This window comes from Anoplopoma fimbria, chromosome 10 (assembly GCF_027596085.1).
Source record: "Anoplopoma fimbria isolate UVic2021 breed Golden Eagle Sablefish chromosome 10, Afim_UVic_2022, whole genome shotgun sequence".
NCBI classification, from domain to species: Eukaryota; Metazoa; Chordata; class Actinopteri; order Perciformes; family Anoplopomatidae; genus Anoplopoma; species Anoplopoma fimbria.
Genome location: NC_072458.1, coordinates 3,432,958 through 3,577,136, shown reverse-complemented (window position 1 = coordinate 3,577,136; position 144,179 = coordinate 3,432,958). Strand labels below are relative to the sequence as shown.

Here is a 144,179-nt window from a genome sequence, read left to right as displayed (position 1 = left end):
TTGTCATTGGATATATGTAGTAAATAATCTTCCATTCTCTCATCTGACTGTGATGGGATGTTGTGACAGATATGTTCTGACCCATCAGAGTGATGCATTGGGTGTTTGTGTGCGTATGAATTTCACCTCTGGTCAAACCCTCTGTTCTTCTTCTTCCAACCTGTGATTTTGTGTCATGTCATTTCCAAAGTCCAGTCTTCAAAGAGCCCAGAGGAGGGGTTTTTTGGGCATTGTGAGTGGAGTACGATGAGATTGGATTCGACGACTTGTGAAATTTCTGCTTACTTTGATCTTAGCATACATCTTTTTTAGAGCCAAGCCCACACACTTTTCGCTGTCAGCTTGGCAGTTAAAGCATCAATATTGGTTTAGACATTATTAATAATGCTCTTTAAATAAAAAAAGATGGGATAGAAAATAGTTTCATAACGTGGTAATCTGATGTGTGGCATTCTGAATGGTTACTGTGTTCAACCATCCACACCTTCATTTTAGGGAAAGCCAGTCAAATTTTATGGTCATAGTCAAAGATATTTCTCAGCTGATAACTGCCATCTGCCGTTTTCTAACGGCAGGTTAGAAAACCACTCAACATTATTGTATTGCAACTAATAGTTATCATTTTCTTATGTACCAATAAATGTCCCGCATTTGCGATCCTCTTTAGACTCCACTGAGCATAACGAGCTGTCCTTGGGCCTAGTTTCAGCGCTCTCATTTCCCCTTCCTCTCTGTCCCTTGGTGTGACTTCTGCACAAACCTCCGGAAACACAAAGAGCAGAGGAAGATTATGAATGTCTAGGATCAATACTCCCAGAAAGCCTACCACAGGAGGGGAGAGTTGTAAACCATATGGCGCTATTTGAACTATACCCTATCCACTTATCTTCGCTGTTACCTTTTTCAAGGCTACCTGGCCTATTTCGTTTTTTCCAATCACCTCCCTGATTTAATATAGCAGTGGCATAAGGGAGGTGTTAGTGTCCTCATTGAGGTCAAGAACATTCAGCATCTTGCAACATTAGCATGAAAGTTGTTGCCAAGGCTACACATTAAAGATCAAGTGATCTTTGTTAGCATGATCAAACGAGCCATCCCTGCGTCATTTAACATTGCATAACACTATAAATTGAGCCTGAATGCCTTTGGCTTTTTTACTGCATGTTTGTCACAATGGAATAGAACAGTAGCATGTTGACGACAGGTTAACTATGCAGGCCCAGAACTAGAAATGCCGGCTGTAAAGTACAGTCATTAATGATGAATTACCTGTCATGTGTGAACCGCTTGTTTATTTCTGTGTTAAATTGTCTGATTGCTTCTCTGTGGCGCATTGCACATTATCAGCTGCAGCGAGGCAGGCGCTCTCTGCATGAGATTTGAATGGTGAGATGTGTCACTGTGAGAGAGCCAAAAAGCAGCGACGCAGAAGAGGTGTTAGGAGCCAAGAGGAAGAGCGAAAGAGCAAGGAGAGGTGATGGCAGAGAGACGAAAAGAAAGAGAAAATAGCTGGGAGATGATTAGATAGCAGTGAAGAGCTCCGTGCATGCTGGAAGCACAATCTGCTGATTGCCAGTTGGTTTGCTATGTGTGTGTATGTGTGTGCACATATGCTTATCACCCGCCTATGTAAAATAATTACTTATGTGCATTATATGTACAGAAGAGGTGCTGTTATCTCTCGGGCATGCCTTCCCCCCTCATACTCACATCCACACCCACCAAACGTCACTGAAACGCCATCTGTCCGGTAATTAACCTGATTGACACACTGTGCAACATCCACTGCCTTACTGCCCTTCAACCAAATCTCTGCATTTCCACCTTCATTAAGTATGAAATAGCTCATATATATACATATATGTGTGTGTGTGTGTGTGTGTGTGTGTGTGTGTGTGTGTGTGTGTGTGTGTGTGTGTGTGTGTGTGTGTGTGTGTGTGTGTTTGTGTATGTGTTGTTTGTGCATTTATCCACCTGTCTTTCCTTGTGCTGGCCTGCACTTGTGTCTCTGTGATCCTAATGGTTGGTTTTGTTCTCATGCGTGACACGCTATATTCATTGCTGTGATGTAATCTGATGCAGAGACCCAAATACAGTGCTGCTAACTACAGCATCTTGTGTGTACTGCAATTGTAGCATACAGATAGTTTTGTGTGACTGAGTTTAAAGGAGATGTGAAACAGCAATATTTGGTAATATCTTACACCAGCACACACAAACTCACACACAGACACACACACAGACACACACACACACACACACACACACACACACACACACACACACACACACACACACACACACACACACACACACACACACACACACACACACATATATGTATATATATGAGCTATTTCATACTTAATGAAGGTGGAAATGCAGACTCCTCTTGCCCTGCACTTTAGACATTCTTGGGAGGGATATATGATGTTTACAATGTGAGTGTGCTTGTCCACGTGCTTGTGTATGCATGAAGAACTGCCCTGCAGTTTCAAAATAGCCATAACAGCAGTGCAGCATTTCTCGTATGGAGAGTAGGGTATCTGCAGTGAGGTGTCAGGTTGCAAGCACCTGTGAAAAAGCTGCATTTCCTCTGTTACCTTATCTCTATCTGTATCATTGCATGTACACAGTATGTCTACTTTTTATACATCTCTGTTAAAAGAGATAATACCCCAACTAACAGTACATACACTAATTATATACAGGTAATATGTAAGGACTTTCTTTATTTGCTCTGCAGGCTAATTGAAGGCAATACACAGGCACAATCTTTCCTCTTGCCTGATTGTTCACGTTCATCTATTTCTAATCTTGATTTGCAGAATGTTTGTAAATATGCATACAGAAGATTTTCAATATATGAATACATATACTCTGCATTCCTTCACAGACACACTGCTATCGATTTGTGCTCAGCTTAAATGTGCTGCCATGTCCTCAGAATGAGATTCACGTAGCCTCAAGAGCCTGATTGGATTGTGGGATCGATAAGGTGGCAGAGAAATGGAGAGACGAGAGATGAGAGAGAGCAAGAGGGAGAGAGGTGTATTCGCTGTTCTTCATTACACCTATAAAAAGAAAGAAATGAGAAGTGGCAGCGAGGGAGTAGTAGCATTTTGTTGCAGCACAGTCCCAACTAACCCTTAAGTAGTTTGCGTTATGCCTATAGCAGCATGTATAATGCAGTAAAGAAATAAAATAAAATGTGTAAAACCTTACACATTGCTAATGCATTCCATCTGGGTATCAATAAGGTACGCGTAGTAGGTGACAATGGCATAGAAATGCTGCAATTCACAAACAGAGGGCAAAGAAGGGCTGGTGATTTTATCTGCAATGTGAACTTATCTCCCATATGTATACATTTATTAGAGACAGAAGAGCTGCAACTAAAGTGGGACAACGCCAGAGGAGCTGAGGTGAGCATCACAGAGAGGGACAGACAACGCATCAGAGGGCTCATCTGTCTCAGATAGCTGGGTATAATTAACAAGGCTTTGGTTTTTAATTAATCAGGCTCAATCAGAGTAGAAATTCTATTCTTACAGTACATTTTGGACTAAAATTAATTCAAGAACACGCTCTCAAACAGCAAAGCACACAGACTGTGCACTCCCGCCTTTTTTCATTCCCTTTGTTTTTTTGCTTCCTTTCCTGTTGTTATTTCTTCTCAGTGCGCTGGTCCATATGTTTGTTTGTTTCTTTTACTCTTTATTCTATAAGCTCCTTCTTTCATTCATTTTCATTCAGATAAACTCCAATATAATCTAAATCAGGCACCATACTGCAAGTGAAAAGAGACCAAAATATTGTGTCCTGTTTTACCAACATTATTCTGTACACAACCTTGCCTGCTAGGGAATGCGCCAACCCTGCAGTGCCCTCCAATGGTTGCTCTGTGCCCGGGGAGGACATGATGCAGCACCTGGTGATGATCCCGATGGCCAAACTCTACCAGCTGAGTCCCGAAAACAACCACCATCTGACCATCTGACGATAATAATAATCTCTCTGTCACACTGCCAGCTCCATGTGGCCAGGACAGCAGAGAGAAGCTATTACTCTGCTATGCTTGGGTTTACTCTCTCTCTCTCTCTAATCGTCTATCTCCTGTTCGATCGGTTGATGCCATATACTGTAGGGAGAGATCACTCCGTCTTTGGCTGTTTGGGTGTTTTCATTTGTTTGTCTTTGTGCCGGTATTTTTTCTTTCTTCATTGAAACACAGTAACTGCAGTTTTTTTAAAGAGTTCAGCTTACTCATTCAGTTTACTCATCACAAGGAGTCCTACTCTGTAAAACAGGTTGGAGAAGGCGTCAAAAATCTTTGCAATAGAACTGGTGGGAACATTTGACAAAATATAATTGATAATAATTTAAATGAAAAATTCATGCAGGAAAAAGAACAAGGCGCAGCATTAATAAATAATCGTTTTCAAGACAAGTAGTGTGTGCACTACCAGACGGTTGGCCTCACCACCACCTCGATTTATCGATCATACTCTACCTTTTTATCCCTGAATTTTGCATGAAGCTCTCAATGTGATGTATCGAGATGGCATATAACACAAATCAGAGAGATAATGACATGCATGAGTGTAAGCACCGGAGAGATCTCCACACAGTGATTAGTTTATGTGTTCAAAACAGAATGAGAGGCCTGTGAAAATTGCCTCTGAAATGAAAGTTTATGTTTTTTGTGCATAAGATATTGAGATTGTTTGCTGATTCGATGCATTGAAAACATCTTTGACAGCCACTGATGACTCAGTGGATGGATATGTGGACACCCTGTACCAGACTGCCCATTTTTTCTGTTACTCTGAGCAGTGTCCAGCCCATTAGTGTGAGAAGCATATGTTCTTACTAAAATGGGAACACAATGAGGCACTGTTTGTCTCTTGCTTTGAACTTCTTAATAGACACTTTCTTGGCATTGTTTTACCCTTTTAACTGAACATGAGGGAAGGCCGCCATCCATGAAAGAGATCCAATGCGCTTGTATGGGCTGTAGCACTGATATATTGGATTGCTGAGGCAATGGGCTAAAATTAGAGAGGTCACCACTGACGTGTGTGTGTGTTATACTTGACAAAGTAAAAGGGAGCTCCATTCACCAATCTCTACATTGAAAATGAAAGATTTTTCATAATTCCATTTTAAGCGCACTTCAGCAGAAGATATGTGTGTGACCTCATCTACCTTGAATCTGCTTTTCTGCAATATATCAGCATCTTTGCTGATACAATATATAAGATACCATTATACATTCTTACTCTTCAGGTGAGCAGGGACATCGTGGTATTTTTATTTTATTTTTTTTAAGTCTAGGTTCATTAACTATTTGCGTGCGTATCAACAGACCAAGAACATTCAACTCAGTAATGCAGTAGTCTATCAGCTGAAAATATCTGACTTGTGTTTCCCGTGTGGGACCATACCTTACCCCTATGACTCAGGTGGCATCCTCCTCCTGGGAGGCAGGCTAATGCAGGCCATGGACAGCTGAAGTAATTGACTGTTAAGCTGTTATGGATCTCCTGCCTGCTGCTGATGTAGCAGAGGGCTGATCAGTCTGTACTGTACACACGCTGTTGTCTAAACAGCCTCTCTCCTATATATTATATTGTCCTGTATATGAAATAAATGAAGACTTTGTGCTGTTTGTACTGTTAGAGACAGTACAGGGATGAAATTAGGATGGTGTCTGTGTTGCTGCTCCTCCTTGGGCACCAGTAGCCAACCATAAGGTGTTGTGTTTGTCAGAGCCAAGCTTTAGCTAGGTGGAGAGATGCCCCTGGGAGTGTCTGACTCATCCATGTTTGTTTGATGTGTGTGTGTGTGTGTGTGTGTGTGTGTGTGTGTGTGTGTGTGTGTGTGTGTGTGTGTGTGTGTGTGTGTGTGTGTGTGTGTGTGTGTGTGTGTGTCTGTGTGTCTTCCATGGAGAGAGTGCGAGGTGTTGGCAAGGCTGTCATATTAAGCCAATGGCGTTGAACTCGTTGTGTCAGCTCCTGCAGGCTGCCATTGATGCTCCTATCATATAACTCTCTCCTTCCTGCCCTCAGTGTGGCACACTGGCCACGTTCTTGTCACTACTTGCCCATTACACGTGCGTGCAGGCATTTGGGAGTACATTTGCAATTGCGCCTTTGCAGCTGTGCCTGAATGTGCATGTTTGTATGTGTGCCTACGTTTGTGTTTTTATGAGTGTGAGTGTGCTTCCTTCCTGCTCTCACAGCGCATCACTCGAGCTCCTGCAGAGCACTGCTGCATTTCTGCATCATTAGGTCTCTCCCTAAGGTCGAGCGAAAGGCCGGACCCAGCAGGCAATGGATTGGGACCAGAGAATAGAAAGAATGGAGGGAGGATGGCAAGGGATCTTGTGAAACATGTGGCTAACTGAGAGGAAAAATAAGAGAAATTGAGAATAGAAAGCTTTAGCGGGTGCTCAAAAGAATGGAGTCACTGAAGGAGCATGAGTGGGGAAAAGAATGAGAAGAAATTGTTCTTCAGAAAAAGTGAGGGAAACAGTAGTGCCAGGCCTGGAGGATGTTCTAAAACCAGCGAGGTGGAATAATTTATCTGGTTTAATGTCCTTCCACCTGCTGAGACACCTTTATTGATGCAAGTGATCACATAAGGCTGGTCACATCATTCGAGTCAAGATAATATAACTTATTCCAGAAAATAAATCTACAGTCATTGGACATTTTTGCAGCATGGTGTTGTTCTCCAAATACCTGAGTCTTGTAGCTGAGGCCAGCTGACGGTCCGTGGAGGAGAGGGAATCTATTATGCTGTCTGCTCCTATAAGCTTCCATACACTATCACACGCATCGCAGAAAACATCCATCTTAACTAGTCACTGAAGTGGGTCTTGTCAAAACTTGACTCTAAGGAAGACAAAGAGGGCGACCAGACATGGGTCATGGTTTTAAAGATTAATTTTAATATAAACTAATGTTGAAAGGGACTACATCTATGGTGCAAAAATATGGGCAGAGAGTGCTGTCTCAGGTCTCACTTTTACAATAAGTGGAATAGAAGATATTTCACATGTTCTGACATGGTCTTGACAGTAATTGTGTAATTTACATAATGTAAATATACAGTGCTGTCACGAGGTTTCACAATTTCTTACCCCCCATCCATGTTTTCACATGTAAAAAGTAGGATTTGAGTTTGAATATGTAATTAATAATAATAAATAAATAAAACATGATTTAGTATTGACCATTTGCAGGAAGAATTTAAAGAGCAGGATAGTAGAAATACATTGAAATTAAGAAAAGAGAGAGAAAGGCTGTGGGGTAAGGGGGGTACATGATGAGATGGATGACGATGTTTTAAAGTGAAAGTAGAGAAATAGGGAGGATAGAGTCATATAACCCAGAAGAAAAGTTTATGAGCTCTCTAGAAGGCACAGTTCCATTCAAAGACACACAAATCCATACTGTATGCATAGAGTGAGATGCAAAACTGCAGTCAGTATAAATATTACCATCTACTCCCTTGGGAAAGTAGACAAGCAGTACTCAGAGGCCTCTAACACTAACACAGTACAATGCACTGTGGTTCGCTTGTGAATAACACAGCCAATTAAGCAACCACAACACAGGGCTCATGGCAACTCGAGGCCTCAAAGGACTCAATTAATACTCTTGATTTGCAGGGACAAAGGGAGAGACAGGAACACAGAAAGACAGATTCCTCAAAAGATGATATTGTGGTTTCCCTCTACTGGAAGTACAGATATTCTTATTGCTATCCACATGCAACATAGGTAATCAAATATCATGATGACAGCCTGTTTCCAGATAATATTGTTGCTGGGCTGTTTGCTTTTTATAACAAGGAAATGCCTTGTAGGGATTTCCCCAGTCACTTTCCTCCATCTGCATAAAGAGTAAGAAGAATGAATATTTGCAGGGCTGAAATAGATCATTTGAAGTCTGCATTCTTATTGTGTTGAATCACTGTTGCATTTGATGTTATTAGGTACTGGAGCAGGAAGTATCTGCAAGCAAATAAATTGATTCTGTGAACATATTGCACTCGCTCGTGGCGGGTTTAAATACAGAAGGTCTGCCTGTTCAATTAATGTTTAACATGGCAGATAATTTCCGGTAATTTCCTGAGGAAGATATTATATGATATAAAAGGATGGTCTTGTATCAGACAGTGTAAACAGGCAGGGAGAGATAATGAATGGAGAACAATGAACATTATTTCTTGGCAGTTTCTTGCACTCATTTGTTTGACAAAGGATGATGGGAAATGTAGTGAAGCGGGTAAAATGAAACTTTACTGACATAATGATGCTGGGCTTGTATTTCTGTGTATTGTGGTACCTAATTACTCTGGCTCGCAATAAAGGCCAGTGTCACCAAAGGCCGTTCTGGTATTGAACCAAATCAGAAATTACCGCCTTGAGGAGAAAAGAGGATAAGAATGAATGAGTTGAAGCGGAGTGTCACAAGTGGAATGATGAAATAAGAAGAGGGAAAAGGTCAACGGTGAATGTCACCCCTCAGCCCTGCAATCAGAAACTGGAGCAGATTATATATAGGAAATTTTCTATTAAAATTAGATTCATGCGTGTGTGTGTGTGTGTGTGTGTGTGTGTGTGTGTGTGTGTGTGTGTGTGTGTGTGTGTGTGTGTGTGTGTGTGTGTGTGTGTGTGTGTGTGTGTGTGTGTGTGTGTGTTGTTTGCTCTTGAAAAATGTAGAGTAAAATATGTGCTGCTTGTGTGTTATTCCTCGCTTTGGACAAACACCTCCACTAATCTCTGGGAGTGTTGATTTAGAGTGACACTGTGGGTTCATCCGTCTAGGAGTGGACTGTCCGTCCAACTGAAGATTGGTTTGGAGTCATCAACCATTCCGGCTTGTTTAAAGTGCCAAAAAAGGGGAGCTGCTAAGAGAAGGAGGGAAGTGGAAGGAAATTAAAGAAGAAAAAAAGAGAAAGAATAGGAGAAATACCTAAGGGTGAGGTGATGTGTGAGAGTAACTCGTCATATCTGATGGCTTGTCCACGGTTCTTGGTGCTTTCCATTTGTCACTGAGTCAACCAGGATTTATGAGCTTCTTCACAGCTACAAATCCTGATTATGGTCCTTCAGATAAAGAATGGCACCCAGGTGTTAAAGAGAGTGCGTTTGTGTGGACTGGATCTTCCCTGGTGGGTGTTTTCCAGCAACATTCCAGTCAGTTTTGTGTATTTTTGAACTAAAGTAATTGTTGAAAATATTTTATTGGAGCCTCTGGCTGCTGATTTGGACCAAGCAAAGCCGTAACCAGATGTATTTATCATTTCGCTTAGCTTAGCTATATACAGAGGCGTAATAGTCCGTAATGGATCCCTCCTTACAGTTCGGCACACACGTGAACAGCAGAGAAATTACAGTTAAACAATCATAGCATGAAGTCAGGTTTTACTGGCCATCATTATTGGCGGATACTCAGTAAAAATATGCAATTAGGAGATTTACATTTTCCTGGTGGCCGATTCTGATACTCTACTCATTAAAAAGTATTGGGCACAAGTACATTTTATTGTTAGCAAAAATAAGAAGCAGGAGAGCAGTATGACCAAATTAACTTCGTAATCAGAGTTCTAAGCAGTTCATAATACATAATTTAAACTACTAAATAAAAATACAATATTTATTTCCTAATCAATCTGTATCGGTTGAAAAAGAAGATCTGGATATCTCTAAAAGTAAAGTATATATAGTATGCATATCTTATTAACAGTATTCACACTACCTCCCAAGAAATAAACCTGGTCCCCAACAACTGTAAAGACTTCCATAATTATACACCCACCTCCTCTGTAACTGTGGCAACAATGACATTAGGCAGCTCCACCCAACATACAGCCCTAAGCTACACAGCTTCAGATGGGCGCTTTGATGAAAGCTAGCGCTATGACAGGGAGTTATGTTAAATAATAGCTGCCATAGAAGCATTTGGAGTCTGTGATAACAAAAGCCTTAGCTTGCAATCTAGCAGACTGTCAGGCTATACCACATCATTTGCATATTCTAATGAGCCCAACGTTCAGGGTTAGCCGCTTACACTAATGACGCGTTTAGCTTTTAATAAATCATTTAAGGCAGCTCCCTGCTGGAGCCTTGGGAGCTGCACCCGTGTGTGTGTGCGTGTGTGTGTGTGTGTGTGTGTGTGTGTGTGTGTGTGTGTGTGTGTGTGTGTGTGTGTGTGTGTGTGTTAATCTCACTGTGTGCATATTTCATTCAAATGTAGCTATGTGTATGTGCCATTATTCTGTAATTTTGTGAGAATGCATAAGTGAGGATATTACTCTGTTTTTGGGCACTTATCTACTGTCTTAGTGTCAGCATGTGTGTGTTTTGCCTTCAGTCTTCATTTAAATGTGTGAGTTTGCATCTTTTGTGTGCTTATGCACATGTAGAGGAACGAGTAACCTCCTCTTTCCTTACTTTGAAGTGTCTTGCTTTGAAGTTGTACAAAAAACATTTTGTATTTCTCCACATTTTACCTGCCAACTTGAAAACCTGACCTGTCTTGTAGTTTTTTTTTCACTTCAAATTGAATCAGATGTTTGACTTGCATTGCATGTGTATCTCAACCTACTTGTAATGGAAGGATGATCTCAAACATAATGTGCTGAAGAAACACTTGAAATAACTTCAAAATATATCGTCCAAAAGGAATGGGTTTGGTACAACTTCGTGTCAACCAGGTTGGGGATCACCTCCGCTGACAGCTCCGTCAGGAGAACAGTAAATAAATCACTTTGATATATACTTTTTTTTAAAACTGGGATAACTCAACTCTTCTGATTAATGTGTGATGATTCATAAGATTCAAGAGAGTGCAAAGCCACTAATCTGGGATTATCTGGTAAAATGAGAGACTTGACTTGTATATTGACACCTCCAGACCTTTTTTAATTGTTCAGAATAAAGCATACTAGCTCCTCTGGAAACAGAAAAAGAAACAGGGATGGACCCCTCTGTGTCGTAATAACAGACAATCGTCAGTGAATCCCTGTATGAAGTTCCAGTTTGTTTCCTGTCTTTAGTAGGTCAGCCAGTTATCAAAAAAACAAGGAATCAGTCTTTTGTCAAAACATTATTGTTCCAGTTCCTTGCAGAGAAGGGAGTAACAGAAAAAAATAAATGTCTTTTAAAATGTCATCATGTTACTGCCAATTTGGCCCAGTGGTGGTTAGAAGGTCATTGGGCCATGGTACTATCAGAAGGATTAGTCCTGAAATGGGATTACAGGCTTGTATAAAAAGAGGAAGAAAGGGGAGGGATGCTCAAGCAAGCAAGAGAGCAGGAATATATTTAAATGCAGACAGACACATTCAAGTAAAGACATAATTTTATCATCATTAGTGGGGAAGAGGAGAGGGGGGAGGAGACTCTTAAGAGGGATGGAGACTGAATGGTGAGATGTGAATTCTGTAGTTTTAATGAAGATTAAAGATTGAACGATTTGGAAGACTGTGTGCGTATGTGTGGATCTGGCGTAAAAAAAACAGTGCGATTGTGTTTCATTTCTTACATTTTTCTGTTTTTTTTTTATCTCATCTCTGTTGCCTTTTTTCTTGCTTTCCTCCTCTACCTCATTCTCTCTCTCTCTCTTAAGCGAACCAGAATAATATCTGTAAAGATGCACTGGGGTGGAATATTTTGGTCACCCATCCAGTGTGACTAGTACACCACAGTAAATCACACACAAGCTCTCTCACACAGGCACACACACACACACACACACACACACACACACACACACACACACACACACACACACACACACATGTACAGTTAGTTGTTGTTCACGCACACTGTGAAGAGGGATGGCAGAGACATGGCGCCGAGTGCCAGCGGCGTCTTGCTGCCCTGCCACCATGGCCCCTCTGCATGTAGGTCAGCCTCGACCGGGGGCACACCACCCTTACCCTCCCCTTGCTCTCTCCCCCGGCTCCTTCTCTCACACACCCCTCCCTATCTTCTTCCAACCTTTCCTCACTGGCTTCTTCTTCCTTTCCTTCAACTCATTTCTTTCTTTATACCAGTGGATGTGCCACATACCTACAGAGCATGTACCATATGACATTTGATATCTTTATCGGGTAAACTCTTCTCACAGTGCTTATATGTACCTTTTTTGATTAAGTAGAAAAGGGGAAATCATAAGGCACCATATTAGCCTCAGTATTACCTTAATATTACGTTGCATATTCCCTATATGTAGGTCTATTATTCTTTTGATTTAGAAGGATTTGCTATCCTGTGAAAACCAAGTATTTCCATATTGTCAACTTTTTATGAGCTAAGAAAAACAGCAACATTCTCACTTTTGTGTCAGTACATTTTTAAGATATTTCAATGGGTTTTTGTGAGTTTTCGCAACTCATAATGGAACAGCCATCATTTAATCTGAAAAATAAAAAATCACAATATTTAGATACATGGTTTTCCCTGTACAGTGACAATGTGCGAAGTGTCTTTCTATTATGTTATCATAACATCTCCAAACCCCATATATTTTGTAATGAGTGGAATGAGCAATACTTAATAATCAATTTTTCCATGTAGTTAAATAGAAACTAGCTTAAAATATATTTTAAAAAATGCTTCAGAGGGTCGATTTGACAAAAGAAAACTCAAAATGTATCATTTTCATTAGAAAACTAGACACATGTGATTTTAAGGGGGAAAGACCACAACTCAGAAAGCCAAACATTGTTAAGATAAACAATGTAAGCCTCCTTGGAAAGTTGTTTGCTGATTTTAATTAGACAGAACTTTTCTGACACTGACAGGTGACTGTTGTGCGTCATCAGATGTTTGTCATCTGATCTTCAAGTTGTGAGCCTCATTAAGTGAATCAGGTGCTTTACTGTTAGAGCACACACATCAGCATCAGGGAAACGGAAAAGGTCCTTTAATAATCTCATCACCTCAGTGGGGAGGCAGAGTTTATCGAATGGGGAGGCAGCGCTGGTTTTGAACATAACATCATTAAACTCTATTTATTGCAGCTGAGAAGAGGGTGATTTTACGCAGTGTGCGAGAATGACACAATTTGCTTAATCACAAAAAAGTCAGTTGATACTTGCTCTGTAGTTCCTTCACCATACTTAAGTCATTCAGCATGAGCTGTTTCCATAACTTGTCTATCATGTAGTTGTACACAGTAATACTTTCTAAGTGTTTGTTTATGTACTGTATCTGTCGATAATTATAACTTCTCATATGAAGACATATTTTATATTATTACAATAACAGTGTTTTACTATATTCTAGTTATTCTTATCAGTTTTATACAGAACCCTCTAATTATCGGTGCCCTCCGGAGGAGTTATAGTCGCTGGCAAATACATTATAAGACACTTATGTCTATGAACAACTACATTATAGTGTTCTAAACCATGTACTAGTCGTTTATTTATATTATTGCTAAATGATTGGACTAAAATGATTCCCTAAGTTGGTCAAAAGTCCTGAAGCTCTTTGGCACGAAGCAAACACACCTTTTTCTCTCTGTTTGCACTGCTGGCTTTTTCCAAATGCAGTTAAACAGTCTTTTGTTGGCATTCATTTTCTGTTTTTTAAAAGTTAAAAGCAACATTTTGGCAACAGCTTTGTTGCTAGCAGCCATTTCTAACAGCACTGTCTAACCAGACTGTACAGTGACAAAGACTTATTGGCTGAAGGCAAAATAGGACAAATAGTAGGAATATGAATTTGAGGAGAGTATTGGGTGCATAGTCTTGAATATGAAAATGATTATAGTTACATGAGTTCCAGGCAACCATATGCATAATTAAGGGGAAAACTAAAAGACCTTTGGTCAGGATGAGGCATCCCAAGCTGCTGTCTTTCATTTTGAAATTGGTTTGCCATCTGGGTTGTGCTGGGCATTTACAGTAGCTGTTACGTCAAGTGGAGCCTACAAGAAAATATCTCCTAAGTGGGTGTAAACTCCTTCTTTTTGGCATTACTCGCATCACCCTCTCTGTCCGACCATCTGAACGAATCCCCCACCATGCACTTCTCCTATTTGCTTGTCTAAAGGCCATTACTGCTCTTCAGAATTTAATAGAAGGCTTATGAAAACTCTGCTCGCTGCTTTTCAAATTATTTCCTACAAATTACTGCATCATAAAGTTGCCTTTCATCTTCCCATCTATTTGCCCTCTTTGCTCTTGGTTTGTTTTTCTCCACTTTCTAAATCTCTCATCTTTGCTTTTTTACATCCCCTCATGCATACTTTAAATACCTCCATCTTTGTAACATTTCTCTAAAATCCTGCAGTAGCTTGTCCGTCTCTCCCCAGTCCTCTAGACTATCAACCAAAAATGTAATTAGATTAACTGTTGTACTAATTGGGACACTTTCAACACATAAGACTTTTCATGATATTGCATCTGTCACAAGCATTTACAGTCCTAATAACAGAACACCATCAATCAGAAATCAAAATTTTTTATTATTATTTGCTAAACAACATATGACATTGCTTACTGTTCTGAGAGAGATTTCAAATAGCCTCAGCGTTCCTAAATATAAATTATGTAATCCCTAGAGTAATCACAACACAGTCATTTGATGCAGTGTTTTTATTACAACATTTTTTACGATCCTCCTTGAGAACAAAAATGTATTGTAGACCTTTTTTAAAAATACTTTCCATTTTCTCTCCCTGCACTATTCTCAGTGGCTTTCCTGTCGTCATTTTTCATCTCAATCATGAAATTCTACAACACAAATTGCCAAAAAGTCTAAAGCTCCACCCAAAATGTATATCTTTTGTCCCCATCTCTCTCTCTCTCTCTCTCTCTCTCTCTCTCTCTCTCTCTCTCTCTCTCTCTCTCTCTCTCTCTCTCTCGTTCTTGGCTTAATCTCCTCTGTTGTAATTGCCAGTATGTTTGATGGAGTGTTTCTCTATATATAAATGCACACACACACACACACACACACACACACACACACACACACACACACACACAGTGTTTGCCCGATAGCTCATCTATATATAAACACACACACACACACACACACACACACACACACACACACACACACACACACTAACACACAAACAATCCCAGTCACGTTACGTATGTGTGCTCACAAAATGCAAATGTTAGCACCCACAGGGACATGCCCCCCCCCCCCCCCACACACACACACACACCTCTGTGTGATGTTGCTGCAGGTGACTATGAGGGAGCTCTCTATTTCCTCCCGAACTTGTTAACTTGTTCACATCTCTCACTGCTCTCCAAAAGGCCAGAGGCCATCATACAGCAAGAGTGAGATCCATATCCAGACACAAGCCGCCTGGTAGCTGTGATTGTGGAGTCAGGACGAAAACTAGAAAGCAAAATGCTTTATATGGCTGTCTTTGTTAGTGTTTTTTCATTCACGCTTTTTGATGACAAGTGGAAGGAAAAGGAAAGTATTCAATGAGGCTTTAGCAAGTTTACCACAGGCAGTCATTTTCATAAACACATTATACATTGTAGGTTTTGGAAGTTGTGTCCCTCCTGGCAGCCACTGGTTTCTAAATAATTCAGTAAAACTGTTTTATTTTTGCATTCAATCGCTGATACCATTCTCAAACTTTTGTTACAGCATCAAAGAATCAAACTTGGAAGACACACTGGTCAAACATGGACATTCTCAAAAGGATAATGTACATTTTGATTTGACTATTTAGGAGCCAACTGTCTGGCCTCAGAATTGTTCGTGGCTTTCCACCAGTGCATTGATGTAAAAAGCTGGGAGATTTTTCTACCTCAATCAAGTGAAGTAAATGGGCACAAACAATTAAAATAAAGAAGGAAAAAATAATAATTCTGCTCCTATCTTTGTGAACCATGGAGGGTGTTTTCTGAAAACCTATTGAAATACCCAAATGGACAGACCGTTGCAATTTATAGTTAGTTTGTCCCTAATCTTTACCTCCATCTCTCCACCTTGTCTTAGCTCTTCCTCGTGTATTCCCTTCCCTCTGCTCTCATTTTAGATTCTCTTTTTTCTTTCACTTATCTCTTTGAGGAAACATGATTGACAGCATCTATTTATCTTACCTCTCCATGTCGTCATTTGTACCTTCCTTCCATCTATCCTGGTATCCCTTTATTATTCCATCATTTCAACTTCCATCTTTCCATCCATACTTCTTGCTTCTGTCTTCTCTCCTTCCCACTCTCCATTTCTTTCTCCCTCTTTCCTCCATCACTCCTGTCATCACCTCATCTAGCTCCATCTCTCCATGGACAATCTGCCTTTACTGTGCCCTCCCAGAGTGATCCCGTCAGAGGGCTAATGCTGTGAAAAATGACAGTTAACCGCCACTTTTGCCTCCATCACCACCGCTTTGGGGCCACCTGCTATATACAGCCCTGTCGCCTGGCAACTCCCCAGACAACTTCCCTCCAAACGGCACTGTCTGCTCTGCTGCGATAGAGTCCCGAGCCTAATAAGCATTATATCTCATTTTGTCTTATCATTTTGTTGTTAGTGACACAAGTTTGCTCGGAGCTGCGACTTTGCAAAGAGCACTGATGCAGAATGTGCCTCTCATATTGAATGAACAAAATTATTTGCAACAAGTGTGACTTCTCGGAACATTATTGTTTGAATAACAGATTGCTCAGCCAAAAAACGTAAATATTCATAAATGAGGATGATGCAGATGATGCGGTAAAGCTGTTCAGTTGAAAAGACCAGAGGTGTTCTCAATCTTTGAAGATTTTTTGGATGCAAATGTAAACTAACAATTAACCTTAGGTCTGACCTAGTATTAAAAGGTGTTATCACCTGAACGAACAGATGAACTCGGCAATGTTGTATTCCATGTTAGAAAAGGGCTTTAGTCTTTAAAAAATATATATATATATATATTTAAATGTATGAAAGGCAAAGGGTATGAGGCGTGCCTTTGTAGAGCATCATCTTCTACGCTACCACAGTCCAAAATGACCAGCTGTTTGTAGAATGATTGTCTGTATTGCAAACAAAATATAAAACTGTTTCACTTCCTGTGACAAGAGATAATCCATGCCACTGGCTACTGCCCAGAGACTTTGCCAAACCAGGCCATCTTATGCATAACTCATGATTTTCTCTCGTCAGTCATTTCTAGGTTTGAAAACATTTATTTTATGAAGAAATTACCCATAGCTGTATGGTGAAAATACCATGCTTGAGTCTAAGATCCACTTTCTGCACTGTGTCAACAAATTGTTGTTCCTTGTAAAATATAAAAAAAGCCATTTCCTGTGTTTCAAACCTCCTTGGTGGCTTATAAAGCAGAAACACAGCTATACCAGTCCTTCACCTTCAAGTTAACAATATTCCAATGATTGAGTCCCAGAATGTTCACAGCTATGACTGACATGAGTCTCACGGTTGCCACGGGAACTCTTACATGAGTGCTTTGACAAAGTGTGTGAACTCACTGCCACCGAAGCAATACTCGTTCTTTAATGTGTTTCTGTTTTGAGACATCACAGGTTATGAGGATATGCGGCAGATGGTGGAAAAGTTGATTCTATGTCTGAGTTGTCGGGGGTTCCACTTGCCATGTTGTCGGTGCAGTGTCTTTTAACAAACAGCGTGTGATGTGTAACTGCATACGTAATCCTTTGAGGGATTGAATGTTGAAAGCAAAAGATAGCAAGGGCAAGCAGGATGGGGAACACTGTGTGAAAGTTGTATTTCCAAGGCAGAGACATGGGAATTAAAGCTAGAGAACTGTACTTGAATACAACACTTCAAAGATATCCAGAAATGATACGGTTTGGGCACTTTTCTGTTCATCTCTGTTGGGTGAATCACTGCATCTTTTTAAGCACCAATTTCCCATTTTAAGTGATCATTCTATAGAGAACCACTAATTTAAATCCATCAAGGTCATAGAGGAAAGCATGAATAGCTGCAATTTCCATTAATGGGAGTTGAATGGAGAATATGGGGGTCAAAGGGACTATTGGAAGTGGATTTTCCAGCTAAAGAGGGATTCGACGTGTAGGTGTGTATTTATTGTGTGTTGAGGGTATTCACATTAGACACATTTAACAAAATGCACTCTAAGTGTAGTATGTGTAAGGAGTGATGACCAAAACAAAGCTCCCATTTCAGTATATTTCCTTTCTTAATCTCTCCTCATCTTGCTTTCTGCTTTTTAGGACTTTGCTTATGAGCTGAATTTCTGCAAATCAAAGGCTAGATGTAGATGTGTGTACACAAATACACACAAGCACCATCTGCTGAGCCATTAGACATGTCTTACTGTAAATAAGCCTGGTGACACACACACACACACACCTAGCGAGCAGCATGGCATTGTGCCCAGCCTTGCCCCAGGTGTCTCAGCGTTGATATATTGGTGTGGCCTCAGATGAATCCATGCAGGGCAGACTAATGCTCTTATTAAAAGCTTTTTAAAGCTCTGCCTTACAGAGAGAGTGAGAAAATGAGAGGAGAGGTGACGTGTTTTAGCGTATTAATATCCACCTCAGGTGCTAATTTCCCCCGTAAGTCACATGTGTCACCAGCTGCTATGAAAGACCAGTGGAAGTGAAAAGGAAGCTAAAGAATTTGAGAGACCGGGGAGGGATGGAGAGATAGTGTGAAAGAGGTTGAGTGAAAAAAAAAAAAGAATGAAAAGAGGAGGTGTAAATCACATTAATGAATAAGCTTCATTAGTCGTGCCCATTAGTGTCCTAAGCATGGATTAATTTAACTTCAGCCGACTTTGGAGAAGCCCAGTGGCCATGATGGGACCCAGTTTGATTACACACCTGGATGTTTGATCACTGACACCCTTCATTCTGACTAGCAGAGGACAGTCTGTGTTGCTTTTGTCCCTGAATGTAAAATTAGAACACCTGGAATGAGAAAACAAATGTGGAAGCATTTGCCTCCTGAGGATTTCTTCCTTTTTTCAGCTGGTTTACTGGTTCTCTCAGTCTGTTTTACTGCTCTGCAAGAAAATTCTGCCTGTTTCACTGTTAATTTGCACTTCCCACTTTTTGGGTCACCTGTCTTTGTTTTCAAAAACAAATAAAGTACTTTTTGGAGGTTTGTACTAAATACTCCTCCTCTCTATGTGTTTGTGTTGTCAACAGGCGGACCCCCAAGGCCGAGACATAGCAATACGTCCCTTCTTGGAGCACTGCGAGAACACCCACATGACCATTTGGCTGGGCATAGTCTACGCCTACAAGGGACTGCTAATGGTGAGAGGAAAGGGTCAACATTTCATCATGTACCCACAGTCTGTACACACACATAAACACATACTTACACAATGAATGTGCTGTACAAATGTATCTACTGAGTCTTAGCAGCCTTATAAATGAGCAATAATGAGGCTTGAGGGCCTTTTATATAAAACTATTTATGAAATGTGTGTTAATAATATTAAACCTAGTGTATCTAATCTAAAGACACAGTGAAATGAAAAAGCCTTTTCCAAGTTGTAATCCTGTGTCCCTGTGTATTATTATTAATTTGTCTCTCGTTACATGAGTATATTTATATCAAAGTCCCTGTATTTACTCTTCCTGTAAAACAAAATTATTTTTGATAACTCTTAATGAAGTGAAATGACAAATGAATGTAAAATAATAAGACAGCAACAAAGAAGTTGAGCAGTGGGAAAAGTTTGTATCCAGTGATTGACAGGAGCCCACATCTGTATGAGGCATAGGGAGGGACAGCACAGCAGAAAGAAGCATTAAGGCTTGAGTCATCGCTGCCTTCACAGACACACACAGACAAACACACACAGTGTCGCATATGAATGCATACACACGCACATCACCATCACTTCACATTGGCGTACACACGCTCACACACCTGAGATCCACTAATCCTTGATGACCGCTCCTGTAAATCTGCTGCTTGTCATTCCACTAACTCTCATTTAGACTTTGGGATAAGCAGGCTGGCCAATTGACAGAGCACACAGTGAATTATTCATCAGACTGCTGCTGCAACTCTAATGTTCCACAAAACAAACACTCTAAATAAACATTTCACAAGCATGAAACCAAAGGCTGCTTTAGAAACAAGTTCTTAATATTATTTTCCTCCTCTTTAAGAAAAATCAAACGCTAAGTCAAATAAGATTAAATGTTTCTCAGCATTCCAATTATAAAGAATGATAAAGAGCAGTGTACAACAACAAAAAATGAAGATGAATACGTCAATTTTCGAAAAACTTACTGTGTGCACATTGCCCCAGAGAAACAAGCTCAGACTTTCTATAACCTAAATCAAATACAGCCATCAGTTTATTTTTTTTAAAAACAAAGTAACTTTTCCTCTCTTTTCCCCAACAGTTGTTCGGCTGTTTCTTGGCGTGGGAGACGAGGAACGTGAGCATCCCTGCTCTCAATGACAGCAAATACATTGGGATGAGTGTTTACAACGTGGGCATCATGTGCATCATCGGCGCTGCAGTGTCTTTTCTGACAAGGGACCAGCCCAATGTCCAGTTCTGCATTGTGGCACTGGTGATCATCTTTTGCAGCACCATCACGCTCTGTCTGGTCTTTGTTCCCAAGGTCAGTTGTTTTTTTGTGTGTGTTATGAGCAGACCTGGATAACTCAAAAACTGGAGTGCTTAATTATCACCAGATTCACACACCACACTTCACTAAGTCCTGGGTTTTACAAATGCAGCTTAAACAGTTTCTGTGTAGCTTTTTTTGCCCAAGTAATTTTATAGCAGAGTGCAGCTGTAACTAATACCCAAAACCCTTCTTCCAGTTAATCACCATGAGGACCAACCCAGACGCAGCCACCCAGAACCGCAGGCTAAAGTTCACCCAGAACCAGAAGAAGGAAGACTCCAAGACCTCCACCTCCGTCACCAGCGTCAACCAGGCTAACACTTCGCGACTGGACGGGCTTCAAACCGATAACCACCGCCTGCGCATGAGGATAACAGAGGTCTGTTTAATTAATTCTTAATAAAAAAATTATGAGTGGTTTAAAGCAACTCTCAGAGAGATGCTGTTGTCTCTGAGCCGGCCACACTGACCTTCTGATTCATTTCCTCCAAATGTTCACTTACACTGACATTGAGCAGCAAAAAATCACCTCGGCTTTTTACTGCTGTTATAATTGCGTTTGATCATGATTGTGGCAAATGAGGAGCTTCTTAACTATGTTTTGAAATGAAAAAAAGTAGATCCACACTGGGTAATGTTTGGCTGATAAACATGTAGCCTACTTGAGCTAGGTTGTCTGTGAATGATTTATGCAAACTTTATTTAACTAAAGACAAAACGACATAAACTAATATTTTCTTTCTTTTTCCTGTTTAAAAAGCTGGATAAGGAGCTTGAAGAAGTGACCATGCAGTTGCAGGACACCCCAGAGAAAACTCCCTACATCAAACAGAACCATTACCCGGATGCCAACAACATCCTCAGCATACGCAACTTCACAGACAGCAAAGGTGAGAAGCTGGCTGTGGGTTTCCATATAGCCCTATTACAGTCCAGTACAGTTAAGGTATCAGTGTGACGCCAGCAATTTTAGGCATTCAGTACTTACAAAGCACATTAAAAAATATTTCATCTCATAGAAAAATGCACCGATACCAATACTGATATTGTATATCTGTCCGATACTGACTTAAACAGCTGGATCAATTGGCCAATTTGATATTGGATATCATTATTTTATAAAATAACAATCGAGTACATTTATATCTAAGTATTTATTTGTTACATTTTGTTGTACAAAGTTAGGAAAGTAATTTGTAAGTCAAGCCTGATTTAAACATAAAAGTTTGATCTCAGTCTCTTCCACACAGTGAGTCATACAGCTTATTAATCAAACAGTGGTATCAGATCATACTTGGATCGGCAGATACTCAAAGCCCAGGTATTGTATCAAAAAAATAAAAGTGGTATTGGCTCATCCTAATAGTAAGTCCCCCTGTGGCACTCATTGGATCGATTGCTTTTTCAACCGAGAAACAGCTGTTGCACCTCTTGTTGCCAGACAAAGCAGTCAACTAGGTGGAGTAGGCAGATTTAAATGTCTGGACTTACTGACTGGAGCTGCTCAGCTGGGTTGTTTAATGCCGCTGCTTGTGGCTTAAACTAGATTGCAGCAGTCAGTATAGACCAACATTAAACCGAAAATGAGCAGCTCAGTATGATGTAATTCAGTCCCGTCTCACCTCAATTCAGTGTGATTCAGTCTGATGCAACTTAATATATAGTAATGTGCATAGCTGTAATGAGGTGTTGTGCATATTCTTCTGTTTCAATTTATTTATGCAGTTACGTTTGCATATTCAGTGGCTTTCGTAGAGGATTTTAATGCTGCTTTCAGAGCAGCAGCTTGAAGGAATATTGTGACATTTTTTTCCATTACTGAAACTCCTGTCAGCTGCAGGTGAAGAAAGGAAGAAGTCTGACAGCAAGTCTGTGACGTCGCTTGGGATGAGTCATGAGATTAGTTACAGTACCTGCATACTCCACTGCTGCTTAGCAAGATTTACACATACTGTAGTCACACTACTCTCCCACCTTTTATTATTAAGCCCAAAGTGAGTCCACACTTGACTTTGCACCTAATTATTGTGTGTGTGGGATGTTATTTGCTGTGTGTTGAACAATGTACTTGAGAAAACAATGGAGAGAAGATTAGAGATGGGAGGAGGGGTAAGTTAAGGTGAACCATCATTGGGTGAGACAGGCATAGGGAAACCAAGATAAATGAGCTCTATATAAAGATATATGTCATAGCCCTCTTTTCCAGAGTAGTGTCATTTACCCTCCCAATGTCTGCCCGATACAAGCTGTTTGAATTTATGCAGCTGTATCTAAGACATTATGAAGCCAGGGTCCTCAAATTAAATCAGTAAATCTTTACACCACAGCAGCATTGCTTTGCATTAGGCACAATTTCAACAGAAGCAGGGTGATGGTGATGTGATGTTCAGCAGCCAGTTTCAGCACGCCTGATGCACACGCCAGCACAAAGCTGCTCTCAAGGGTGTCTAATGGATCTGTCTGAGTTTGGGAAGGTAAAAGTAAAACAGCTGCGCTCATTCTGCAGATTGGGAGCAGAGCGTGTTGGAATTGTTTGAGAAGTTCCTCATCTGTGAAAGTTCATAGTTACGCAATAAACTGATGGCAGAATAATTCACCAAGCAACGTGTCGAATACCTCCTCTTTGTGTTTTAGTTTGTTCTCTGCTTCCTTCTGTTTCTCCTTCTTCTCTGCCTCACACACCCTCCTCTTTTAGCCTTGTTAGGCACCCTTACAAGGATTGATCTGAAATAAAAATACGTCTGTGTTGTTGCACACAACTGTGTTGGTTGATGGAGCGGCTCAGTGATATCTTTTTATGGAACGCACAGAGCTAGAAGTCTGTGCCAAGATTATTTTGATTAGTAGATAATTAGTTAATGAACCACCATCTGTGAGATTTTTGATGTGTAAGATGTATTCTAACCAGAATACTGCATCACATTTTGCAAGTTTAACAGGGGGGTTTTTCTTTATGTATCAGGATTCAAATGTGGTTGTGAAAACCTATCAATACTAAATCATATTTCAATTCATCAAGAATGAAAAAAGAAAGATTGTGTCATATAACCTGAAAAAAATTAGCTAGCATTAATTAAACAAACGCATTCTAACATTTTCCATTTGTTGAGAGTAATCTCTAAAGTACTGGCAGCAGCTGGCGGCTGATATCAGGCTTTTTTTAAGTGGACTAAAATACAAATTGTTTGGGTTACGTACTGATAGATTTATTTTAGACTTAATGTTTTTATGCACTTCTTAGTTAGGAGACATTTTTTGTACAAATTTTAGTTTACAGAAATATTTTATAGAAAGAAATGGACCACGGTGTTTTGGGAATCTGTCTTTTTTATATTGGGAAGGAAATTATAAAAATACAGATAGCTCATTTTGGAGCATAGACACCTTGCAAAATAAATTTCACTTAACTTCTTTGAAAGGATTAGACAGCCATCAACTGTTTATCAACTGGTATCAGATACAATGAAGCAACATTAATGGGCTGTTTTATTTATTTATATAGGCATATTGTTGCCCCTGTCCTAAATTAATGTTCAAACACTGACAGATGAATTAAAATTTAGTTGAGCCATAGCTCTCTCAAAGCAAGAATCTCATATTCAGCGATTGACTGACCTTGCTATCACTTTTTTATTCACAGAGAAATGTATTGGAGTCTAGGTTGGTGAAGTGTTCATGATAATGATCTTGTGAGTAGAGAAGTATAAAGAGAGCATAGACAAAGAGAGATGGCACATTAGATGCTGCTCAGAAACGTCAATCTGACACACATTATGTAAATAAAATCACAGGTCATTAAGCCTCCTTTCAAAGATCACCAGCATATAATCTTTGCCTGGCCTCAATCTTCTTGTGATTGGCAGTCATCATCATCATCATCATCATCATGGCCGGCTCCTAACTGCGGTCATCAGTATTCATGAGAGAGCTAGTCTAAATGTATTGATGTCCGTGAATGAGTGGCTGTTATAAGTGTAGAACGCCGTGTCAACAGCCATTACCCTCACTGAGAAGCCACACTCCACATCTCTCTCTCTATCTCTCTCTGTCTCTTTGTCTCTCTGTCTCTCTCTCCCTCTCTCTCTCTCTCTCTCTCTCTCTCTCTCTCTCTCTCTCTCTCTCTCTTGTCTGTATTCATGATGGAGAACACCAGAGGTTGACAGCTAAGGTGTAGATTTATGACAGAATAGCTGAGAAGGGATTTTCAGCTGAAAAGTTTGAGGTCATTGTTGTTGACATACAGCCATCATGTTTATCATCTTCCTTTTGCTACACAGCAGTCATTTCTTTATATTTTGGACAGTTTGTTCAGCTTCACTGTTGAAACCATTTACTGTCGATCCGCTATTCAAAATCAACCCAAGACACTGGTAAATTAAGCAGCAGCTCAGGGCTGGGGTCTATTGACAAAAAAACATTACATTACAGTCATTTAGCAGACGCTTTTATCCAAAGTGACTTACAATAAGTGTATTCAACATAGGTATTCAAGAGAACTACTAGTCACCAGAAGTCATAAGTGCATCTCCTTTCTTAAACAAGCATCTAAGAGAAGAAACCAGAGCAAAAAACAAACTCAACAACCTTTGTGGCATGAACACATAATTCTGAATCCACAATGAAGTGTATAAATATCTATGTCTGTGCTTTTAACACAGCCCTGAAAACTACAAGGTTAGGCTTTTTTCAAAATTCAAAGATTTTATTCAAAGACTAGTCTGCTTAAAAATAGTTCAGCGAGCTTAGATGTCCAATCGTGGGCATTGAGTGCTGTGATCAGTGAATCAGGTCAGCGAGTGCTGGGAAATCTGGGACAACTGGAAAGAAAACGTAGAGGGGAAAAAAGATCATCCCATTACTCTCTAGATACTTTTTTAAAAAACTGATAATGTTGTTTACTACAATTCCTATTGTGTTTCCACCTCGTCAGCCCCTGCAACTTCTGGAGGGGAGAATAGGAAAATCAATGTTGGGAAATGTTTTCTTCTGTCCTCTCCGATTTCCTCTCTTGATAAGGGTTCTTTTGTTTTCTTTGTCTTTTTTGTACAAACTGGTGTCATTCTTAGTTTTTACCTAAGTTTTAATATCGCTCTGCATATGTGATGTAATAGATTATTGGTCTGGTCTTGGTCTTTGTTAAGTTGGTCTTTACTACACTGACTGATGATTTAACCTTTTTGGTGTGAATTACCTGTGCAGTGAAAAAACACATCTGTATTGATATTAACCCTTCTCAAACCAGGGAATACATTTTTTTGGTAATGTTTGTGGGAGTATTAACATGCCATGGCCCCAGGATTAACAGATTATTATTGCTTTTGCATGGCTTCTGATCAATATGACAGCATAAAGAACAGAAAGCACCTTCCATACGCATTAATAAAGACTGGTCTGAAAAAAATCCCTTAAAATCCCAAATGCCTTGCACATGCAATTTACAGCATTTGAGCAGTTAAATATGACCTTTGATACAGTCTATGATATATTTTACAATACATAAATGTGTTTTCAATGCAGATGGAGAGAAGTCGATACTGAAGAATCACCTGGAGCAGAAGCCTCAGGCGCAGTGGGGCTCCATGGATCCTTCCAGAATAAACAGAGGTCCCCTGGAGGATATCAACTCGCCCGAACAGTGAGCTCTTCTATTTCTTTAGCACCTCTACCCCCATGTCCCTCTCCCTTCCCCACTGTCTTGTCAGCTTTTTCATCAGACTACACGTCACACGTATCGCAACCACCAGCAGTTCTCAGGCGGTTGCTCTGGCAACAGAGCCCTGCGAAAGCATGGACCGGACCTGTACTTTGGGGGGGGGGGGGGCTTCACTGAGAGCTCTCCCTCCCACACTTGTTTAACTAGACCCAGGAGAAGAATGCGCAACGAAGAGGGACAGCAGACAAGGAGGGGCTAAAATAAAGAAGAGAGGGCAGTTCTAGAGAGAAGATGGACTAAGACAGAAGGATATTTAGATTTAAAGGGGAGACAGAGATGAAGATGAGAAGGAGGAGAGAGAGAAAGAAAGAAAGAAAGAGGTAGAGACTCACAGAGGCTTATGTAACTGATTTACAGTTCGCATTGGAAGCTGCTCTGAAAATAGACAGGGAGGAGAAGTAAAGGAACACTTGGAGCTATTCCCGTGCCGCATAAATGTTTGATCACATGGAGGGAAGAGAAACGAAGAGGCAGCGAGAGAGACAAGAAGAGACAAATATAAAGAAGTGAGAGGCATGGTAGGAGTTAAGATAGAGGTGGATGATGGTAAGACTTTGTGACATGACGAATGCTACCAAGAGTCACACACCAGGTGCATGTTGTGGAATGGGTCATATTATACATACATTTTTTTAACACGTCCTTCATGAGAAAGGTGTTTCAATTACAAATAGAACAGGTCAAGACAACCGACTAGGCCCATTAATATTACAGAGTTGACAAATTATCAGTTTTCTCTAGGTCTATCGCTGATTGATTTTAGATTTAATTACCCCCCTCTTCATTCTTTACATAACTGCCATTTGGTTATGTCATTTTCTTGCAAACGGCTGGCAGTGGGGCTAGGTGAGAACTGTCACAGCAGGCGGAAGCATGAAATGTTCTTTTTGTCAGAGGATCCCAGAAGCTGAGAGACACGGCAGATTAAGTGTTTAGTAAGGAGATGTGGAGAGAGTACTGAGGGTGCTAAAGAATAGAGGAAAAACAATTGGAAAACTTGCTGAGGTCTTGTATGAACTATACGTTGCCTGTCTATTGTGATCCATCTTTTCGGTAATTGATCGTTCCTGGCGATCTTTACTGCCATTTCCTCATCACCTTATAATGACTTGAATAGGTTAACCAGCCAATTTGAATAGATATACGTTTGATAACTCAGCACTTCATTTTACAAATATGGTATTAAAAATAATTGCATACCCTAAATACTTAAAAGAGACTAAAAGAGACCAAATAAATGCATTCAGGCAGCGTTAACAGGCTATCTCACTTTGTTTCTTCTCATCGGTTAAACAATATGGGCTACATTTAGGCCAAGTTAACAGGCCCTAGTTTTTTTTTTGTAAAGCAAACGATGTACACAAGCCTTTCATATAACATTCAATTTTAAAAGTAGGCTACAATTAACAGAAAAATACAAACTTTTATGGTCATGTTGCTCAAAGGTGTGCTGCAGATACAAATGTTGGATAAAGCAAAGACAAATTTGTTTGACAATCCTAATAAAATCTCTTGCGACCCATGTCTCCATGTGTGGGTCCCGACCTGGGACACATGTGATGTGATGACTTCTTTGGGAGAGACTGCGGTAGGGTTATGTAATTTATAGTTAATATAACATGTAAATAATGAACTTAAATGTTAAATCTAACCCAGTGTCCCAAATAATCACATTCATATTGGATTTTGCAGCAATTTTACATTAAAAGTGTTGTGTGCCGATGCAGCAAATGTTTTAACCTCAGATGGGTGGAAAGTAAAGATGTGGAGGTCAGAGTGGTGGGTGGGAGTGTAGGGCTTTTAACTTTATTGCCAAGGACCAAAGTTTACTGTAAAAGTCAAAAAGTCACAAAGAAATAAAAATATGCATGTGAAGTACCCAAAAATTATACTTCAGTGTATTTGATTAAATGTACTTAATTACAATCTATATCTGTCTCTTACATTGTAACTTTCATTTTCTATCCGCAGCATACAGCGTCGACTGTCCTTGCAGCTGCCTATCCTGCACCATGCCTACTTACCTTCCATAGGAGGGGTTGATGCCAGCTGCACCAGCCCCAACGGCAGCCCTGGTTCCAGCCCACGGCACAGACACATGCCCCCCTCCTATCGGGTAATGGTCTCTGGCCTGTGAGCTTCATTCACTCCCCCACCTGGCTCTTTGCAGAGGAGACATGTATGGTTCTTTTTTTCTACAAAAAATAGACTGATATCGTCAGCATATGTGCGTATTTTGTCTCGGAACAAAGAGGACAAGGGGAGAAGAAGGGGAGGGGGGCCGAGTATCACTCTTCGTACTTCTTCACCCCAGCCTCTCTTGAGAACTGAAACCCTCCGTCAGGAAGGGGTGGGAGGAGACAGAGTGGGCACTGTATGACTCTTACAAACTCCCATGATTCACAGCAATGTCCCCTTGTTCATCTGCTCCTCTTGCCTAGGCAAATACACATATGCACAGTCAAACAAACACAAACATGCTCAAATGCACACACAACCACAGACACACTGACACCCACACAGCAGAACAGCGGTGGACCAGCCCTGACCTGACGTGTAGCCTTATCTGCTTCAGAGGGGATTGTCTGTTTCTGTTCCTTATCTGTTGTATGTATGTGCTCGCCGCTACGTGTGAGCTTGTCATCTAACTTGAGTATTTCACTGCTTCAGTGACTGGATACCAGTGTGGAGACGTGGATTTTACAAAACCCAACAAAGGAAATCATCCAATTTATTCCCCGTCAACTTCCCATTCTTGTGGAGACATGTATATATCATCATTTCTGACTTTGATGTACTGTAAGCTTTGTATATGCTGTGAATGGACAATTAAATGGGTTCTAAATGAAGAGCTTGTAACAGGAGCAGGTGATCATGACATTGAACCCTACAAAGAATTAGACATGCGTATGAAAGAGATCCGAATTGTTTTGAGTAATTGTTGATAATTTAGCTTATGGGCAGCAATTTAAGAAACATCTAAGCTTTGGAGTCCCAAAACATGAAAAGGCGCCAGGGGCCTGTTCCTCTGACATGGAGAAAGACAAACATGGCTATTTTTTCCACTTTGCTAAATTGGCACCACTGCTTATATCAGAGATTTCACATCAGACTTTGCATAGGCCTTTCATATTTTACAACTTGCTTAATAAGTCCTCAGAAAGCATGTTATACAGAATATTGATGCTATGCCTTTTAACAGGTCTCCAAGACTGCATATGTTAGAAAATAGAGCTAAAAGGCACCAAAAAAGTGTTCCACAGTTGTTATTTATGTGTGTTTAATGGAAGAAGAAATGCACACATTTAGATCAAAATGTAAGAGAGCACCTTATGACTTCAGGGGCTTTTCAGACAAGGCATTAGTGACAGGCCTGGTCATATTGATCCTCACAGAGTGGTCTCCATAGACTGTTAAGATGTCCATCTGATCTAGCCCTCACAGCTTACCAGCACAGATACGGGCGATGGCTTCATGTCAATGGCAAAAGGGCAAAATGACTTTTTTGGAAGAAATAACATTCAAGAAGTGATGTTGGAAAGGATGTAGGTTTACCAGTTCCAGAACAAGTTTGGATTAAATGGTTGACCTGAATTTCCATGAGCAGTAGTAAAGACAGTGAAGACATAGGAGCCTTGTTTAATAAGCCCCAAGCGGCTGTAGCTTTCAATTCCAAGACCGTGATGACACCACTGCTGGTCACAACGATAGAGCATAAAGCACAGGCACAGGGCTTTCTGTCACATTGAGTGTCAAGAAAAATCACAACACTTAGCAACAGTGAACATACCTCAGTTGCTATGGAAATGTAATTCAGTGCCGTTGAACTGGGCCCAAGAAGGCTGCACTGAGCAAAACGGTCATCGACAGTGTCGTCCTTTTTTTTTTGTAAACTGTTCTCATGCAGAAGAAAAGCAAACAGAGACTCCGGACAAAAATGACTTTTTATGGAGTGCAAGATGGTTGTTCTTAGCATATGTTTCACCATTGGTGTCTTGGTTTTTAGTTTTTAAGGCGTTTGTTGAACGCTGTGCCTGTTGTCTTATATTGTAGCCTGCAGGAGCCACAGTACATAAATAAGGTGAATTTGGCGCTGACCCAGCAAACTACAACATTGGCCACACTATAAAATGTACAACGTGTCATAGATTTCTTTAAATTGAATGCCTCAATGCATGGCACAGTATGGGAGAACTTGGTGAAAGATCCAGTTCAGCTGGTCTGGATTTCCTCTGCAAGTTGATGTCTAATCATAAACACTGTCTTTAGCTAAAAGGCCAGTCAAGGACACATAATTTGTGTGGGAGACAAGCTAGCAGAGATCTGCCTGCTATCGGACATATCAGGGTGACTTCCCGTGAGAGCTCCTCCCCTACCAGCCCCTGCTGAGCACAGGAGCAGGGAAGCCCCGAGCACAGACCTCCTAGGAGTCACGGCTTCTCCTGCATCTTTGCCAACCAGAGAATCACGGTCACAGGACAAGTGAGCGAGAGACATTGTCAGAGGGTTGGTTCTTCCTTCAGGAGAAGAAAACCAACTGCACATTTTATATATTACATTAAATGTGATTGTGTACAATTTGCTGATGCCCCCATGATGGTGTCCATGTATGGAATATTTGGTATTTGGCTTTCTCAAGACGGCATGAAATGAAATGTATAATTCACAGAGTTACCTCTGTTTTTGCAACTGTCGTGACAAATTCACTCGTTTCATCTTCTCACACATACAATTTTTATTTTACGTTTCCTTAGGAATCATGGATTAAAGTTGTTTTAACCTGTTGATCAGCTCACACATGTCAATGCCAAGATGCTCAGTGGACAAACTCAACATCATCATATCGACTATGCTACTGGTTTAGCAGTTATTCACTGAGGGCAATAAAGTGAAAGTAGCAACGATCAATCCTAATAACCCACTCCTGGCATTTACCAAATTACAAAATGACTTTTTTTAGTTCATCTAAAATGCCAAATGCAGATCATCAGGTATCGGTTTTTTTTTATGTGCCCAACTTTTTTTTTGTTAAGATTTATTTCAAACCTTTTAGATGAAAACGGATGAAACATTGTTCAAATGCAATTATGGTAGGTCAAGGGCTCATAATTTCCTGTAATAAATAACGTCATGCCAATGGTTTGTATTTGCCACAGGTCTTTCTACCTTTTCAGTTTGCAGATCAAAGTGACATATACGTATATAATTATATCTTTGTATGTGTTATTATCAGGGTTTCTGGAGAACACGAAACATACATGTCCAAAAATATAACAATATGACGTATATATTTAGTGGAAAAACACACAGGTCCATACTGTTACTGTTTTGTCATTTTGATGTGTGGTATCACATGAAGTTAAGTTCAATTAAGAGTTTAAAACTGAAAACAAAACCTACGTTAAATGCAACATGTTCAAGAGGGGCAATAACTTGTTTTCTTATTACAGAAAGAATAGAAAACTATATATATATATGTATATGTAAAAGATCTTTACGTACATTCTCATTTTTACATAGGAAATATTTCACTAATATGCCACAAGGATACTTGGAAGTCATTTTTTTTTATTTTACAGTATCTGTAACTATGTTATGTACAGATGAGGTATAGATATGAAAAAGTTGTATAAAATAAGTATCACACTTGGAACACCTGAACATTTTTTGGAGCCATTAGTTATGGGGGGATTTGAATAACATTCTTATTTTATTGTCTGAATATTATGGACAGCCTTTACTTTTCACATCATCGTTAAATAAAGTGAGACTGAAAATAGTCTATGATGTATAAGAATCATTCCTGTCGTTCTCCATAGTGTGTTTGCATTCATTATGTTGATCCACGCGCAGTCGATCAAGTAAAAAATCCGTCCACAGAAACACATTTGTAATCTTCCCCTAAAGTTTACATAACTGCTTCAGTACTTCAAAGAAAAGTAGAAATTCACCCATAGATATAGAATGGGAGTAGAATGGACATGGAACTGTTTGTGGTCTTCATTTGACTAGCTCAAAAGAAAATGGCAATTGTTGTTGGTTGGTATGGTGACAACACACATCAGTGGGGTCGTAAAGTGTGTTGCCCTCACTAGTTTGAGAACTCAAATTGATGACATAACTACATAAAATACATAAAATCCAATAACGCTCAATTATTTTCCAGACGAAAGGCAAAGAGATGTGCACAAAATACACTTCTCCAAACTTCATGCTGCTCCACTACTCGTTTGGTCATTACGTAGCCGTTACCGCAATACCTCAACCCACTGAGTTAATTACACTGAACACATAAAAATGGCCGCCGCTCTAAACATCACCCTATGTTGTTTAAAAAGGGAATCCTGTTCTACCCTCTGTCTATTTCTATGGATCCACCCAATGTTTAACTGAAAATTTCACTAATTATGTATTTTAGCCTTCATTGTGTACAATTGGTGCCAGATGGGATGAAGCCTCTCTGTTCTGATCTGAATGTTTAATTGATTTATTAACTGAAAAATTTGGTAACACCTAATATGAATGCGACAACTTTAATGTATTCATAGTAAATAATAATGCATTTGAAGGGCTTTTTAAAACTCTTTTATAGGTCTTTTATAGGTTGTTGGACATAATGTATTATAAATTAAGCCTTCATATTACTTAACAATGTGAAAGTGACAAGTGTTTAAAAAAGAATAATCTGAGTGCTGTGTTACACACTCACTATCATAACTTTAGTCAGTTAACCTGACTATCCTATCATACCAGATTATAAATTATATGTTTCTGAAATAGAATAGTAACTTTTAAACATCAATAACATACGCATGACTTTGTGAAGTTTAATTAACATTTGACAGCAATGAATAAGGTTATTAGCAATTGTATGATAGGCTTACACTATGAGGACTAATGAGCAGTATTTGCTGGATGCAAGAAAACTGCTGTAAAGACAGAAAAATATCACCATTATCAAAGCCATGTCAAGCCTGTAATTTCCAAAACAGCAACTTCTCACCTATTCTATAAGCTTGGGATATTTGTAATTGCGTTTTGTTGGCTCTGTCTTTGCCGGTGAATTCAGCCTGCTTGTCCAGGGCCAGAAATTGACCAATATTAACAGGTTCAGTTTTTTGTCTTACTTTTGGTATACTGTTCTGTGACATTTTTTTGCCGTTTTAATAACATCCATCCATTTTCCGTAACCTGCTTATCCAGTTAAGGGTCACAGGGGTGCTGGAGCCGATCCCAGCTGTCAATGGGTGAAGGCAGGGTACTCCCTGGACAGGTCGCCAGCCTATCACAGGGCTGACACATATAGACAGACAACCATTCACACTCACATCCACACCTACGGGCAATTTAGAGTCTTCAATGCACCTAAGCTGCATGTCTTTGGACTGTGGGAGGAAGCCGGAGAACCCGGAGAGAACCCACGCTGACACGGGGAGAACATGCAAACTCCACACAGAAGGTTGTCCAGCCCGGGAATTGAACCCGGGCCCCTCTTGCTGTGAGGCGACAGTGCTAACCACTACACCACCGTGCAGCCCGTTTTAATAACATACTATAGCATATTACAATATTTTGATGACAAACTATATGATACATTTAATGATACCCTATACTATGATTTTTTTTATGAAATACTATACTTTGACTTTTTATAACATATATTTAATGGCATACTGTTATGACTTTTATTTAAATATTATATGTAACATAATACTATGCCTTTTTCATGACATACTAAACTATGAAAACTAAACTAAACATTTTTTATCATTTTACATATACATTTTACTATGATGTTTTTTTTTACCTTTTTGATATTACACCCAACTTTTTCAACATTCTATAGTCTGTCTTTTTAATATTCTGTACGATGACTTTTTAATTACTTTTTTGAAACACTATCGTCATGCTATACTATGATATTTTTCAGCATCCTATATTATGACTTTTTCATAATTTTATTTTCGACGTTACTTTTTTCGACATACTATACTGGTTTTTTTTTCGACATGCCATATCATGACTTTTTTTTATGACTTTTTTCAACATGCTATACTATGACTTTTATGACTTGTTATAATATGCCTTTTTAATGGCTTATTTCCACATGCGTTAATCTGACTTTTTCGACATGCTATACTATGACTTTTTCAACATAAGGCGTAAGGCTTTTTTGATATGATAATCTATAACTTTTTTATGACTTTTTTCAACATGCTATGACGTTTTCTGACTGGCTTTACTGTGACTTTTTTATGACTTTTTCAACTTGCAAAACTGTGACTTTTTTGACATGCTTTATTATGACTTTTTATGACTTTTCATGACTTTTCGAGATGCTATACTAGGACTTTTTTATGACTTTTTACAACATGCAATACTAAGACTATTTTTACATGCTTTACTATGACTTTTTGACATGCTATACTATGACTTTTTCAACATACTATAGTAAGGCTTTTTTAATATGATAATCTAAACTTTACGCTGACTTTTATATTACTTTTTTCGACATGCTATACAATAAAAAGAGCAAAACTTTTGCACTCCAGTAGGACGACAGGTGCGTAGGAGAATACCTTAGGTAGACAATATAGAACAAGACAAGACATGACTTTTTTTGACATGCTACACTAAGGCTTCTTTTGACATGATAATCTAAGACTTTTTTATGACATTTTTCAACATGCTATACTAGTCTATTCTATGACTTTTTTTCAACATGCTATACTATGACTTTTTTTTCCGATATGCAATACTAAGACTATTTTATTACTTTTTTGACATTCTATACTATGACTTTTTTATGATTTTTTTCAACATGCTATACAATACCTTTTTATGACTTTTTTGACATGCTATACCAGGACGTTTTTTGACATGCTTTACTATGACTTTTCATTGCTTTTTTTCGACATGCTATACTATGACTTTTTTCAACAGGCAATACTATGACTGTTTTATAACATTTTTGACATTCTATTCTATGACCTTTTTATGACTTTTTTCGACATGCTATACGGTGACTTTTTTGAAAAATAAAGTTGACAAGAACAGTCTAGTATTTTATTTAACAGATAATCAAAATAATTCAACTCAATGGTCAGAGCTATTTCCCAATGGATGGTTTGGAGGTCTAACAAAAAAAACTACATGCTTACAGAGCATGTAGTATTCTCACAAACTGAACTGCCTCTTCCAGCTGCACATTATCTCGTCCCGCCGCCTCGCAAGCAGACACCCTTCTCCAATCGAGAAGCATGTTGAAGCCGGGTCCTAGGCCTCTGCATATGCTGCTGTCTGCTAAAATGAGAATGGAAGTGTAGTTTGCGAGCTCTCACAGCAGTCAGGATGACAGCAAGTTAGACATAAGATAGATTTGTTTGATATAAAACTTAAGTTTAAACCAAAGAAATTCATAAATTGTAATAAAAATTTGTAAGCACAACAGTTAAATGCTGGTATTTTGCAACGTCTGCACACAATATTCAGAGTTAAGCGATACAAGTTACATAAATGATAATCTATGATTTTTTTATGACTTTTTTCAACATGCTATACTATGACATTTTTCAACATCCTATACTGACTTTTTCAACATGCTATACTATGACGTTTTTTTTTACTTTTTTCGAAATGTTATACTATGACTTTTTCTGACCTGCTTTACTATAACTTTTCTAACTTTTTTGACATTGCTTTTTTTTCCGACATCCTATACTATAACTTTTTTAGCATACTATACTATGACTTTTTTCGATATGTTATACTATGACTTTTTCTGACATGCTTTACTATGACTTTTTCTGACTTTTTTCAACATGCTATACTAGGACGTTTTCGGCAGACTATACTATTACTTTTTTTCGATATGTTACACTATGGCTTTTTTCCAACATGCTATACTATGCCTTTATATTACTTTTTTCGTCATGCTATTCTATGACCTTTTTTTACTTTTTTGAAATGCTGTGATGTGACTTTTCATTTTCAGCCTATAATGACTTATTTAAGACTTTTTAAAACATTACATTACATTACATTTCAGTCATTTAGCAGACGCTTTTATCCAAAGCGACTTACAGGAAGTGTATTCAACATAGGTATTCAAGAGAACTACTAGTCACCAGAAGTCATAAGTGCATCTCCTTTCTTAAACAAGCATCTTAAAGCATAAGCCAGAGCAAAAGTATAGTGCAGAGGCAAATTACTACGAAAACAATAATTGCAACAGACTAATACGAATATAATAAGTGCTACAAACTACTACGAATAGGATAAGTGCAGTAAACAAATACGAATTCAATAAGTGCAACAACTAATACGAATGCAATAAGTGCTACGAGGAAGGCTCAGGGTAGTACTTCTTGAAGAGGTGAGTTTTCAGCCTGCGCCGAAAGATGGGCAGCGACTCTGCTGTCCTGACGTCAGTGGGGAGTTCATTCCACCACTGAGGGGCCAGGACAGAAAAAAGCTGTGACCGGGTGGATCGGCCGCAGGGACCTCTGAGCGACGGGGCAACCAATCGCCCCGAGGCAGCAGAGCGAAGTGGTCGGGCGGGGGTGTAGGGCTTGACCAAGGCCTGGAGATAGGAAGGAGCTGTTCCTTTCACTGCCCTGTAGGCTAGCACCAGAGTCTTAAACTGGATGCGAGCTCTTACAGGGAGCCAGTGTAGAGAACGGAGAAGGGAAGTTGTGTGAGAGAACTTGGGGCGATTGAACACCAGACTTGCTGCAGCTTTCTGGACAAGCTCCAGGGGTCTGATGGCCGACGCCGGGGCTCCGGCAAGTAGTGAGTTGCAGTAGTCCAGGCGGGAGATGACCAGAGCCTGGATGAGCACCTGCGCCGTCTCGTCAGTGAGGAAGGGGCGAATCCTCCTGATGTTGTAGAGGAGGAATCTGCAGGAGCGTGTGACCGATGCAATGTTTGCTGAGAACGACAGTTGGTCGTCCAGGGTCACACCCAGATTCCTCACAGTCCGAGTTGGCGTCACCACGGCATCATCAATGGTGATGGACAGGTCTCGGTGCGGGCAGCCCTTCCCCGGGAGGAACAGTAGCTCGGTTTTGTCCAGGTTGAGCTTCAGGTGGTGTGTCGCCATCCACTTCGAGATGTCAGCCAAGCACGCAGCAATGCGTGCCTCCACTTGGGTGTCACCGGGAGGAAATGACAAGACCATGCTAAACTATGACTTTTTCATGACTTTTTTCGCTAGTGTGACGTTTTCCGATTTGCTTTACAATGACATTTTATGACTTTTTCGACATACTATACTCTGACTTTATTTGACTTTTTTCAACATACTATACTATGACATTCTTATTCCTTTTTTGACATGCTATATAATGACCATTGACTACTTTTTTCAGACTCTTTTGACATGCTATGCTATGACTTTTTTATTACTTTTTTCAACATATTAGTCTAAAACTTTCTTAAAGGTCACTATGACTTTTTTTAACATACTTTGCTATGAATGCTATAAATTTAATTGAAATTACTTTTAAATGACTTAATTACTTTTTTAGATATGCTATAATACAACTTTTTTATAACTTCTTTAGATATACTATGCTATGACTTTTTCATTACTTAAAAGTAATTATATAATATGCAGAAAAAAGTCATACTAAGTTATAGTAGGGCCTGGAAAGAAAGGGATATGAAAATCAAGGTATAGTATGAGAAAATGTTCGTACAAAAGTAATAAGTAATTTTAAGTCACAAGTCAGTATCTAAGTCATGGTATATGTTAAAAAACAAGATTTAAAATGTCAAAGTATAGTATGTCAACATCTTTTTATTCAAAGTCTAAAATGTCATGATATAGCTTGTCGAAAAATTCATTGTATAGAATGCAAAAAATCATCAAACAACATTGATAATTTTATAACATACTATACTCGGACTTTTCTTTTCATGTATTTTTCAACAAACTATACAATTACTTTATTTATTTTTACTGTTTCTACATACTGTATTGTGAATTTTTATATATACGTATATGTATATATACTTTTATTTCTATCATTGTTTCTACAAACTATAATTTTTTGAATAACCACACTTTTTATTACATACTTCTATCATTTTTTACTATACTATGACTCTTTTAACTCTTTTAATTTTTTTTACATACTATAGTATACCATTACTGTCAAATGGCTTTTTTATGACTCTTTTCAATATACTATGCTACAACCTTTTAGTACTACATACATACTATACTATGACTTTCATATGACTATTTTGACCCACTAAAGTGTGACTTTTTTATGAAATTTTTTGGCATACTATAATTTGACTTTTTTAATGTTTTTTTGCCATCCTTTACTATATATTTTTTTAATGGTTTACTATTACGTTTTTTATAACTTTTTTCAACTTCCTTAACTATGGCTTTTATTTTTATTACGATTAATTATTCACGACTTTTACGCCATACTTTACTTTGAATTTTTTATGATTCTTTTTGCCAAACTATTCTATGACTTCTTTTATGACATTTTTTGACATTTTATACAAAATATTTTTTGAACATACAATACTATGGATTTTTTGACATACTATAGTATAACTTGTTTATGAATTATACTATTCATTTTTTCAACATTCTATACTATGACTTTTATTATTTAATGTTTTAGATGCATCATACTATGACTTTTTTCGACATCTTATAATATGTCCTTTTTAGTATTTGTTTTCCACATACATTTTTATGATATACATTCAGTATTCAGCTTTGAAAAATTACGTTTAATATATTCAGCAGTAACTTATATTTCAAGAAACAGTGGCCCTGTTTCTCTGGACCATCCACAGACCTTACTTTTAAATTTGGACAGAGCCTGTCTAACTGTTTCGCCCTGTCTAGACTTTATGTTATTCTAAGTCAACCACCTCCTCCTGCTCCATAGTCATCATGAAAGAGGTATTGATCTATTTCTATAGGTAGCAGATATTCTACATGACTTTGCAGGACAACTGATAACCTTGTGATAGTTGTTATAATGGTCATTCATCTCAGAGCGGAATCAAGTGAACTTAAGCTTTTAAATCCAGTATGCCTCTGCTGCTGCTTACTGATTCAAAGATAACCACAGATTTTTCAGAGCTGCTTCCGCAGGAAGAAAGGCTCCAGTGTGTGTAAATGCTGCATGACCTTCTCTCTTGTCTCAGCGGGATCATGCTGTGCAAACGAAAGGCGGGTTGATTAAGTTGACCTGGGTGTCAGTGGAAGAGAAGTGTCGATGTATCCTCCTTCACATGTGATGGCTCCCTTGGAGAAATGAAGGCTAGGTTGAAGACCAGGATTTCAAGTACAAGAGACAGTTTTATATCCAAAAACCCAACTCATGCAAACATGCACATATTCAGCTCCACTGATCTGAGGATTTAGATGAAGAGGGATACCCATGAATTTAAGAGGAACTTCTATGACAGCTTTTATGTCACAACTGCATTTTATGATGGTGTATGAACATGGAAATAACTGTATTTACTGAAGGCTGCAACCAAAATAGTACACAAAATTTCCCTAAAAAGTAGAATAAACTAAATAAAATTGCAGAGTTGCAAATCTCTTTAAGGATAGCTGTCGGTTGACCTCTTTGGTCCAGGCTGAAATATCTCTACAATATTGGTTAGATTGAATTGCCAATGAGACAGACATTAATGGTTCCAAGAATGACTTGGTGATCTTTTACTTTTTTTCCAGGGTCACCTGCAGGTAAAGGTTGTTAATTATCTAAACATTTAAAAGATGGATTCTCATAATGTTGTACAGATGTACCAGAGGATGAATCATTGTGACGATGAGCCCCTGACTTTTCTTTTTGTGCCACCGTGAAGTTTACATTTGTGGGTTTAAGGGAAATATCTCAGCAACCGTTGCTCTGGTTGCTGAAATATCTCAGCAACCAGAGCATATGACAGCTTTATGCTTCATCAACGAGTGGTCGGGGCAGCGTTATCCCCTGTATGAGAGTAGTGCAGAGCAGCGGACATGAGTTAGCCAATGGGGCACACTAACATGCACTAAAAGCCTGGAGCAGTTGGCCCGGATATTCATTCTCTGCTCAGGTAGACATTACTCCAATATATCTTTACATAGCAATTAATTTGCTAAGCTCAAAGGGATAGTTTTGGTGTTTTAAAATGGGTTTGTATGGGGTACTTATCCATATTCAGTGTATTACTGTAGATGGTGGCCGCCACACCCACAGTTGCAAGAGCGTCAGTATTCCTGGGCTGAAAAAAAAACGTATTTTAACCACAAAAAGAAAGCCAACCTAATAAAAACAATATCTGTTTAAGTGTATGCTACATATAGAACATTTTGCTCGGAAAATCTTGCCGTCAGACAAAGTCAAACTTATTATGCTTTCTTCAAAGCTAAAAGACTGTTCGCAAATACAGTATGAGTTTCAATTTCAGTTCAGTTCTATGTTGGAAAAAATTCTAAATATAGCATACACTTAAATTGATACAGATTTTTGAAAGGTCTTTCTTTTAAGTGGCTAAAAATACATTTTACTGCTGCCCCTGTCCACAGCGGTAACGTTTCATTACCTTTCCTCTGTGTTGTACACCTGTCTCCTTCTCTAAAACTGGGAGCACGCCGACGGACGTCTGCTATAGGTAATACACTGACTATGGACAAGTACCTCTTACAACCCCTCTACAAAACATTCAAACAAAAATGTTTAATGCTCTGAGTATTGTAAAGAGAATCTTTAACTTTTCATCTAGTGTTATCACAAGTTAAAATGGCCCTCAATGTTGCCTTAGGAAACCAATCAACTGCAGAAACAGTCCTATACACAGTCCTGATTGAAGTTGAAGGCATTCTGAACTCCAAACCTCTCGGATATATCTCCTCGGACCTTGCCGACCCAGACCCAGTCACACCAAACATGTTGCTGATGGGGCGGCCTGACTCATCTCTTCCTCAGGCAATCTACTGTGCAAGTGAACTCCTTGGCAGAAGAAGATGGCGTCACAGTCGGATTAGTTCCACTCCCTGAAATAACTGATGAAGAACCTAAATGAAACGTATTTGTTGCACAAATCCGGGGGCGGCTGTTAGAAACTGCAGGCTGATTGCCCTCCTCTCCACAAGAGGCACCAAGAGATGTTCACTACACTTATGGTAGAACCTCCCAAGTTAAAAATAGAGGCCTAGTTGAGGACTTCCTCCTCTTTGTCTCCAAACACCTTCACCATGATCGAGTGTCTGTGTTCCATGTGTCTTTTGAATTACCTTCAATGTAAGTAGCAATTTATTTCTATTATTGGATTTATGACATATTTCAGATGATGAACGGATCATCTTAGAATCTAATTCTAAACCTTGTTTCCTGGTGGTTTGTGGCTCCAGTTAGAACTTTAAATCTGTAACATACTTGTTTCTATACGAAGATTGAAATTGAAATGTTAGTATTGTCATTGTGAGCATGTTGATGTTAGCATGATGTTTGGATTGATCTGTTTATTATATACAGTCAATGGCTTTGATCGATTATCTGACATAAGCAAGTCAACACTAGTTTAATTTCAAATGTAACATATTACTTATCCCTTTAAACCATAAATCATCCCACTTTGATTTCTATATTTTGGTCTGGTGTGAAAGGGATTATTTTTGAATAATATTTTGTCGTAAATTGCCTAGAGTAAAAGATGTGTTAAAAGAAGTTTTTGTATTAATCTAAAAATTCTTTGATCTTTGCACAGCTTATTGTAATTCTATAAAACAGTTTGAATCCTACCTAAGAAGGTCTGCAGGAAGCATTTAGGCAGGAAAACACAAACACCCCCCTCACTCAATAATGACTAACACTGACGTATGACTCATTGATAAACTACAGGAAGGCAAACAGTGCACACACGGAGACACGCATACTAACAGCACACGAATAATAGCAATCTTTTTGTTAAAAACGCATTTCTGACACACATTCTTCATTATCTATCTCACCAAGGCCGAAATGTCACAATTTGAATACTAGAAAATAAAAGAGCTGGTAATTTCAAATAAAAGCTGACTATTTGCCCTAATAAAACTAACATTGATACAAAAGCATAACAACACATTCATCTCCAGTATACCCTTGTGTCAGTAACTTGACTTGATTGGTTTATTGCCTGTGCCACTGGTTAACATTTTCCCCATTAATCTGCAGCATTCAAGGATTTTCAGATGTGGCTTCTAATCCCTCCTCAGTATCACATTAAGGCAATATAACCTCTTCCAGAGAAGTGGTCAAGGGCACATTGAACAGGACGTTTGAGAAAGGATATGTCCTATGTATTAGCATGCTAGTCAGAGCAATGAGGCTAGTGAGTTCCTCACACAAATGTGTTGATGAAAATCTCCAGCAAGATGATTACTCATATTTAAATTGAAATATCACTAATAATGATTCAATAATTATATTATGTTATATATGATATTGAAAACCCCTTGATGTATGGCCATATGTCCCAGAACCTCATTTCACCATTTGGAAAACAGCCATTTCTCAGAGTGTGCGCGGTATGGGTTGACTGATGTCTCCATACATACCAGGATACGTGATTAGAGAGAGTTATGGGCTGTAGTTACAATCTCCTGCAGGTGAATTTATGGCTGACATAATGATGGCACACTCAGCTGAGCCCATAGTAAATCCAAGACATGGTCTTCCTCTGTCCTTGAGAATTCTGCTAAGTCTCCAAAAGCAGGTGTACCTGCTTGTACATTTTTGTAAGCTGCTTTGTTCAATAACTGGACAGTCCTTCATTGATTGATTGATCCTAATCTACTGCAATGTTAAAAGTCCTGCCTGTACCGAACTATATGTTTTCCATGTGAATTACGGGATCATTTCTCTTAGGTTGAGCTGGTCACAACCAGTAGACATACAACTGGTGATCATATACCGGAGTAACAACCCTCAAAAATGTAAAACTACTGTTCTAGTTTCCAATCTTTTAATGAATTTTACATGCCCTGCTGGTTCCTATTCTTTTTAATGCATTATGAAAGCCATCTCTGGAAATGTAACATTTGTTATTCATCAGTCCAAGTCATGCGTTTTTAATTCCATTGTTGATAGTGAAACTGGAAGACCCAATCTGAAATACAGCAACATGACTTGTGAAATGACTAATTAACATAAAAAAAAAGTTACATATGTAGCCCTTTAATTAATGGCTCTGCTACACATCATTATTGTTTTGTGATCTTATACCATCTTGTATTTTAGAGTTTTGTGATTTTACAATCACTAGAACTTAGCTGGGAGACCAAAGACTCTTTTTAAATTTTGGATATAAAATGTTTTAATTAACAATAACAACACACAAATACAAACCATAATCTGTGTGATTAACTTCTTCGATTGGTCACTGAAAAGCACCCGTTCACCGTAGAAATGTTAACTTGGATAACTAGTCTAAATATGCAATCTGTATGTATATCCAGGAGTGTCATCTTCTCTGAATCTGAAACACTTTGAAGTGTCAACATAAAACCCTAGGGTCATGGTGTTTTCACCATCTTGCTTCCACCCATCAAATCTGTTCAGCTGTGTGCAGACAGACTGCAGGGCATGTGTGCTGTGGGTTTGTCCTGCGACTGACCCATGACTTAACTGGCTGTCACAGGGATTGAATGGCTTGCCAGCAAGCAGCTGTGGCCTTTGTGCCACACTCAGGCCTTTGGCCCTTAGTCCAAGTGTCTCTCTGTGTGTGAGAGAGACATAATAGTGTCACTGTTGTTGGTGCTAAAGAGCCCGTTTGTTGATGTTAAAGATTTTGACAGAGTGGTCGGCGCTGGCGCTGGCAAGCTGGACCCAGGAGTTCTTCTCCTCAACTTCACCCTTTCCATCAGTCTGTCCATCCAGCTTGTTGTTCTCGTGACCTACTCGGCCGGGCCTGGGCCTCCAGCGGAGCCTCTTGATCGTCAAAGCGTGGCTCTGTCTGCAAAAGTACGTGTGATGAAGGGAAACAACAGGATACTCTGGATGACAGACCATTAGACAAATGCATACAACTCATACTACATCGCTCTCCTTCTTAAACTCATAAAAAGTAGAGACAATCCCAAATTTCTGTCACCTGAACTTGTGAGCTACAAAAGTATGGTTGTGAGCAGCTGAAGCCTGAGGAACAGAGGCCTTCTCATACAGAGACTTAACAAGATACCTGCCTTCAATTCACTTCCTGAGCTCTACAGAAGATGACTCACACACCCATGTGGGAAACAACGCACACTTAAATACACACAAGTACCAGCGATGCCTGCCCCTGGCTGCTGCCCAGCTAAAAGGTCTGCTGCCTTTTTTTTCTCAATAATACATAACAGAGGGCTTCTGTCATCAAACTGAAGCCACACTACTGTAACAGTCACACAATATACTATTAAAATCCACTACCAGGAGCCATTGGTAGCCTTTCAAAGTTGCATGTGCTTTAGATGAACTGTGTGTGAGATTCTTGTAAGGATACGAATTGTCCGTTTCGCCACAACTTCTCCAGTCTTGTCCTCCGGCAGGCTCCTGGCCAGGGCTCCATCTGTACAGCAAGATCCTGCCGCTGTCCAGGCCCACTGCAAGCAAGTAGCTGTGGAAGGGCACAAAACATACACACACAGACAAACTCAACTCAAACCCTGAGGCAATGGCCTAGAAACAAAATTGAAAATCAGCATATCTTTGACTTTCACCAAATTAAATTCCACAGGATTCAAAAGTTTCATCAGGGGCTTTAAAGGAAGACTCTCTCTATACTACTACTACTTAATCTGTATTTATATCAATACAATTAAGCAGCCCACAATGGCTGACCAAAGGTGATATTGGTGCATTAGTAGTTTCTAATATGAATTATCAAATCTGATGTCTAAGTCAGGCTTCTGCATTATGTCTACAAAGTGATATATTCAGTATCGATTTGTAGGCTCATTATTTCCATAGTGCCCTGCTTACAATTAGATTGTGCAGAGTCATAGCAGGTAACCTCTTCTGTACGTCATTGTGTCTTAAAATAACTACTAGTAACTTTACATTGAAACAGTTGACAGTCTTTGAGTGAAGTTGTTAAAGTAAACTATTCTATGACCAAAACAAAAAGAGTGCTTTGTCTCTGCTTGCAGAGAAAATGAATGTCTTTAATTGCTGTGAGCCATTTTAGCAATTAAGTAGCATTTCCTCAACCCTTATTGTACAAAAAGTCTGCTATTGACTCTGCCCTAAAATTAATTCTGGCTCATTGTAATTCTTCTCAAATTAAATACAAGTAAAAGTCAAAATGCAGTTTCCATTATTGTCGGTTTAAAATAGTCATTAAAAGTCAGTAGCCTATAGTATGTCATAAACTAGAATTAGCGCCTTGTGGTCGAATTTAATTTCCAGGCCAACCAGTCAAGTTGCAGTTTACATCCATGTCCGTCCAAAATGTTATAACTTCATTGTTTTATCCTATTAGACACACCAACCTTCGGCCTTTGACCACCAAATACTAAATCAGTTCATCCAAGTGGACGTTTGACAGAGAACCCAAAACCATAATAAGTGTGTGTGTGTGTGTGTGTGTGTGTGTGTGTGTGTGTGTGTGTGTGCGTGTGTGTGCGTGCGTACCTGTCATCAGAGCAGAGAACGGGGCAGAAAGCCACAGCAGTAGCAGAATCTCCCACATCCAAGATGGAAGAACATGGTTTAATCTCAGGAGGAAGCACAGAGTCTCCAGAGTCCTCTAATCTGCACGGCCCCCACACTATCACCTGGATGCACAAGCAGAAATCGATGCTCACTACAAAATGCATTGATTAAATTTCTACCTCGATATGCAACCATCACCTTAAAAGGAAAGACTTACCTTCTTGTCCCGACTGGATGTCACAAAGTATTTACTGTCTGGGCTCCAGTCACATGACCAGATGATTCGGCTGTGTATGGCTGTGTCCTTCCCAGTATTTGCATACAGCGAGAACCGGGGCTCTGCATGGACATAAGCAAACAAGTACAGAGATCATTCAAAATGAAATTAACAATCCCAACACTACAGATCTGCTGTCACACTTTGTTTTTTGATGACCGATGAGCTGGTAGTCAAACTTTGTGTCATAATTATTGTAGCTTGATATAAGCATGTCTAGATCCCTACCTTACTGCTCCGTAGCACCAAAGGCTCTCCCGACGACAAATAAACAACCAAAAGACAGAGAACCTCATTCCTGCGCTCCATTCCAGTCAGCTTTGGTTTATGGCCTGCTGCTGTCTATTTCACCAGCCTAAGTCATTTCAGACCCCAGATTGGTTTTCCCCAGAGAGCTTGTTTGTATGCTGGGGGCAGCCACCTGTCTGCGTGTCTGCTGCTCTCCACTGGCACTCATAGACACACACACACATAACCAAACTGGCATGTACACACAGCCGTAAAACCTCAGTGTCGCCACTAAAGTCTGGGTTGACCACCATGTCGTGTCTATGTGCTAACAACACTCTCTCCACAAAATGCACACATATTTATGGGAGTGTTGTTTGGGACACACAGGTGTTTTTCCATTAATACTCTCATTTGAGGACCGCGAAGGGCAGGATGGGCTGTTCAGTCCTCCCTCACAGAGATGGAGACCGGAGACGGACAAAGTAGAATAAAAATGAGCAGTATTTAGTTGAGGCACAATAAGCAAAATACAGCAAGAAGATAAGGGAGCAGCGCATGGAAAGGCTACACAGAAAGCTGTACAAAAAAGTAGAAAGGGGAAAAGAGGAAGGTCACAGAGTCTGGGTGCTTGACCGTCGAGGGAGAGCAAGAGGGAGGAGGAAGAAGAAGGAAGGACGTAGTTCAACAAAACAGGTGAGAGGAAAAGAGGAGACACTGAAGAGGTGAGAATGGAGGTAGTCAGTTTGTTTGATCAGCTATAACTTCGTTTAACCTTCCCTGGTCTGGCCTGTGACATCCTGTGTGTGTGTGTGTGTTCCTCACAATCACCTTGAGTGATTCAGCAGCCAACCAGAACAGACGGGGCCCCCTATCCTCCAATCCCTCCCTTCCTCTCTCACAAACACCATCCCTGCCTCTGTGCAGTCTGCTATACAGGCAAACAGGAAAGTGCAGCACTGCTTAGCCTCTGTCAGTGCCTATTAAGACCATCCTGAGCTGCCACAACAGCTGTAAGATGCGTTACCAGGTGCAGGTAGGAGGTAATCCTCTGGGCTTATATGTCGTGTTCTGCTCACCTTGGATTCAGGATTGGGTTATTTGTCTGAGTAACGGTGCCGAGATTCTCTCATATAAACAAACTCTACAGGAGCAGGCTATTGTTTACAACAGGGGCCCTGCAGGGCGTGAATGGAAAGTGGAGATGCACAGATTTTTCTCCACCGACTCAGGACATGGGCCAACAGCAGTACTAATCTAATATCGGTGTTTGTTTGTTTTTGTAGGAGGTTGATGACTGTTTCTATATAATGAAAGTGAATAAGAAACATTTTTTAATGCGAATACTGTTGCTCACATCTGCTTCCTGATCTCTGGGCCCATATTGCTCAAACCTCTAAGAATTACACTTAGGAGTGCTCTAAAGAAGGAACTTGCAAAGTTTATGAGTAACCTTAAAAGGAGCAGTGTGTAGGATTTTACTTCAGCCTTCAGATAATGTAAAAATGCAATAGGCTCTCGCTAGAGCCAGTGTTTGATTTGTCCATTCTGGTCTACTGTAGAAAAATTACGGTACTCCCTAAATCCTACACACTGTTCCTATAAGAGCAGCTCTCAAGTGATCACGTGATTGATCACATGCATGTTCAGAGCAGGAATAGTTTTATTATTTATCATTGGAAAGGATTTACCCACCATCTATTATATTGTTTGTTTTCTTTCTTTTTTTTTTTTAATGCTTACATTTTACTCTGTGCTGATATTCTGCTACATGTGTTTTAATTTCTAAAAAGGGTAATTGTATTTTTGTGACATCTCTAATCAAAATGTTGAATTGAAATCAACAATAAGAAATATTGATATGAAATGGGATTAATACTTTGATAATAAGAAAATGGTTGAATTAGAAACTGGAGCAGGACAAAACATCTGATCTAGGTAGAAGAACTACATCAGAGAAAATATATAATAGCAAAATTTTGTGCAGACAATGATGATGAGATTATTTTTGCCACCACAGACAAAGAAGAAGAAAAAAAAAAAGTGGGCTACTTTATGTACAAATCGATTGCAAACAGTAGGCTTAAATATGAGAAAGCGAGTTCCAAAGGAGCCTAGGGTTTGGCTCGAGAAAGGATTCACTAAACTTCTCAGACCATGTGCATACTGACAGAAGCAACCTTCCAGAAACAACTCTGTTCCTCCAACCATTTATATCACCACCACTGAATTTAGACTGAAAGAGGTCGAAGGTCAAGCAAAACAGACTAAAGGAGTAATCCTACAAAGGAGGCTTTTAGATTGAGAACACGTCACTACACTTCCATTATGATTTTATTCCCTTAAACAAGGGTTGAACAGCTCTAGAGATGTATATAAAGCGTTAATAGTTTCCTTCTTCATCTTGATGCAGATATGAATTGCACAGATTTGATGAGCTATTGCAATCTGTTGCAACTTTGCTATACTGACAGGCCCACTGGCAGTAAATGAGGTTGAATACGTACGCAGAAACCATCATAAGCCCTCCTGTGTGTTAAGTGTCCATCTGAAAGTCTTCATACCCCATGTCAACGCTTTGCTGCACCGACTAACCAAAGTATTATACGCAATAAAGACATTAAAAAGTTATGGGGAAAGTAAGTGAAATTGTAATTGTATTTTAAATTCAAATATGCAGAGAAAACATGGTTTCATTTAATAAATAATCCTCCTTTATTAGCTCCTTTCGGACTATTTTCAGTCAACGCATCACTTGTTTGGCTCTTCTCAGTATTAATTAGGGGAGTCCTTCTTATCAGGCCAGCTTGACTTGGAATTTGATTTGGAACAAATCTGTCCCATGGGTTTACCTTATTTGAATGAATTTGTCTTAGAGGAGCTGGTGTTTTCTGCCAGTAAGGCTTCAAAATTGTCTCTTTGTCTTGAAATTTATTCAAAAACATTTTAAATCAAGCTACATTTGTTTGAAAAGTACCATGAAGAAGTCATCCCAAGCTGTGACAGCAAAATGAATGATAGATTCCTATAAGGTGGACCCCCTTATTAGCAACAACTCCTTGCCCCTTCTCACCTGGACTTTCAGGTGTGGAAAGGTTGCGTCTCCATAAAGACCAGGTGCGATCCCGGGAAACAGCCAGTAGGAGTTGTGCATCAGGGGAGAAGGCCATCTGGGTGACGGTGAGGGTGTGGCATGGCAGCGTCTGCAGCTGACGCCATGTAGCTGTACTCCACAGCAGAACTGCTGCATGCTCGGCTTTAGATGCCTGGAAAGATGGTTTTAATTAATTTATCTACAAGTAAAAACATTTTTTTTAAGTTTTTTAAAACTTTAATTTGGTATGTTTGTCTTTACATTTTTGGGGGTTATGCACTCATTTCTCCTTGTTTTATATACTTTCTTATCTCCCCTTTTGCCTTTTCCTCCTGCACTCGTACTGCTTTGTGTGTGTATGTGTATGTGTGTGCGTGAGCATATGAGTATGCAGAGTAAATATGTCATGATGCTCTCTCCTCTCTGATCTAAAAGCCTTTGCTGAGGGTTGGTTGGGGGGGGGGGTATGTGGTCACTGGCCTCAGCCTTTATTAAACTGACCTTGCATGCAGATGCCACCACCTCCCTGGCGCTGTCTGAAGCAAGACAGAACATCTCAAAGCCGTGGCCGTACCTGGAGGAGACGGAGGAGGACAATTATATAGACGTTAATTATGAACAGGATTCAATGTGGAAGGACGGGATCTGAAAGACAGGCGAGTGACAGGGGAGGGGGGGGGGACAACAACAAAGACAGTGCTCCCAGACTGACAGTAAATTAAGTAATCTCTTCCCCGACAAGCGTCCAGGCTCTAGCCATCGCTACCTTGCTGACAGGTAAATAAGCAGACAGAGTGTGAAATTAAAATACTGATCTGCAATGACTGGTCCTTCTCCCGCTGACAGAGATGAACAATGATGATGCTGCTCCGGCTAATCACTCGCAGCCTAATTACTTTTAGCTCGCCGACTATCACCTGCTTGTTTTGAAATGTCAACAAAGTAAAAATCACAGCCTGCAACTCAGTGGAGAGAAATTCCTCCCCAACCACGAAGCTTTCAAATGCTGCAGCAATTTGGCCACGACGCTGAGAGTATTATTTATGCCACAAAAATAATTCGGCCACTTACTCATTTTAATGTTTCTATTATGCGCTAAATGATTCAAAGGGGTGAAGCCAAATGGAGGTAGAAAAATGCCTTTCAACAAACAATGCCCACACATTGAATAAACGGCTATGCCATATGTCATGTTTATGGCGGATTGACAGGTAAATGGATTTAACATTGGCCACAAATGGAGGCAATATATTCAGCCTAAAGAAGGGGCCCATGGGATGGCATGAAGCTGATTGGCTGATGAATACAAGGAGGGAGACAACCATAGGCTTTTGGAACATTTTTTAGCAACAAAAAAAACCTTTGGGCAAAACAAAACAAACAAAATTCCACCTGGAAATGTTGCGTCATTAAGAGTATTATGGAAACTCTGGTGTCTTTATAGGGAAATGAATTATATAAAAAGGAAACATGTAGTGGGGATTGATATTGAACATATCTCAGGACTCTGGATATTGTTTGTACCAGTAGGTACATTGAAACTAAAGACAAGCTGAGAGGTTTTTGGTATAATGTTGGCAGAGAGACATTCGGAGACTCACAGTTTCTGGACCTCAGGCCAGAGTGTGTTCTGGAGAAGATGATCCTCTGGTGGGGGCTCTACAAACACACACAGACACACAGTCAACTTTAAAACCATTACATAACTGTCATTTCCAAGGCCCTGAAAACTGAGCTGTTTTAAAATTTAAATACAACCAGTTTCTAATTTACTAAATGAGGATTACACCCAAGTGGCTATTATAATTTCCTTCTTTTAAATCCCTGTTCTTTTAACCCAAAGAGCGACGGATATAAACCTGAATGTGAGCGTGTGTGTATGCGATAGGCTTACAAATTAAAAAGGGGAAAAAAGAGAAAAGGAAAGAGTGAACCAAAAACTACATGGAAGACTGAGAACACAATTGATTGCCTGGAGACAATGTTCTCTCACTCTCACTTTCACATACAGCCTATTTCAGCATTTAGCTTGCATGAAATCCTCAGCCCTGAAACTTGACGCTTTTCCCCAAAAAGCTATTTTGAAACAACTGGAGCTTTATCTCCGATTCTTAACGGCTGTTGGCTTTGAGTGGGATCAAATATAGCCAATCCTCTCATTCACACTGCAGGCTCTGCAAAAGCCTGCTCTGCGTTCGCTTGCATATAATTGAAAGCTACACTTATTGTGTCTTTCTTGTTGGTCATCGGCTTTCCATTTCGCCTAATTATTAATTTGTCTCCTAGCTTGCGGAAGCCAATCAAAGGAGTGAAAATGCATTGTTAACAACAGTCTCCGCACTTGGCTGCTCCCTACATAGCCTGGGGTCATCGATACTTAAACTTTGCAATCACATAAGCCTGCTTTCTAATTAGCATTGCAGATTAAGGAGTGGCTTCAATCATGCTGATGACAGCCCTTGACACCCTCTGGCCCAGGGGTTTTAAAGCACCAAGCTACATTCTCTTAATTTGACTCTCACCCATTTCCCATCTGCCCCTTCACTGCAAATACTTTCTCCATTTTGCTTTTTCTTCCTCTATGTACCTCTGTTCTCTCTCGCATCAACTCAATGGCATTTCCATTCCCAAACCCATCCATCTTATCCTGCATTTGAGATTTTATTCTAATTTTGTAGAAACAGCCGGCAATTTTCGTGTCTTATTTCTGCTTTTCCTCACATCCCCTTTTCCTGACACATCCATTTCCTCTTTATCACCTACTACCCTTTTCCTCTCATGCCCTCTCCAGCTGTAATACCATCCGCCTCCAGCAGACCTAAGGCACTGTGGGAATACAGCATGGCGAGAGCCATAATGACTAGCTGTCCGTCTGGCCGCACATAATTGTCTCTTACAAGAACATCTAGCGACAGGCAGACTGGAACTCTTAAATGTGCGCCGAGCTAGCTGAGTGGATAACAATGAGGAAAATGAATCAGGCTATGGAGGGGACAGGGATGCATTTTGGCTCCAAAATTAGTCATCAGGGAGGTTTAAAGTAAATGAGGTTTTACTGAGATAACCATAAAATCATAGAAACGACCATGTTATGTTGGAGAAAAAAAATACTTGTATGGTTTTTTTCTGCAGGTAAACCGTACCAGTCATGATGAGCGGGTGGAAGTAGGACTCCTGGTATTGATCAGATACACTGTTGAACTGCCCCGCTTCATTATTGGTTTTTGGGGCAAGGTCACCTGTAAATTAAAATGACATTTCTGTAATTATATTTGACTATTTGAATAGTACATACATAAAATGAACAAAATACTAAACAAACCCTCATTTTAATAAGACACAGCTGTCTCAAACTGCTGTATGGAGATCATTAAATTGATCGTCAAATAAAACCTGGCCCCATACTGTGCCCTGATACACTTGCATGCGGAGCTGAGCAAGTATTTCACCTTGAAATACAGCCTTGTTGGACAGACCCAAAGCAGGTGTGCTGGCTCCTTCTGGAAGGTTGGCAGAGTCCTGGCAACGAGCAGATAAATGAATGGACATAGAGACACACACACACACACACACACATACATCAATAACTATGAAGAAGTGGGCGGCCCACTCTCCCAAATTTTAAAGTTGGAAAACAAAGTGAGACTACAAAGAAAGTTTGAGTGAGACCTGATCTTTGGACAGACGGCTCTAAAGGTCATGGGTTTAATCACTTGACTATATCTACTTATGGAATAAAAATGACATGAAAATATTATAATAGATATTTATTTAATTTGGCACTTACACTAGATGCCAACAGCTTTTCTCTTGAGGTCCCAGAGATGTTAGCAAAATTCTCCACAAAATTACGAGGTGCTTGAAACACTCGCAGGACCTTCTCGTCAGCTCCTGACACAAACTGAAACCTTCCAACCATTGCCAGACACTGCATGTCGTATCCATGGATCTGTGGCCGTGAGATTTCATGCCAGGTTGTCTGCAGAGGGAAAAGGACATAGAAGGATATTATGAAAATGTAAATCTGGTCATTATGATCCGAACCAGCCGCATATGCCAGTGTTTCAATAAATCTGACGTTATGGAACCGTGTTTCTTGGCCCCACATCAAGGAGTTTGTAGTCAAGCCAAATACAACATTGATTCTCTTGTTTAAATGAAACATTTCCAGCTTAAGATGCAAAGTGTTGTTACAAGAGAGAATTGAAGGCTGCACTACAATAGCACCGGCATGAAGTGGCAATAATCCAAACTGGCAACGTCAATAATGTAATGAAGACTGGAAACTTCATTATGTTTCTACCTGAACTGGATGCCAAACTGGCATCTTTTACCCCATTTCTAACAATTTCATCTGGATAAAACTGAGGTGCAGAAACAAGTGGGCGAATGGTTTTCTGATGTACTTTTTCTGCAACCAATCAATCCCTGTATCTCAAGTTATGATTCCTTCCCTCAAAAATAAATCACTTCCAAAAAACTCTTTATTATTAAGTCACAACTTACTAAATTCAATCAGGAACAGTTCCTAAACATATTTTATCAAACTCGACATGTAGAATATATATTCGGTGCAGACTATCCCACAGAGGTTAATACAACGGGCCGGTGTTGAGAGGAGAGATGCATACTAACTATTGCTCACAGCCTGGAGACCAGAAGATGAAATGGAGAAGCCTAAAACTTTATGTCGACATGTTGATGCCAGGTGTGTGAAAACTTTCTTTTATATTGTCTCATGAATAAAGAAATGTGGCATGGTAGCGTTTCATCTACACATGCTCATTTCATACAGAGGAAAACCACCAATAGCAGTGATTGATTATAATCTCTAAAATGTATTACTTTCTTTAAGGAAAATAAAACTCTGATGTGTGTGTTTTATTAACAGTGTATTCCCATTATTCCTGAAAGGGGTGATGCTATGATGATGATATAGACTGTGAGATTTTGCTATATTCTTTATACAAGGGTAACAACCCCTAAATATGTTTAGTTACTTTAGGGCATAGAGGGCAATCACTGAAAAGGACTGCTTTATGGCGATATTAGGTTTATAGAGTACTTGCGTCAATGTGATGAATTATTAGTAAACTTACCATGTGGTTATTCAATTCATTACCTAACAATGCACTTACAACATTTAAAAATACTGTGACTAATTCTGAGCTACAAGCAGCTAACCAATTCTTCTTCTACATCTAGATGTTATAGATGATTCTAAGTGTATTTTACCTGTTTGGCATCTTGGTTCCTCCATGGAGTAAAGAGTCTGGTGGTCTGGTCTGAGCCCACACTTAGGATGAACTCACCCTCAGGATCCCAGCTCAGGTCCTGGACTGCATTAAAGTGACCCGATATCACAACCCCAGGCCTCCATTGTCCCTGGTCAGACAGCATTGCATGATCAGTTTACAAACCTCTGATTTCCTATTTAACTTTCCATCTAAATACACATAAGTCCAATAACTAGTATGATTGGCATGAGAGTGGGTAATTATAATTTAGGTGTTGCTCTCTGCGAAGTCGATTTCCTTTGAAACATCTGAATTAGTCATCAACACCTTCAAGTTTGTGCTGCACTTTAAATTCACCTTCTGAGCCGGTGTAATTGAAATAGTTATTTCTTCAGACTCCCACTCTTTCCCAGGGACAACCAAGTAAGACGCATGTGAAGCCAGTCAAATTTAATGCTAAACAAGAGACTTGGTGTGTCTAATTACATAAATCACTGTCTCACACATACTCTAACATTGAATGTTACTTCAAACACCTTATAATTCCAGTGCTTCATGGAAAATGTCTTGTGCAAATGTAAGACATAACTAGAACATGTATATTGTAACTGAACAAACAGACATGAAAAAAATACAGGCATTATATTGATTTGAAAGTTCAAGAGTAACTGAGGCTCACCTCTTTGTCTTGATCTTTGCACCACAGATGTAGTGCTCCATGAAAAGCGTGAGCCATGATCATGGAGCCATCCGGACTCATCTGGCAGCCATAGAAACCAAGAGTGTTGCCACCAACCTCCCCTACGCGCACCTGTCGTGATCAGAAACATCAACTCATCTGCGTATTCAACACACTCGGGTGGGTGAAGAACATTTAGTTTCTGGGTCAGTCACTGACTGGCTGCAGACAAAGATGAACACCACAAGAGGTGCATTAACATATGGAGTTTTATGAATTTAGCCTCCTCTAATCCTATATGATATTCTGGCATGCAGTCTATTTTAGCATATACATCTTAGTTCTCAAATACTTGGGTTTTGTGTAAACCTACAGGCTTGACTCGTAGAGAAGAAGCGGAGAAGGAAAAAGTTTTAAAATCTGCTCTCATTCTCCCTCTAAGAGGCTATTAACTATGAGGCTGCATAATGGTGGATAGAAGCAGAAAAGACAGCAAATTAAACTGACAAGTCAAATGAGAAATTATGCAAAATGGGACTTATTAGAGCTGAATAAACTGTTGTGTCTTTCTAACAAAATACATTTGTCTACAAAATGAAAGCAATTGCAGCGCAGCATATCATACAAAACAAATAATAATGAAAAATGGCAAAGACTGAGAACCCAGAAGGATTTACATAAATTGGATTTGGGTGAGAGCTGGTGACCCCTACAGCATGCTCATAGGGCCGATCATATAGACAGTAAGGTCTGAGCTTCTTCTGAAAAAAACCCAATCCAGTTTGAAAACACCCAAAATCACTGCCTCAGCTCACTAAAATGCTAGAAAATAAAAATCATTCTTATAGGATTCTGACCACCTGTCCAATCTAAGACCTTGCTTTTGTGTGTCAAGACAATTCTGTATCGAATTTTGTGGATTAAAATCACTACCTGGGGCAGAAAGACCATTTTGATTTAAGCGCAGTTACCAATTACACTGACAAAAGAAAAGTCGCTTGTTAAAACTCTATCTGAGGTCATTCTAACTCACATTTAGTTCTTTTAAAGTTTTTTTGCAAAGAAGGGAACAAAAATAAAAGAAATAAAGAAGTACATTTAAAGTAAACAGAAGTGTAGGAGGCAAAACAGAGGATTAAAACCAAAGAAAAGAACAACATTCAGCCATAATGTGAAATAAAAAGCTTCTGATTGGTTCTAAAAATGTCAAAACTGAATAACAAGCTGTATTCATTCATCCTGTCATTGACATTAATATCCATAGAGAACAGAAATTACATACAGAAATAGAGAAACAAGACATTTAAAACCGATGGGATTAAATGGGTTAATATCTCATCCAGTTGCTTGCATGATCGGTGGGATTCAAAGCAGGATTATGGAACTAGACAGAAATAACTTGAAACAATGTAGAAATTAATCCACAGGAATTCTTATTTAGGCAATAGAGAGATTTTCCAACCATGAACTGTCAATATTTTGAAAATAGTCAATGTAAGAAAACTTCATTCTTAACTACTCAATCTTTTGAGTTTATACTTTAATACCTAACCGGTCAAAGAGAAACTGTTTACTAACTGGACTTTGAGACTATTCTGTTAACCAGGCCAATTTCTCACGGAGGAATTCAAACAATTAAAAGCTTTATCTGGCCCTGAGGCCTTGAAAGGTAAACTGGGCCCAAAGGGGAGATCTATTCAAATCGATAACCGAAGCAACCCTAGAGAGCGCTACACTGCTCCTTCAGCAGCACATATCTCCATCATCTTTAATTAGCTTGTGCCTTAAATGATATGGACATTGGCTGTGAGGAAATATGAGAAGTGTTAAATTCACACTTGAATGATTTTAATAGATGTACAGCTTAGCCGGTTATCTTTTCTTGAGGCAGGTAGGTAGAGTGAGGGCATGTTATGCTGCAGCATTAACCTGAGGCAGACTGCAGGAGAGACACACAGGAACGTATTTGCAACAATAATATGTTAAACAAACATGTTGAAAGTGTTCACGCAAACACACCATATCTCACCATAGCAAACACATACATATCTTCGGTATGTCGACTGTCAGTAAAGTGATATCCTCAATCATTCGGCCTTCTTAGGGAGCTAGTGTCGGTCATCAATGACCTTCGAAAATAACGCCTGTCTGCAGGCTGAAACACAGCGGAACTAATGGCAGCGATAAAGGCACGCCTTCACTTGGAATGGCACGATCCTCCAGCCATTCAGTGAGAGACAGGCATAGAGGAAAGCGCGACACTCAGGTATAAACATAAGATGCTGAGATTGAGAGAGAACGAGATGCAACATTAAGCAGATTGATTTTAAAATTCTGCACACAAGAGCCTGCCGTAAATCATGCAAAAACTCACAGAGGCAAAAAGCCGTCATCTGTCTTGTTTACGAGTGAGGGAACAATATGGATGCACAGCGTGCCTTATCACTGGCCAGCGGGGGTATGGGGGAGAAATATAACAAGGACAGAAAAGAAGGGGAAGGCATACATCATTATTTGAAGGAGAGAAAGAGGTGATGGGTGCTGAATGAGCTTAGCCAAGCTGGGAAAAACCCATACAGTGTGGAGTACAGGTTTTCAAATAAACCTTTCAGGCTGAAATACTGACCAACACATTGAGAAACTGGGCCTTCTTCCCATCAACTACTCTTGTTGTTAAGATGTATAACATACAGTATTAGGATTACTTTATTATCTTTTAATCTTCTGATTTGTCTTGATTAGTCAACAACGGTTTCCTTTAGAAAATTTGAGAGAAACCAAAGGTTTTGTTCAACAAGCAGTCCAAACCCAAAAATATTCAATTCATAAGGATATGAAACTAAGAAAAAGCAGACAATCCTCACATTTGAAATGGCAGAACCAGCAAATGTTTGATATTTGGCTCAATAAATGACTATGACTGGTGTAGCCTCTGAATTGCTTTCCACATCTTTAAATGAGTTAAGCTGATCGAAAATAAATCAACACTTAATGAGAGCTGGGAGAGTCAAATAAAACAAAGGTTTACAATATCGTAATGGTAGTTTTATAGGCACAGATGGAGCACTCTACTGGACTCTATGGGTAAAAGTCTCCTCCAATCACGAGCATTCGTTCACCCACTGAAAAACTTAGCCGACCAATCAGGAGGTTCCTACCCAAATGGCAGTGGACCCAAGAGTATATGAAGAAGCACACGCTGCTCTCTGCTATTCTACAGCATCTTCAACGAGTGACAGGTTCCCAGGTCAGTGGTTCTCTAACATTTCAAGTTTCAACAATCAGGTCGCTGTTTTTCCCAGGTTGAGAACCACTGCCCTAGATAGAGGGCTCTGCCTGGAACATCTCTACGACCAATATCCAAAAATAGGCAACTCACACAAAATCAATCTAGATTGATTAATAGCACTGCAGGTAAGGAGAAAACATGTTTTTCATTTTTATTTTGGGGTGAACTGCCATTTAAGTTCTTGGGAACAAAAGAGGGATTGGGTCTGAAAGTAGCCCAACAAAGCATCAGCAACTGGAGTGCACCGAAAGGGCAGTTGGTTCACACATTCTCTTAGCAAAGGTCAGTGCAAGCAGCAAAGGTGTCCTGAACGACAATGCTCTTAGAGCGGAGTGCTCCTAAGGCTCAAAGGCCTTAGGAGCTTGATCTGCCATGCGGCCAAATGTAAACTGTGGAAAGCACACAAGCCAAGGTCTGAAAATAGGTTATCTCTCCGACTAACAAACACACCCACACAAACTGACATCCCTCCAGGCGTCGTAGTGGCCCGCTGTGGTCAGTCTGAGATGTTAATTACCAGTGTGACTTGTTAGTAAGATGTGCTTTACGCAGCGGTGGACCCCGGCCACCCCACTGCTAACCCTGCTCTCCATTAAGTCTCACCAATTACTCTAATCAGCGTGAAGAAGTGGAGCGCTTCTTTGTCAAAATCGGCTAATTAAGGCACACATGGCTGGTCAGTTAGCGCTGTGGAATCTGCTCTGCCAATAACTTCAAAGTCCTGTAGATTAAACCTTTTTTTTAGGCTAATTATGATTATGGAAAACACCCAAAAATGAACCAAATGCCTTTGATTCTGTCTAACGTGTAAAGATGGAAAATAAATGTAAATACAGATTAATTAACTAACATTTCATTGTAGCACATGTGAATCAGTTTGTTTGTGTAAGTGTTAGAGCTTCAAAGGTTGAGCTTCCTTCATAGGCAGGGAACCTGTCAGTTCAAAGGGTTAGGCTCTCTGGTTTGAGAAAAAAGAAAAAACAGGAGGAGCAAAAAAAGAGAAGAGGAAAGAACTGCACTTCTAAATTCAACACAAAACTTATTTTCGGTAGGTTTATATTATTTTTGGAATCAAGAAGAAAGGTCTGAGCTGTGGAGGAAAATTGGCCACACCAAACGTTACTTCAAAATCTTGCTGCTGCTTTTCATTTCCACGGACCACCTTTGTCTAAAAATACTGTGAAGAATATGTGACGGGAATCGGCACCAGCTTCAGGCTCTAATCATCTCCCCTTTTGTCAGAGAGGATAATCAAGACTTTCACGGTTGCTCTTTTCTGTGCTCTTTGTTGCTCTCAATAGTGAATGAGAATGATGAGATCAAAGGCGCAAAAATGTAACTGATCAAATGTGGAATCTTTCTCATCCCCTCATATGTGATCACACTCAAGAGGCCTGCTATGGCAAGGTGAGCAATTTTTGTGTGTATTTGGGCGCCTGTGTGCACACGCGCCTGTGTGCCGTGTGTGCACATGTATCCCACACACTGTGGGATACATTCTGCATGTGGGAGCATGTCTATATTTTCGCAAGTCTGCCAATGAGCACTTGTTGTTTCTGTGTTTTTGTCAGGTACATGGAAAGGTAATCTGAGGTAATATTGAACCACCTGAGAATTTGCAAGTTGTATTTAAAAATAAATAAATAAATAAAAACTGTGGGGCAGATGGGCAGAAAACAGCTTTTTCATCTCAATGCGCACTTGTGTTAAATTTAGCCTCATTCTGGCACAACAGCAGCTGTTGGTAGCTCAGAGAGACGAGGTAGCGGGGAGCGAGAGGAAAACGTCAGAGAGAGAATGTGTGAGAGGGAGACTAGACAGGAGGAGAGAAAGGGAGGCAAGCGGTGGAGAAAAAGACAAGGTGGAGGACAGAAAATGACAGAAGACGGGAGCGTGGAGTGAAAGTGAAAGAAAAAAAATGATAATGAGTAAGGCGGCAGAGGCTATGGCAGAGGCTATGGCATGTCTCCAAAAGCCTCTCCATCCCCACGTCGGATGTGTTGGGGTATTTGCCCTAAAAGAGGGGGTTCAGTGTGAGTGAGTGATAGAAGGGAAGACGGGGCAGGTCAATCTCGACTTGTCTAAACTCACAGGCTCGGCGGCTCTTCATCCCGGTCTATCACTTCCATTCCTGACACCTCAATGTCAGGGAGAGTGAAAACTGAAGCAGGGGCACTGACAGCAGGAGAGAAAATACTAGGGAAGGGCTCAAGCTCCTGGATCATGTCAAGAGCTACTGAAAAAGGAAGCTGGCAGCAATAGAGTAGGAAATTGGTTTGTGGGTCTACGTGCAAACCCTGTGTTCCCTGCATAGAGTAATTGATACCATGTACTCAAGTCAAAACTCACCTGCTCCACCCAGACTCCAGATCCCTCCTCAGGAGCCCAGAGGATCATGGTTTTGTCCATGGAGGCTGAGAGAAGACTGAGTGGCTGTTGCAGCTCACCACCTGCCAGGGGAGACAAAGAGCATTATACACTGTCAATAATTCTCAACAGAATACAGTCAATTATAAGGCCAGTGGTTTGTTAACTTCTATGATTTGTTTTTATGGTTGCACAGTAAGAATGATCATGATTTTGTCTCAACAATTTATTTAAAGTTACTAAAAGGAACTTTAATATATAACTAACATATATTAATATGCTAGTGTATCCGAGCACCAGAATCCCTTGTGAACCTGTAATATAACTGCAGCACGATCTGACCGTCTGCCCTAAGCAGTCCTGGTTCTGGTTCTCCTGTGCCTCTTTGCCCTCCAGCGGGCCTAACAACAGGGCCGTGGTCTCCAACAGCATAGTGCAGATGTTTGCTCCAAGCAGGGATCAAAGGACCAGAGGGGAAAAGCTTCGCTACTGGCCGAATGAGGAACCGCTGCGGCCCGTCCCACCTACTGCCAGAGCTCTGACTGCAGGAACAAGATGGCAGCGAAGCCACATCTGGATCTGGCTGCAGCAGGCCGGTTGCTGCTGGAGGCCCCGCTGGAGTCTAAGCTGAAGGTGTTTCTGGTGGACCTGCATGATTTAGTCTGATATTGCGCGGAATCCAACCCCAGTGGTACCGATGACAAGCATAATGAATAACTATATAGTAATAGCCAATATTCTCAGTGAAAATTACTTATGTAGATCATGAAGAGACATCAGTATACTTCTGTGACTGTTTCATAACCAGTTAAACGTTTTTCATAGTAACTATAAGTCAGGAGCATATGTCACTGACACTTTATATTTAGGTTGCCTGCCCTGCTGATGCATCAAATCAAGTGCTTCCTACATGTGTTAACATGTAGGAAGGACACATTACAAGCAATGGTGCTTGGGTTAGCTGGTCTTCCAAAACTGAATGGCATTTTTGCTTCAAGGATTAACTGCAACGGGAGTGCAACAGTGTTTCATTTTAGGGATTTATTAAGAAAAGAAGTTTTAGGATGCATGGTATCATATTCAAATTATTAGAATCAATGCTTATCAAAAAAAATATATTTTTGTAAAGAAAAATTGTTTTATTTACAATATTGAACAAAATAATCGCTACTAGCTCTGCCCTCGTAATTGAGCAGCTTTGCTTACTTGTAGTATCGAAACATAATGATGTGTGATACAAAAGCTGGGACAGGTGTGAAGTGATCTTGATGTAATAAGCTTTTAAGGCAACCACAGTTTAAAGAGAAGATTTAGCACATCCATCAGCCTTTTCCCCAGAGAGCTAATTAAGACAATAACTTTTGACACCCGTTTTTCTCCTTTTTTTTTCCCCTTTGAAATTGTCACCGTCTTGTGCTGCCTTTTGTGAGCAACAGCATTGTTAGACAAGGGGAGAGAAACACCAATCCATTTACTTCCACTGGCTGTAGAAACAGAATAAAAGACTGAAATGTTTAGAGGTAACTATGTCAGATTCTGAAAGTTTGATTCACTTTTAGACACGACACTACTTTTTCCAGGAACCTACTGGCAATTATCTGAAACTTTTGTGAGTAATGACCGATCCCTTCCCTTATTAATCAAGGTACCTTTGTAGAGAGGAGGCTGCCAGTGGACTCCATAGACCCAGTTCTCATGGCCTGCCAGGACTGTCTCAAGAGACACAGCAAACACAGAGGACACGTCTGCAGCAGAAACACAGAGAGGCCAAACGAAGACTGTTATCAAGATATCAGTTTTATACTATGTAAAAGAGAAAGGTGGCTGAATAAATGGGTAGGTTTACATGTTTGTGGCCAACTATATTCAATTCTAAATGTGCCATGAAAAACAATCAATCAGAGTATGTGTTACACCGATAAAGGTAAACACACATAAAAACACACACTTTGTTCTTTATGGAGGTCTGTAACCACCATGTGCCATTATACCATCAAAAAGCTTGTCTATTCATTTGGTTAATTAGCAACCTTTTTATATATCAAGCCCGAATGGCCCGCTCACCTCTCTCCTTCACTTCAAAAACGTCCTCTTTCATTTTGATGATGGTGTGATCGTCCTCTATGTGGGCGTCTGTCCCAGACTTGGCACACAGCCTCCACACTCTGATGAGGCAGTCCTGGGAACAGCTGGCTAATAACAGCTCCCCACCTGAATGAGTCAGAGAGAGCATGAAAACCTTCCTGGCGACAGAGACATTTTCTATTAACTCTTAAAAAAAATTATCAATCAAGTTATCGAAATTGACTTTGTGTTTTTACTTGCTATGATGAAAGGTGTGATATTATATCAAATATTATTATTACTGTGGTGGATAGCAATACTTTGAGAACTGTCGTATTTACCTCAAAGTACAGCTGAGCTTAGGTAAAGCTGATTATACAGTGGGGCAAAAAAGTATTTAGTCAGCCACCAATTGTGCAAGTTCTCCCACTTAAAAAGATGAGAGAGGCCTGTAATTTTCATCATAGGTATACCTAAACTATGAGAGACAAAATGAGAATTTTTTTTTCCTGAAAATCACATTGTCTGATTTTTAAAGAATATATTTGCAAATTATGGTGGAAAATAAGTATTTGGTCAATAACAAAAGTTCATCTCAATACTTTGTTATATACCCTTTGTTGGCAATGACAGAGGTCAAACGTTTTCTGTAAGTCTTCACAAGCTTTTCACACACTGTTGCTGGTATTTTGGCCCATTCCTCCATGCAGATCTCCTCTAGAGCAGTGATGTTTTGGGGCTGTCGCTGGGCAACACGGACTTTCAACTCCCTCCACAGATTTTCTATGGGGTTGAGATCTGGAGACTGGCTAGGTCAGCCACGTTTCATCTTCAATGCCCTTGCTGATGGAAGGAGGTTTTCACTCAAAATCTCACGATACATGGCTCCATTCATTCTTTCCTTTACACGGATCAGTCGTCCTGGTCCCCTTGCAGAAAAACAGCCCCAAAGCATGATGTTTCCACCCCCATGCTTCACAGTAGGTATGGTGTTCTTTGGATGCAACTCGGCATTCTTTCTCCTCCAAACACGACGAGTTGAGTTTTTACCAAAAAGTTCTATTTTGGTTTCATCTGACCATATGACATTCTCCCAATCCTCTTCTGGATCATCCAAATGCTCTCCAGCAAACTTCAGACGGGCCTGGACATGTACTGGCTTAAGCAGGGGGACACGTCTGGCACTGCAGGATTTGAGTCCCTGGCGGCGTAGTGTGTTACTGATGGTAGCCTTTGTTACTTTGGTCCCAGCTCTCTGCAGGTCATTCACTAGGTCCCCCGTGTGGTTCTGGGACTTTTGTTCACCGTTCTTGTGATCATTTTGGCCCCACGGGGTGAGATCTTGCGTGGAGCCCCAGATCGAGGGAGATTATCAGTGGTCTTGTATGTCTTCCATTTTCTAATAATTGCTCCCACAGTTGATTTCTTCACACCAAGCTGCTTACCTATTGCAGATTCAGTCTTCCCAGCCTGGTGCAGGTCTACAATTTTGTTTCTGGTGTCCTTTGACAGCTCTTTGGTCTTGGCCATAGTGGAGTTTGGAGTGTGACTGTTTGAGGTTGTGGACAGGTGTCTTTTATACTGATAACAAGTTCAAACAGGTGCCATTAATACAGGTAACGAGTGGAGGACAGAGGAGCCTCTTAAAGAAGAAGTTACAGGTCTGTGAGAGCCAGAAATCTTGCTTGTTTGTAGGTGACCAAATACTTATTTTACCGAGGAATTTACCAATTAATTCATTAAAAATCCTACAATGTGATTTCCTGGATTCTTTCCCCCCATTCTGTCTCTCATAGTTGAAGTGTACCTATGATGAAAATTACAGGCGTCTCTCATCTTTTTAAGTGGGAGAACTTGCACAATTGGTGGCTGACTAAATACTTTTTTGCCCCACTGTATTTAGAGCGACACATAATTGAGCCATTATGGACAATTTAGAACTGAGCCTAACAAACTGTTCTGTAATGGATTCAAAAATACCAAGTTTTGTTTTATGGTCTGTAATGAGCCACACCTTGCTCGTCTGTAGGCTCCAGTTGTCTTTAATTGATTGTTAGAACTGTTATCAAGGCATTATAGCAGAATGCTGCTGACTGTGGCATGGCCAGTGTGACAGCAGGAGTACCGGCAGACTACAAACAAAGCTTAAGCCACTATCTCCGAGTGTGCCTGTCTGTCACAGTATGTGCTTAAGGTTTAGTCCAATGGCCACTGGCCCAGAATTGCCTCTGCCAAGATAAACAGACTTATTAAAAATTCTCTCTGTTGCTACCACCTAAGGCCTCCTGCATGGTGGGAGAGGTAGGAGTTCGGCCATAATTGTCTGTCGATCATGATGAAATTACGTTAATAATCACAATGATTTCTTTGATACTCGCCTGAAGCTCTGGCAAAGCTACTCGCATTGGTGACTTTCTTGAGCCTGTCCAACTTTTTTCTATGAAACATTATTTTGATACCTACATTTTAAATTACCCACAGGCAACTTATTTAGAATCATGCATGTGGATTTTTAGGGGGGTTTTTGTCATTACATTAAAAAGAAACCTGCTCACCCCACTCTAAATTGCAACAAATACTCAAATAAAAAGAAAGTATCAGAGCTGATGGTTTTGCCTGAGATTGGGCGTCTGACTGTCAAATTTCAACCTTTAAGGCCAGATGTGTTTTGGAGCAGCAGCTGGAGACTCAGAGGTAAGTTTTTCCTGCTGAGCTCCAACAACTAATTCACTGTCAGTAAATGTTTTAAGTCACTGCTCACTGACACGCAGCAGTGGGAGACAGCTGTGAATGGCACACGCTCACCAACTGCAACATTAGTAAGCTGTCGTTCTACACACAGCTGGTTTGGTGTTACAGCCAAAGTGATACATGTAAACAACATATTCAGTGTTTTGGTTACAGTTCGAATGATAAAGTGGAACTCCAGATCAGTTTGTGCACTGAGGGAAACGCCAATGCATAACAAATCAGTTTAGTTACGTTCCAAACTGTTAACAGCCACAGTCGATGTGTTTCATTTCACTGAAGAATAACCAACGTGTGATGCTAAACAATCTTATTATATTACTTTTTATAAAATCAATCTCGCATGAGAAGGTTGAACCAAAAAGACAGACAACCCTCCCTTCAGCAAAAGTAAAAACCTTAAAATGATGATATATGACCAGCTGATTTTACACTAATGCTTATTTTATTCTACTACTAAGATTTATGGGAAGGAAATCGTAATTTAAAAAATATGATAAAGATAGAAACACAAAAAGAGAAAATAGCATCATGCACTGAATGCCAGTGTTTAACAGATATGATATACTGGACCTCTAGTGCTGCAATTTGCCATCCGCTAAGTCATAAAAGAACATAATGATTTATGTAACTACTATCACACTGGAGAGAGGGTTTTGTCATTCCTATGGGGATGTTTGATATAAACAGACATCTCTCTGTCTCTTTGCTGGCTTGTAGCCTGTCAGTGTGGAGTAGGTCATAGATTGTGAGTGGGAAGGAGACACTGGTGTAGAGGGCTGGTTAAGGAGATGAAATAGCTTTTACACAGTCAGAACAGTGCAGTAATGAAGGGCCATTGAAGAGGGTTACATAATTAGTATAGCTTGGATTGGATCCATACATTGCCATGTGTTATCACAATACTGTGAATAAGCTGCTAGTTGGTGACTGGACTCAAAATAAGTTGTTTAAAGGCTGTGTCTAGTTTTGATTTTACTAAATGCTCTATTGATCTAAAATAGGAAAATTGTCTTTTTGCTCTCTAACATTTGATACATCCTTAACGATAAGTTTAGAACCGATGGATTTGTTTCCAACATGTAACAGATAAAGAAACAAAAACCATGAAATAAACAATTATCATGTACAAGAAATTAACTAAATTAATTAATATAATATGCAAGAAAAGGCGTAGGTAGAAGTAAACACTTTCAAGGTCCTACCCCTTTCTATAACTTAAATAAATAAATTATTTTTTATCACATATACATATAAGTAATGATCTTAATATAATATAATAAAATATATATAATATACATCTATAATATAATATATTATACAAATATATAATAATTATAATATAAAAAAAGCATTGTTTTAAATGTATACTCAACTAATAGACTGTAAAAAGCAATGTTTTGCCCATATACCATCTACAGAACTCTTAATTAGCCATTAAGAAAACGTGAAATCAAAGAGTCTTATAATGTTTTTTAATTGAGTATCAAACGTGTCTTGCTAGCTTACGTTGCTAGCTTGCCCAAACCAAACACTGGTGACCGAGTCGTTACTACCGTCACCACCTATTGAAGAGATCCTTGGCTGAAACCTCAGCCCTGGTACCCCAAGAAAATAATAACCGAGTTTGAGAAGACGTTGGTGTTTTGAGAAGAGCTCAAGAGCACTTACAAAATGTGTATTTTTCCTGCTCTGAAATGTCTAACCTGACTGTTTTTCTAATCACAAAACCCTGCCTACATATATTGTATATTTTATGTATATCTGACTTTGAGTCAAGTCAGACATGCAAGCATACTAGTATAGTTAACAGTTAATACAAAAAGAGTAATACTACCATTACTCCAAACAGTAGCGCTCACCTAGAGATGCCCAGGCCACTCCACGGATCCAGTCTTCATGCCCTTGCAGTGACATGGCTTTATGGAGCTGTAGATCAATAATAAAAATAAAAAAAAGGTCAAATGTTGTTGTTATACTTCAGTAATTAAACTTAAAGTGTTTGCATGGAAAATCTGAAATATCTGCCCCTGACAGAATGGCAGTCAGAGCTCACCTCTCCATTAGACTGCACATACAGATGCACCTGAGAGTTATCACCCCCACAGGCCAGTATGGGAACTGTGAAAAAAGAAGGTAATGTTTTCACACGGTCATGTAAGAACACACACTCACATTGCACACATTTACATCGAAGCCTATGTTTTATAAACAGGAGCGAAGTGGAAGGAAAAGATGAAACACAGCATCAAACAGACGAACGGCATGTAAGACAGAAAGGCAAATTGACATGAGACACTTCAAACACGCGCTGCATTTTGAATATGACATTCAGTTACAGGCACTAAAGCAGTGGAGCAAATTGAGATGGATGACATGAGAGGAAAAATGTCTGTGTGTGTGTATGTGTGTGTGATTGTATGTGGCGCACAACTTAAAGGATGTCTATGTAGGGAAGCTTAGGCTTACCTCTGCTGCCTGGCAACAGTGCCAGAGAGACATCCATCATGAAACTGCTGCCAAATGATAAGGTATGGAGGCACTCAGCTGAGGAACACACATGCACATAGAATTAAACTTTCTGATGCTATACGAGTAATACTACTACACAACTAAAACAGAAGACAGATTTTGTTCAACTACATAGTTTGGGGGGTTTTGTCTTAATAGATACAAAAATACACAAAATATTTATTTTGACTGTTCCTGTTTGAAATATTTGCAAAAAATATATATTTTTCTCTGCCACCCCCTTATGTGCAGAGGCCAAGGGCCTCTCAAGCTGTCATAATTCACCACAACATGGATAGTATTTTTAACTAGGAATCCACCCCAAGGTTACGCCCCGCATACACACACGCTTAATTTCCATGACTGTCAAGCAGCATCAGTGTTCATCTGCACTGACAGGTGGACAGAAACTTTCAACGAAGAAAAGCAGTGTTGGGTGACAGCTTAGAAAAAAAGAAATATATGGATGACAGCTTGTATCACCACGGATTTTTAACTTTGTGAGGAAATCAAAGCAATATAACAATTAATACGGCTGTGATGGCACTGTCAGCTTACATTTCTTAGGAAATAAAAAATATTGCAAGGAGCGATGACATACTACGTACACTCATTTTTCTTCCTCCCAAAAATTCACTTTTTTCTATCATTGACTGATTGTTTTACCCGTTTTGCCGACATGTTAACCAAACATTTAAAATAAGACTATTGCAAGTGCATGTTAAAAAAATCCAGACACAATGTCATAGAAGTGATGCATGCTAAAGGCTCAACAGTTTTGCAGCACTGCAGAGGTGAGGAAAATGATCATGTTGTTTGTAAATATTACCATGTCCCATAGCAACCACTAGGGGGCAGATAGGCTACTTTTAAGGGAATGAATACAATTGATTGTTTATGTATTAAGTAATATGCAAGTCTGTTACTTTCTGGATAGGGTTCTACATCAAAATAAAAGGGCAAGGCACCTGGTGGAAATGAACTAGTTATGCAAAGCTGACTTATTGAGAAAGTAAAATTTAGATTTTCAGAATAATCACAATATAGTTTACCTCAGTGTTTTTTTTTTACTTGTCAAAACTCCTAAAATGGGTTTACTTTGTCACAAACACGGTTTAGTTTTATCTCTTCACGCTTAAAACGTATTTAAATGAAACCGTCTGAAAAGAGAAACGACTGTGGGTGGCATATCGATACTGAACCCCAAATTGGAGTGCGAGTGTGTGTGAATGAGCATTAATTTAGATCCAGATGGGCAGGTTGACCTTGCACGGTAGGGCCTTCCATGAATGGGTAAATGTTTACATTTAGTGTAAAGTGCGTTGAGTGGACAGAAGACTAGAAAGGCACAATATAAATGCAAGTCCATTTACCATCTGTGATTCAACTGCTCACAACTCAGACATGCATCCAGTAACGATGGGTCTTAAGTAGACATCCTTTCATATTAAAAGATTCACAAGCAAAAACGGTTGGGAATCCCCCAAAATAACAACAATCATTCCTACCCAAAGTATTACTATTCAAAAACTATTCTTTTGTACCATTTCCAACATTATTATGGCAACAAATGGCTGTACCACAATCACTCCAGATGGTGACGGTAAAATGTATTTGCCAGTTTTTTTGTGTCCGTTACCTTCATTGTCTTCATTGCAGAGCCACAGTCTGACTGTGGAGTCGGATGCTGAGGAGGCCACCAGGATCTTTGAGTCCTCCACATAGATGGCATCCACCGCACAAACTGGACCAGTGTGGCCCTTGCACTCCACTGACTGGACAAACTGGAAACACCAGAGGACATTTTAGAAGATGTAAAACGATAGATAATTACAGTCTGATGTAACAGGTGACTTACATTTCCATTTTGAGCCTCCCAGACGATGAGCCGATTGTCTGAGCCTCCTGAGACAAGATGACTCTCGGGAGCTGTCAAATCAATAACACCACAGTTATTAAGTAAATATACACTAAAGTATCTTTTGTGCACCTTTGGACTGGGGCTGTTATTCACGTTTTGGGCTATGCCACCAAGTTACAATTCAGGTAAATCTTACAAGCAACAGAAAACAATGGTCATTTTAATAAAATAGTGTGCTTCCAACTATTTGATAACAGTTTGGGGAAGGTTTTCTGAGCTCAAAAGGGAATGATTTTCTGGGTTTGGTGTCTTCAAAGCCCTGTTTTTTGGAAATCAGATGTTCAACAATCAAGTGAATTGTGTAGTGTTCAGGTGTCCATGTACTTAAGTCCCTAAAGTGTATATTCAATAAGGCGTATAAGTGACATGTAAGAAAAGGAGCTTTACACAAACCGCTTTAAAGTCACAATGTAGAAGATTAGCTGAATGCTAACGTTACCTACATTGTGATTACATTTTAGAGCCTAAAACGTCTCACTTCTACTTGAGCACATGTTGCTGTGCTTTTGTTGTGGTGGCAAATCAAACGGTCGAGACACACACATCTAGATCACATTCAGCTTTTAGACACTCACCACAGTCCTCTCTGTGAATCCACTGGACTGTGTTCACTCTTCCCGTGTGTCCATTCAGCACAGCAACAACTCTCCTCTCCTGAGATAAAAAAAAAAGTATGTTTACTAAGACCACGAACAAGAAAATAGACGCTTATTTACTGCTATAGGATGCTCGGTTATCGTTGACAGTGACAGTTGACAATGCTAGTTGACTTTACAGAGGTATTTAGAAAGACTTTACTACCTGTGGGTCGTACAGAGCTACAGAGGTACATGTCCCAAAGGCAATGATCCCACCGCGACCCCAAGACACAACATGTGGAGTCCTGTTTGCACAACAAGCTACATGGCATGTTTCAATTACGGGCGCCGCCATCTTGAAAGCTGTATTTGTGGCGTTGCTTTAATTGAAGCTGTAGCTAAACCGACCCGTACGAACAAAGGTTCCGCGTCAAAACGTTAATGGTGATATTGTTTAAGAAACAATTCAAAATAAACAAACCTACGCTATTATATTTTTCAGTCTAGTTAGTTGTAAATAAATTGGTTTAAATGACGGCGAAAATCAAACATTTATGCGGTTAAATTCACTAACGTGCACTGTTGAGAAATGTCCACTAGGTGGCGGACGTTAATCACAAAATCCATATAGGACTACTTAAATATAAAAATGGTTTGTAAGATTATTATAAGAGATTCATTGGTTGTTCATTTCTTACTTATGAATGTTAGACTTAGCCTATAGTTTAACTTGGCCTTATTTATGGCATAATGCCCAGTAGATTAACCAAAACATTACAGTATATAGATGATTATGTTTTTGTTTTTTTAAATGTAATATGAAAGGGCAATAATGAGGTGATTGTTTATTGTTTTTTTCTTTATCCTCCAGCGGAGAGCCAAATGTCAGAACAAAACAGAGCCGTGGGGATTAAGTGCCTTGTTTGGAAAGATTTGGATAAATGCTTGAGGATTTGAACAGTTGTTTTCTAGCTGAATATTGGTCTCCACATTCATTAAGCCACTCTGCTGCATCTGTTCAGTGTCTGTAAATGTCCCTGAAGACATACCATGCATTTATTGAGCAATATACAAATCAGAAATAGAAGTGCTTGGGCTATCTACCAGGTTATGTGCCATTAATAGAGTATTCAAGGGTCTAGCAACACAATTCAAGTACATATTACCAAAGTCAAATGTTAAAAACGTTATCCAGTTCTTTCTTTTTTTTTGCCTTGGTCTAAGTAAGAGGAGAACCAGATAAAATATAATGCATATAAACCAAATGGCTGATGACATCTTGCATTATTTTTAAATTGCTCCATCAACGATCAAGATGCCACATTAGGCTAAACAAACACTGCTGTGTCGGACTGTATTATCCCCTTCCCAACAGTGACTGAGGGTGACAGGTCGCAGCTGAGCTAGCTGCCAGCCAGACAGCCTTGCTTGTTAAAAAAAGCCCTTGGGCCTTATGGATTTGAAAGGTTCAGGCGACAGTTTTGTCACGAGGAGATTCTAGGCGCCCATTTGACAAGATCAGGTAGAAAATGTGATGGCACCTGTGAACAGTTGAGACGATATGATGAATGACAATGTGGCAAAGAAAACGGGGGTAGAGCCATTGAGGAAAGGGAAGGAGGGGAGGCTGGGTCTTTTTTTGCTTGCCACTGGCTATTCTGACTTGTTGTATATGTGCCAGGCAAAGACAAGACATTCGCACTGTCACCAACACTTGGGGAGAAAATAGATTGTGTTCGCCTTGCTATTGTTGTCCTTCCTTACTCACTCTGAGGGTGACAGGATTTAGACAGACTTGGCAGGGTGAGACGACCTCACTGTGGAGGATACCAATGCTTCTATGGCTGTCATCACAGGAGTGGCAGCTAGGTGATAGCTGGGATGTAGCCAAACAGCTGCGTCTCTGAAAAAACATCTCCATTATCTCTGTACTGCTGCATTCATCATGCTCTTGCGGTGAAGTCTGTACTTGTTTACACAATGCAGGATTAGTTTGAGTCAATGCAATACGTCGTTGCAGGAGAGAGGAGGTTTATTTAGAAGATCCAATCCTATGTTCCAATATTTTGACAAAAGAGTACAAGAATAAACCTTTATTTGAGAAGTTTTTATGAACATGTCCTTGGATCAGGCTGCAAGTGAACTGTTTTCTTAGCCAGCGGTGACAGGGTCATCCAGGGAAAGTGTTTTGATTTAGCATGTGGATACACTCTGCATCAGCTATGATTCAGACATTATATGGTTACTTGACAACCAGATTCCTGCTAATTAGTCTATCGCAGGGAGATCACATTTTTAACATGTATTCGGTGTAGTTATAGTAATGTATGGATTTATGATGAGTAATTGGCCTGCAACATCTGTGTCTGTGTGAGTAAACAAGTAGCAGGTGTAAATCTGGGTTTCTTATTCTTGTCTGGCCCTGTGTTTGTCACAAACTTCATGTCAATTTGAATATATGACTTGCCTTTAATTGTATAAGAGAGTGAAGGATAGCTAAACTTTGTGTGCGTGTGATATAAGTCTAATATCTATTATCTTATCTTTATCTCTTTATTTAATTTAGTGACCCCATAGGATCCTGACCCCAAACCGAGTAACTCTGTCCTATAATGCATTAAAGAAGATCTCCATCTCAACGCTGTATGCATCAATAATTTATGAAAACAGAAAATGAAATGTTTTACTTTGTACATAATATCCTTAAATGTTTTATTCATTAATTTGCTTGCGCGAAATGTTGCAACCGAGTGCTCAGTAACTCAATGTGCCTGAGGAGTAATTTATGGAATAACTATAAATGAACTTCATACTTAAGGGGATAAAGGTTGATAAAGGGATACTCTGTTTTTCTATTAATTATAAAGTATTCTAGGGACGTTTAAAGTGTCTTTTATTTGCTCACACACAAATAATAAGGACATTTTAACAACTCAGGTAACAACATTATTTTGTAACTGTGCATATGTTCTCTTTTTATTATTTTTCTCTGAGCTTTAAGCAATGAGTATATGTGAGGTGTCAGCAATTATCTAACAACAGAAATGGAGATGCAAAAAAAGCCAAGATTACTAGGATGGGTGGCTGCTACGTACCACTTGCTGTGGTCTTGTTTGTTTTCATGCAACTAAATTAGCGATGTCCCCAAGGATTTGGCAGGAGGCGAGTCGTACATGACGGACAGATGATCCTCATTAGCACTGCTGCTTTGGTTACTATATTTGAACATATTAAAATGTGTTGTGTTTAGTTTGCACTGCAAGCAGTGTAGTAATTCTTCCTGACTCGAGTCCATATGAACATACACACCTGTAAGAAAGCCAGGATTAAACCGATTAAACTCATATAACATTTAAACAACCCCTGAAGGTGTAAACTGTAAGACCACTCAGGGTCAGTCAGTAAAAACAGTGTCCAGCCAACTAAATATTCAACCAGGACACCTCACCTCAGTTTGAGCTCCTCTCTTTCAGAGGGGCCTCTCCGGTCACTGCATCATTATAAGTGTGTGAGTTCATCTGCAGGTCTCTGTCAAAGCTACGCTAGCCTTAAGTGCAAGTATTTATTTTAAGTTACTTAATTTGACTTGCAGAATGAGGGTTCCCTGGAGGCTCGTGATTACGTGGGAAATGTTGTGTTAAAACTAGATACAAAACATGAGTCGTTAAAATACCAAAGGAACATCATAACCCTTTATAAAATAAATATGAAGAGGACCATAATCAAAAACAGTATAAATACAAAGTATACTTCAGATAGACATTTTCTTACATTTTTAAAAAATATCACATTCAGAGTGCAGCTAGAAGGAATGATCCAGAGAGAGAGAACTCAGCACTTCTAAAGCATGAGAATGAGAGAGAGAGAGAGAGAGAGAGAGAGAGAGAGAGAGAGAGAGAGAGAGAGAGAGAGAGAGAGAGAGAAGCAGCTGTTAGCAACACAATCACACTATGCATAAGCATCTTTTATTTAATGAGTAATACCCTTGGACTGTGCAGATGAGAATACACAAAAAGGACTTCCTGCTTGTATGGGTTTCAGGCAAATTGTCAAAATGCAATCTGCCTAGAGGAGATTAGAGGCAGAGGAGCAAATATTGAATATTCCAGTACAAATGAGATACCGTTTAGAAAAACAAGTCTTTTCACAGCTAGAGTATAGCACTGACACACTCAATGAATATATGCACACTATTGTGTTTGTTTGAGCTTATGGATTGGAAGCAATTTGTCTAGATGGTAACTAAACTATTTCGACTGAAATAGGTTGGGATGTGTCATATTTCTTATCTTATTTTGCTACTTGAACTTATCTGCTGTGACTAGAATTATTTAAACAAGCACAAGTTGATACAGCACAATGCAAGTAGCACGAGTGGAGTTTGTTATCATCGTATCGCTTGGAAGAGAGCCTCAGAGAAGATTAACAAAAAACATACAGATATCATCTACTTAGTAGTACAGCCATTCATCAAAGTGGAACACAGCCCTGTCCGTTCATAGCCACCAAACTGCTTGCATGCCTTCATAATGATGCAGTGTGTGTGAGTGTGCGTGTGCATGTGTGTGTGTGTGGAGTGAAACCTATGTAAACAGGGAGGGTTAAACTAAAGCATAGCTCTGGGGTTTTAAATAAATACTGGCTGAGCCTGAGAGAGGCAGACAGCCACACACACACACACACACACACACACACACACACACACACACACACACACACACACACACACACACACACACACACACACCCACACATACGACTATTGTCTCTTCTGCTGACACAGAGTGTGAGCTAGCCACCATAGTTGATGATAAAGCAGGCAAAAGCCCTCGCTAACATTGCCACGGTGCTTATAAGCCATATCTACTCTCAGCCATCTGGTGTGTTTGTAATATGAAGTGTTACTCATCGCTTGTCATCCAGTAGCTGCACTTGTTAGAAAAGTTAGAAATAGCCACTGGAGCCACTTGAGGACACAGATAATTTGGCAAATAGTTTGGTCTGGCTCAGATCCAGGTGTAAATAAGGTATTCTGAGTTATATTGTGGTCCCTGGATCACAAAATAAGAAGAGAGGAACAATGTGTCACCAGGATAAAACTTTCTTCTGCTGGAGTGTGACAGCAAGATTTTTGAAGAACCTCTAATGCAGACAAATAACACACATTGATGATAGTTAACAACTGTGTAAGGGAACTAATGGACCTTATACTGGGCAGCGGATGCTAGATAGTCTTGTTCCCAAGCACACCAACATCATTCCATCTAGAAATAACTTCCGTATGAGTCATCATAACCTCCATGTCAACCAGTTTGTTGAACATGAAATGTCATCCTGCCTCTCCCCTCAGGAACAAATAATCTTAAACAAAAATAAACCTGTTTGCAACTCCAACGTGCATCAAAAGACTCATAATCACTTAACTTGTCTTTTCTTACCTTCAGATGCACATTGGGAAAGTGGTCTGGGGAAAATGGGTGAGATGTTTGGTGTGTTGACTGGTGGTAATGGATAAAAGAGAAGTGGGGGATCCATTCCCCCGTGTACTTTAGCTTGAATCTTATTCTTCTGCTTATAAAGTATGAAAAAAAACACATCTAAGTCCACCAATCAACAATTCAAACACATCTCGAATTGAAATGATGGGTTTTATTGATGTGTTAATGCTAAGCTTTTCTTTTGTTAACGTCTTTTCAGCACTTGTCATCTGTTCAAAATATGTCTGCAGACGATTATTCTCTTTTTGTCTGAGCAGAAACAAATTCCAGCCAGATCTGCATGTACCATTTGTTTTAAATATCAAAACAACAAGAGCTGCTTCTGTGTTTGACATGTGTTTGAGATTTTACTGATTTCAACCAAAACTGAAATCATAAATAAACCTCTGGAAACCCCTTCACGGTTTTGTTGGCTGGGAAACCTACAGCGCCATTACGTGAATAAATGCTTTCTCCAGGCACACAAACGGTAAAGTCTCTAACTTTTTAAGATAGGCACTGTATTCCATTCAGTGCAGCTGTCCCATGTGGCTCCGTGCAGCCGAGGTTTGATTGGCATATCTGGTGTGTACTTTGAAAGGACGATAAGGGATTCTCAGACTCCAGGGGATAATGTGGGATTTTTTTGTCTCAGGGATCAAACCAGAACTGTGCTGTGAGGAAAGCATCACTCCTCTCTCTGGAGGGCACTGGATGCAAAGTCCTCTGAAATCTACATGAATGGAAGGCTTGATTATGAATGTTCAAATCTAAAACTCCCATATAACATCCTCTGAAATGTGCATGACTGGTTGATGCATTTTTTAAAATCAAAATCTCCAATATAATATTAAATCTTCCTTTTTTTTTTTTAAATGCACAACTGATATTATATATTCCATTACTTTTATCCATATTTGTCTGACAGTGTTTTAGCCTTGTAGATATTACCTAACTGCTGTCGGTGAGTGAACAGACGGATTAGAATCAAAATGATCATCCTGATTATCAGTAAAAAAAGGTTGAACATTCTACCAGTCTGTGGTAGCCAGCGCCCTCTTCTTCGCTGTAGCGTGCTGGGGTGGTGGCATCAGGACTGGAGATGCCAACAAACTCAACAAGCTGGTGAGGAAAGCCAGCTCTGTGGTGGGTCTGGAGCTGGACAGTCTGGAGTCAGTGGGTGAGAGGAGGATGAAGGCCAAACTCGGAGCCATCCTGGACAATCCCTCTCACCCTCTCCATGAGGAACTGTGGCATATACTGTACATTTTTATTCCTGTTCGATCTTTATTTTGTTGTATAGTATGTGTATTTATTGTCTGTGTAGCTGTATAGTATGTGTATTTATTGTCTGTGTAGTTGTATAGTATGTGTATTTATTGTCTGTGTAGTTGTATAGTATGTGTATTTACTGTCTGTGTAGTTGTATAGTATGTGTATTTATTGTCTGTGTAGTTGTATAGTATGTGTATTTATTGTCTGTGTAGTTGTATAGTATGTATTTATTGTCTGTGTAGTTGTATAGTATGTGTATTTATTGTCTGTGTAGTTGTATAGTATGTGTATTTATTGTCTGTGTAGTTGTATAGTATGTGTATTTATTGTCTGTGTAGTTGTATAGTATGTGTATTTATTGTCTGTGTAGTTGTATAGTATGTGTATTTATTGTCTGTGTAGTTGTATAGTATGTGTATTTATTGTCTGTGTAGTTGTATAGTATGTGTATTTATTGTCTGTGTAGTTGTATAGTATGTGTATTTATTGTCTGTGTAGTTGTATAGTATGTGTATTTATTGTCTGTGTAGTTGTATAGTATGTGTATTTATTGTCTGTGTAGTTGTATAGTATGTGTATTTATTGTCTGTGTAGTTGTATAGTATGTGTATTTATTGTCTGTGTAGTTGTATAGTATGTGTATTTATTGTCTGTGTAGTTGTATAGTATGTGTATTTATTGTCTGTGTAGTTGTATAGTATGTGTATTTATTGTCTGTGTAGTTGTATTGTATAGTATGTGTATTTATTGTCTGTGTAGTTGTATAGTATGTGTATTTATTGTCTGTGTAGTTGTATAGTATGTGTATTTATTGTCTGTGTAGTTGTATAGTATGTGTGTATTTATTGTCTGTGTAGTTGTATAGTATGTGTATTTATTGTCTGTGTAGTTGTATAGTATGTGTATTTATTGTCTGTGTAGTTGTATAGTATGTGTATTTATTGTCTGTGTAGTTGTATAGTATGTGTATTTATTGTCTGTGTAGTTGTATAGTATGTGTATTTATTGTCTGTGTAGTTGTATAGTATGTGTATTTATTGTCTGTGTAGTTGTATAGTATGTGTATTTATAGTTGTATAGTTTGTATTTATTGTCTGTGTAGTTGTATAGTATGTGTATTTATTGTTTGTGTAGTTGTATAGTATGTGTATTTATTGTCTGTGTAGTTGTATAGTATGTGTATTTATTGTCTGTGTAGTTGTATAGTATGTGTATTTATTGTCTGTGTAGTTGTATAGTATGTGTATTTATTGTCTGTGTAGTTGTATAGTATGTGTATTTATTGTCTGTGTAGTTGTATAGTATGTGTATTTATTGTCTGTGTAGTTGTATAGTATGTGTATTTATTGTCTGTGTAGTTGTATAGTATGTGTATTTATTGTCTGTGTAGTTGTATAGTATGTGTATTTATTGTCTGTGTAGTTGTATAGTATGTGTATTTATTGTCTGTGTAGTTGTATAGTATGTGTATTTATTGTCTGTGTAGTTGTATAGTATGTGTATTTATTGTCTGTGTAGTTGTATAGTATGTGTATTTATTGTCTGTGTAGTTGTATAGTATGTGTATTTATTGTCTGTGTATAGTATAGTATGTGTATTTATTGTCTGTGTAGTTGTATAGTATGTGTATTTATTGTCTGTGTAGTTGTATAGTATGTGTATTTATTGTCTGTGTAGTTGTATAGTATGTGTATTTATTGTCTGTGTAGTTGTATAGTATGTGTATTTATTGTCTAGTTGTATAGTATGTGTATTTATTGTCTGTGTATGTATGTATTTATTGTCTGTGTAGTTGTATAGTATGTGTATTTATTGTCTGTGTAGTTGTATAGTATGTGTATTTATTGTCTGTGTAGTTGTATAGTATGTGTATTTATTGTGTAGTTTATAGTATGTGTATTTATTGTCTGTGTAGTTGTATAGTATGTGTAGTTGTATAGTATGTGTATTTATTGTCTGTGTAGTTGTATAGTATGTGTATTTATTGTCTGTGTAGTTGTATAGTATGTGTATTTATTGTCTGTGTAGTTGTATAGTATGTGTATTTATTGTCTGTGTAGTTGTATAGTATGTGTATTTATTGTCTGTGTAGTTGTATAGTATAGTATTTATTGTCTGTGTAGTTGTATAGTATGTGTATTTATTGTCTGTGTAGTTGTATAGTAGTATGTATGTATTTATTGTCTGTGTAGTTGTATAGTATGTGTATTTATTGTCTGTGTAGTTGTATAGTATGTGTATTTATTGTCTGTGTAGTTGTATAGTATGTGTATTTATTGTCTGTGTAGTTGTATAGTATGTGTATTTATTGTCTGTGTAGTTGTATATAGTATAATATGTGTATTTATTATCTGTTTCTGTGTAGTTGAGCTGCTGCAACACTTGAATTTCCCCCATGGGGATCAATAAAGGAATATAATAATAACTGCACTTTGGAAAAGCCTTTGAGCTGCACACAAGCAGTGTGAAAAAAAACCAAACCCCTCAAGATGTGTGTGTGTGTGTGTGTGTGTGTGTGGTTGCCCACAGTGGTGTGCTGCAGTCTGCTCCCTGCCGCTGCTGAGTAAACTACACGGACATTAGCGGCTTCAGCCACCGAGCCAGAGTGGATTAAACCAGCGTGGAGAGAGAGGAACCAGTTCAGAAACAGCAAGTCCGTTTTAGTAAACTCAGTGGTGCCGTGCATTGTGTGTGTGTGTGTGTGTGTGTGTGTGTGTGTGTGTGTCAGGGAGAGCTCGGCGGGAATGGCTTCATCTCCGTGCGGCAACAGCAACTTTGATTCCGGTCTGGAAATCAAAACTCGCTCGGTGGAGCAGACGCTGATTCCTTTAGTATCGCAGGTGAGTGCTGTGTGGACGTGTTTACCTGTGCTGGATGCTGGATCACACGACTTTAAAACGTGCTTTGCGTGTGTGCGAACTTTCATTCTCGTGTTTACCTTGTTTGTATTCGCAGAACCGCATGTTTTCCACCCGTGTTGCGTTTAAAGACTGTCCCAGGTGTGGTTGAATCTACTATGAGTTATTGCATTGTTAGTTATTTACTAACTACTACTACTGTGTCGTTACAAGTTATTGCGCACAGCAAAGTCACACGAACTGAAAAAGTTTTAACATGTCAGATAAAATGACATCAAAACACAGGTTTTGTGCTCGTTAGGCAGAAATTGGTCAACTTTATAATTAAATAAAAGGGTGCACTGCAGTGTCAAAGGGGAAAGTAAAAATGGGAGCAATTAAACCAATGATCAGCCATCCAAAAAACAATTCACTGTGATATTAATCCCTTTTTTTTGTTTCTTATGCTGGAGATCACCAGAAACTCTCCTGGTAGTCAGCAGGCTCCACTAAGAGGAAATACTTTTAAAGAGGGAATAACAGTTTTCCCAGAAGTTGTGTTCTGGCCTTTGCCAGTCCAGTATTGAGCTGCTGTGACTCCCACTTCTCTAAATGTGCAACCCTGAGGCACGTGTTTTGTTTTTCAATAAACAGAAGTAGAAGAAGGGCCCACTTCAAGCTCTCTGCAACTATTCTCTTGCACACTCGAAACAGTAGCCCCAGCTTTAAAGCATGGAGATCAGGTCAATGAGTTAATTGATCATTCCATTGTATAGTGCTGCAATTCAGGCTAGGCTGCAAACTACAAGACTGTTTTGTAAAGGTTTATCAAAAAAGAAACGTCATTTGAGGCTGTTCATTCCCATTTTAGGAACAATAACAGATTATGCATTTGGCAAAGCTTCTGCTTTTTTCCACTGGTGTTTCCTGGGAGGCAGGGTTGCATCTCCTGAATAGGGGAGTGACTACCAGTCTTATAAATGCTAATTTCCCCTTGTTGTGCATGAGGGTAAAGAGCAAGAGGCCTGTAAATGTTCTGTTGTTTCCACTGAGAGACAGTGGAAGAGAGAGGTGCCTCACTGGTGGTTTAACAGAGTCTGGACAACACAATGATGAAAGGTCCCTGACACTGTCCTTCCCGCTGTGAAAACTGAAAGCCTGCTTCCTCCCTCTCGTTGCACTTTTCTGATATAAGGTTATCCTGTACTGAATGGAAATGGGTTAGTAATAAGAAAAAGAATGTTCTCTCTCTGCAGCCTGTTCATTTACATTTTCAGTCACTCAAAAGTACACCGAAAAGAAAGTTTATGGGTTTGGTTATACAGTAGGAGAAATCAAGGGTAAATTCAGTTAAGGTTATATCTGTGATTCAAATAGCAGTTACTGAAAGTTTGTATATAGTAAGCACTGATGTAATATTGTGCAAAAGCATGAAGTAAATCTGCTGTACTCTGCGTTATCTTAATAATATGTATGCTGCAGCAAACTCATGGTGCAGCATGGAGAAAGACGGGCTGATCCCCGGTCTGTATTATAGAAGAATGTGCTGTATGCTTACTGCAATCAGCATGTAACAGTCCACTGTGTTGAATAGCGGGCCTCAAGGACAATCTTTCCTAACTTTCTTTATTTCTCACTGTGAGGCCTGTCCCCATGGCAACAGAGCTCTGCAATGCTGAAAGAAACAACATTTCCATGGACCGTTATCGCCATATGTAATGTTTTGTTGTTGTGATGTCATCTGGAGGACGGTCACTCAATAGGTACTGACACGGTACATTAGTTTCACCTGCTGTGAGTGCTTTTCATCCAGTGTGGTCACATGCACACAGATTACTGCAAATATGCACAAAACATCTTCCTAGAGCTGGAAAGATTAATCGATCAGTCTATTGATGGATACAGCAATAATTATGATAATCATGTAAGTCTCTTTTTTTTAAAGCAAAAATTGTGTTCTCAAATGTAAATAGAAGCTGTTTTTCCACCTTTTATAATAATAAAATTAATAAATGCCTGTTTAAAAAAACCCAAAACATTTTGCCACCACGAATTCTGGGAGCTTGTGTGGGGCATGAGTTTTGGGATTTTTAAAGCTTTTCCAACCAAACAATTCATTTCTTAATGGAGGAAATAATCTGTGGATTCATCAATAATACAATTAATATTTACTTGCCCTGCATGTTTCACATAGTAATGCGATTTCCAAATTTACTCTTTTTACAATTTTACATGAAAATAATGTAGATGACTTGTGTTGGGTGAATGTTCAGATAGGTGTGGTATGCAACTGTGTAATAGGAAATAGGAATATAACAGGGACATGAGGGGACCATTGAGCTTTTAACTTGCTGTGTTAAGGCGTTTGAAGCATATGCACAGAATGAAAATGCAAAAACTAATCTGTGTAACTTGTGTTTGTAGCAGTGGTCATTAGAAAGACTGATGTTTAACGCGACTGTGGCACTCTGATTAGCCTTAATGTGAGTTAGATAACTCAGTTAAGGGGTTTACGTGACGGTTCTGGCAATGAGTATTGCCTTACACAGGTTATAATTGAATCATTATAGTCATTGTAAACGCACTGACTGTGTGGGCTGGTTTGTGTGGCTTTTACTTTATAGGAGCTTGGTATGTATTTGTGTGTTTTTGTGTGTGTGTGTATGCATGCCCGTGTGTTTTAGGGATCATAAGATGACTATCAAGGAGGAAATGAAAAAGCAGTGTCAGTGAGAAAAGCCGGTGTGTGATAAGGTATCATATTGTGCACTATCTCCCTTTTTTAAAAATGTTATGATGTATCTCTCCTCTCCTCTCCTCTCATGACGTTGATATCCTCGGGCCTTTGTTATCAGCTTCACTCCCACCAGGGTGTAATTATAGGCCTGGGAGTCTCCTGGCCTTACGTACATACATACATGCAGCAGAACGTGCACACAGTCCCACCCACCTCTTCTCTTTTCATGCTTGTATGTTCACCAGTCCAGGTATATGTATTCTTTTTGACAGTGAGTCTGAAAGCGGACTTCATTTCTAACGTTAGTGCTACTCAGAGTTTTTGCAAATTATGTCTGAATGTGTTGGAGTCCTGTTTTTGTAATGTGGCCCCCTGCATGTTTTCTATCTACATCCCCTATTAATTTGACCATTCACTTCACCCTTTTCAAAACACAAGGGGCCCTTACTTGATTGGACAGAAGCAGCCTCCTCATCTTTGGATTCTCTAATGTGTTTCACCATTTCTGCTACAGCCATCTCCATACCGATTGGACCTGCATTGTGAGGGGCATGGTGAGGGTAATTAATTGCTCTTGTGGTGGTCAAAAATGTTTTGGGTATCACACAGAGAGAAAGGAAACCACATGAATGTGTCTGCTGTTGTGTGTGTCCTACCTGTGATGTGCTCTGCAGCCAGCTGGAAGGCAATTAGCGATAATCTGGCTGCTTTTTCTTTGAGATCCAATTCCTGTTTTGAAGTGGTGATTAGCGAAATAACAGCTCTGTTCCTGGGTTTTTATAATTGAGGTGTGTTCCTAGTAAAAACACAGCAGCCCATGTCTCGGTGCGGACATGGTGGTCCTCCAGCTGACGAGGTGTAAGAGTGTTGTTTTGTGGTAAAGATGTGTGGGAACGAATAAGGGCAAGGAAGTAATATCTGAGACTTTGATCAGGTGAACATTTAAACACTTGTGACCCACTGGCCTTGTGATTACATAGCTATGCCGGCTCCAGGATTTGTTTGCAGGGCTAAGCCTGGAGTTTCTTAAAGGATTTTCAACTATAATTGGGCCTGTAAAATATTTTCTCTGTCCAATATTGTTAGCGTCAACTTTGCCATGCTGCCAGGGGTTATGTGGTGCTTGCAGTGTTGACGTCTGACATGCTAAAGAGGAATGTGGGTAAAAAAGCTTTTTCATGTTCATTTTGCTCACAAACTGGATTGAAATGGCATATTTATTACCCAAACAAAAGCTCAGTGGTAAGTTTTTGGATGTGATTTGCTCAGAGCATTAGCATTTTGCACCATAAATTCTACATCAAACAAAATGCTGACATAAAATCCCTTTATGAACATACTCCTCACTTAAAAGCTCTGTAAGCACAACCATCAGTCAAATTTTCATCTGTCTTTCTGGAAATATGCGAAATGCAGTTTTATTGAGGCACAGGGAACCATTTCCCTCATAATGTTCCTGGTCCTGTGGAGGGGTGAACGTCCAGGTAGTGAGGTTGTTTTTCATATCAGGACAGAGAGGCATTACTGTTGCCACGAGCCCTAACAGATCTGTTCCCTAGCCGTATGATGATAATGAAGACAAATGGGTCCCTGGCATGAAGGTGAAACCACACAAGGATTACAGTGTGCCACAAGCATGTGAGAGAGCACACACACTCAAAAAACAAAATATACTAGCCTTCTGGGAATGAGACAAAATAAGCCCTTATTTGTGTGTGTGTGTGTGTGTGTGTGTGTGTGTGTGTGTGTGTGTGTGTGTGTGTGTGTGTGTGTGTGTGTGTGTGTGTGTGTGTGTGTGTGTGTGTGTGTGTGTGTGTGTAAGAAGGGTGGGGGATTCCAGTGTGGTTCGTGTGTCTTTGTATCTGGTATGTGTAGTTGTTTGCTCACGGACGACAGAAACTAAATGAACTTTTGGTGCCGGTGTTTAAGGTTTCATGTCTATGCGCCTGCATTTTTTGTGTTCGGTGTGTTGTCACCATGACCATGTCACCTTCACAACAACGTGTGTGATCTGTTCAGAGCAGGTCATATCGTTAACACAAGGCCACAATTGCTCCTGTTTTGCCATTATCAGTGGAAGATTTTAAAGAATGGCCAGTGAATTCACTTACACTCATTCATTAGCCTATACAGTTATCTTTCTTCTTTTAGTTTGAGACTGGCAGACGATGTGGTTTAGTGTTTTGTTTCAGCAGATCCCCCCTCGGTTCAGACGCATTAGGAATCACAGTAAGCCTGATTCACTTTATTGTTGTGTAAATGAGGATCTGAGGCAAGTTCTTGCTCTGTGGTAGGTAGTATATACAGGCAATCAACAACTCTGTGTCATCAAACTGAAATGAGATGTCATTTCAGTTAACTCCCTCCTGTTTTCTAGTAAAGTGGTTGCATTAGTCAGTTGACTTTGTCAGTCTAGAGAACTCAGATTCTCTATTTTCATGATTACACTCACTCCCCGTGTCATCCCACACTCACTCATTCTCATATTTTGTATCTCTCACACACACACACACACACACACACACACACACACACACACACACACACACACACACACACACACACACACACACACACACACACACACACACACACACACACATAAAACGGCTTGCATGACCAGTCTTCCCCCCTTGTCCTCCCCCTTTGGCTCTTCTCACTATTGCTATCAGGGGAGTCATTACTGATAGCTGTTAAGTGCCGATAAAAGGGTCTGTCTCACATGTCGATCTGTTGACCTCCTCCTCGCTAATAAACTTCCACATGAAAAAGTTCGGTAATTCTGTGTGTGCGTGTTTATGTGTGTGTGTGTGTGTGTGTGTGTGTGTGTGTGTGTGTGTGTGTGTGTGTGTCTGTGAGTGATTGTACGTGTGCACCCTAAACCTCCACATAACCCAGCCTAGAGGGATCAGTCACCTAGAGAGAACAGCAGAGTTAATTGAATGGTGAAAAAAGCTCTCTCACCCTCTGCCATTAATGTATCTGAAGGTTGTAGCTAATAGCGATAACCACTTTTAATTGTCTCAATGAAAGCACCTGCCTTCAACGAAGACGTATTGCTATAGCTGGGAGGTTGAGGATATATTGATTAAACATTTCTCCCATTATCAGAGAGCCTTGTGTGCTTACAAATCTCAGAGTCTTGCATTCTTTATTAACTAAAAATGAAATGCAGTTTCAGGGACCTGTTATCTATAAAGTAGGGCCCTCTGGTGGCTTTTGGTTATGCAGTTTAGTTAAATTAGTTTGGAATCATCCCTCAGTGAGATTTCTGCCAAATAAATAGTTCCTAATAAAACTTTTGATAGTGCGTTCGTATAAACACAAACCAGGACATTATGTCTGTAAATATCTATTGCTATTACATTTTTCAAATGTATTTTTATCCTGTTATCGCCATGAACTGAATTTAATAAATCTCAGCTGCCCGCTGTGTAAATGATTCTTCACAATGCTAAGCCTTTATGAATCATATGTAAAGGGTCCTCGAAGGCTTGTAAAGGCTATTAAAGGCATTCTTGTTTAGTATCAATTGGCTTTCTTTGTTACAGTATTTTTCTTTTTATAGTTGATGATGATAAGATAGTGATGAGACGTCTCCTCTCACAGTGTGAGCACAGCACACAGGAAGAGATCTCTATCAGCGGGAATGTGTTGCCTAATGTACCATGGTGCTTTGTGTTGTCCAACCTCACTGAAAGCACCCTGTGGATTGAAACAGATGCATAAACAAGTGTCCAGAAGCATGGACAAGGACATACTTATTGACATTAATTACTCTGTTGTTGCACAGAGGCCATCTGTGAACAGTGCCAGTCCGTCTATAGCTGTACGTCGCTAATATTTCAATAGCAGCATGTCACCAGAAAGGATGAACCTGATATGATGTGTTAGCAAAAATACTGTTTTTTTTCTGCAAGTATGACTACTATTCATTAATCTGGCTTTCCTCCTTACATCATTGAAGGTAGATATAAAGATGGACAGAAACATAATGTGTTATGCACATGCTGTATGGACGGAGGAGACAGATGAATGTGAAGGGACAGCCCACTTACTGTTATCTTGTTGGCATGCACCCTCCCACTCGTCTTGTCATGTATTGTCAGAGATATCACACAACATATCTATATTGTCTGGACAACCACAGGTAAACAGATCGGTATTTGACAGGCAGCTGTTTGTATCCCATTGCTTTTCTGTTGGCTGTTTCTTGGGCGAATGTAGTGATAATTTCCAGTCTTGTGCACATGACATTGACGAGGACACTGCACGATGTGGGGTATGGGCCATGCTGGGGGAAGCTCTGCAAATCCTGGAGAGGGCAGGAAGCATTGCCAGCTGTCAGGTTGTTTAAAGTGATTGATTAAATGTTGCACAAGATTGCATTAATGTGTCATTTTAAGATCAAGCTATTTCAATAGGTGCCTTTAAATATTGTTCTTCAAATTTTGTCCTAAATCAAAATAGTACACCAATGTGACTTATTCTTTGCATGGTGTGTTTAAAGTCTGACACTGTGGTTGCCCAGACAAAAGTGAGAACGCTATGTCTCCCCGTATCACCTTTATCTACTATACTGTAACAAAAAAAAAAATATATGGGAGTTAGAACTAGAGCCCTGATTTTTAGCCTTTATTTGTTTACATTTTGGCAAATTTACATTATGAAAAGTATGCTAAATTACCTATTAGCAGTTCCTGTTTGCAATGTGTCCATGGATGTATAGACAAATAAGGCTTCAAAAAAATAAAGCCCAAGAACTCAAAGGATTCTCAAAGAGGAGTAAAGAAACCAGAAAAAACTCACATTTGAGAAGCTAGAATCAGATCATTTTTACATTCTTTCTTAAAACATTACTCAAACCGATTATCAAAACAATTGCCGATTGATTTAATAGTTAACAACTAATCAATTAATCATTGCTGCTCTACAGACAACTATCACTGAATTACTTTCATACTGAAGAAAAGTTCTGGATTTGTAAGGAGTGTATTTTTACATATAATTTCTAAGCTACTTAATGGGAGTTAAGTCGCAATGGACATTGGGGGTGACATCCTCAGAAAGTGAATTCCAAAATATTTGTATCATGAGTTTTTTTGTCCCTTTTGCCTTTCACCTCACGCAGTAACTTTGCATGTCTCTCTCGCAGAAAACCTGTGATGTTTGCGATAGGCCAAACCAATACTTTATGATCCTATCCTTCTCTTCTGTCAGAACATCACTATTTCATAAAGGAAATAGAATCATTTCAAAGAGACAGAAAAGGTTTTCTAAGATATAGTAGGGGAAAAGCTTGGGAACTATTGGAATAGGATATCTGGAAAAACATTTCTGTTTGCTTTGGATGTGAGTATCATAAAGATTCTTAAAGAATAGTTGTATACGAATACTGTCTTTAAGCCCATACAAGACAGAAATATCAGACGTACATCCCAAAGCTATCAAAGCATCATGTTTGTTCCTCTCTCCAGCAGCAACATCGCTGACTGTACCACAGAGGAATCCTTCAGTCAGACTTGTATGTGTTAATTGCTTTCTTCGAGCGTCTTTGAACTTCTCCCCTCTCGATAATGAGTTATTTTAAAGAGATGAGGTTTTACATGACAGAACAAAGCAAGTGTGAAGGACAAGGAGAACCAAAAAATGTTCTAATCTTTTCTAATTCAGAACAGTTAGACATTTAAAATATTTAAAGTCTACTATGTTACTCCAACCTTCTTATCTCTCTCTCACTCTCTCTTCCTAGAGAATATGTTATTTCTATACTATTTGAATGCAAACGTTGTTTGATAAGCAGCTCTCTAATAAATCTGAATACTATATTGGCAGGTGTGTCACTTTTGACCTTGTGCAGAGGTCATAGTAGAGGTTATAAACCCAGCAGAGTAAATCTTTAAGTAGTCATACTGAGCACACACTAGAATATTTCACTTTATGGTGTGAGTTCAGGGTGTTGGTGTGAGGAAGTATCAGTATGTAAGATGTTGTATAGCACCTTGTTTGTATGCCTTCTGCCATTTCCTCTCATGGCTCTGCCCATTTCCTGATTTTGTTTTCCACCTTACTCTCTTGCTCTTTAATATTTTGTCTTCAGCCTTGTGCTTAGTTTCTCCCCATCTCTCTACACTTAGCCCCCTTTTAATCTCGATCTCTCCAGAGAGTCAAGTGTCCCTGTATCACCTCATTAATTATACAGCCCACGAAAAACCTAGCCAGAGGCTACAAGTTGTGCACAGAAAGTTCAGCCTCATCATTTCTCTCATGACCTTTTTTTCCTGCACTGTAAACTGAGACATCCTCCTCAGCCCACCTATTCTGAGAAACAGCAACGGGAACACCATGTAACCAGCTCAGCCAGATTCAGCTGTCCCTTTCTTTGGGACAGCCGAATAACATCAAGATGATGTTATTCTTACCATCTTTTGTCTGAGTGACACATATCTTCAGGGGAAATGTTTTTGGAGCCAGTGCAGTGATGCGAGCACAATTGTAAGCAGATATGATCCAAAACATTGTGAAAAGACTTAGTACCATGAATAGGACAATATCGTTTTAACTTGATACCGATAAGATCACGCAGTGGTGGAACGCTTTTTTCTGAACAAACAGGTTTTGTTCCAAATGTTCAGCAGGATGGAGCTTTATTTAATGTAGCCAGATTTTCGCAGGCCATTTTAAAGTTGTGTTTTCAAATGGCAGCTAGGGGTCTATCTATGTGTGTCTAACAGGCCAGAAACTGTAATGAATAGACACAGCACTGTGAATCCTCTGTTGATCGACCAATTATGTAAACCAGTTCACAGGCCGTTAAAAAACATTGGCCCAAAAAAGTCAATCAAGTGCAGATTCAGCCTATTGCTGATGTATTTGTCCTGTCGTCCAACTCTAGTGGTGCTCTTTACCGATCGATAACCTGAAAGGACCCGATACAGCATGGGGAGGGTGCTCTCATCTTGTCACTGTTTCTGGGTGACTGGAGCCGGTGGGTGAAGCTGGGGGCCAGCCAGCCGGGAAACACTGCCGAGCGGGGATGTACACACACACACACACACACACACACACACACACACACACACACACACACACACACACACACACACACACACACACACACACACACACACACACACACACACACACACATAGTGTCTTTAAATAAGTTAAAGTCACTCACCCTCTATAAATAATGTTCCGGTTGTTCTGGACGTTCAAGCGTGTCTGTTATCTGAAGGACTGAAAGGAGCTTTTTGAGTTGCTGATGATATAAAAACTTTACTTGTGTTTCAATGTGAGATTTAGTGAGTGGAATTATATGAGTATTTATTATGGACGGGACATATTCCTGTTTGGATTGGACTTCTGCTTGTGTATGTAGATGTTTCTGGTAATGGTTAAAATACATGTTGTTGTTTTTTGAGGTTTAAATAGATCCTGACCAGAACTTCTAACACTTGAAGACATGCTAATGTGTCATATAGTGAAAGCATGTTCCCTAAGCCCCCCATGAGTATGTGTGAAAGAGCTGGTGTGCCACAACACAGGCCATTATGCAGTCTGAAGTCAGGGGGGCTGCATTCCTCCACAGGACTCATGTTTCAAGCTCCTACAATGTGTAATAGAGTTCAGTCTGAAATTGTGTCCAAGTATTGTTTATAGTTGCATCACGGCTGGGGTCAAAGGTCACAGTCTCAGAGGTGAGACCTTTACGCACTCTCTACTGACTGGTATGCATGAGTTAGTGCCTTTCCCCCCCAAGGGCTTGAACTTGGCCTTCCATTGTGCGCTCATCACTTTCATCAATGAATCATCCTGCTGAGCCACTATCCTTCTGCAATGAGGGTTTTGATGTTTGGTCTGACACACTTCATTGATTTATTAATTATTATTCATTCACATTTTTAAGTCCCTCTCTTCTCAAATGTCAAACCTCCAAGACCACATTATTAGAAATGCTTTTTTCTCTCTTCACTTTGGGGATAGTTGGCCAACTTTCTTCCACACCTGACATCTTATCGTCCCATCTCCTTCCTTTCCTTTCAAGAATTTCTAGAGGCTTAAAAACTTTCTGGAGGTATCTTGTAAGATTTATTTCAGGGTTTTTATCAAACACCTTTTGTTTTTATTTGATATGTGTCTCAATAGGTGAATCATAAACAAAGCTTATTTTTCTTTTATCACTTTGCTTCTTTTTTAAATAAAAACAAGCCTTATTACCTGAGAAGCAAGCCAGTGTCTTTGTGTCAGGTGTAATAGGGCAGCGTCCTCCAAGCAGCCACTGCATGTCATTCTTTTTTTTTTCTCTCCAGAACATGCCATCACTGTGGGAGGCTGTCACAGAGCCTGGTTAAGCCACTTTCACACACTGTTCACCACACACCATTATTTGTCCATTACTTGTAATTACCCATCACGATGACTGATGGAATGTTTTCGTGGCTGAGTTGGCAAGCAGTTAGGATTATCCTGTTGAGGACTTTATATAATTACCCAGTCATTAAACACGGCTCAATGTGACGACAACCTGAGGGGGGTGACTTGCCAATGGCTTGGTTGTTGTGTTCGTACCTCTCGGTGGTTGGAGCAGGCTGTTGTCTTCATGCTATGTCGCATCCAAGAAAGTGACTCTGGGACAAATGTTGGTTGTGCAATGGCTGCTGCATTGCTTTAATTTGGAGTGTAAAAATCTCCAAGACTGTAGTTTTGTTCTAAGGATAAAGCTTTGTGAGGCCAGTTTTACAGACAGAGCTAATGATGATGACAAGTGGATGCAAGTTCTAACTGTCTTGATTTTTCTGGATTGGGCTTCATCTAAAATATGTTGGATGATGATGGATGTGGAGATAGCTCTCTGTCAGGCTGCATCAATTTCCAGTTCCGCCTATTTGGGTTTTATACAGGTACTCATCAATCTTTACTGGTGGGCCAGGAGATCTTTACTCAGATAATTGAGGAGCAGAATGAAGAATACAATAGAGCCTTATCAGGAACTGGAGTTTGCCCTTTTCAAGTGCTTTCATATCAAGTTTCAACAGCAAAGAAATCATGGAGGGGGATATTCAAAGTTTGACGTCAGATGGCAAGAACAAAGCAGGAGCAGTGCTCTGGGCCACAATATGTTTTTGTCAGGGTCCAGAGGTTTCAAAGAGAAAGATTTGTCACAGGTTATGTAATCTTTTTCCTTGTTTTGTTTGAAGGTGCGTCATCTGATCAAAGTTATTCCACTCGTAGGAGAAAATCATTTCCATGGTTTCCTTGTGAGAAGCGTGTCTTTTATCTGACATAATACAGAATACAATGCACATTCCTGTTGCTTTTAGTTGATTGTATATTGGTATTCATTAATTGCAAATGTTGGTCTGTTTATGCACAGCAGCAACAGGCCATGTCAGCAAATGAAACCTTTCACTGAAAAAAACACTGTTTGTTTGTTTTCTTCACTTCTTCTCTTTCTGGAATGTGACCACTTGCCTAATACAATTATATGAATATTCTATTAAGGAGATGCAAGTCGCATTAAATTATTAAAACGAAATGATACTTCAGTGTCCAGGCAAAGGCTTTTTTATGATGAATTCTATGAAACTTTCCCCCGAATGTTGCCAGCATTTTAATCTGATGGAGAGATCTCACATAAGGATGTAATATCAGATGTTTTAGTGATTTTTCTGATGTGTTTTTGTCCCTTTTTTACATTTCCTTGACAAATTTAACAACTGTCATATCCTTGTAAAATATGTATTCCCAGGCAAAAGTACGAACTAGACATATATTTTAAAGAACCTGGTCTTCTATGGAACAAAGAGCCCAGTGTAGAAAAAAAATTGTAACTGCATAAGGTGTACATTTCCAAATGGGTGGGATTTCATCTGAATTGCCCTGCTGCCTGGGTCAGAGATGCCTTTGATATTATGTCTTGGATGTTTTTGCGCAAAACTTGCTTAGATCAAAGATGTCTGTGCTGTCAGGCTGGCTGTCTTGGTTTCAGCATGATAACAGTTAGATCCACGTAAAAACAGTGAGATCCGAGTGAAAAATTCTTTGTGCTGTCAGTATCTTATGTTGTTTCTGTCAGTAGTCTCTGCCGTAGACTATGATTTGCTTGCTAATTATTTTCAACGGTTGTTTTTCAAAAGGCATTATGCAGTAAACATATTTTTGAAATAATCAAGAAGATGCGTGTATTGATTATTCCCTGCCTCTTAAATGTTTGTTTCACCTTTATCAGTGGTATTCATATGCCCACCATACCAGGTGCATCATTTGTACCACCACTCACACACCCTTTCCAGCATATAGGCTTAGGCTACTCTAATGAAACGCCTAGAGACAGTTGTTCGATTTGTTTATTTATTATTTATTTGACAACAGAACCTCTCTTGTACAGAAATAAATCAATTTCAACTCACATAATCTTGGTAGAATAAGAGATTTTGTGCGTTATTATACTTTTATGCTATAATTATACTAACAATTCAATTCTCACACTTTAGTGGCAAAATTTGACACTTGACTCCGTCATGAATTTATGTTTGGACCAACATTCACAAATAGATTAAATCAGTTCTACATGAGAGGCAGCTTTTACATTTAGGTAAAAATGCTTTCTTCCCCGAGAGTAAGATGAGTTGATGGATACCACTTTTTATGTCTGTACGGTAAATATGAATCTACAGCTCACTAAAGGTAGTTGATGTTGTGTTTTCACACAGGGAATTCAACTGTAACAAATCATTTCTATACATGCACAGCAGTGGAGAAGCTGCAAGGGAGAGTTTTTTTTTTTAGAAAAGGCAGCTTGTCAATCATGCTCATAAAGTGCCTCTTGGTGCACTGCTTAATTCAATATTGTTATTAAATTAGTTGTAATCAGATTTTTCTTAATTACTATTCTCCCAACAACAACAACAACTGTAGAGGGTTTTAAAGAGAAACGAGGTCGGTGCACCACAACAGTAGTGTGAGTCATGGTCTGGTGCTCTGCAAACAGAGCAGATCGATTCCCTCTGCTCCTCTTCCCATCTTAGTTAACCTTGGTTCTTGGTTAACAGAGCAAAAATTGATCCACAGCCATGTTGTGTTTGTCTAACCCCAAGCAAGGACCGGTGGATCAGCGGTCACACTGTCACTCTTGACTGTAAAGAGCAATTTCTTAAAAAGTTCTTGGAAACAGCAGAGCAAGCTGGTAAAAACACATTTTGCTTTGTTGTCCTCTGTAGCTCTTGTTGGCCGTGCCTTCTGTTTTTCCACGTCTAGCTGTTCACCACCATCTTCCCTTATTTACTGTATGCCCTCTGCCATTCTCCCGTCTATCTCTCCATCACAGCTGTCCGTCTGTTTTTCTCCCAGGTTTATCATTCTCTCTTATCAGCTTCTGCTGGTTCCTCTAAGCTTCCTGCATCTCATATCAGCCTGACTCATTACACTGTAGCAATGCTCTGCTTTCAAGAGAGATTATATGTTATTGTCAGTGCACAAACAAACCAGTTCAGGGGGCTTCCATAATACAAGCGCTCAAAAATAAGTAAAGCTTTCAACCACTTGGGAACCAAGCATTTGAATAAAAGTGTAATATGGGAGCTGTTGATAAAGGATGACTCCTTTAATAAAGACTGATTTAATTTTGCTTGTCACAATTTGTCACTATGTAAACTACAACTAGCTCAGGCCAGAGTGACTCCGGAGGGCTCTGTGCTAAGCGCCCTCAGTGGGCCCACTTAAGACTTGATAGATTTCTCATTATTTTTAGACAGCCATGATGGAGCACCAGGTAGCACACAGACTGTTCTGGTTTCCTTTTAGATTCTACTTCCTGAGTAGAAACACTACCCCGCTATGGCACATGAATGGTAAGCCAGTCTACTGCCTGCCAAGCCTGGGAGATGAATAGTTCTCTTCATGTGAAACAATCACAAATATGTAATCTGGAAGCCCGGGGCATTTTTTTCCATCCCTCCATTTGGAAATCCATCTCTGAGAGGTTTCAGAGAGGCTACAAACACTTGAACTGTGGCAGAGCACCAAGGAATCGATGCCAAGCTGTAATACCAGGCAATAAATGGGATTATATTTGTCATTTATTTGACAGTGAATGGTCCCTGGGAAAATATGAGCTGTGTTTATTGGGTTTGTCTATTGTGTGCCAACCTTACAATCTCTTCTTTTGTTTTGTCTTGGCTTCTCTGTATCCAGTGGGCAGGTTGAGCCGATTGACTGTCAAGATTGTTGTAATATGGAGCCAACTACACTTCACAATCACAGCAGTTGCAGAGGAAGCAACTGAAGGCAGAACAGATTCAAAATATGTGTAAGAAACACAACCAACAATTGACTTGCTCTTGCATTTTAGATTTATATTCCATTCAAAGAAATGCAACTTTTCACACTGTATCAAAGGCCGAGTCGAAAAAGAAAAGTTAAAGAGCAAGTCTGCATTGTCAGCACCAAATATATATTTTGATTGATATACTCAATTGTTGTTTAAGTGCTTGGTTCAGTAAAACATATCTGCATTTTTCATTATATTCATTGGGCTACTTGGTGAGTCAGCTAATCTGACCAAGCTTGAATTCCTTATACACAAAAAAACGATGATGCACACTGCAGCAGCACTTGCTGTTGTGCCGTGGTGCGACAAACGCTGGAACAGGAGAGAAAGAGTATAGTGTTTGACACTTTGCCACGCTGTGAGTCATATGAGGAGCCTGGAGCAGACATTTGAGTTGACTACTCAGGGGTTAGATCTCAACTCAGCTTTAATGGGAAAGTCACAGTCACCTGCAGAGATTTAACTGCAAAGAGAACAGATACGACAGCAAATCATGTTATGGTTTTGAATATGAAATGCACAGTGAAAGCAGCTGAAATCTTCTGTACTACAATAGAGGTTAAGAATAATAACAGTGGAATTGCAAGAAATGGGTTTGGAACATAAATGCTATTTGAGCATTGAGTAGAAGTGTGTTGAGCAGCCCAACATTAACCCAAATATTTCGAAGTGGTCGTCGAAAGCCTTGTCAAATTATCTTCTTCATTATTCTTCAGTCAGAGATTTTCTATTAACAATTGCTTATTTTAGACTCTGACTTAGCATTTTGCTTAACTTAAGTTCTTGGATGGTTTTGTATGTAGGAATAGTTCAACAATTTGTGGATTACTTTCTGGGGAGAGCTGGAAAATCTTGTTTGGGTACCGTATCGACACCATAATCATAAATATATACCCAGTCCTAGCCATGACTGCAAAGGAAAATGAATAATATTTAACATGCAGCACTCAGTCAGTTTCTCCAGTAAAGTAAATGGTTAGGGCACAGAGAAGTCACAGTTTGAAAAGCTTGGTGCATGTTGGTCTCAAGGCCCAGGTGAGCCACCGCCTCGAGGTGCTCCATATCTGATGCTGACCCCCACAGTATTCCCAGGTACGCTGGAGAAGAGGCAGGTGAACAGTTGAGACAGCCGGAGGGAGTTTGACCCTGCAGTCACGTTGTGTTCAGGGCACATCTCTCCTCTCCTTGGTTGACCCCCTCCCTGACTTTCCCTTTGTCTGTCTCCGTCTCTCTCTAACTCCCTCCCACTTACTATCCAGAGAATTACGTGAGCAAGAAGGAATGAAAAGAGGTATTGTGCTCTGTTGAATGTAAGCTGTGTGTCTCAGTGGTTGTTCCTACTTTTGCTTTATGCAATACAACTATGCAGATATCACAGCCTTGGCATATAACACAGTGGTCACAGGAGCAAGGAACTTGTTATTACCTGCATTATATGTACTGTTTTGAACTTAACGTCAGGGTCAAGTCTCACATGCTACACACACGGAACGTGTCTCTACATGATCAGTAGCATAATTGCTGCTAGAAAGTTATTCTTCAGAAGACAGAGATTCCATTACATCATTTTTACATGTACATGTGAAATATGTACGTAGCCTTGTGAAACTGCGCTGTACATAATACATTGCCTCATAGTGCTGGTTTGGCATAATGTTTTGGAACAGAGCCCGGTGCCACAATACTGTCTGTGTCCACTGGCATACCTGTACTAGTTAGACAGCAGTGCATATTAGTGGCCTCTTTGTGTGCAAGAGGTGCAAGTGATAGTTCACAGTGAGAATGAAGACATATTTCATCATGCTCTTAGTGGAGCCCTTTGAAAAAAAGTTAAAAAAAATATTTTCCATAGTGAGGAAGAAAACACATCAATGTTTGTGTATTCACAGCTTGTTATGCAAGGCTTGTTTTTTTTTAGTCCGGATATGTGAATGGCATGCACTGGCACTAGGATTAAATACTGATTTAGTACTGACAGAAATGGACGTGTAGCACAGAGTAACAGAAGCTACAAAGTACCAAAGGTTGGTATAGAATGTCCTGGTCAAATAAACTAATTTAAAAAGTATGGTGTTATTGGTATAAGTATAAAACGATTCAAACACTAACAAGCCATAACTGGTACACAAGTAATTCTTGTATTTCCGACTTTAATTTCTTGCAGCTCAAGAATAATAGGCCTCTCTTCAGACTTATTTAAGAGAGATGCTACGCCATTATTGGTCATTTTCCATCTTGAGTAGTTGGTTAAAATACCTGGCCAAAGCTTGTTATTATTCATCAGTGATAACCTTTCTGGATCCATATTTCCTGTCCTCATATATAAATGTCAGCACTGATTGCTGAGCCAAACAGGGCCCTTCTATCATGCAACTCCAATTGGATACAATATGATAAAGATACAAACTCATTCAACTGCTAGCCTTTATTTCATTCAGGATTTCTTTATTGTCCGTCAGAGCTGAATTAATAAGTTGTTACTCAAAAAATATAATCACCAACTATTTAAATAACGTTTTATTGTTAAAGTTTCTTGCAAAAATGTCAGAAAATGCTGTTATCAGCCTCTCAAATATGGACACTATCTGCTTTTCTCAGTTTTATAGTATATTCAAGTGGATATCTTGGACATTTAAAGACATCACCCTGGACTTTGAGAAACTAGAACGGATGTTTTAAACTATTTTCTGACATGTTATAGACCAAGTGATTAATTGAGACAATAATCAGTGGATTAATCCATAATGAAAATATCATTGGTGGCAGACTTGTACATCAGCCCTTGTTTTTGTATCTGCAAGCCATCAGTGTTGCATGCTTGTCCGTCTCATTGGCTGCATGTCTGCTGGCATACATGAGCGAGTGGGCTAAGGTTCATGTCATGTGCTCGTCTTCTGATCTGTGACCTTTCGTCACAAGTCACCAGCTTTCTTATATGATTGCCAGCTCTGAGCACCGTGGAAAATGAAAACATGAGAATTTAAAGGAAATAAAGCCCACAAATACATCTCACTTGAGTAATATTAAGGCACCCATGCCACTTAACAAATGTTACTGCTAACATACACATATGAAGAGTTCTTATCAATGGGTTAATATTAATATAATTATTTAAATGCTTCTTTTAAAATGACCCGAGGCATCAAGGAACAAATCTTGACTAACAAGCAAAATTCCTCCATTAGCAGTTTGAAATGTGAATAATATAATGCAATGGGCAAAAATATCATAATTCAATCAATCAATATCATAATTTATTGAGTCCATATAATTCTATTGACTACGTCTTTAAAACGTCACTGCTTTTTTTGCTCTTGGGATAGGCGGAAACAAGCTGTAATAGCAACAGCAACACATTTTCTTCTTTTAAAGTCATTCATCTCCAAGTTGTTAGCAGTCGCCTTCTTCATTTGAAGTCATGTTTCTGGCCACCCTGAGAAAGGAAGTCCATTATTGCTAATATCATTATTAAACTAATACTGTCATCGTTTTGATAAGGAAGAGAAATCGATAGAAAAGCAGTGTTCTTGTGCAACTGCAGTTAAAGTTAGTATTAAGTTAAATAATAACCTAATACTAACAAATGAAAATCATACAATGTCAAAGAGACATAAGCACATAAAGATGCTGGCCCTTTGGGCATAAAATTCAGAGGACTGCTAATCTGGTTGTCGGTTATACTACATGGCCGACATCTTTCCCATCTGTTGGCCTCTAGTCTTCCCTTATCCATCACTTCCCAGCGTGCTGTGCCCTTCTCCCCCCTCAGCCTCTCTCTTAGGCAATCAGCTGGTATTATCCCCGTCATCTTGTGGTTGTATGGGCACGCAGCGATTTGACTATCTTTTCTCTGGAATTATCTGTCTTGCTTGGTAAAACCATCTGCGTTCAGTCATCCTAAAAGGCTGCAGCCACTACTGCCAACTCACTGCACTCGCTTTCTTTATCTCTGGGAAGGTTCCTCAGCTTGATAGGTGTGTCTTTGTGTGCATGAAGAAGAGAGGGGAAGCAAGCTTTAATAGTTGGACGTCAAGAGGCCATCACTGGTTCAGGGAAAACCTAAATACAGCCCCTGAATCAGACTGATCTGGGGTCAGTTTGATCACAGGAACAGGCTCACTACCAGCATAGTCTGTCTGTCTGTTGATGAAACATTTCTTATTCACTTTCTATTCCTTCTGTCTCTCTACCTTCTCTCCCTCCACGCACTCACTAGTTAATAAGTAAATATCTGTTTACTGTTTATAAGTGTGCATTCCAGATAGCCTTACTGAGTGTGACTAATTGTGTGTTTCTATATTCCTATTCAAGTAAGAAAATAACCACATATGATAAATAACAGCAAAATTATATTCAATCGAAAGCTTCAGATTTGTTTGATCACAGTCAATGCCTACAGGTTTTAAGAAACTGTATCAGGATGAAAAAAATTATGTAACTCCTCTGGGTGGCCCCTTAAACAGACTTGTGTGTGATGGAGCAATAAATGAAAAAAAAAGCTCTGCATATGCAATCTAATTCCTTAAGAACGCATGACCAGGAAAGAATACATGTGGTTCAGCTCAGCTTTAATGCTAAGTTGAACTGCTACTTTGTGTTTCTAATTTAACAAGGTAAACCAGAAAACTTGCTTGCTGACTCCGAACCTCTTCCCATTGTGATCGCCGGCAGCTGAAAGAGCATGGAATGATTGCAGCTTACATTTGCTAGATGTGGGTTTTTTTTTGACTCATTGTTTCAAAATACGAGTGTAAATTGTCCGTTAGCCCAGTATGTTTTACTATGTTTGTATGTACAGTAATGACCAAATGGTGCACTGGTGTCCAGAAAACTTGCCATATTAGTTTACGACCGATTTTTTGTTCACTGTGTGCTTTGCACACTTTTAATCAGGGACCTAGAAATTAACTTATTTCATGGGGGGTAATGAAAGGGCATATGTATTCTGCCTAAAATATTTTGCAGTGTATGAGTTAGATGGTGCAGTACTCTACTATGCCTTCTGTTCTGCTGTGCACATTTTTTTGAAGTATACCCCAAAGGATATAGCTTAAACATCACAAGCATATAGTGTTTTAGAAAATGAGTTTGCGCTTTAACAATGGGATTTACACTTGAGTGCTAAACCCAAAGTCCAAAAGTGAAAAGATTGAACAACCAAGATTTGGATATCAAGAAGGGCAAAATACTATGTCACTTGTTTTCTCGGCTCACTAGTCACAAGTGATGTGAGCCAAATAAAGAAGTAATGTCAGTATTTTGTCCTCCTTGACTTTGAAATACCTTTTCACTTTTGTTTTGGGAATATGCTACTGTAGTGTATCACACTGTGCTGTACTGCAGCAGTCAGGCTCTAGAGACAGACTTGAATCATTTACAATACTGCACACAGAACACTAGAGGAGAGATGGATTAAGGTGTGGGGGGAGACTGCTGAAGTAACAGGGGGAGGGAATATTGAACCAGAGAAAATAGTGTTAGAGGAAGGAACAAGTCAAGATAAAGTGGGATGCAGATGGGACATGTCCTACTCTTTATTCTCTCACTCCCTTCAACTCCCCCAATCTATCTGTATCCACTCTCCTCCAAGCTCCCTTGTCTCTCTTTTCATCTCCTCGTATTGCATCTCCAGTCTGGCTGTCGACCAGCGCAGCATCGAACTCCCATCTGCTTGCGGCCAATTTAAAGGGAACTTGCTCCTCCATTAAAGTGCATGTTCAGTGTGACTTTCATCCCTTTCCTCTTATGTTATACTCCCTCTCTGTCTTTTGCCGTCTTAGTGAACAGCCAGCCACTTCTCTCCTTGCATCAATAAAAAACAGCTTTTTCAAGAACAGGTTTTGTGGAAGACAAAAGCAAAATGTTTGGAAACCTCCAGGAGCAATTCACATGGATAAGACGAACAATGTCCTAGACTCTTTAGGTGCAGCCCTCTCTGCAACAATGATCCCTTTGTACTGTAGAGGGCAAAAAAAATCCAGCGCTGGAAGTTTTCTTTTCCTGTTTACTGTAACAAGGTGATCTATATGCTGTAGAGTCTGTGTAATGAGAGCGACAATGTGAGGTGTACAGAAACAGCAGGCTACCAAAGTTACCCAAATGGAAAGTCTTTTTCACATTAACAAGGACAAACACGAAAAACTCACTCAGACAAGATGATGCAGGCAGTTTCATCTGATCAGAAAATAAACACAACCGAACCGTAAAACCCTTTCTTTTTGTTTCTCTCCTAGTCTTCTCCTCTTCACACAAGCTACTGTCCAATTATTTCCTGCCCGTACACATCAACATTATTCAAGCGCACATACTGCACATACAGCTGTACATGCAGTAAAGTAAACACTCATATCTGCACACACCCACACACACGTAGGTCCACAAAAATACCAAATCATTTCACGATAGATGGATGGATAATGTTTCTTCTTTGATTAATACCCCCACATCCACACATGGGGAAATCATTTTGAGCTTGACTGCCAATGGCTGATATGTTGTGAGTTTCTTTGCTAGGATTCTGTTTCTAACTTTACATTGAATCTTTTTGTTGTGGAAAAAAGTTCCTTTTGAGTTGTTGTTATTCTCCTCAGCAGGCTAAGTAAAGCTAAAGTAAAGGGAATCAGAGATGTAATTCAGACAAATAAGAAGGTCAATATAGTAGTTGCTAAGCAAGGAATTATTGTGACGAATGGCTACAATGTGTGTTAAAAAAATGTCCCATCAGGCCTCCAGGATGAGCTTACTCACACTTATCTTACTGCCTTTGTGAAGGATTTCTTACAGTTATTAAATGACAAGAATGACACAACTTTGCCACTGGGAAAGAGACTTTTAATTATCCGTTTTGAGCTAACTGGATTTGTCTTCCACAAGCACATCCATTTAGCTACAGATTCATACAATTGCATTATCCAAGGTTCAGTACAGAAAAATACCATGCAGAGCAAAAATGACTCAGAAAACACCAAACTTTCTCCCGGAAAAGCCATTCAATGAAACTCAGTAGCCATGGGAGGCAGCTACAAATGTTTCCAGCTTTTGTTACCCTCTGATTTATAGGCGGTCACTGTGTCCTTGAGTTGTTAGTTCAGATTTCCCGCTAGCCAATGGGTGGGTTCTGTTGGTGTATTGTGTTGCTCAGAGTAAGCAGTTGATGTTGCTTTTATGGCCTTGTAATTGTCCTTCTAATAATGGACAACAAAGAGATGTGAGGTAGATGGTTGGGAATTGACTGGTTGTGTGCCAGGGGAGAAAGTAACAAGAATGGGATGGACAGCCTCTGCTGTGTTAATGGGGGAGAGAAAGACTGACACTTTATAAGAGATTACAGAGCTGTGTGTGTGTAGGAACAGCGGGAACGCTGTTCATTTATGTCCGGAGATATATCTTTTCCCTCAAATCAGGGACATCAGGGAGTTTGTTTGATACATTCTTCAAGTGGACCATTTGTCATGAATAAACCAGAATGCACATCACAAGTTGAGCCCCAAATGTATGACATTAGAGAGTAGATAAAGCCCAATCTCTTCACAGCAAACCCCTGTGTATCCTTGTCGATATAGCAACGGAGAGACAACCAGCTAGCCCTGTCAATAAACACATCTGAGGGAGGTCTGACTTTGCATCTAAAGCGACATTTGTGCTTATGTCACAGATTTCTTATTATGTAAATCCTCAGTGGGGGTTTGGAGGCTTTGGGCTGGATGCTGCTTGGTTGGTAGCGCTCATTGGCATTCGAACACTGCTGGAGTGCAGCAGAGCACAGCAGCATGGCATAGCGAGGGTGAGTGTGAACCCTAGAGATGAAGAATGAACTGAGAGCAGCTTCAATGATTGAGCAGGGGTCTATCAGGAGTGCAGCTGTGTATCAGGTCCATAGATTATCAGTATCAGTGTCTCGTCATATTGTATTATTGTTTACTATGCATCCAAAAATGTCACTTGATACCTAGCACTAATACTAAATGATTTTTTTTTACTTAAAATTAATCTTTTAAAAGTATTTTTTAAGTGTTTCATTGACAAATCTCTGTCTCTGCAAAATGAAACTGACACAAGTCCCTTTGATACACAAACACAATGGCCTCTCTGCTGCGATGGCACTGTATCAATATTATGTTCTCTCCACCCTGCCCTGTTCCTGTTTGCACAGCCCAGTAAATGTACCCACCTAGTAATCTCTAATGGAGGAAATTCCAGTCTGTGGTTTTTCTCTGCTCTGTCCCTATCTCTCTTTGTAATTCACATAGACTGTTTCACTCTGTTTGTCTTTCACAGACACAAAGTGTTAAACTAACTAACTTTACCCTACGCTCATCTGCTGCAGTGTAGCAGAAGATATTTTGCACAGGAAGATCTGTAATCAGGCTTTCTCTACTGCTGTCCCTCACTCGGTGTGTTGTGTACCTACACACATGCACACACTTAAGATCCTCTCTCATGCTCTGACCCCCTTAAACACTAGTTTCTGGATCAGTGCCAGCTTGACTGTTCATGAGAGCCACCATTTGCATGTACAAGCCTTCTGGGAGAACAATTGTTCCTTTCCCTGCATTCAGATACGCTTGGGCCCTGCAGACATAAAAATATCACGCATACACACTTTCAGTCGTGCACACAACACAGAGTCCTCCAGAGAAGTAAGGGACGGATGCTTGAATCATCAGAAACTTTACGTCACAGACATTTTTATCAAGTCTCTTGTATAACATGAACATCACCTGACGCTGAACAACAGTCTATTTCATAACGCAGGTCTGAATCATGTGACACCTTTCCCTAATTCCTTCTGCATCATGTACAGCCAGCGTTGGTGTTTACTCTGGAGTATCATACTCTGTGCGGATGAGTCAGTAAATAACACTGGGCTCACAGGAAGGAAAGCTCTAATATGGAGATAAAGAAGACAGATAATAAAATAAAGTGACAATTGACAGACCAAAATAAGTGCTTTATGAGCACTTTCAGGGTCAGGATCTTTCTACAGAACGATAGTCTTTCCGAGAATGGAGAGCATTAAAAGGTTACAACTTCTTTTAACCTAGAAGAAAAACATGGTGACAGTGAGATGGGTACTGAAAAAGGGGACATTAAAGTGGAGAAAGAGTTACGGAAGAGCGGGAGAGGGCGGCAGGTTGATTTGGATAACTTTTTTCTTTCTATCCTTATTTCTTCATGTCTCTTTTCATGATTTTTAAAACACAGATATTCAACTCAGCAACTCAATATATTTTTTAGAAAGTAACAGTAAGGCTTGTGTGCTTATAAAAATCCTTGATATCACAGTGAAAGTGTCTTTTTGTGATTGAACAGAACTACCAACATTTTTTCTGTGTTAAACTGAATTTATTCCAAACCAGGTAGCAATCTTTTTTGTTTTACACATCCCCAATTCATTTTAGTTGCTCAGCAATTTGAAGATGGGAAGTCTGACACAATATTGGATTTTCACTGTATCTTACTATCATGGTATATCTTCACAAAAACAGATTTGCGGTGCTAATGAGCATGGGGGCCCTGTGAAACAACTTGAGCAGCATTACATTACTTTGTAATGCTGCTCAAGTTTACTTTGACATTACTTTGAAACTCAGCAAACTTTGATGAAACTGTGTGGATGATGTGTGATGTACAGTTTTAATGTGGGTCAAGTCTCACAGGGCTGCAGCTCAAGAGGTTTGCTGACTCAGTAGGATTTAGCATTGTGGCATTCAGATTCAGGAGGATTTGTACTGCAGCAGGTTTATGGTCCCACTTTTGTTTTGTGGCATGCATGGATTTGCATGAATGAATACAAATATGATCAAAAGACATTTCATTAAAAAATATGTTGGTGCTCCTTTGATTGGTATTGTCTTTAAGCAAAAATGCCAACCATTTGATGGTTACAGTTCTCAAATGTGAGAATGTGCTACTTTTCTTGGTCTTTTATTGTGTCGTATTTATCTAATATTTCTGGGATTTGGGATTGTTGATTGGACAAGATTATAAATCACTACACCATGTGCTCCAGGATCTTATGATGGTCATTTTCCACTGTTTTCTGACGTTTTAATCTAGCAAACATTTAAGAATAATTATAATAAATATTAGTCAACAAAGAATTTCTTTGGTTGATAATAGACCTTTGGTTGTCGCATATACTGTTGGGATGACCGTAGAAATAAAAACGTTTTTTAAGTATTTAATTAGTTGACGGATAATTAATCTGACTTGATAATTGTGATTTGTTTGATTATGAAGCAAAGCTATGGAATTCAGATGTCAATAACCTCAATATCATGTTTGGGCACAATTTTGTGTGTGTATATATATTTGTATGTATATATCTATAACATTTCTGTCAACTTTCCATGAGATCTCAGGGTTAATTGTGTTACACACGGTCAAATATATCTGAACACATGTCAAAAGATTTCATTCAGATTCTTTTGTGAAACAAAAACAGTTGCTATCTGGTGGGTTCCTGTGACAGGGATGCTGCCCACTCAAACAGCCGGCTGAGCTCAGCAGAACTAGCATGTGTTCTGTATCCCACAAAGTCTTTACTAAGGGAGATTCCCCACTTGGACCACCTGCAGCTGTGGACCAATTAAAATCACCACCCACCACTCCCGGACCCAATTGGTTTGACTTGCATACACCCAGTGACACCCACAATGATAACAGCTGGAGAGCGTGAAAGCAATCAATGAATAATTGATGATAATTGGCTCTACCCATTCATAATTCATACCCCCAATTCACTAAGAGGCCCCACCTGAGTTTGGTGTGTGTGTGTGTGTGTGTGTGTGAGTGTGTTTCTGTGTACCCGATGGTGGACTGTCTTGTATATGTCGCAGAAGACATGCGTGCATGTCCCAGCTGCTGTGTTTGTTGCTGCTGTTATTTCAAATTTCATGAAATGTTTCTGGAGAAGTGTTTGAGATGTGGCCCGTGTTTGTGCTGCAGAAATGCTTTCTCTCCTTCTCACACGCATAGTGGGTTATCAACGTGCCGTCTTCCAAAATGTTATCTCCCCTTGTAGCTGTACTGGCAGGAAACTCCTCTCTCCTGATAAGCAAGTGGAGTACGGGCTCCAGACTTAACATGCTCCCTTATCGAAGATGTTGTTTGGATGCAATCGCAGATACTTACAATATCGAACAAGAAGTTGTGATTATATATAGTGTTGTGTATTCATTTGTCCTCCTCCACACTTTTAGATGGGTCGATAGAAAAGTAACTATAGAGTACCCTAACTATGCAGGGGGTTAGATAACTGGCTACAACATAAGTAAAGAATGTGTCTTAATTTCCATCTCCATCCTTTTCTTTCTCCGCATTTTTCTGCAGATCACAACTCTGATCAACCATAAAGACAAGCCAAAGAAGTCTGAGCGTACTCAGGCAGCAATACACAGGGTGGGCCAGGCAGTGAGTGTGGCTGTGGGACGCTTTGTCACCGTCGGGGAGGCCATCGCCACAGAGAACCAAGAGCTCAAGGATGAGATGGGTCAAGCCTGCTTCGAGGCACGCAGAGCAGGTATGCCTCTTTTGCTGGTTTAGATTATGTACTCAACATTTTACTGAATTTCTGACCTTAAACTCAACACATTGTTGAGTGTTTCTCTTTGGGGCGAGATAGAGAGGGCACTTATTTTGCATGGCCATGGCTTTTGTGTTCAGAAATTGCCATTGAGGGTGTTGTAGCTGGTCAGGCAACAAGACTTATCAGTGTTTATTTGTTAAGACAAACTGTGACAGTTTCATAAAGCATCAGGCGTCACCTTCAGACTTCAGTGTTATTGTTTTTGATTTGTCTGAACAGCCTGGCTGTTAGACTGCATTACACCAGAGGACCTCCAGATTTTTCTAAAGACGTTGTTATTAGGTTGGAAGTAAAGGCTGAAAAATGTGGGGAATTTGTCTGTGCTAGTTTGGAAAGCACTGCATAGATTCTGGAGAATACTTAATACGTCAGGCTGTTGGCAAGCTTGGGGATGTTGTAGTTTTCCCGATATTCAACGCCTCATAGATTGCTTCTGTGTTATAATGAGGGTTTTTTCTCCACTTGAGGTCAGGACTCCTCATTTTTTTTAACAGGTTCTGAATCTGCTGACTATGCTGGGCCTATCTTAGTGGAGTTTACATTTCTCCCCACGTCTGCATTCCTGCAGTTTCCTTCCCATTCTAAAACATGCAGGTTAGGTGATAGCCTGGTAACCTTTCCTCTCCCAATGTGGAAATCTGCAAAGATAATCAGTGTGATGGATGTATGGATATATCAAGTGTAAAACAGTAAACAACTGAGAGAAACAAAGAGGTACAGAGTGTTGTAGGAGGGGTGGAAACAGTGACAACCAGTGTGAGGGAACAAGAATGTGTGGATCACTCTTTCACAGGACTGTCAGCGTTTATTGAACCAGAGAGAGAAGAGGTGATATTCTTTTCAGGAATGTGTTTCACTCAGTGTTTCTTCACTTCCTTGTAACATTTTGCCATTAAAATGCAGTCTAAAAATACACACTGAGGACAAACTTCAACCCTGTATCTTCTTGTCTATCTAAACTTTTCTTACAATTCTTAGCTTAGATAGTTGACACCACTTGCACGATGAAACACTTCTTTATATTGGGAAACGTAGCTCTTATCAGGCAAAACAAGAACCTCATTTAGCCTTCTACGGAGCAGACCGGAAACAATATCACAATTGATAAGAATTTAGACACAACACCGTGATAATAGGTTTATGTTGGGGGAACCAGCCTGTGTAGACAAGCTTCTAATCCTCACACAGCATTGATTTGTAAAGACGGCAAACACTCAGACAAAGAGAGTGCTGGTGGGAGAATGCGAAAAGACTGATGAGAAAGTTTGTGTGTGAATGTGTGTGTATAGGTGAGGCCAAGTGAAGTGTGTGTGTGTGTGTGTGTGTGTGTGTGTGTGGGGGGGGCTTGTGCAAATGTGTGGATGTGTGTGCCCACTGCGACTAATTTATTCTAGTTCTCATTTTCCTCTTAGGCAGGCCTTTTAACAGTTTCCCTTGCACTTCTCCTGACAGACACTATGCAACTGTTCCCTGACTTTAAAAAATTCTACTTTTTGTCCTTCTGACCACTTTGAAAAATGATAGAGAAATCTTCAGGGATGAAAAAGTAAGGCTTTTTGGAGGTTTTAAGTCTCAGGGAGAGAGGGATTGGTGTTTCTCTAATACCTAGCCGTAGGGAGAGTTTAATCAGGCAGGCTACAGCCTTGTGTGCTATAATGAATGAAATAAAGGCAGGCTGAAAGCACTAGTTTAATTAGATGCTACCCATCATCAGAGTGATGGAGAGATCCAACGAGGCAGGTCAGTGAAGGCAATCTGTGTTGGATCTCCGTCTCTGTCTCTTTCACTCAGTCTCTTAGTGTCATTCTCACATCTGCGCGCTTCTGTCCCACTTTTTCTTTCTCCCTCAGAAAGATTCAAGATAAGATGATTGCTAGGATCGAAATAAAGTCATATTAAGTACAATATGTGAGTGTTTAAATACAGGATCACATGTGCAGGGCAATACGTTAGTAAAAAGGAGGGTATTGTTTGCCTTGTTAGCATGCAAACATTTGCTAATTTTCACTAAACACAAAGAACAGCTGAGGCTGATGGGAATGTCACACATTTTTAAGGTATTTAGACAAAAGTATTTGACAAATCAAAATGTTGATATAGTGATGGTACTGAATGAAGAGTAAAGTAATCCTGAGAGGATTATCAAGTTTCATTGCAATCAACCAATAGACAGACAGACAGACAGACAGACAGACAGACAGACAGATATTGCCAACAGTTGAGTCATGCAAGATTGGTTGGCTCCATGTGCTGTACCAACACATCAATGATCAGCCTTTCAAGTTTTTACTTATGAATAATACATTTATCGTCCATAATCATTTAGAGAGGAGAGTTGCCTCCCTCTGCTTTCCACCCTTCAAGGGTCAAGGGGGTTGAGCAGCATTCTTTGCAAGCCCGGTCGAGATGTTTTAACTGGTTAACACAGCTGGCACTGAAATGCAGCCTGTCGGATGCAATCAGTTCGTCAGTGCTGCTTCTTAGGACCAGCCAACCCAAATAGACAGCCAAGCTGCATGACCCGATAGAGACATAGCTATATCCCCGGCCCCCTCCTTTCTGAGCTCTCTTTTTATGAAAGATTTCCCTCCTCCTCCCACTCGCTCTTAACTCTGGGCAGTTTCCTCTTGATAGGGACTATTTTACTGATGGGATTTTAGCTTAAAAAACACAGTATTCTTCCCTTTTTGGGGCTAGTAAGAGCAGTTAGAACGAGAGAAAAGGGAAAGTTGGACGAATATTTATCATTTGCATATTTCATGCAAAAGCAAATTTATGCATGGCGTGTTTGCTAATTGTATTTAAGGGCCTAAGTTGTCAGAAAGCATGCCGGTAGTGTTTTGGTTAGGCTGGCATAGCTGTCGTACTGAATATAGTATTTCATCCAGTCTAGGACAATATGTACTCCCAGAGGTGAAGAGTGGCAGATTGGAAGACCATCGTGCATTAGTTTTGTTTGGCTTAACTTAGAAGGCATAGCAGTTTCCCACCCATTTACTGTCTCTTGTCTGGGTCCGGATCTCAGTGGCAGCAGGCAGAGCGAAGAAGCCTAAAGGTCTTTCTGGCCAGTCACATCCTCCAGCTCTTCAGAGGGAATCCCAGGGCGCTCTCAGGCCAGATGGGATATGTGAACCCTCCAGCATTTTCTGAGTCGGCCTCCTCAACTGGACATTTCCTGAATCATCTGACAGGCACACAGAAAAGTCTCATAAACTGTCTAGCTCTATATAATCAAAATATGCACAAGCTTAGAAAGAATGTTGTATACATGTCCACTTACAGTCAAGAATTTGTCATGTTTGTTTCCAGTGAGCTCCATGCTTTGAGGAAGCCTGGTACAGATTTTAAATTAGGAGACAAGAGAACACTTGGTTGGGATCAGTACTCGGTATCGGCAGTTAACTAGAGAGAATGTTAATGAAACATTAGCAGGAGAGAAAAAATCAAATCCCTATACACAAACATAATATATCAGCCTGAGCAGTTTATCACTCCAACTCTGTTGTTGAACCAAACAATACCCTTCTCTCCTCTCTTGTAGGTGATGCCATAGCCCAGCTGACAGATGTGGGATCAGCCTTGCCGTCCCAGCAGGACGGACGTGTCACAGTGTTCAGTGATAGGACGGGGATGGTGAAGGCTGCCCGCTTGCTCCTCTCTTCAGTCACTAAAGTCCTGGTCCTGGCCGACCGCATCGTCATCAAACAGATAATCACATCACGCAACAAGGTGAGACATGCAGATGTGAGATGTTATAACCTTTTAAGGATGTGCATAAGTTCTCTTGCTTAGTTTTTTTTCACACAAACACACACACACACACAGTGATCCATGCATAAATACACACACACCAGCTCGGCAAACTCCATCCTGAGTCCTTTACTTCCTAATAGATAAGCACTGGCTCTCTGAAGAAGTACTCTGGAGGTAATTGAAGGGAAGCAGCACATTTAGCGATCACATTAAAAGACAGAGCAAGAGGACTGTACCTCCTCATCGTACCTGGCTCTGCTCTTAGCCAGACAATGTGATGTGGATGTAGCTGTAGACTGAGCCAAGAATGGAAACCGGGGGCCTAATCATGACTGGTTAGCCTGGTTTGAACAGACAGTCGACAGCCCCCTGCCCTCCTCCATTACTGGCAAACACAATTACATCTCTTCCTCCTCTTTGTCTGGCGAGAATAAAAGCTGCTGTGTTAGCGCTGCCAGCTAGCCTACCCTCAGCAGCTAAATTAGCAGTTATATAGACTACTATTAACTAAAATGCAGGTTAGGAACTACTTAATCTGTTGGTTTTATTTTAAGAGATTACATATATGATTACATCACATTAAGCTGTTAATACTACAAAAGGGAGAGCTGGAGTAACACAGAAATAGGATATAAAAAATTGAATATTTAAATAAATCGCTGTCCAATCATTTTTATTCTTGGTTCTGTTTTAAAGGTAAGGCTTCACTTTTGGGGTATGAATAGATCTGAAATAGGTTGTTACAGTGTGGAAGGATTTCAAGAACGCAACCATATGTGGCAGTTTATTCTGATCTTTTCACTTCTCTCAGGTCCTGGTTACCCTCGACCATCTGGAAAGAGTCAGCACCTTCCAGGAATTTGTACAGATTTTCAGCCAGTTTGGCAACGAGATGGTGGAGTTTGCCCACCTCACCGGAGACAGACAGAACGTGAGTAGTATGTGAAGAAACCGAATTTCTTTAGCTTTAAGAGTGTCAAAATCTAAGCACACTGTAACATTCTTTCAATAAATGAAATAAATAAGTGGTCTAACATATGAATATTGTGTTTATGAACAAATAGTAATTTGCTTATTCATTTCTACAACAGGACAATTTGTTTATTCATGTAGATGTAACCTTCTAACAAGCCCTGGTTTTCTAAACATGGTATTCTGAATGTGAAAGCAGGTGGTGGACTTGGACTGTGAAACCTGCAGCACATATACTGTGAATGTGCAGGCAAACCCAGAACAAATCAATAATTCACATATCAAATATTTACTCCTCCAAAAAAGAATCAAACGATGAAGTAACAAGGCTTCTTCAGGCTTGTCTTATTCCTACAGATATCTTTTTCTGTATCAATTCATTTTTCTAACTCATTTCTCAATCGAACCGACAAATGTAAAGGTCAGTTGTGATTCATACTCTTTACATCACGATACATTGTTGATATAAATTGACCTATGCCTTTAGCAATGCCTTTTCTCAGCTATATATCAGCTTAGGGTATAGCACATTTGCCAAACAAAAGTTTTGCTTAAAGCTTTAGAAAACAGTCCAACTTAGGGTTTTTAACTTTGTTCTGTCAAAAACTGCTAATCCTTCTTTGACGCATACATTCAGCCTCTGCAGCTAAAGCCCTTTGCCTGCAGAAGCTGATGTAAAGTGCGCCAGCTGCGATATCTAGACAAGGAGAGAGATTCGACCATCCCCTCTTTCTTCGGTGCACGTGTTTTTGAAACACATGTAATGTCTCTCTCCAATGCAATGCAGCTAATGCTCCCTTTCCTCCTGTGCCACCCTCTTTTTTTTGTCATATTCACTCACACTCACACGCATGCACAAGCACACAGCCCTTTAGAAAATCTACCATCTTCGTCTATTGAAGCCAGATGAGCACAGAGGCAAAAATAATGACAGATAATCACATCGTCTTTGTAAACTATGGCGCAGTAATGGGAGAGGAGTTGATTCAGCTGCCTTCTCTAAATCCCCAAATACCTAATTCAAGCTGTCTATTTCTATTTGGAATACATGGATGGGGATGCTGCAGGTCATATATGCTACATCTTCTTTCCTATACTTGTAGTGTCTATTTTTATTAAGAGATAATAAACCTAGGAAGTTTTTTTGTGTGTGTAAACTTGGAGAGGAATCTGTGTCACATTTGTGTTTCTCTTCATACCAGCATGAAAGAGATTTGTTGCTTACTTTTGAAGCTTCATGTCACTTGGACACCCAGAGAGTTCTTAGAAGTTACAACTGAAGTAAAGCCACCCATTACCATCTGGTGTGTGTGTTTGTGCTGTAGGACTTGAAGGATGAGAAGAAGAAAGCACGGATGGCAGCAGCCAGAGCAGTGCTGGAGAAATGCACCATGATGCTCCTCACGGCTTCCAAGGTAAACAGCTCATGCACCGACAGTGGACCTCTGGGCAAGGCTTAAAGATTATGTCAAGTTTAAAGATTTAAGTTAAAAATTCAAGTTTATTTAATTTCAAGGCTTGTGAAATGGTAACGCTCAAAACTCATAGTCACAATATCATAAAAAAACAACAAAGAAAGAGTATAATCATGGTGGTAAAACATGAAAAGGGCTAGGAGTTGAAAAGAGTACAGGAGGGCATGAGCTTTGACATTTCACATCGAATTCCTTCCAAAGACCTGCCTGAGGCACCCAGATTGCGATTCGGCGCGGATCAACAAGGACGCCGTGTTCCACCGGATGCGCTGTGCCCTGGAGCAGGTCATCGAGATAGTCACTGAGGCACGGAGCTGTGGGGAAAATAAGATCCTTCCTGCCAGCATCTATAACGGCATCAAGGACTTCAAGGTAGGATCAGAAATTGGACTTAGTTAAGGTGTCCATGGAGTTAAGAAATGATCTCTCCTCTTGTGGGCAAAGCAGCACGCTAAGCAAATTAGATTTTAGCTGTTTAAAAAACATTATTAAAAAAAGGACATAATCTGTTCATATTAATAAGAAAAAAAGATTGTTTTAAACATAATCCTCAAATTATCTAGTTGTGACTCTATGTGGGTGTTGATTTGTGGTTGAATTGTAAACATTTTATAATTTACTGTGCTTCAAATGTAACTCAGAGAATCATTACGTAGGACCAGACCTACTGTATCTGTTTTATGATCTGCGACAATTACCATAAACCTTCCACTAATCTTCTCCCTCCTCCTTGTTCACTGGCAAATGAAAGAAAAACAACAAAAAAATGGTTTTGAACAGGTCTTTTCCATGAGGTGAAAGAAGAAAAGTAGTTTAATGAAAGGGCCCAGAGATGTGTATTGCTGTTAATAAATGCTCTAAATGGCAGAGTTTAGCTAAAAGCTTATGTAAACCTGTCATCTTAGGACACATAAACAGGGGCCGTTAAAAATTGATTTTTGAAGGAAAAGAGATTGACGAAACAAGAAAAAATGCATTAGCTTTCATGTTTGTGTACTTGAGAGGCTTTTTGCAGATTTTATTGTCCACCTTTGATGGCCCTCACCCTTATTTGCCCTCAGAACATTGGTTAGTATGGTTCTGCTCTCTAATTCCAAACCCTCATCCTCCTCCTTTCCTGCAGTCCAGCGTGGAGTGCTTGCGGGAGAACCTGTACTCCTCGTCCCCCCAGAGCATGGGCAGCCAGCTGGAGGCGCTGGTGGAGCGGACAGAGGACTTCACTGATTCGGCCTACACCAGCCACGAGCAGCGGCAGGCCATCCTAGGTCTGTGCCAGCTGGCGCGCCAGGACACTCAGCAGCTGGTGCACGCCTGGGCTGAGGCGGTATGTTGGCACAAGCAGGCACGCTTGCACAGATGCTCATAACACCTACAGAAATATTCGTTAAAACATATGTTACCAAATGAAGTTACATGAAGTACCTCATATGTAAAAGTATGATATTAAGATGCAAAACAGTAAAAGAAGAGATTCTGGTTGGATTACTGTTGTTGGTGTAAGGAATGATAAGGAGTTAGTAAGGTTATAAACTAAATGTTATATTTAATATCTTGTTTGTGCCCTTTTTATAGCAGACAGTGTCTGTTCAACACATACACAGCATGCTACCCGGACCCACACTCCGGCTCATCTAGTCATTCTTCTTGCCTACTCACTCTCTTTTCATACATCCCTCCTGGAACAACAGAGCATAATAACCAACATGAATTACTGTTTTTGCCAAGGCTCATTCAGTCGAAAGATAAACATCATCCCATGATTGGCTTCCATTGAACAGTCTTCTTGGCCTTCGAAATTGATCGAACTTATGAAACACAAGTCCTCATATTTCAGTTTCTCATTGTCGATTTTTTTCATTGTGTTCAGAGTAGACTGAGAGACTGCTGCCACATAATTGTACAGTAGTGCGTAATCTAGCCTCTGCAATTGAAGGTCATCTGGAGAATTGAAAAGACCAGAACACTTTGGTGTTTTGAAATTGCAGCAAACGCATCTGAACGTGTAAATATTCTTGGGTGTTCTGCACAGTCCAATTTCTGGTCTTGTTTCTTGTCATTGAACGTTTAGCTGAATATATAGATTTCATTCCAATTGGATTTATGGGTCAGGTAGTATGACATTTTGAAAATGTTTGTACAATATTTAAATAAAATAATTAGTCTTAATCATTGTAGTTTGATTACATAAACTTTTTTTTGCAAGTTTGGAACAAATGGTCACAAATGTAATTGCAATGTCAAAGACCATGTTATTGAGAGCCCAAGTTCATTTCCCAATCCAGTTGTCTTCTATTGTCAAACTCTTCCAGATGATAATGTAGGTTTGTGTGTGGGCCTGTAGGACCATGTTGGATCTCATGTTTTATCCCCCTCTTTCACCCTCTCTGTCTCACTGGAGCAGCAGTCTGTCCATGCCAAAGAAGCCACAGAGGACATGGAGGTGGCCATCCTGAAGACATGCCAGAGCATCAGTGACCTTAGACGTGAGGTGAGCAGCAGTCCGTCTGCCCTCTGAGTCTGAATAGATGTACAGAGCGACACAGACATGTCTGGGATGTCTCTCACTAGATGTTCTGCCTCTGTGGTTGGTTTCCCACTTTCCTTTTTCACATCGCTCTACAGCTAACATGCTGTCTGTCTGTCAACACAACTATGTCACTGTGTCACCTCTGCTCCTCTTCTTTTTTCTTTGCCTCCTCAAATTCCACCCTCATTCATGTCTCCCACTCATCTTACCTACTCTTGTGTTTGCTCCAGCCTCCAGACATCCATACTCTTTTTTTTTTCTGCAATTTAATCTTTATTTCCTCCTCCAGCTCCATAAGGTGGCAGTCGTTCGTGCATCTGACTTGCTCAAAGTTCACGGGGAGCAGTTGCCTCTACGGGCTCTCAAAGCTGCAGGCGCTGAGGGAAACCTGGAGGCAGTGGCGGAGTATTCACGCACTCTCACTGAGCAGAAGGAGCAGCTGGTGGAGGTAGGTGGGAGCGGGGGCAAAGGGAGCATTGAGGCAGGGGGAGGTTTGTTGAAGTGCCACCTAGTAAAGGTGTTCAACTGGCAAACAATACACTAGTAGTAATCTTTTGTCAAGTTTAGATTTTACTTTTTTCGTAGTTTAATCCGGATTCTTGAGCAAAATAGCCGGCTTTAGGTGAAAAGGCTAGTTTCCCTTGAGTTGCAAAGCTGCTTAAAACACATTGAAATTGCTGTGCAGTTGAACACATACAATTTGAACTAAATGAATTTGGAGACTACATTTCTAATCCTCAGCCAAATGAAAGTCAACATGTTGCTTTGTTATGTAAACACTGAACAGAGAAATGCCATGCAGGCTTTGTCATGTCTTTGCTAGGGGCCCTAACAAACAGAATGTACAGTATAGAATGGAAAAAGACATTGTGTAAGATTCAGGTACTCTTTGGAAAATAATATAAATTTACAAAACTTAAACAAAACAACATTTTGGTGTGAAACCTTTTCTTAACAATGCAGACTTAAGATTAATTCATTATCCACTCACACTAAAGAAAAGTTACATTATTCTTTTGTTTTTCTTAAACACTTGTACATTTTGTACAGTTTTTTGTGTAGTTCATCAATGCACCTAAAATCAAGTAACCAGGAAAAATGACAATGCAGTGAAAAGGTTACTGTACAAACCACAATTTAAGTATAATTTATCCACTGAGATTCAATTAGGTATGATCACTTTCCTGTGTTAAATTGGTAGCAATACATAGAGTTAGAACATTTAGCCAATTCCTGCAGTGTGACTTTCAAACAATGACCTTTTTGTCACCTATTTCTCTGACTTCAGACGTGTCGGCTACTGTGCCATGTGTCGGGGACAGAGCCTCTGGAGATTACCTGCATACACGCTGAGGAGACCTTCCATGTCATTGGTCCACAGGTAACAGTGACCATCAAACCATATTCTTCTTTTGATTTTGTTAGATTGATATTATAACCCATTGACTGGCAGAGAAAGGATCAGTCTAGAACGTGACACAGGTTAGGGTTTATTCTTAGACCCATTTCATTCCATTCAACTGCATGCCAGTTGGTCGAACTTGTCACACAATGGTCTGTGAGTGAAATCAAGCCTGATAGTATTCTACCTAGACACAGAGAGGGAAAATAGACAAATGACCTCACGTCTCCTCAGTCTACCCTCCTACACCTAAGAACATGCTGTCCGCATAGTCCCCCATCTAATTATGTTTGCTCTTGGAAACCATCCATGCCAGTAATTATCCAGCAATGTAAAATGTTCCTGTCCTGCAGTACGAATGTCAGGCCCCGCATGACTCGGCAGCACTCCTAGTTCAAAGGTGAACCAATCAATAACACTGCAGCATCGGGCGTCCGGGGTGATATGTGTCTGAGTCGGCCCAAAGTAATAGAGGGGTGGCCCAGAGGGTAATTGCCTATTAAATACTACACTGTAGGGGAAGGGTGTGGGGGGCTGGGTGTGTGGGGGCTGTTGTGTGTGTGTGTGTGTGTGTGTGTGTGTGTGTGTGTGTGTGTGTGTGTGTGTGTGTGTGTGTGTGTGTGTGTGTGTGTGTGTGCGCACACTCTCACACACATGCTTGTGTATGTTTGGTTTTTAAAGTTGTATTTGTCAACTGTACTTGTAAACCAGACTTTATTGAAAATATAACATTGGTTGTTACATGTGTTCCAAACAAATTGGAAGCTTGAGATTTGACGAGTCATGCATCAGAAATATACTGAAATATACTTGTCATCCTTGATCCATTTTTTTGTAAAACACTAGGTTGATAATTAAGCGTTCAAGGCACAATGCTTAATTCATTTGACCATATCAGCATAAACTAACTGATGTAAACAAGCAGTAACCTTAGTTACAGTACACAGTCTTTTGGGGCAGCTTAAATTACTTGATGTGCAAGGTTTTTATTGTTTATGTTGAACATTTAAGTTAGTTCCTCTGGGTCTTTTTATTTTCTACCTGCCTTTGTTTTATAGGGTGCTGTTGTGAGTGGTGCATGTTGAGTGTAATGAGTGCCGCAGTAGAATCGTGGCTCTGATGTGAACCCAGAGAGAGTTGAATCTGTGTTTCACTCTCTTGCCGTGGTGGTGTGGTTTAAAGAAGATTACCATATTTTAAGTGAACTGTTGCCCGCTTATATAAGCCATAGCCCAGAGAGATGGGACATATTTATGACTTGGTTAAGTCATCTTCTAATGTTAGTTGTGTATTAAATAACAGTTTGAATCGGATAGCAGCCTCCAGTCTTGTGTTTTGAATTTTTGCTACAGTCTGGGAAGCAGTCACAGGGGATGGACCCAAATTAATTATTACCAGGAAGCAGCAGTAACATTAAAATGATTGAATTAAAAACTGCTTGCAAGTTGGATTCCAATTTAACAGACAGGAAACAGGAAACAGCAAGCAAGGACACTGACAGACCAGTACAGAACTCCAAACAAAACTGAAGACAAACCAACAAAGAACAAAAAAAAAAAATCGGGGCTGGTATAAATGGAGACTGAGTTGTGGGGAAGTGGGAACAGGTGAGCAGCACAGGTGACTACAGAGCTGAAGAGAGACAGGTGAAGCTAATGAGGTCGGGGCAGACAATTTTAGGGGCTGGAAACAAAACAAAAACTGGAAGTAAAACAAGGCAAGACACATGAGGAGTAACTTCAAAATAAAAGCAGGAAACACTTACCCTGACCCAAAAGAAGTCCCGAAAACACAACATTCTCTGAAAACAATAAGATGCAACACAGTCCATTCTCACATAAAAAAATGTGAGGGCATGAACCAGACTGTGACAATATCACTAGTAGGAAGACACTTTGGTTTATTTAACATCAATAGTGGCAGCTGATTAAATTGAAAAGTAGCACAGAGAGTTGAGAATTTCTCCAGATTCTTTTTCTCTGTCTTTTACTGTAATTTCGTAGTATTTCTCCCTAGTTACTGAACAACTTTATTTAAATATAACTTTTCTTATGTCGCAATTCTTAACACACTTCCCACTCAGATCATCTCGGCAGCCCAGACACTGGCCCTCCACCCGTCCAGTAAGATTGCTAAGGAGAACCTGGAGGTGTTCTGCGAGGCCTGGGAGTCGCAGCTCTGTGACATGGCCCTGCTGCTGAGAGAGATCATCGACGTCTTTGAAGGCAGGCGAGGTGCGTTTTTGTTCACCTAATAATGGATACTTGTTTGCATTTGTGTGGGTCAGCAGCACATACATCAGAGAGGATCAGAGAGTCTTTCAGGAACAGTGAGAAGAAGGAATACAGGACAATATGCTCTCGAAGGCATTTTAGCCTTAAAGAATGACATTCTCTGATTAAAACCTAGGCTATCATTTTGAACCTGAACACTTCAATAGCCTTAAAGAATTTTGGCAAAGCAAGCACATGTCTTTGAAAAATGTACCATCATAGACTGTACAACAATGCCAATGCCTTTAAACACCCATGCATTCATTCCTCCTCTGTTCTCCCTCTCTCTTATTCTTAATGGTGCCAGTTACCTGAAGTGTTCAAATCACTGACTCTTACAAATCAGTTGTTTGTTTCCTCACTGACGGGCCTGTGTGTATGTTTGCATTTACTTTACTAATTGTCCATGTACACACAGATCTACGTTTGTATCGACCATGTGCTTTCACGCACTGTAAACCTGAGAAATCTCAAAGAAAGAAAAAAGATGTTTTGGAATATATCCAGGAGGTGGTTTGACATAAAACGTATTAAATATTTTGAAGTGCAGAACAGGGTGTGAAAGGATCAAATACATCACACATTTGTATTCCCAAGGATCCCAAATGCTGTTTTAAAGTGTTGTATTGACACTGTTGAGATATTTGCTTTTATTACTTTCTCGTAATCTTCCCCCATAAACATGAAAGAAGTGTTTATCGTCCCTGTAAATCGTTGGAAACGAACCATGCAACTTGTGTTTATGTCGAAAGATATTTTCAAAGGTAGACAGTGATAAAAGCAAAACAATTTCAGCACCATAACTACTGAATAACCATAATTGCCACTGAAATTGTCCATTTCAATATCTTTTTCATTCATAGAGCTGTTTGCTTTTAATATATTTAATCCTCTGTGACTGCGACAGCTTTACATCCCATTCTTGTGAACCCGCTTGTCAGGAGCGAATTTCTTTTTGGCACAAACTTTGGCACAAACTCCCACTTGGACTCAAAGACGAACTGCACAAATTTGTTGGTCAAAGGTCACTGTGACCTCACAAAACAAGTATTTGGTCCATAACTGAAGTTTCATATGCTAATTATGCTAATTTCATACAAATGTCTAATATTATAAAATTATGAGGTGAGACATTTTGGACGGACATGGCTGTAAACTGCAACTTAGTTGGCGGTGGCATAGAGCTATCTTTTAGATGGCCTTGTTAGTCATTACTTCATGTGTTTAGATAATCACACTTACTTTCCTCTCCTAGGAGACAAAAGATCTTATTTGTCCCTTCCCAGACCCGGGGTGAGTATCACAGAATTCATCCCTATGAATATTCCATCCATCCAATGTTTTGTAATCCTCTTATTAATACCACTCTCTTTACCCACAGAAACTCTCAGCTAACTTGAAGACTGCCAAGGCTGTCAAGTTGGACGCAGAGGTAGCATTCACCATACTCCTCTGGCTTTCAGCACAATACATCACCACACGTCTGACAGCAGTATATTCATCTCCCGGAAACTTTGTGCCACTCGTTTGAAGAATTGATGGCATTCATATGCTAATAGGCTGCGATTTTTTTTTTGCTGCGCTGGCAGTTTTTCACATGCTGTACCACCACAGGAAGCGGGATTATGCTGATTATAGAACTTATGGTGTTAACAAATGAAAATACGCTGTTTGCTAATATACATCCCTGAAATGACATCCATCATATTTCATTTTTTTCCCTATAGAATAACTGTGTGTCTTTCTGTGTGCGTGCAGGAGCAGACAAGCATGGCCAAGCTGGGTCTGGAGCTCCGTCTGCTGTCGTCAGACGTGGACACAGAGGTGGAGAAATGGGAGGAGCAGGAACACGACATTGTCCGACAGAGCCAGAGCCTGGCTAGTATGGCATACAACATGTATCTGTTCACCAGGTGACCGAACAGCACCCCACACTACACAAACACGCACATGCTGCGATTGCATTCATTTCAGAGCTCAATATGGCAAAGCCTCTTAAGCATCCACATGAATCTCTTTAGAAGCTTACTGTTAATAGGATTCGTGAGCCCCTTGCTATCGATATTCACCAAACATAGTTAGAGGCACTGACAAAGTTGACATGACAAGGAATGATTTTGAAAATGAAATTGTTTCGATTTATCCAAGTCACAGTTTTTGTTGGTTGCTGTGGATGTATTTAGTCTTCATCCATCTCTCTCGTCCTTGTTTTCTCTCCTCATTTTCTGTTTCCCATATTGATTCCCCAGAGGGGAGGGGCTGCTGAAAACAACATTAGATCTTTTTCATCAAGCTGAGGTATGTGCTTCCATATTCGCTTCTCTCCACCGTCTCTGTTTTTTCCTCCCGTTTTAAAAGAGTTGCAAATGAATGCATCTGTTGTTTCATTAAGCCAAAGACATACTGTGGCAGGCAGATCAATAGATTAGTAAATGCCAGCATCCCCTCATTTCCCCTAGCATCTGATGGGGCACCACTAGTAGGATTTATCATTATGATGGAAATATAGTGCTGTATGTTTCTCGCCATGTTGGACACATGAGGTGATAACAAACAAGGTTGCATGGAGGCGAGTATCTATTGAATTGAGAATGTTCAGTAATTTGTAGAATCAGGATCCAAATTGCAGCCAGGATTTATTCAGTTTGGGGTGAGTGAGGGAGATAAGAGAGGAAGGGGAACGGGAGGGGGAAAAGACAGGAATGCATGCTGAAAAGAAAAGCCTAGAAAAGGTAAAATCTCATAATATTGACAGGCTGTACTCTTTTATTTATTTACATTTGAACGGCTCCCTGATGGAAGTTAAAGTAATTTTTTTTTTAGTTTTGCCTGTAACTGTGTACCTCTTCTGATTTTTGCCTTTTTTTTGTCTCATTTATAAGGTTCTCTCTGAAGAGGGGCTCCAGCTGTGCTCATCTCTCCGCACCTTTTCAACTCAGGTATATACCCATGCAGTAAATCTCTCTTTCTTCAACACAAACACACACACAGTTTAAGGCTAAATACCAAATCACAATGCACTCACATAAAAGGTTTTTTTGTTTTTGCACATAAGCACTCTATGAAAATAGATCAAATGTGTGTTATGTAAAAAAAAAGAAGACTTTTTGTATAAGCAGCAATAAAATCAATGCTGTATAACATAAAAACACGTTTATTTTTGTGTACCGTATGTTCTTTCTGCTCTGGTAGAATCTGACAAAAGAATAGTGATATGAAGCTCAGTCAGTTTACAGCTAAAGACTAGAGCCAAAGAGAAAAGAAAATGTTTATTATATTATTATACAAGCACCTGTGCCCCCACACACGTTACACCTCTCATACACATACACACCCGTATCACCCATTCTGGCATGCCACGGTGCCAGGTTCGCTTTATAAATCACACAGCAAGAGCAGGAAATGAAGGCTGTCACACACTTTCACCGCCCTCTATCCCTCTCTGAGTGGAGATCCAACAAACAAATGTAGCCTCAGTGCCTTCCTTCCTCTTGCCCTCCACCAAGTTCTTCCACAGGTCCTCCAAGTGTAATTAAATGGCTCTTTTTGACAGCCGTTAACGACTGCCATTTGTCACTGCTGGGTCCGTGGGTGTGTATGTTTTTGCACATGTGCCAGTGTGGAGGGGATGAGGGTGGGGACGTTCACTGTGACCAAACGGAATTAATTCATAATCAGGATGCCTAGCTCTTCAACTTGCCTCACGCTTTCTGATTAATTACATCAAACAAACGGGTGCTAATGGAGCCCCTCTGTCTCACCCTCCACTCCCATTGTTCTTGTTACCAAACACACTTGTAGCACACCTGCGTTGCCTTCATTGAAATGATGAGGCTGTTTATGCAAATTAGCTAGAGCATTTTTGTAATCGAGGTTTTAAAGGTTTTATAAACTATTGTCTGTCATGACCAGTGCTACGCTGAATAAAAGAGCTTGTGTTTTTAGGTCGCTGGTGGCGTGTAACAGAAATAGATTGATGGCCCCGTGACTGAGATGGAGGGATTAACCCAGCTGGATAACAGACTTAAGCAGTAGATCATGACCTGGCTGTTGCTGATGGATTACATCAAGCTACACAGAATTGTAATTTATTTCACCCTGGTTTTGGGCTTTTTGTGATACTTGCTTTGTGCTTGAACAAGAGCACTGTAAATCCAGTCCAGTACATCTATCAGAGTCTGTACATATTAACCCAGTGCCCCTGAATTAACCTGGATATACCATCATAAACCATCTCTGCTGTCCTGAAAGACATCTATCACTCTGTTTCTGTCTTCATCTCTGTTCCAGCTAGTTGATGAGGAAAAGTCTGTGGTGATGACAGAGATGGAGAAAATGGTGGCATTATGCCAACAGCTGCAGATGGGAGCCAAGACTCCTGTGCAGGGCAAGACTGCCACCTTCCAGAAGGTACTCAAACTACGCTTGTGTGTCTTTATCGTTTTGTGTTTGTTTAGGTGTATTACTTTAAAAAAGTTTAAATAAACAATGACTTCGTTCTGCCCCTGGTCTGTTTTGTTTAGTAGACATCAAATTAATAACATCACACAGAGTGTTCAGAGCAGACTTACTTTGTTTTTTTTTCTTAAAGGGATAATTAGCTTCAAAAAGCATCAAAATTACATTCCCACCAACAGATGGGCATCAATGAAACACTACGCTCAGTGAACACACAACAGAGCATGACTAACTGCGTTACTTCATTACTGGCTACGGCATCATTTTTTAGTGATCTTCAAGTAACACCATTATCGGACATAGTGCGCTAGATTAATGAATGTCTGTGAGGAATTAATGAGCATCTTGGGCAGGGATGAGCTGCCTTAGGTCACCTTGTAATAAAGGCGAAGGTTGTAATCAAAAGGACGAGATAAAGAATAGCATCGTCCTTTGCTGATTAATGCGCATCTCTTTGGTATTGGCTCCCATCTCTCCATCCTGATGTTCACTATATCATTCTTCTCTAATTAGAGATTGCATTAGGGGTCGATAGAGCACTGATCAGGAAATGTTAAGTTATATTCTGTGTGTGGGTTGGCTACTGGGTTTAAGTATTTGTATGTTATTGTGCATTTGTATCCAATGCGTATCCATGCTACCCCTCCTACACTAGTGCATAATAATTGTATTTCCTTGCCTCTAGGTGGACTCCTCCATTCAGACAACCAGAGGGATCTTGGCTGTGGTTCTCTCCCTTCTACCATTCTGCAACAAGCTCACCAGAAAGGTGATTAAACAGGACTTGTGACTGAACGAGTGGCTCTTATAGTAGTCTAGCAAGCTACGTGGAAATTCACTAAAAGAGAAAGAGCTGAGAAACATTAATGTAGCCCTATAAAATATAATTGAACTTGCAATAATTAATTTTAAGGCCACTGTGGAAGTGGAAGCAAATATTTACACATCCAGCAGATACAACGCAACATTAGCATTCATTTGGAGTTGTTTTTCTTGCAACTTGGCAATGTTAGTCCAATATTGACTATCCAATCAGCTCTGTTTTTGGTCTCCACCAACCAAGCTGACGGGAACTACATTGTTTAGTAATAACTCTTCAAGGGTTCATCAATAAGAGCGTCAATTGTAAATACGAAACCATTAACTATAGTAGCTTTAATTGTATTTATTTTAATAGCTAAAAGGGCCGTCATTCTATTCTTTTTTTTGTGCACATATATAAAACAGAAAAAAAACATTCTTCATTTCTGATCTTATCTTGTTTCCTTCCATTCATTTCTTCTCCTTGCTGTGTCCATTTGCAGTATAAATCAGAGAGGAGTAGCCTGGGTTCCCCGCAGGACTGGAGAGAGAGGCAGGATGCATCCACGCCTGTCAAAGAGGAGGGAGCTCTTAACAACAAGAACAGCAACGGCTTCGGTGTGAAACCTCTGGAGCAACACATGACCGGTCTCAACCTCCTTGAGAGCAAATAATCCAGAAAAACGTCACCTCCTTTGTCCGCTATTCTCCCTTGGAGCAGCACACTGTCAACATCCCTTTTTCTAATCCAGGAAATACTTTACTCCCCTCATCCTCATGCAACCACCAGAAAGTGGGGCAGAGCAGTGTATGTGGTGAAGATGGATGCCCCGGGTAATTAAGAGTTCGTATTTGTCGTCTGGATGATGAAGTGTAAGGTTTATAGAGGAAAAGCAGATCCAAGCTTGCTGTGCTCAGGGGAAGTTTGAACCCGGGGTAGATTTATCACCTGAAGCACCAGTTCCACACCAGTCCACAAGATGGAGACAATCAGCCAACTCTATGACTTTGCCACTTGCAGTGAGCCTCCTCACTGATTTTGAGTAGATAAACTGATCAGAAATCAGGGAAAGAATTCCTCTTAATGCTCAGTTTAGCCCTACATCTGTCTTCACTATGTGCCTCTGTGTTACAAGCCCATCTGCTTTGTGGTGTAATGTAAACCTGTTGCACATGTAAGCCACATTTTTTGGGGGTTGGCATGCATGATGCCATCGTCACCAAACCCTTGTGTTTGAGTCTCTTGTGGTCATTGAGTCATAGGCTTGTAGTGTTAACACTTCTTCTGTAATGTTAGATATAGTGGTACATTGTGTCCTTTATCACTGGCATTCTATTCATCTCACTTGGATAAATAAGTATTTAAAAAGTCAACCACACCATATGATTAATGACTACTTTCCATACAGCTTGCCATGAAATGCTAGCCATGTTAGTAACAAAATCACAATTTAATGCCAAATATGATTGTTCTCATGAATAAGCTATGATCTTCAGCTTGCTACTAGTGTGAAAAACAAAGCTCTTACACCTCCAGTTTACATCACTGGATGGGCCTGGTTTCTCCAAAAGGTCAGGTGATAAAAATTAAAGTTTATCACTAATATTCTTTCCGGATGTCAGGACCTTACTTTATGCTGTCCTGTTATTAAATCATATTGTGTGTAAAGTAAAACAAACTTTTTTTTATCTAAAGAACTGAAACTTAATTCTGAACTGGCACCTTTGTCAAACGGAACCTTGAAGTGTACTTGTTATGAAGACTATCATTGTGAAGCTGCCTTGTAGGCCAATGTGTAAATGGTACATGGTATCTTTAATATGGTACTTGAAGCATAGCTATAAATAAATAAATAATATATAATATATATATATATATATATATATATATATATACATACATACATACATACATACATACATACACACACAGTATGTATCCTAAGGTAATGACTTTGGTACTAGATGAGAGGTGTGATAATGACTGAGATGAATAACATACATAAAGCTTTAGAGATGCTCTGTACAGTGTGAGAGCAGCGAAGGTTGCTGGGTATTGTAGTTGCGTTACAGATGTGAAGAACTCTTAGATTTAGATTTGGACCATCTATTCTTTTGACAATTGAAAGGTTAATAGAAGTGACACAAACAAAATAAACAATATTTTTCTTAAATCCCTGTTGGTTTCATTTATTGACATTCTAGAAAAATAATTCAAACTGAATATTAGTTGGGGATATTATACAAACAGACTTCAAGTAAATTGTCATGCTTTCCTCGATTTCCTTATATTGAAATTAGAAGAAAAAAAATGAAGGTCTTGAGCACAGGGTGCATCCTGAAACCTTTCTCAATTTATGAAACAATTTATAAGTATAGAGGGGTAGTGCACAGCTTGCATTATTAGCAATAGTCCCTTTGAAGTGACCACACTCAAGTGTCACTCTCAATGATAACGTCCCCGGTCTTATCCCAACCTGATTTGGTGGAGCTCAGTCATGTTGGTTGAGATTGGGCAACTGTACGTTTGGAGACAACACTCTCAAACTCCTCTCTGCTCAGAAGATTCTCTGTTATGCTTTTGCTCTCCTCAAACTTTGGCAAGATGACGGCGATGTAACCTTCAGTGGATGGCTGTTGAGATTTGACAGACAAAGCACTATTAAAGCATTTGTTTTATTAAGATTTGATGAAACTTTAATGATTGTGGTAGAAAAACTATAACAGTCATTTGCAGTCACATCGTTTAAAATAAACTAAAAGAATGATAAACATATACATGCTAATGGGAACCTGGTGATAATAGTGTAAAATATATATTTACCTTTTCCAGCAAGAGAGTAGGTGTTTCTAATATACTCTCATTGACCTCTAGAAGACGGCCTCGGATGCAGCTAAAAAGGTGACAGATTTGTGTGACTGATTATGACTGCCAAGCATGTGGAATGTATGGCTAGAATAACAAAAATATTATCTCACCTGTAGATTGTGTATTCAGTTTCATCCGTGCATGTTATCCTGCACAGCGGTGCAAAATCAGTAAGGAACTGACCCCCCTATAATTGGAAAACTTATTAAAAAGGCATTTAAGGCAAAGTTGAAAAGAATGTGAAGTGAAGCTACACAATTACATATCTATGTTAATAGAACAAAATCATCTGTAGCTTTATTAATCAATATGAATTTACCCGCTTAGACTTCCCAGACACTTTATTGTTCAGCCGACTGCAGCAATTACTGATCTTGTAATTGATACTTTTGATTTTCCGCCCATTCTGAAGGACTGGGTGAGTCTCTGCTAACGTGACAACACATAATCTGCAAAGAAAAAAAAACACAAAATCAAAAGTGGGCCTTCAAAGAGAAATAGCAAAAGTTACTTCATAAATTTATGTAAATCACTTATACCGAGGGTGGACTATATCAAGTTAAAAACACTAATAAATCTTTGAGGTACATTTCGATGCACATTTTTATAGGATGTGACTTATATTTTCATATTGGCTCAGTAAATATAACATAAACTTAATAAACTGAAAGAAACCAGAAAGAAAAATAGTAAACCCTGTACACGTTTTTTTAAGCTGTACTTAGTGTTGTCTTATTGGTTTGCATTTAAAATGTATGTACGTTTTTATATAATATTTTTGCTTACTCAAAGAAATATTTTAGAAATATTCAATATTATGCAATACTACAACAACAAAAATACATAAAACTCTGAACAAAACCAAACAGCTGAGTATTATACGTCCCATGGAAATGCAGTTTATATCTAATTACCAGTTCTAAAGATGACTATCAATACTTCTGTAAACCTTACCTGTTTGAATGCTGCAGGATGCAGTGGTCCTCACACGGTTTCCCCTTCATATCTAAATAAAACAACCACAATTCACTCACTGTATTTGATACATGCATCATGCTGCATAATCGAATCAAAATGCGACGTCAGTGCTCTGTCCCCGGAGGTCTGAAGCTCTACGTACGTTAGCTGATTAGCCACCATGCAGCTAACACAGCATGAAGTCATATTCACCTGCTCTGAACCATCGGGTGTAATATCTGTCGATGACTGAAGGCGCCGTTGCTTCGGTGTCTTTCTGCTCCACACAGTCCATGAAAAGATTTCACGACACAGGTTGTAGGGGAAGAAAAGTTAAGAGTAAATTTACTGAAATGTGTACACTGCGTTGCGTGACGGACAGCATTTGGTGTGACACTGGGAAGTCCGTCCATAAAACGAGTCCGACAGTTTGAAAAGGATAAAGGTTCCGTTGATTCTTTTCGCTTCTTTGAGTAGATATGAATTAAATATAAAAACGTTATTCCACAATAACATTTTACACATATGTATGTGTTATTTGGGTAAAAATGAAAATGCAATAATCAAATTCTCATTTTCCCATGGGCGTTATATAACCATATTAAAATAAAAATGAAAAAGCTATTTGACATTGACACTTTTTAAAGTCGTTGTCCACAGTACCAATGGACATTATTCAAATGTTAATTACATTTTTAAAATGCAATATTAACAATGTAACCTTAATTTTCCAATTATTATTATTATAGTCAAATTGAAAATGAAAATGAAATATTCAAAGAATTTGAAAATGAAAATGAAATATTCAAAGAATTTGAAAATGAAAATGAAATATTCAAAGAATTTGAAAATGAAAATGAAATATTCAAAGAATTTGAAAATGAAAATGGCATTTGACATTTCATTTTCAAAGACTTAGCCTGTGGACAATATTCAAAACAATAAGCAAAACAGGGGCCCCATTCTATTGCATTTACACTTGCATGACACATCAAAATGAAAATGAAAATAAAATCTGTCAGTCCTGTCAGTAAGGACATTACTGACGTGTCGTGCCAAAAAGTTATCATCCACCAAAACCTGTTTGCCGTCCAGGGAGCACCCACAGCTTGTTTAAGCTGTATCGCCCAGTTTATGGGAAAACACTGAAAAACCCTATAGTTTGTACACAACAGTAAGATGAAACTTATATTAAAATAATTGTGTATCTGCTGGTTTTTTTGCGTATCCATCAACCAGAAAACGCTGAGAGATCTAAGACAAGCAGAGGATGCAAAACAAACTAAGAGTAAGAAAACACCAATAAAGCCAAATGTTGTCTCGATCCTTTTGATCACTGTTTCAGTAACTATATTATGCCATAAATTTCATGAAAATATTGTACAGTAAAAAAGTCTTTGGACAGTTTGCCCAGAAATGTCATCAAAAAACATCATACTATAGCATGCCTTTAAATATCATAAATAAGTCTAAGTATTTATGTCTTACGAAAATTCATAGTATAGTATCCCATAAAAGGGTCATAATAAATGTCATAAAAAAGTCAAAGGATAGTATGCCATAAAAATGTCAACGCATACTTTAAAGCTTCTGTAGCCAGTTCAGGAGTCCAATTTGTCTAAGCTAAGACAAAACTACGAAAATGAGTAATTTATCATCTTTATAATATATATATCATTTGTTCTCACTACTTGCCGTCCTACCACTAGACAAACAAGAGACAAAAAATGATACATTATGTTAACGAAAGACAAAACTCACTTCAGTTTCTGGATTGGTCCAAAATAATCCAAAAGTGAAGCAATGCTCTTATAGTGCACCGGTTCCTTTCATTTCATTGAATCTCCATCTGCTGTCAAATTCCCAGCAGCCCGGAGGACATTTGAATGTCTATGTTAAAAATATTGTTAAAACTAATTTGTGTTTGGACAAATAACCACAAACAGAGGTCAATAACTGCCCACAGCAAATTATTGCCCGATGACTCAAAATCCCATTTGACAGCCCCTCAAAAACATTACCCAAAAATGACAGTTCTTTAATTGAAACCGGCTAGAGAGCAATTTTCACATCGCCCACTAGATGTCAGACTACCGCCAACAACTGCAGTAGACTCCACAGTCAGTGTAATTTGACTATACACTCGCAAGCTCCTCAGACAATAACAAAGTTTATGTGAATTTAAATCCTCTGCATGATGCTGGTACAACTCCATATATTCAAACTAAAGTAATATCTCCAGCTAAACATTTTCATATTTGATTAAGATGCATTTGTCTATGTGTAAACCAGTTAAACAATATAATATAGTTGTGATCTCATGCTGTCTGTGATCAATTGCTCAAATTTTGTAGTATGTGTAATTGTAATTTAGGTCTAATGATTCTCCCAGATGTCCGATAATGTTTAGGTATGTTGAGTCTACATACGAGTGGATTATGTAATGAAGAGGTCTGAGAGAGAATCGATGCAGTATTGAAGGACTTTATCTGTGAAATTGCCCAATTGTGACCCAGACCATTCACATACTGAACATATTACATTACATTACATTACTGAACATATCTGTCTCCAACAGCTACTTGCACAATGTGGATAATGCTCAGTGGAGGATTGGCATTGGGACTTTGGACTTCATCCTGATCACATAATTGAAAGAAAGAGATCGAGAGAGAGAGAGAGAGAGAGAGAGAGAGAGAGAGAGAGAGAGACAGAGAGAGAGATTTGTGTTATATTTGGGGGCACAATGAGTTTTCCATGCTCACCACTACCAAGACTTGGAAAGTGATGCTGTCATGACCCATCGCAATTAGTTTTTCCATTACTCCTCCGTCTGTGGTAGGCCCTGGTCTGCAAATAATTCAGGGATGAAACACAAAACCATTGTGGAAACAGTGTGTACAAAGGGAATATCTCATGGATATGCAATTTTGCATCAGTCATTTCCAATAAACATGACCATCCTTTATCGGAATCAACAGCTTCAGCTGTGATTTGACAACTATTTCCAAACAAATTTACTACAGCAAGAGATACCTACCACTGCTATTAAAACAACACTTAGATGCCGGATACAAAAAGTTGGGATTTATCATTAGATCTTCAGAATAGATTTTGTGAAAGTTCATGAGAACGTTTGGTTGTTGTCAGAGGGGAAAGGGCCCCATAAGTGCTGATAACTGCCAGGTGACCTCCATGGATAATGTATTTGCAAGAGTGAATGTGCATCTGTGTTTATCAGTCTGCTCATTGCCTACGTGTATCTGTCAGTCTGTGTACATTCCTGAGTCTTAACAACATTTTATTGGAATGAAACATTGCTCCATCTCCCCCTCTCACTGGGGGACAGTCACTTTGAGTATCTCCAGCTGCACAAGCTTCTGTGTGTGTGTGTGTGTGTGTGTGTGTGTGTGTGTGTGTGTGTGTGTGTGTGTGTGTGTGTGTGTGTGTGTGTGTGTGTGTGTGTGTGTGTGTGTGTGTGTGTGTGATGCACACGTAGCTACACGTCAGCTGCTGAAGTGAGCAGCTCTTCTTCTCTGGCCTGCTGTCTGTCTGTTTGGCTTCAGCAGTCTCCCCCTACACATTGAAGTTGTCCAGCATATTTCCGTAGCTAGTCCTCAGTGCCAGAGGAGAGCCTGATAAGGGGAGAGAGAAGCTCTAACCATGAGGTTGGTGCCTGCGTGGCTTTCGAGAAGCCATTGGTTTATTTTTTTTATAAAGATTGTATTCACACCAGGCCAGAAAATGTGGGTTTCCTGGTTCGTGGCGCATAGTTAGCAGTGTTTTAAGCCAGAGAGACACACGAGACATTTCTGTGTTGTAATGCAGATGGAGAGAATTATTGCATGAAAGAGTATTTTTCTTTTATAAGTGGTTCATGCAGACAAGATGGGCTGCACGGTGGTGTAGTGGTTAGCACTGTCGCCTCACAGCAAGAGGGGCCCGGGTTCAATTCCCGGGCCAGACAACCTTCTGTGTGGAGTTTGCATGTTCTCCCCGTGTCAGCGTGGGTTCTCTCCGGGTTCTCCGGCTTCCTCCCACAGTCCAAAGACATGCAGCTAAGGTTCATTGAAGACACTAAATTGCCCGTAGGTGTGAGTGTGAATGGTTGTCTGTCTATATATGTCAGCCCTGCGACCTGTCCAGGGTGTACCCTGCCTTCGCCCATTGACAGCTGAGATCGGCTCCAGCAGCTCCCTGCGACCCTTAACTGGATAAGCAGGTTACGGAAAATGGAAAAAATGGAATGCAGACAAGATATCAGCAACACTTTCAGATATTCATTGTTTATAAGGGGAGGATTGCAGTATCTCATCGTTTGATAATGAATAAAAGGAAAATATAGGGAGGTGTGCTGCAGTTAGAGATCTGGCCCATCATTTTCCTGGAGAGCATCGGGGTGCACACAACTGCTTTGAATCTGGTGCATGGAAGTCCTGTGAGCTTTATAAATGTAATAAATGTAAGGAGTGGTATCACTACTCTAAGCTGGTCTATTGTCAAGTTATTATTAGCTTTCTCTCTCGTGATCAGCGGCCAAAAGTGCAATCAATCATGTCAGAGTTTATTTGTTATTTCTGGCCTCTCCCCAAAGGCAGTGAGGCCTGAGGCTGTGAAAGAAAGTGTGTGTGTATGTAGGCCAAATTCACGATTCCCTTTAGTTGCAATATATTTCTAGCAGAACTGTTAACATAAAGCACTGCACCTTTCTCTCACAATGGTAGCAATAAATTGAATAAAACAAATAAATTGCAACTGAAGAGCAGACTGAATGTTTAGCAAGTGATCACAACGTTTTACTTTGCATTGCTTAAGCCATAGAAACAAAACAGATGTCATTACTTAAGTCTTCATTTTCCTTGAGCTTGTTTCTCCTTTGTTCTGCTGACTAATAAACTTATTAGATTAATAAATGTGTCCTTCAGTTTGTTCTCACCTACACCTTTAAAGCTTTGTAACAGTGTGACACTATTGTGGTGATAAAACCTGTCCACAGTCAGACAAACAAAAATAAAAACACCTGGCAAAGGCCTCAAAACTGGCTCGGTGGTAGTTCCCGCTACGGTATGTGTCTCCCAGACCACATTTTGCTATGATGACACACACTTACAGACTGACTGGTGAAAACAATACCAAACACACAGATACAGTGGTTTGAATGAGCAACACATTGATTGGCAGAGAGCTAGACCAGAGCCAGTAAAGCAGACATCTGCCTCTGATAGAGGATAAAATATCTATCAGTATCTTAAATATTGGTGTGTCTATAGAGGAACCTTGTGAGTGAAAGGGATTAGGTGTCCCTGGCAGCAGAGACAAGACTCTTCTCCCCGAGCCACAATGTTCCCTTATTACTGTTGGTGTTATGTGAAACCATCATGATACAAAAATGTTTGATGGCCAAACAAGTCTCTCATGGCTCCCTTAAAAGTTATCATCTCAGATGACAGTGATGTCGCTTCACTTTGACCTCTGAAGCGCGGAAACAAGAGGAAGTGGTCAAAACCATTTGTTTCAACTGCTGCCAGTCAGTTTGGGACACTTTACTTTCGTTTCAAACTGGGTAAAGGTGATCAGTATTTTTAAAAGGATAAAATCGATTTTTTTTAAAAATCATTTTATGTCCAATCTTAGTGGTCACAGGTTAGATGAAAAATGAATGGTCCAATAATTTAGAGTCACGGGTCCAACAGATCTTGTTACATCAATCATATAATATTTTTCTTTCTTAGTGACACATCCATCTACGAAGTGCTTCAGACTCATTCCTTACACTAATTTGTTCCTAGCTGTCATCCTGCATGGTGCAGGAGCTGAGGGCAATGGAAAGAACATACACACTGTGAGACGCCAAATCCACATGCACACGCAAGGAATAATTTACAGGTATTAAGAGGTTTCAGCTTTGGATTCCTACCACATGTTTTCTTTGGCCAAAGAAATAAAATTTAACTGGATGTTTTTATGAGACAATGAAAGGGATATATGCTTCTATATATTAAGTCACCAACTGGGCTTATTTAGGTTTACCAACAATTTCTAATTAGAAAGTGCCTGCACAGTGCTTGTGTCAATTATTTGTAAGAAGCCACGTGGCAGAAATCTCCGCATGGAAAGTGAACTTTTCTCCTAGACGAACTCTCCACGTCTTGTCTTTGCTTGTAGCGTAGCAGCAGGCGGGATGCTCTGAGCGCTAACACAGCTGGCGGTTGAATGACAGCGGAGCCAGGTTGTTCCTTTTTTATACAAGTATCCACCCTTCAACTGCTTAGAACAACTGTATTAATGCCTCTGCTCTGTCTGACTGAAGCTTTCCAGATCTAAATGGTTGTTTTCTTAAAAAAATAATGAATTTGGGTTTTGCCCATTCAAATAGGCTTCAAAGTATTTCATTTCTTTTTGAGGTGTTAAAATCATCCTGTATTGTTAAAATGTATCATGGTCACTCAATAAACCAGCAAGGTAAGTAAAAGATCTCTTTTGCAGAAACTATAAAGGTCATTGCACAAACAACATGTCAATGAAAGCACACAAAAGCACAGCATTGCATAGTCATTGTCTCTTAAATTTCCTTGCCACATCTTTTGTTTTTGTTACAGAATATTGGAAAATGGACTTCATGAGCTCAGTGAACGTCACTGCCTCATTCCCCATTATCTTGTGCAGGACATGGTTTGAGTAATGAGAGCAGACATAGATTTCTAGCAGGTCACATAAGAACACTCCATTCCTTGGCAAAGATGCTGACATTTGGAGCTTTTTTTGTAGCGTTTGTTTTTGTTTGTTTTCCCCTGGTTCTCTGGACAGACATGGTTGTGTGTATTGGCTGAGGCTCTTGGTTCAACATTAAAGCACATGTTCCCATGTGCTGTTTCTGAAGCAAACATTCAATGTTGTCCACAGTGCTCTGTGGGGGAGGTTATTTCACAAGTTTGGTGAAAACTGTTAAAAGCAGTCTGAAGTTAATGGGTTGACTTTCTCTAGATGATTTTACCATTACGGTCATTTTGGCACAAGTAGATGAGTTTTCTGTCTGTCTTAAGTAGACAGAATTATCTTTCAATTTGCAGCGACCATATTTGTTTCCATTTTGGGGCTGTAGAGCAAAACAGTAATCTAGACTGATTTCTATTCTAAGGGTTAGAATAGTAAATCAGTCAGGGTGCAGGAAGTGGTCGGAGATAATATTAGCATCAGGGTTTGCACCAAAATTAAGCTGAAAGCAACAACAGCTCAAAGTCTGATGTTATCTGACAGGAAACACTCAAGCTATATGTATGATCCCTGGAAACAGAGTAAAAGAGAAACAAACTCATATTTAATATAAGAGCTGGTCCAAAAACCCTACAAGATCATTACCAAGACATCTCCAGATTAGCACAGTTTCATGTGAAAAAGACAAAGGAAGGAGAGGGAGAACAGCTGTTTTAATTAACATGAAGGGAAAGTACAGAACGCGCTTTTGATTGAGCAAAGCAAACATTAATCTGGCTATGTTTCGGCTGTAGCGAGCACACAGTGCAGAACTGATGTAGTCAGAGGTTTGTACAGCTGGTTTTGGGAATAGAGCCTAGGATGTGGTGAGATTAGAAGAGCCTGATTAACAGAAAACAGGCTGGAGGAAGAAGAATCTCCCTCCATCGCTTAATTCCCTTCACTTATCCCACTCTTTTCTCAATGCCTTGATCCCATTCCTAGAGACATGGACATGGACAGGCCTCCTCTCTTCTTCCTCTTCTTGTTTTAGTTCAGGGGAGAAAATAGTCTAGGGGCCAGCGTGCATTGTTCAAGTGTTTTCCTTGGTGCTTACATCCACTGTAACATCAAACAAAATGCACATGTAGAACAAAGGACTCAACTTTGAATCCCTTTTGTTTCATCATAAAGTTGTCTTGAACCCAGGGTTTTCTCGTAAAACAGCATGCGCTGTGCGGGTGTCTGGTTTTGTTAAGTTTGAGCTGTAATTCTTCCGCTCTTCATCCCACCGAGTGCCTCTGTTTTTACCAGATGTGTGATGATTGGCAGATTGAGGGGGTATTGTCTTTCTTATCTGCATTGGTATTACTGTAAATGCTTGGAGGATTTCAGGGAAGAGTTGTTTTTTGTTGAATGTTCCCTGATGCATATATGGATGAACAGATCGGTCAAAGTTTATTTCGAATGCATAAGTGGCCTTTGATGAAAACCTATTTCCCACAACTTTGTTTTCATTCTTATTCAAAGATTAACCCTCAAACATCAACCTTTGATTCACCCAAGATGTAACGCACATCTGACTAAAACTGTCAATGAATTACATCAAAGGCAAATTCACCCACCGGAGCACAATCTCTGGTCTTTTTTAGATTGGTTCCACGTGGTCTGGACTCTGGAGAGGCAGCCTGATGTGAGGAGTGAGAAATGCTGACTGGACAGCAGTCTCTGCATGGTGCAGCAGTAGGCTACCAGATGTGTATGTGTCTGTATCAATGATTGTTCCACTCAACACACACACACACACACACACACACACACACACACACACACACACACACACACACACACACACACACACACACACACACACACACACACACACACACACACACACACATTGCTTGACGTCTTTCCCAATATGTTACAGGCATTTTACAAGACTTTAAAAACCAGGACACTCACATATTAAATGATCCTGCTTTTCTCACACACAGTTGGCTCATGAGTTAATGAAAACTAGAACATTAGATCTGCAGTGTGGCCAACATTAGGGTTTACACCAGCTTCCTGAAACTGGTTTTAGACAACATACCTTTTCTGTGAATTTTGTCAATTGCCATATTTCAGCAGCCATATTTCACATCCACTGATGGTAACAAGTGATGTTGAAAATGTCACAGGCTGTTTAAACCAGTGCCTCCTAACATATTGTGAAGTGACGCAAGTGCTTTGTTCCTTCTTAGACTGTGTCATTTTAATATTCTTAAAGGTGTGAAGAAACAAGTTTGTGTCATAGAACATAAATATCTAACTTTTCCTCACTGACTAACTGACTCTGCTATGCTTCTGTTGATATTCTCAGACATTTTTATCATGCTAAACTGTCTGAATCAGATGCACCAGCAAGGAACAGAAAGCTATAGATAACGACAAATGCTGTTCTCTTTTTTTAGGCTCAGGTTCATGTTTTCACACAACTCAGTCTGCTCTTTGGGTTTAGCAGTTAAAATGTTTAGGTCAAGCTCATGAAAAAAGATAAGGAAGTTGCTCAGATACAAACAAAAAAGTGTAAGAGGGAACTTTAGTTTTAGATTTTTATGGTACAATAAGTATTCTGCAGTGGTGATAAATAAGTACTGTTTGCATTCCTTTATCGAAGATGTGCTGTTATCTGTTATCTTTTAAAATAAAAGGTGTTAAGTCATGTGGTGTGAAATAAGAGAGAATGTCACAATGGCAAGAATAGACGGACAGAGGAAGTTCAACACGTATCTAAAATGTAGCTTGTTTCCGCAAACAGTTTTTTTCCACTGAAGAATAATTTGTGAATCCCTCAGTGAAGTTTATCATTTTCAAAATGATTATTTTTTCTGCTTCTAAGACACCAAATATTTTTGACTTAAAGCTGCGCTTTCAATTATTCTACAGTATTTTAAATGGATTAAATAACTATATTTAATGTGGAAGTTTGTCATGATGACAAACCTACTGAGACCTATCAACCAGATTCCAGTTCCCATTAGCTCTACGGAGTGTTTTAAATCCTTTTAGCTCATTTATTAGTTTTCTGGTCTGCGCCTTCATGGTTTTGGTTCATTCCAGTGGCTCTGCATAATGTCAGCAGCAGCAGGCAGCTGTTTTTAATGAAAGCTCTGATAAACCTTTGCACTATCTGCCCAGCACCAAACGGCCATTAGACTAAGTTAACCAATGGTGTACATAGTGGAGCATTTAGTAGATAAAGAGTCAAATATTTCCCTCTTGAGTTGGTGGAGACGAAACATTGCTAATGCTGCTTCATTTCTCCATGATTTGTAAATGCTGTTTGCTAACACGGTTTCCACATCAACTTGATCATGTATAAAAATGTCAAAGTGGCCAAAACAAACAAACAATTAATGCATGTTTAAGTTGGTGCCATTTGACCGTATAACATTTATTAAGAACACAGGAAAATAGTTTGGAAGCCATTAATACTCATACACATATATTACCCAACAATATCCATAGCAGTCAGGTCTCCTATTTATCATTCAATTCATGTGCAGAATACACATCAGAGTTCAATTGCACCACCGTCCAATTCAACTCCATAAAGATCCGTCTTATTGGCTGAGTCAAAGTGTAAGTGGTCATGCAGTTTGTGTTATCTTTAAAGTATTTCAAAGTGCTCACATGAGAAACTAACACACTGCAATTATTTGGATGCTAAAACACAAATGTTGTTCTACTGCCACATAATTATGTGCTGGATTTGAGAGAAGGATGCCCCATGCTACCTTCCACTTGAAGGTATTTCAGTCTCTGGAACCTCGCTGCTCTCTCTAGAAGTTATCATCATAGTCAATGTTTCCCAGGCCGCTTTCAGGAATAGCATAGACAGATTTACTCTTTTTCTTTCTGCTTTCTGCTCTCGTCCGTGCAGGGTCCTGATTCCCAGAAAAGGACAGGTAGGCGGCGATGCTGTTTCTGACTCCGTAGCTCACCATGTTGTCACTGCAGCTGTCTGTGCTGACCAGCTGTCTGCTGTTAGTGGAGGAGATGAAAAAAATGTATAAAAGGCTATCTTGATGTTCAAATTTTCTTGCTCATATAAACAGTAGTTAATTAATTAATTAGCCAATTAAAAGAAAATACATTTTGATCATCGCTTAATTGTTTCAGACATCTTTCAAGAGAAAATGACAAACATACCCGGTTCCAATTTGCTTATTTACTATTTTCTTTCTCTTATAAGATAGAAAATTCAATATCTTCAGATTTTAGACTTTTAGTTAGACAAAACAAGCGTTATAAAAAAGTAATGTTGGACTCAGGGATATTATAATGGGAAATTCTTAGTTAACCCTCATTTAATACAAAAAACAATTAATTGATTATAATTTAATTAATTAATGAGACGTTAATCGGCAGATAACTCAACATAACATCTGACCTTGCTTTTTGGATTTACAGCACAAGTTCAGTAATCAGATGACATCAAATAAGCTACCATCTGATAGAATACCGTCATGCTGGCAGATTAAAGCTGGTACATATCATCCCAAAGCCTTCACTGTACCTGTCTATTTTCTTCCAGTCAAAGTTACGTCGCATGACTACAGGTGGAGCTGCAGGAGATGCATCCGATGGGGGGGTCATTCCTGCCAGACACGGGGTGGATAACGCACAACACAGGCCATCTGCAAAGTCTGAAAAGGTGAAGATAGAGGAAGTAAAATACTGCTAACAAGCTCGCAAACAAACATAGCACATTTTGGAAAATTTGCATTCCGTACTTTCACACACTACTGCTCAGGCAAAAACAAAAAACTAAATTCAACCATACTTCAACAAATAAACATAATGATGTACGCACCAGTAGTCTTTTAAAGCATTCATATTTGTATCTCATTTCCTGTTTTGTTACAAAAATGTCCTGTCAGAGCAGGAAACATATCAGAAGTAGCTGATAAGAAAGAGTTCTATATTAAGAACAAGATTAAATATTGTCAGTGCTTAAGTGCGTGTGATAGACTATTTGTGTGCATGTGTACATGTCGTGAAGCTTGTTTCCTTTTAGTCCATTTTTAGAACTGTGTTACTCTGTTTGGGTATTTATCTGTGTGTTTGTGCATCCACTCACCACAGTAGTGGTTGATCATATCTTCGAGGCACTGGAAAGTGAGGCGAGGGGAGATGTAGTACCAGCTGTTGTCCAGTCTGAAGATACGATAGTGCTTTATGATCCTGTGCTTCACTGAGAGTGAATACTGACCTGAGGGTATGACACACACCATATACTTAAAAAAATATTTAAATTGTGAGACAAAGCTTCTCTGTTTTAGAAAAAATACACACAATGGTACAAGGTCAATGTAGTTGGATAAAAGCGTCTGCTAAATGACTGTAATGTAATGTAATGTAATGTAGTTTTTCCAGAACCAAAAAATGTCAATAACTATTCACTGACTAATGGAAAAGGTTAGGACAATGTAAAAGCAGAAGTAACATGAAAGTCAATCCTTTACCGCAGAGTGCATGTCTTTCAATGCTTAGTCACTGTGGATGTTTGCATTATTATGCAAGAAAAGTTCCTCATCAAAATATGACCAGAGTTAGATGACAAAATTGATAGCACTCGTTCATCTGTCTGTAGCATGCAAAGCTGCAGCCAGGAGATGGTTAACTTAGTCTAGCATAAAGACTGGACACGGTGAAAAAGGTAGCCTGGCACAGTGCAAAGGTTAAACAAAATCTTCTCACCAGCACCTCTAAAGCTCAATATATAATTCATTATTTGTCTGTTTAATCCATACTATAAACAAGTGTAAAACATCAATTTGTGGTTCTCCAAACGGTAAAGTGTCAGATTATTTTTGGGGTTGCTTTGATACTTGTTTTCTAACTATTTCTAACTAACCCTCAGCAACAAAGAGAATTAAAAAAAAGGTTGTTCTTTGTTGTTTGACTGTTTTTGCGACGGAAATGATGGGGTTAGAGCAGATGGTGATGACGTGCATCTACGACGGATTTGGATGCGTGGGCTTTTAACTATTTTGTTGCCCCAGTTCTGAAATTCTGTTAATTTTAGCCGCGATAATATCTTACAGCAAATATGTATTAACATCGATCCATTCCAAATGATCAATTCCACTAAGATTGTATATATTCAGGTGGAAATATCAGTGAATACAGAGAAGACAAGATCTGGTCTTGGTTTAATTTCCCTGCTCTTGTTACAACATCATGCTGATCTGATCTTGCCACATGCTCACTTTTTGACCAGCATTTTAATTCCCTATGCAGAGAAAGCCAAAGTCAAACCAAAGCAATACACCTTTTTGCGCACTCGGCTGTACTCACCTCTCTCCCTGCTGCTCTCCCGCACCAAGAAGGAGCCCACTCTGTTTCCAGGTAGACTGAGCAGCTCTTCAGCCTTCTGCCTCTCAACCCCTTCAAACAGCCAACTGGCCAAACAAAAACATGAGTTAAAGATCAGATCACACGCACATTTTAAACCTCAGCTGTAAAATGGCTATCTTATTAATGACATAACCTTAAAATCTACACACATGACAGTCTTGGGTTACTAACATCTACCACTTCCTGAGATCTCAGATAGTGTAGTGGAAAAATATGCATTTTATATTTTTAGCTGTTAGCTGTCAATCTGATTAAATTCAAAGAGATCAACTGATGGTCAGTATAATTTTACTTACCCGTGGTATACTTTTGCCACATGGCTGTTAGGTATGTAGTTCTCCTTTTGTGTTTGGACAGAGCGTACTCGCCACCAGTAAGCCTCCCTGACCACCATAAAGAAGCAAAGAGGAATCAACAACTGACCTTTTTTGTGTGAACACTTCTCTATACTGCAAGCTCAGAGCCTCAAGTTTCAAAATACACTTTACTTCCTCATAGTTGTTTGAGATCTCCCGTTTACCAAATGTACGTTTGGATGGAAAAACTGTTTTTTTAATCAAGTATGCAAAAAAATGATCGTACTGAGCGATGAGTCTGAGCTTCTCCCCCATCCTGTAGATGGGCTCGCTGATTTCAGGCGACGGGTAGTCTTTAAGCACCACCACAATGTCGTCCTCCGAACCTGCAAAGCAGATAAATTACATTGTTTATAAACACAGCCTCATGCTCATGCACATACATCATGATTGGGAAAAGATATCTAAGACCAATCCTTGAAAATGATTGCTAAATACATTTGTGGGAGTTTTTCTTTGAAATTATTTTAGAATGTAGCCTAAGACCATGACATCTCTGACACTATCAGGCTGTTAACATTGCTGAGGGCAGTGGTGAAAGATGTCACTATGCACTAAACAAAATACTACTGTGTTATTTAAAGAAGAAAACATGGGGGAACTTACCTTTTGAAGAGCTCTCTGTGTTGTCTTTGCCCGTGGAACTGCTGCCTCGCATGATATTCCCCATCCTCCAGACGGACCAGACTCCAGCCTGAAGTCAGGGCACAGAGAGAGGTACACTGTGAATGTACTAACCAATTTACACTCATGTACCAATCTGCACTTTTTTATACCACTAAACTTTTCTCTGCTGCTTCACCACCATATATTTAACTTCCTATAAGCTGACCATTTAATGATCTGAACCCTCGCACTCCTTGCAGATTAGGGAAGCTGAGACTGAATCGGCTATCAATGAATTTTCCATTGCAACACCTAGCTCTGTGTACTGTCAACTCAACGTGATTAATGATCCTGAATTCATATATTGTATAACACTGTTCCCAAGTTGCAAAGTTCAATTCACATTACATAATTTCCATTATGATGCATTTCAACAGATCTTGCCCCAGTGACGACACTCCTACGTTTCATCACAGTGTTCAGTTGGCCAGTATGGAGAAATAACAGTCCTGTCATTACAGAAACTATGAGCTTATGCGTAGCAGAAGCATCTGATGTGATGAAAAGTGGACACCTACCTGTGGAACCTAAAGCTGGCCTGCTGTGATGGCATCAAGTGGGGTGAGAGAGACGATGGTCCAAACAAGGCATGGTAGCAGCAGAGGAGTGCGGCACTAGAGAAGTACCATGTTCATAAGAGTTAACGGCAATGACCTGTCACAGAGTGTGGCGACAGTGCTGCATCTGACAGCAAACTCACTTCCTGTATTGAAATGAGGAAGAGGGCCAGCAAAAGTGTTGTTGAAACACACACAGCAGATCATGAAACACATAACAGCCCTCTAATGGAGTTTGGAATAACTGAAAACAATACTGACGGCTAATGTTTTTTAGTAATCTACTAAATGATATGTAAAAATGTTTGGTAATGTCTAGATCTACCTCATTTTATGACTTTAATATTACTGCCGAATAAGGTGTTGTTTACAGATCATTTCTGCTCTTATGGAAGGTACAGAGATATTTGAAAATATATTAGAGCTGTAAAGATTAGTCAATCAGTTGATTGACAGAAAATTACTGATTAATGATTTGAGTTATTTTTACCATACCAAGCATTACCTTGTTCCAGTTTCTCAGATGTAAAGATATAATGCTTTTCTTGTTGTATGAGATAGAACATTGAATATGTTTGGGGTTGGACTGTTGGTTGAACAGAGCACAATATCTGAAGACATCACCTTGGGTTTAAACAGAGTATATTAGTAAATATTAAGTCACAGCCAGCAGATGGTTAACTTATCTTAGAAGTAAAACTCTGAACAGTGAGCTCTATCCAACAATAACTAAATCTACCACAGAAGCTCTAAAAACTTACTAATTACCATAACAAAAATGCTTCTTTGGTTTTACGATGGGTAATGTGTAAGAC

At 39.6% G+C, this 144,179-nt stretch overlaps 5 protein-coding genes across 5 annotated transcripts in view; 2 read left to right on the top strand and 3 right to left on the bottom strand.

Annotated features, from left to right (window-relative positions):
* gabbr2 (gamma-aminobutyric acid (GABA) B receptor, 2) overlaps positions 1-28,458 on the top strand; it is a 161,307-nt gene extending 132,849 nt beyond the window's left edge. Inside the window, exons 14-19 of the mRNA XM_054606465.1 lie at positions 19,147-19,257; positions 20,365-20,589; positions 20,795-20,977; positions 21,359-21,488; positions 26,116-26,233; positions 28,283-28,458. Of these exons, the coding sequence (XP_054462440.1) occupies positions 19,147-19,257; positions 20,365-20,589; positions 20,795-20,977; positions 21,359-21,488; positions 26,116-26,233; positions 28,283-28,448 (933 nt within the window). The 3' untranslated portion in view covers positions 28,449-28,458. The remainder of the gene's footprint in view (positions 1-19,146; positions 19,258-20,364; positions 20,590-20,794; positions 20,978-21,358; positions 21,489-26,115; positions 26,234-28,282) is intronic.
* Positions 28,459-43,271: 14,813 nt separating this feature from the next.
* elp2 (elongator acetyltransferase complex subunit 2) lies at positions 43,272-71,353 on the bottom strand. Its single transcript, XM_054605850.1, has 22 exons — positions 71,174-71,353; positions 70,948-71,026; positions 70,310-70,380; positions 70,091-70,235; positions 68,410-68,487; positions 67,997-68,061; positions 67,803-67,869; positions 63,193-63,339; positions 62,778-62,873; positions 61,111-61,211; positions 55,473-55,604; positions 54,792-54,941; positions 53,344-53,535; positions 53,006-53,075; positions 52,700-52,795; positions 51,158-51,215; positions 50,058-50,130; positions 49,536-49,728; positions 46,175-46,296; positions 45,937-46,079; positions 44,807-44,920; positions 43,272-44,278 (listed from the first exon to the last, which is right to left on the bottom strand). The coding sequence occupies exons 1-22, from the start codon at positions 71,303-71,305 to the stop codon at positions 44,083-44,085; spliced, it is 2,520 nt and encodes an 839-aa protein (XP_054461825.1). The 5' UTR covers positions 71,306-71,353; the 3' UTR covers positions 43,272-44,082.
* Positions 71,354-80,273: 8,920 nt separating this feature from the next.
* Positions 80,274-126,708, top strand: ctnnal1 (catenin (cadherin-associated protein), alpha-like 1). Its single transcript, XM_054606272.1, has 19 exons — positions 80,274-80,542; positions 106,942-107,131; positions 110,739-110,926; positions 111,762-111,881; positions 113,248-113,337; positions 113,599-113,769; positions 114,521-114,721; positions 115,799-115,885; positions 116,214-116,372; positions 117,213-117,305; positions 119,410-119,560; positions 120,855-120,892; positions 120,981-121,031; positions 121,358-121,512; positions 121,849-121,897; positions 122,482-122,538; positions 123,890-124,009; positions 124,743-124,826; positions 125,362-126,708. Exons 1-19 carry the CDS (start codon positions 80,447-80,449, stop codon positions 125,530-125,532), a joined length of 2,271 nt encoding a protein of 756 aa, XP_054462247.1. The 5' UTR covers positions 80,274-80,446; the 3' UTR covers positions 125,533-126,708.
* A 27-nt stretch (positions 126,709-126,735) lies between these two features.
* abitram (actin binding transcription modulator) lies at positions 126,736-129,126 on the bottom strand. The gene is made up of 6 exons (XM_054606271.1): positions 128,898-129,126; positions 128,682-128,733; positions 128,047-128,176; positions 127,838-127,914; positions 127,683-127,752; positions 126,736-127,492 (listed from the first exon to the last, which is right to left on the bottom strand). The coding sequence occupies exons 1-6, from the start codon at positions 128,977-128,979 to the stop codon at positions 127,355-127,357; spliced, it is 549 nt and encodes a 182-aa protein (XP_054462246.1). The 5' UTR covers positions 128,980-129,126; the 3' UTR covers positions 126,736-127,354.
* Positions 129,127-138,781: 9,655 nt separating this feature from the next.
* Positions 138,782-143,490, bottom strand: sla1a (Src like adaptor 1a). The gene is made up of 8 exons (XM_054605840.1): positions 143,326-143,490; positions 142,748-142,835; positions 142,368-142,467; positions 142,082-142,168; positions 141,726-141,829; positions 140,506-140,637; positions 139,942-140,071; positions 138,782-139,406 (listed from the first exon to the last, which is right to left on the bottom strand). The coding sequence occupies exons 2-8, from the start codon at positions 142,809-142,811 to the stop codon at positions 139,205-139,207; spliced, it is 819 nt and encodes a 272-aa protein (XP_054461815.1). The 5' UTR covers positions 142,812-142,835; positions 143,326-143,490; the 3' UTR covers positions 138,782-139,204.
* Positions 143,491-144,179: the final 689 nt, after the last annotated feature.

What these genes read in the sequence shown, in the direction of transcription:
- abitram (XM_054606271.1), bottom strand. Translation starts at nt 128,979, where the DNA reads ATGGACTGTGTGGAGCAGAAAGACACCGAAGCAACGGCGCCTTCAGTC. An exon ending in TGTCTGGGAAGTCTAAGCGG is followed by an intron (nt 127,915 to 128,046) that starts GTAAATTCATAT and finishes TTCCAATTATAG; the next exon opens with GGGGGTCAGTTCCTTACTGA. An exon ending in CTACTCTCTTGCTGGAAAAG is followed by an intron (nt 127,493 to 127,682) that starts GTAAATATATAT and finishes AAATCTCAACAG; the next exon opens with CCATCCACTGAAGGTTACAT.
- elp2 (XM_054605850.1), bottom strand. Translation starts at nt 71,305, where the DNA reads ATGGCGGCGCCCGTAATTGAAACATGCCATGTAGCTTGTTGTGCAAAC. An exon ending in ATGTGCAGTCTAATGGAGAG is followed by an intron (nt 67,870 to 67,996) that starts GTGAGCTCTGAC and finishes ATTGATCTACAG; the next exon opens with CTCCATAAAGCCATGTCACT. An exon ending in CTGGAGTCTGGGTGGAGCAG is followed by an intron (nt 55,605 to 61,110) that starts GTGAGTTTTGAC and finishes TGATCACGACAG; the next exon opens with GTGCGCGTAGGGGAGGTTGG.
- sla1a (XM_054605840.1), bottom strand. Translation starts at nt 142,811, where the DNA reads ATGGGGAATATCATGCGAGGCAGCAGTTCCACGGGCAAAGACAACACA. An exon ending in GTGGCAAAAGTATACCACGG is followed by an intron (nt 141,830 to 142,081) that starts GTAAGTAAAATT and finishes TTGTTTGGCCAG; the next exon opens with TTGGCTGTTTGAAGGGGTTG. An exon ending in GACTGGAAGAAAATAGACAG is followed by an intron (nt 139,407 to 139,941) that starts GTACAGTGAAGG and finishes CTCCACTAACAG; the next exon opens with CAGACAGCTGGTCAGCACAG.
- ctnnal1 (XM_054606272.1), top strand. Translation starts at nt 80,447, where the DNA reads ATGGCTTCATCTCCGTGCGGCAACAGCAACTTTGATTCCGGTCTGGAA. An exon ending in CTTCGAGGCACGCAGAGCAG is followed by an intron (nt 107,132 to 110,738) that starts GTATGCCTCTTT and finishes CCTCTCTTGTAG; the next exon opens with GTGATGCCATAGCCCAGCTG. An exon ending in TCAGTGACCTTAGACGTGAG is followed by an intron (nt 115,886 to 116,213) that starts GTGAGCAGCAGT and finishes TTCCTCCTCCAG; the next exon opens with CTCCATAAGGTGGCAGTCGT.